The 101391-nt window shown below is 36.0% G+C and overlaps 1 protein-coding gene across 5 annotated transcripts; it reads right to left on the bottom strand.

Annotated features, from left to right (window-relative positions):
* Nucleotides 1–23134: 23134 nt before the first annotated feature.
* Nucleotides 23135–85090, bottom strand: LOC126750954 (tachykinin-like peptides receptor 99D). 5 transcript variants are annotated; one of them, XM_050460818.1, is made up of 11 exons: nt 84745–85090; nt 83729–84081; nt 53770–54445; nt 42074–42231; nt 39594–39768; nt 39177–39389; nt 37548–37698; nt 35928–36124; nt 30716–30852; nt 30390–30503; nt 23135–27364 (listed from the first exon to the last, which is right to left on the bottom strand). In XM_050460818.1, exons 3-11 carry the CDS (start codon nt 54075–54077, stop codon nt 26937–26939), a joined length of 1881 nt encoding a protein of 626 aa, XP_050316775.1. In that variant the 5' UTR covers nt 54078–54445; nt 83729–84081; nt 84745–85090; the 3' UTR covers nt 23135–26936. The 5 variants fall into 5 exon arrangements, with proteins under 5 accessions (XP_050316775.1, XP_050316810.1, XP_050316792.1 ...); XM_050460853.1 differs by having other exon boundaries at nt 30390–30458; nt 84745–85089; XM_050460835.1 differs by having other exon boundaries at nt 85002–85076.
* Between the last annotated feature and the right edge of the window lie 16301 nt (nt 85091–101391).

Genomic DNA, 101391 nt, shown 5'->3' with positions numbered 1-101391 from the left:
ACTGAATGTAAGAGAATAATGTGTGCAAATTGCTCGGGCGACCACCCGGCATCATCTAATACTTGCCCTAAATATCAACAATCCAAAGAAATATTAAAAATTAAAACTATTTATAAATGTAGTATGCGTGAAGCTGTTACCAAGTATAAAATTCAATTTTCTCATACAACTTCTAATGCAAACTCTTTTGCCTCTATAGCTAAAATTTCTAACAATACTAATCAAATCAATAATGAAACAACACCTAATAACAAATCCAACAATCCTACCAAAACTAATCTAACAACAACTACAGACATCAATTCATCTAAACAATCCCTTCCAACCCATCCTACCTCCTCTTCTGTCACTTCTCCTTCCCCTCTCTTTTCCCCTTTATCCATCTCTGACTCTCCTCTCAATATCCTTTCCTCCTGTCCTATCACACCCTCCCCCACCCTCTCCTGCTCGCAAGATCCTCTTGCATTACCCAATTTTCCTTCTTACAATGAAGACATTTAGTTTAAATAAAATATTCGTAGCTTAACTTTTTTCTTTTATAAGTTTACATATGATATGATTACACTTCTTCAATGGAACATTAACGGTTATGTTAATAATTATATTAACTTAGAGTTACTTATGGGATCGTACAATCCATCTATTATCCTGTTGAATGAAACTCACCTATCTTATAATGCCTCAGCTTTTACCCCTAGGGCTTATGTGGGATATTTTATTAATCTCCCACATAACACCACCAACAAGCAGGGAGTTGCCATCCTAGTTAAAAGAAATCTACCTCACGTATTACTTCCCATACCCCTTTCAATTTTTTCTTCTGTAGCTATTGAGATCCTCGCCCCCTATAAAATTTCAATCATCTGTGCTTATTCCCCTCCTGATCAATCATTTTCTACTACTGAATTTTTAAATCTTATTCCTTCCGGTTCAAATCCTTTTATCTTGTGTGGTGACTTCAATGCTTGGAGTCCCCTTTGGGGCTCTGCTTCGGCTAACTCCAAGGGACGTAGCATTGAGGATGCCTTACTAAGATCCAACTGCATTGTTTTAAATGATGGTTCCCCCACCCATTTTTCCACTCACTCTACCTTCACTAATATTGATCTTTCCATATGTTCTGCCTCCCTCTCCTCAAAAATATCCTGGTGTTGTATTGATGATCTCCATGGCAGTGATCATTTTCCCATCCTTTCCAAAATATCTACTTCTCGCCCTCATTCATTTTTTAAGCCCAGGATTCGGTTTAAAACTGATTCGGCTGATTGGGATAGGTTTGAAGAAGCCTGTTTTTCGCATTCACGTTATTTCCCCTTTTCTTCCAATATAAATCAAGAGGCTTCTAGAATCCAAAAAATTATACGTTCTGCTTCTAACTATTCTTTTCCCCTTTCTTCTTCTAAACCAGTCAAGCTTGCTCCTCTTTGGTGGAATAATGAGCTTTCTGCACTAAGAAATCTGAAACAGATCGCATGGCATCAATTTAAACGTTTACGTTCTAGTGCAAACTTAATAGCTTACAAAAAATCCAATGCACTTTTTCGCCATAAAGCTAAGGCTGCTAAGGTTCATTGTTTCCAAGAATTTACGAATAATATCACTTCTTCTTCGGATTCTAGAAAAATCTGGACTGATATGAAAAGACTGGCTGGTTTATCACCTTCTTCTCCTATCACTTATTTAAATACTCCTCGGGGCACTCTACTATATCCCAAAGATATAGCCTTAGAGTTTGCCACCCACTTTTCCAATATTTCTTTGGACTCCAATTTCTCTTCTGATTTTTCCTCTAGTAAACTTTCTTCTCTTTGCTCTCCTTACCTTCCTCCTTCCACCTTATCTCAATCAGCTGAATATTTAGATGCCGATATATCTGAACTTGATTTTAATTTAGCCCTCTCGTCAGTCAAGGGCAAAACTCCTGGCATTGATAAAATCTCTTACCTTATCATCAAGCACCTTCCTCCATTCCTTATATCCCGTCTAGTCAAACTTTACAATAGTATTTTTCTCAGTGGCAACTACCCTGTCCTCTGGAAGACTAGCGCGATTATTCCTATTTTAAAACCTGGTAAACCTCCTGGTGTGGTCAGCAGTTATCGTCCCATTTCCCTTCTTCCTTGCCTTGGTAAATTGATTGAAAAGATTATTGCTACTAGACTCGCCTGGTATGCTCAATCTAATAATCTCATTTCGCACAACCAAGTTGCGTTCAAGAGGGGGCAGGGTACGTTGGATGCTCTCCTGCACCTTGATCACTTTATCTCTGATACTCTGTCCCACAAAAATCATGTTTCTATTCTTTCTTTAGATTTCCTAAAAGCATTTGACAGGATTGGGATTCATGTAGTGTTAAGACAGCTTAGTAGGTGGAGAGTGGGTTCTCGTATTTTTAACTTTGTCAAATCTTTCCTATCCAACCGTAAATTAAGTGTTATCATATCCAATGTTTCATCCTCTGTTCTACCATTAGATAATGGTACCCCACAAGGGTCACCGCTCTCGGTGATCCTATTTACTATTGCATTTGATGAAATCAGTACCATTCTATCAGATTTTGTTACTATCCGGCATCAGATTTATGCTGATGATTTAATTTTATTCTCAAAAACTTCAAATTTGACTTCAGTAACAATTACTTTCTCTGAAATTTTATTGCGTCTTTCTCGTTGGTCCTCTACTTCAGGCACATCAATATCTTTTCCTAAATCGAAACTTTTTCATATTTGTAAAAAACATCAATGTACTATCCCAACGCTCACATTTGATAATACAAACATTTTGTGTACAGATAGTATTAAGTTCCTTGGTATTGTATTAGACTCTAAGTATACATTTAAGAAACATTGTCAGTATATAAGAAAAAGACTTTTTGTTAATTTAAATATTATTAAATACCTCTCATGTAAGCGCTCACTCATCGGCTCGGCTTTACTGGTCAACGTCACTAAAGCCCTCATCTCATCTGTAATTAATTATGGCTTGGAAATTTATGGACATCATTCTAAGAATCATCTAAAGATGCTTGCTGCGCCCTATCATTCTTCAGTTCGTTGTTCTCTTCGAGTGTTTCCAACATCGCCAATTAAAAACATACTGACGGAAGCTGGCCTACCTTCTCTAAAAGATGCAGTGGAAGATAGCTTAAATAAGCTTTATTCAAAACTCATACTCAGCACGAACTTTACTATAAAAAAGGACTTTCAATCATCACTTTGCAGAAAGAGGTCTCCTAAAATACCGTCTTCTATTTTTTAAAAGTGCTTTGTTTGCTAAAACCAATGAGTTGCCGCTTAAAATATTGCTGCCTTGCAGTAAATATATTCCACCGTGGAAAGTAAATGAATCTTCTTTCATTAGTGATCTTACTTTTCTTCGCAAATCCATCACTCCAAGCACTGTGTATAAATCTCGATTTTTGGAATTATCTGCGCACTTCAAATCTTTTGGTTGGCAGTTTATATATACTGATGGCTCCAAATCGTCGCATACATCTTTTGCTGTAGTTGATGATAACCAACAAAGAATATCGTATGGTTTATTATTTCCATTTTGTTCAATTTTTACCGCTGAAGCTACGGGTATTCTCAAAGCTGTCCAGTATGCCCAACAAAACCTTGGTAAATTCATCATCTGTACAGATAGTCTATCGTGTTTTCAAGCTTTAAAAAACCGCAGTAACTACAATGACGTCATTATTGGCATTAGATCGCTGTTGTTTTCGTTAGCACATAGACTAAAAATAATGTGGATACCCGGTCACTCTGGAATCATTGGAAATACTTTTGCGGACTCGGTGGCTAAGGAGGTGTGCATCACTCCAACAACTACATCTGCCTTGTTTGTTAAGAGTGATATAAAACGGCTTATTATTCAACAAAGATCCACTAAATTGGCGCTTGATTGGATGAATTACAGACACCACTACTCTAGAATAAATTCAAATCGTATCAAACCATCCTTTCCGTCATCGCTTTCATCTAATTATATCATTCCATATATCAGACTTCGCATTGGCCACTCCATTATCACACACGCTCACATACTAAATGGCACTCAGATCAACCAATGCCCATTTTGTGATTCAGATTTAAATCTATTGCATCTTCTGCAACATTGTCCAGCACTTCAAACTCATAGACTGTCAAACTTCAATAATACTGATCCAATAATTTTATTGATGGATCCCTCAAGCAACAACATTTCGAAAATCTACAACTTTTTGAAAGACAGCGACCTTCTTCGACGCATATAACATAACAAACGTGTAAGCGACTTGTTATTGTTCACTTTTGCATATGTTAAACAGTCGTTCAATGGTTTTCTTGCCAATTGATAGCCCATGATGCTAGTGCTGCGTATTTTCTTTAAGTTTGTATAATGATTGCTATTATATGTGAGTGTTTTTATACTTCGTTTGTTAAGTTCTAGTTACCAGAATGATATACATTGGTTATCAAAGCTGTTTACAGTATTTTAAAGATAACATATACATTTGTTAGCGAATGGGTTACCTATGTGTTATACGTAATAAAAGTATTTGTTGTTATTATTTTGGTTAGCAGTTTGTTATATTTAACATATGAACATGTTAGCGAGTTTATTGCTTACTTGTTAGCAGTAACAAGCAGATCTGTTATTTTATTTGTTACTCATTTGTTACTTCTATCAAAGTCATAGTTTACCTTTAACTAGTGCCTAAAAATCCATTTTAAATAATTTTCAAAAATTATTTTGTTAATACTTCACTTTTTATTTTATTATTTCAACATTCACAATTAAGATAAACATTAAACATAATAAGCAACTTAAAAATATATTTAAAAACTAAGGTTACAAAAAAATTTGGATATTAAAATATTATTATACAAGAAAAAAAATAATTTACTTATTCCATATAAACATTTTTATAATAACTTACTGAGTTTCTGATATCTCAGATATTTAGAAATGTTATTTATCTATATACTTATGTACGTACTAATCCCTTAATTTCAATTATACAAGTATATCTCACACATTCACCGATACGATGGTGTTATTCACTAAAGGCATTACTCGTGCAAAGTATAATCTCGTTATACTAATTGCTTCTTGGTTTGTGTACTGGAAAGTAAAAAAAATCTAGTGGAATTTTAAATTGTGCTATATGGGAAGAAGGCGTAGTTATTGCGGCGATGCCAGGCCCATCGTCCAATTTTTACCCCGGTCCCTGTAAAACCTTGTCATACCACCCCTATGGCAAATTTTTGCGTCTCTGGCACATTTGGTTATTGATTTACCGCGATTTTAGTAGGTTTAAACAGTACCTTTATATGGAGAGTGAACGGGGTTTTCATGGGCGTGGCGTGGCAGTGCCCCGATTACCCCCATCTACAAACTCGAGCTTCTTTAGTACTAGGGAACCTGCATAACAAGTTTCCTCAAGATATCTCAATTTTTGCTCAAGTTACAGCTTGCACGGACGAACGGACGGAAAGGCAGACAGAGAGACAGACAGTCAGCCGGATTTGAACTTTTCTCGTCACCCTGATCATTTATATACTAGATATAACCCTATATGGATCTCGCTTTATTACTATAATTTTAAAAATTCATGCTTGCAAAAAAAATCAAACTAAAAATTAATATATACAACTACACATACATCATATAGTATGTGTACATTGGAAATATGTCCACTTATACTCGTATATATGTATGTATAAGGGAACACAGATGCACAATTAGTTTGGACTATAAATTATTTTTGTATGGCATTAAACAATTTTTAACACCCTGCTTCTTCTGTTCGGATAGAAATGCAAATATTGTACTTGTATATTAGAAATACAGCTATGAACAGAGATTTAACGCACTTTCTTTTAGTGAAATACAATACTTAATAACGTTACAGTTAAAGAAGGTAAACCCGTTAGATTATTACTTCACTAAAAACTAAAATAATTCAAAATACTTAGTTTCTTATAATAAATAAGCAATGTTTGATTCAATTTACATTCTAAAGTCAAAATTGACTTGGATAAGTATTTAGCGCACTTCAATAGATCTATAAGGCAAAGTAAAAATTATTAACAGGTGGTGTGAAATTCTTTGATATTACATTTGTCCTGGTTAGTCTTCTTCTTTACTTTAACAACAGCGCGCCAGTCGTTTCTTCTTTTCGCTACGTGGCGCCAATTGGATGTTGCAAGCGAAGTCAGGTCCTTCTCCACTTGGTCCTTACAACGGGGTGGAGGTCTTCCTCTTCCTCTGCTTCCCCCGGCGGGTACTGCGTCGAATATTTTCAGAGCTGGAGTGTTTTCGTTCATCCGGACAACATGACCTAGCCAGCGTAGCCGCTGTCTTTTAATTCGCTGAACTATGTCAACGTCGTCGTATATCTCGTACAGCTCATCGTTCCATCGGATGCGATATTCGCCGTGGCCAATGCGCAAAGGACCATAAATCTTTCGCAGAACTTTTCTCTCGAAAACTCGCAATGTCGACTCATCAGTTGTTGTCATCGTCCAAGCCTCTGTACCATATGGCAGGACGGGAATTATGAGTGCCTCATAGATTTGGTTTTTGTTCGTCGAGAGTGGACTTTGCTTCTCAATTGCCTACTCAGTCCGAGCAACACATGTTGGCAAGAGTTATTCTGCTGATTCCAGGCTGATCAGCTTTACAATTTCTATCAATTAATTAATCCTCGCGGTGGTTTGTTTTGCAAGGTGGCGCCTTACGAATTATGTTTTGAGATAACAGATTGGGGTCCCTCTTAACATTTTTGATGGCATTGTACACTATATATCATTATATTAGCAGTTTTTACTTGATTTGTACCGTTTCTGTAAAGATCCAAAATAATTCTTTAATTTTTTTTTCAAATTAACAGTATTTTCCATTTGCCATTTTATTAAAATTTGTAATAAAATCAAGTTTTAAATACAACTTTACAACTGAAAGCGTTAAATCAAACACAACTAATGACCAAAAATTATAAGTGCGCTAAATCATTGTCCAATGAATTTTTGACAAAATTTAACAAAAAACAAATTAACGGCTACTGAGGGGAAATGATAACGGTTATTTTACACGCATTCAAAGAGCCGAGGGATGCAATATTGATCTACTAATAACAAATTTATGGAAATATCGCTCTCTTGCAAGTAACAGTAATATTTCTAATTATGAATGCAAGTGCGCTAAACCTCTGTCCATAGTTGTATGTTTATACATTATGGAACACTATTTGTAGTTTTTATTTTAAAAAATTATAGACATCCTACATATGAAGAGATGTCTTGGACGTAGAAATGAATATAATTAATTATATTTGTAACGGCACAAATCTATATATATAAAAGAAAGTTATTGTTAGTTACACCATTTATAACTCAAGAACGGCTAAACCGATTTGGCTGAAAGCTGGTGGGGAGGTAGCCTAGAACCAGGGTAAGGACATACATAGGTGACCTTTTATCTCTTTATGTCAAAATTTAATATAACTCATAAATACAAAATTTATGTTTCAAATAATAAGTATTTGTTCAAAATTCATGTTTTTAGGAATCATTTGAATATATGCGTACAATTTTAAATAGATTCTTCTTCAAAAATAATACAATTGCTAAGTATTTGTTATAGTAGAAAATAACTGCATCCAAATACGCAGTGCAATGGATTATAACTGGCTCAATAATCACTCGTTGACGTGCATCTCAAAAGACTGATGTCATAACCTTTCCAGCCGACTTTTTCGTCTTTCCACGCTTGAGAGCCGGTTCATTCTGTAGAGTCCACTAGAATGACTGTCGATTGGACTCCAGTGGGAATTGATGGAGATATGTTTCTATTGTCACACACCGACGCAAGAATTCTGTTTTATTACGATTAAAGAGCACTCAAACACTTCTCAGAATCAGTTATTAGTTGTTTTTGTTGGATTATAAACTTGCGAGGCACCCACTTTGCACAGAGCTTTCGCCTCTTTAGAGTATCCATTGTCTTCACTGCTCATTCCGCCTGTTTCCAGCTTAGCAAATATTTTTTCAACGGTGGATTTCACTGAGCCCATATTCAACAGTATTTTCCCCAGAAAGCAATGCTTTATTAACACACGAAATGCTATATGATCCATTTTTTTGTAAACTAACATAAGTTGCTTCACGAAAGTGCTATATTTCATTAACTAATAGTTATAATTTAACTAATAGAAATCATATAGATGGTAGTAGTTGTGTTATCTATGTATCAGCCACAGTGAAGCGTGGACGGGTTCTCTAGAGAAGGGGGCTAGATCTGGAGAATACGGTGGATGCGGAAGCAATCATTTTCACAGACTTGGGACACGGTGCATTGTCTTGTTGAAACTGCCCTCTCTTTTTCTTCAAAAGCGGCCGTTTTTCGGCGATTTTGTTCCTCAAACTGTCCAATAACGTTAAATAACAATCGCAGTTTATGGTCCTTCCATTTTAGTCAATAAAAATTATTCCATTCGCATCCCAAAATACAAATAAAAACGTTGCCAGCCGACAATGGCATTTTTCCACGCTTTGTAGCGGATCTATTGGACTTCCACATGTCGATGCAAAAACTCGGGTTTATTACACTTGAACATCTCTTAATACTGCTCTGAATAATCAACGGCACCCATTTTGCACAGAACTTTTTCATACAAAATATTCGTGAATGATATGATGTACACGTTCTTTCGATATCTTTAAAGTGTTTACAATCTTGAACAACTTCAGTTTACGGCCATTTAAAATTATTTTGTGGACTTTTTTGATGTTTTCGTCATTAACAACCTCTTTTGGGTGTCCGCAGCGTTCACCGTCTTTGGTGCTCATTTCAACAACTCGTTTCCCGGGGCAGTGGTAGAGGGCGTTCCTAGCTAATGCACGAGCGGCTGGTCAGTTGTCTCCGAGCACCTGGAGAGTGAGGACAAACATTTTCGTGCGATATTTTTGTGAGTGTTGCAAGCCGGAAATGCAGCGTTCGTTAAGCAGAGGTACGCGATTAAATTCTGTGTGAAACTCGGTAAATCTGCGACAAAGACGTTTAATATGATCAAGCAGGCTTCTTAGCAAGAAGTGGTGTGTTTCGATGACACCAGGCCTTTTTGGAGGACCTCGCTCCAAAAAGGGAAGAATGAGCAAATCCAAAGTGAAAACAATGCTCATTGTCTTTTTTGACATCAAAGGCATCGTCCACCATGAATTTATGCCTCCTGGACAAACCGTCAACGCTAAGTTTTACGTGGAAGTCCTCAAGAGACTCAGATTAAGGTTCAATCGGGTCCGAAAAGACATCGCAGCAGATGGGAAGTTACATCAGGACAACACCCCGGCTCACATCAATTTGCCAAAAGCTAATTTAACCAAGGCCGGCATCCCAAAGCTTTCGCAGCCGCCCTACAGCGCAGATGTGACCCTCCCGGGATTTTTTTTGTTTTCTTGCCTGAAAAGGCAAGGTGGTTAGTGCAGATTGTGGGGTCTCCCTTTTTGTGGATTAGACAGAGCACACTTAAATTCCAATCGTCGGGCATGCTTTCGTCCGACCATATTCAACAAAGAAGCTGATACTTTCTCCCTATCATACTTCGCCGCTTCTTTGTTGTTCTTCAGACGGGTAATTGCTCTTCGAACGTCTTCATGGTCGGGCAATGACATTTTAATTGACCAATTACAGTTAAACTCATTCATTTGTAGGTTTCTACTCAATTTGGTATTATTGAACGTTAAGACTGAGCAAGACTGGGCAAAAACATAAAGTTGAGGCTTCAAAGTGTTTTCTCTTTGTGACTTCTTCCATAAATTGGGAATCGAAACCATAACCTGTAGTGAAGCGCATCTTTACCTACAATATTGTTGTAATAGCTATTCCTTTTACTAATTTAACGTTAATTTTTTTTATTTCAATTGGATTGAGAAGATCCAGATCTTTTATACGCTATGTTGCTAATGTGAGGGCGTCGAAATATACATATATGTATGTATATCCAAAGATATACTTGTTATATATGTAGCTATGCGCAAAGTACATCACGACTCTTCCACCACTGGACTCTTAATAAACTTAACAGGAATATATGGACTATTTAAAGAGCACTTAACTAATTTGCACTAATATACATACATACGTATATTTCTCTATATGTATGTTACTACTATATATACACATAGTACATACATATGTACATCCGCATTCGAGCAATTGAATCGCATGAACTTTGTTTTTGCTCACTCCCACACTCATTTTCATTTGGCTCATCGCCTAGCGTTAAGGCGCAACACGTACAAAATACATTCTTCCTTATCACCTACGTTCCTACACATCCGATGAAGTGGAGCGGAAGCAAATACGGAAGTCTTAATCAACCACATACCCACCCAAAGTAACGGCGCAGCATCTGACATTTGCATGCGGCCAAGCAGCCGTCAGGTAAATGAGCACAAAGGCAGGCGTTCTAACGGTAAGTGTACATGCATATGTATGTGTGAATGTCTGGTATGGGCATTGTTATGCAAGAAATAAAGTATAATAAAGCACGTAGTTGTTGCTGATTACTGTTGCCTTTACGATTGCCTTGCCTTGCTTGCAAACTGCAGGCTCACTAACACACAGCCGCTCAACCACAAACAATGTCTTTGAGTTTTTTCCACGTTGCAACTTTACACGCGCCTCGCACACTTTGCAATCAGAAACATTCGTAGTCACCAGGGAGCAAAGCGTTCGCTGCACTCGGCTGCTCTTAGTTTGTGGTGCATGTGCCGTATGCCGTAATTGGAATTGCAGAATGCGTTCAAAGTTACTGCAAGTGCGTAGGTGTGTTCGTGTGCAGGTAACAGGAAAACGTTGCAAACTTCCTGCCGTTCAGTTGCCAATTCATTGCACAAATTGCGAATTAAATTGATATTCAATGTTATAGGCAGGCATTACTATATACATATGTACTATATATGTAAACATATGTACATACCTACTTTCTTACATATGCCTTACCTTAATCACCAATGGCCGCACACGTAATGTTTCATAATGTTGAGGCATGGCGAAATGCCTTTAAAGCTAGCCAGCAGCTGGCTGCGCTCATTATCATATTATGTTAAGTAGATCAGATTATTGAATCAAGGTATCGCAGTGGGCTTTATGATGTTGCAACCGACACGAAGCAAGGTAATGAGTGTATATATGTACCATGTACATACATATACATATATACATATGAAGAGACAGCTGGTGCAGTTAAAAATATAATTATGTACTTATAACGATAACTGTAACATCGTGTTGTATGGCCCAATATTTGTGGCTCAAATCTCGACCGATAAAAAATCTACAACATTGAGCCAGTCTCTCACAAGAAACAGCGAAAGTAAAATTTTAAAAACCCTCTGTAATGACATACCGCCAAAACTTACCGATTCGTTAAGCTAAAGTGTTATCCGGAAAAGGTCGGGTCAACGTGGTCTTCAAATTAGTGAGACCAAATATAAAACCTCCTACTATCTATTTACGATGGTGCGCTACATAAAGTAACAAACATACGCACTCACAAACTTTCGCCTTTACAATAGTAGTGTGATTTATTTAAATTTGTATATTTTTCTCCTACATCTTTATCTTTATTTTAATATAAAATTTTGTGTTAAACTTTGAAAAAAAATTGCTGAGATATACGAATTGATGAAAAAAGTTTATGGTGATGATTGTGCGAGTATGAGTTGTATACAAGCTTATACGTGGTTTATATGACTTAAAAATTGAACTGAGAATGGATATGACGATGAAATGCTAGGTTGTCTAGAAATTAGTAATAGCGCTGAATCGGTGGAAAAAGTCCGTGGAACCGAAAAGGAAAGGTCTGTGCGCGTTTTGTTCGATTAATCATGAATGGACCGTCATACGAGTGAACTGCACAAGTGTTATGGAGTCTGTATTTTGGGATGCGCATGGAATAGTTTTTATTGACTACAAAGGAAAGACCATGAACAAAGCCTATTATTTACCGTTATTGGACCGTTTGAAGTACCATATTGCCGAAAAACGGCCGCATTTGAAGAAAAAGAGAGTGCTATTTCACCAAGACAATGCACCATGTAACAATTTAGTGAAAACTATGCCAATAATCCATGAATTAGGCTTCGAATTACTTCTGTATCTACCGTATTCTTCAGATCTGTCCCCTAGCGGCTATTTCCTGTTCTCTTATCTCAAAAAACGCTCGCTGGGAAAGAAATTTTCCTCGAATGAAGAGGTGATCGCTGAAACTGATATTTTGAAGCAAATGACAAATGGTACTACAACAAGTTAGGGTGGGCTAAGTTCGGGTGCAACCGACTATTTTATACTCTTGCAACTTACAAGAATCAAAGCTAGGGAAATACTTATCCAACTTATTAAACTTTTATGGTGTAATACGTCAACCTAAGGATCGAAATCCAAGCAATTTTATGTACATGTACTATAATAACCCCTATGCTGACAGATACATAAGGTTTGTTAGTAAAAGGAAAACCATTATATGTAGTATACGGCAGTTGGGGTAGTATCGACCAGATTTTATCTATTTTTCCCAATACCACATACCATTAATATGTTACATGCTAAAAAACCAATCATATAGAGTAAAGTCAGCCGGCTGTTCGAAAATCCTGATATTAGTCAACTATAGGTACTGGGGTCTTAATATTCGGTACCTAGGGGCTTGAACAACTTTTGCTGGATTTGAACAATTTTTGGTCATAAGGTGACATACATCAATGGCATTATTCGTGCAAAGTCAAATAATCACGGGGAAACTAAAATTGTTATGGGAAGTAAGCGTGGTTATTGTCCAATGGCACTCATGCATTTTCACAAAGTCAAAAATACTACGTACCAAATTTGGTCGAAATCGGTCGAAATCGTTCCCGAGACATGGGATTTCACCAAAAAGTGGCCGGTGCCATGCCCATAGTCCAATTTTTACCCCGGCCCCTATAAAGCCTTGTCATATCATCCTGGTGGAAAATTTTTACGTGTCTGGCGCTTTTAGTTATGGATTTATCGCGCTTTTAGTAGTTTTTAACAGTACCGTTATATGGGAAGTAAACGGGGTTTTCATCCGATTTCACCCATTTTCACACTATCTGTAGTAATTGTGCTGGGGGAATTTGGTTGTTGTAGCTTTAGTGGTTTAGGAGATATATACATTAAATTTATTAGAAGGGGCGAGGCCACAGGTGCCCTTTGCTACTGCGATCCACTGTGACAAAATTTTATATCTCAATTTAGTGCTTAGTTATGGCACTTTATAAGTTTTCGGTTAATGGCGATTTGTCGGCGGGACAATAGGTTACAATGGGTGAGGTGAACAAAACTATAATACTCTATAGCAAAAGGATGCAAGAGTATAAAAATGGTATCAAAAAGTTGGAGGGTCGCTATAATTATATCACCCTTGAATATGTTGAATAAAAAAAACGAATTTTGCCAATAAAATGTGTTTTACTATGGTAGGCCGGGGACTTGACTTTTTATGCTCGATATGTATCATTTTTATTAGCAAATGGTGTTAAGTTTACTCACTTCCATTAGAATATTTCTTTGCGACCTCATAGACCAGATAGACTGAGATTATTATTATAGTCGGTATTCGAAGGTTGGAGGAGAAAATAAAGCATAAAATATCATAAAAGGAAAAAGTATGAAGTTTTATTTCTATTCTTGACTCTATTCTCAGTATAACCGTTATGTGGGACGAGGGTAAACAATTATTAACCGATTTGACCAAATTTCACAATATAGATAGAAATTACAAAATATAATACTATTTAAGATTTTTTTTTAAATTTATAAGAAATATTTGTTAGAATTAATAGAAATGCATTTTCAAACAACAACAAAATACATCAAGTTGTAGACATTTTCACTCAAGTTAAGGTTTGCACAGACAGACAGATGCGGAAATAAATTAGCACAAAGTCTCCATCCTGTTTATTTCTTATTTTCTTTTCACATTTCATAATAAGTGTCATTGGAAATTTTCCATACATCCTCACTGAGAAGTCTCTATACGCACCTTTTAATATCGTGAGAACTTGACCAATTAAACAGCCGCTGTTTTTCTTACATTAAGTTCTATGAACTATTTATTTACTTAGTTCTTGAGGGAAATAGGGTTGAAGAAGTAAAATAATATATACATACATAAGTATGTCAGAGTGCTTTACTTCAATTTGTGTACTTCCATCTGCATGTCGCATCTGCTGTTGCTTTTACAAATATTCCTTTAAATATTTAGAACGCATTTCACTGCGTGTGACAATTTTTCATATTTAATACTTTTATAGAACTTATGACTAAAAAAATATGTCAAAGTAAGGAGGAAATCCGCCAGTTAAAAAGCAGATTATCTCCTGCCTGCGGCTTACCTGTTATGAGCGACAGCTAAAAGGTTTGTAGATGGCGAAAACAAGAGCTAGTGAAAGTTAAGTATACAACATGGCATCCGTTAGCAGTTGCTACTTTTCGAATGGTGGCGTATGACGCAGTAGGAAAAGCGGTTCATAAAAGTAAACGCGACATATTTTATTTTGTTTTCAATTTTATCATGCTTGCTGGTTTTGTTTTAAATAAGAAACCAATTTACGCTTTGATTTCGAATCTCTTAATCGCAAACGATGATCTGATGAATCTGCGTTACGAGTTTCCGAGAGAAAGTTTCTGCTTACTGCCCACGGCGAATATCGCATTCGATGGAACGATGAGCTGTAGGAAATGTACGACGATATTGGCATAGTTTGGCGACTCCGCTCCATTGGAGAGATCAGGTGGAGAAGGACTTGGCTGCATTTGGTATCTTAAATAAGCGTCAAATTGCGAAAAGAATAAACTATTGGCACGCTATTGTTATCTCGGCTACAATCGCGTAAACCAGTAAAAGAAGAAGAATGCATTGGGCTGGCAAAATTGAACAGAAATAAAATTTAAAATGTCTACATTATAACCATTACTGGTACTGCACTCAACTAGATAACCTAATTTTTGCTTACATCTGTATACATTATTGGATTGACGGAAGTCATTAAGCATCGGTATATCTATTTTCAAGTCAGCGTTTGTCTTATAATAAGGAAAAGTAAATACTTTTGATAAACGGATTTTCTCTTAAGGACAGTATACGACTTTGATACATATTCTCACCGCTCGATGCGCTCACTCCGGAAAACAAGTTCAACTGCGAGATTACTGCGTAGTCGGACCACTGGTACACACCAGATACCAAAAAATAGTCGAAATAGTTTATCTGCTCGAAGAAAGTGACGGTATGCTTGAAAGTGACGGTGCTAGCCCTTTTTTCTAGGATTCACATGGTGAGATTTACAATGACTACCTGAAGAAGAGCAAACGGGTCACAGGGCTCTACTTTGTCAAATTATTACCGCTTAGATGCCAAACTGCAGAAAAAGTGACACTTTTGAAAGTGATAATATGGCTCTTATATCATAATCAAGCACTGACTCCCATCTCCGGCGTTACCACGGTCAAACCAGTTATGAAATGCTACCCCCATCCGTCCAGATTTGAATTCGTCCGACTTCTTTTTGTTTCCAAACTTCGCTTACAAGTTCGACTCGGCAGACTTCCAGAAAACGTAATATTCATACGGGTTAAAGAAGTTTAAGCTTCGCTGACAAAGTTTCCGAAATTGACTTTTTTGTACCTACATACATACATATATATCGAACCGATAGATAATCTATGTAATGCACTTCGTCTATAATTTTGCAATTTCCGAATGGTTCATTTCTTTCTGCTCGAAGTTGTTTTTAAACTAGTAAAGCTGAGTGCTTTACTCCCGTCGCTGCTTTAGGGTTGTGTCATACTCACCCATACTTACATGTGTTTACATTGGCATTCCCATAGCATTACTGAAGATGCAATTAAAGCTTGGAAGTTTACTGCGTAGAGGAAATCATTTCATGCAAAGCTAGCGAAAGCGAATTGAAAGAAAACATATTGAATGGCAGTGTAAGTGTTCGGTTGTGAAGATGAATGACAGCGAAGTGAGCTGAAAGTTTCTTTCAAAATGTTAAATGAAAAGCACAAGCAAAGAGCATGAAAAGTAAATGAGTTTGAAAAGGAAATGCCTGTAATAGAATTCTCCTATAAATCTCGTTAAAAAATACCGCAAAGTGAAAAGGCATATTTGTAGATTGCAGCCAAAGAGCCAACTCTTAGAAGAATTTCCATGCGACAGCTGTGAGTCGTAATAGTAACCGAATTTGTGTAGGTGGACATGTCTATAGTACGTCTGCGTATGTATGTATGTATGTGGAACGTCAAGGAAAATGAAAGCGCAACAGAAGTGTGGGAAATTGTACAGATTTATTTACAAACCAGTAAACAAATTTACACCTAAATAGTTGCGTATTTCCCACAACATACACATACAATAAGCACACAGATACACATAACCATTTGGATGGCGTCAAGAGGAAACATGTCGCTGCCAACAAACGGCAGTGAATGTGACATTTTAAAAATAAAACGTATACACATGAAATCGTTTCAAATTGTCAATTTCTGATTCAGATAAATTTTTTGTTCTGTGATTTCCAGTGAATCTGGCGCTGAGTTATTCAAGCATACTACTATTAATATCACGAAATTTGTTTTTATTGCAGATTTTAAATATTTCTAAGTGATTACACATTGATATTAAAAATATATAATATAATATATTCAAATGAATATTTTTTATATTGGGTACATGAAAATAACTCACACATTAACCGATATATTGCCATAAAATCTGTTAGTAAAACGGTTATAAACTGATAAACACTATTTTTGATGCTTGTGACAAAAAAGTACCCAAAATTGTAAATAAAATGCAAAATATTATATTATTCCTCAATATTTATTTTGTCAAAGTAATCCCGACCAGATGTAATACACTTATTCCAACGATTTTTGGCGTTTTTGGCTTAAATTCGGTTACAATCGTACTCGTTTGGAAAGAAATTTAGCTTTATCGGGACGAGTCGGCCAAGCAAGCGTTTCACACCCAAAATATTCATCAAAAACATTCGAACTGACTCGCCAGAGATGTCGAGCGCACTTGCTATCTCCCTAACACTTAAAGCTTTATATCTTTAACTTTTCTAATGTTTTCATCAGTTGAAGAGGTCGGAGGTCGTCCAGAACGAGGCATGTCTTTAACGATCTCTCAACCTCTTTGTAGGCTTTGTACCGCACGTAGGGTTAGGTTTTTAAATTACCGTTAGCCTTTTTCAACATTTGCAATGATTCCGCTAACGACATTTGGTTAAAAATACAAAATTTGAGACAAATTCTTTCTTTGATATTTTTATCGATTGTAAAAATTGCAACGCAGTACTGAGGTATACCGACTTAAGCAGCTGTTGTAAACAAACTGCTCAACAGATCGCGCTTATATTTGGCATAATAATTAAGGATAATCCTATTTATTTAGCAAAATATGTAAATGTTTATACTCTCGCAACAATGTTGCTAAGGAGAGTATTATAGTTTTGTTCACATAACGGTTGTTTGTAAGTCCTAAAACTAAAAGAGTCAGATATAGGGTTATAGTATATACCAAAGTGATCAGGGTGACGAGTAGAGTTGAAATCCGGATGTGTGTCTGTCCGTCCGTCCGTCTGTCCGTCCGCCCGTCCGTGCAAGCTGTAACTTGAGTAAAAATTGAGATATCATGATGAAACTTAGTACACGTATTCCTTGGCTCCATAAGAAGGTTAAGTTCGAAGATGGGCAAAATCGGCCCACTGCCACGCCCACAAAATGGCGGAAACCGAAAACCTATAAAGTGTCATAACTAAGCCATAAATAAAGATATTAAAGTGAAATTTGGCACAAAGGATCGCATTAGAGAGGGGCATATTTGGACGCAATTTTTTTGGAAAAGTGGGCGTGGCCCCGCCCCCTACTAAGTTGTTTGTACATATCTCGGAAACTACTATAGCTATGTCAACCAAACTCTACAGAGTCGTTTTCTTCAGGCATTTCCATATACAGTTCAAAAATGGAAGAAATCGGATAATAACCACGCCCACCTCCCATACAAAGGTTAAGTTGAAAATCACTAAAAGTGCGTTAACCGACTAACAAAAAACGTCAGAAACACTAAATTTTACGGAAAAAATTGCAGAAGGAAGCTACACCCAGGTTTTTTTTTTTTAAATTGAAAATGGGCGTGGCCTCGCCCACTTATGGACCAAAAACCATATCTCAGGAACTGCTAGACCGATTTCAATGAAATTCGGTATATAATATTTTCTTAACACCCTGATGACATGTACGAAATATGGGTGAAATCGGTTCACAACCACGCCTTCTTCCAATATAACGCTATTTTGAATTCCATCTGATGCCTTTTCTGTATAATACGAGTATATACATTAGGAACCAATGATGATAGCGGAATAAAAGTTTACAAAAATACGGTATTTGAAAAATATGTAAATGACGTATAATGAAATCTCGATTATCACTTTATCATGCGAGAGTATAAAATGTTCGGTGACACTCGAACTTAGCCCTTCCTTACTTGTTTTTAAATATCATTTACTCATGGAATTTAATTACAACTTCCGGTTGCTTTTTTGTCCGAGTCTATGTATGAGGAGGATGGATATTGATATCATCGGCCCCAACACCCGCGCCGTTAGTTCTGCTTTCTCCAGGCTGGACAAGGAAGCAAAAGAAATGGGTCTGGCAGTGAACGAGGGCAAGACGAAATATCTCCTGTCATCAAACAAACAGTCGTCGCGCTCGCGACTTGGCACTCACGTCACTGTTGACAGTCATAACTTTGAAGTTGTAGATAATTTCGTCTACCTTGGAACCAGCGTAAACACCACCAACAATGTCAGCCTAGAAATCCAACGGAGAATAACTCTTGCCAACTGGTGCTACTTCGGACTGAGTAGGCAATTGAGAAGCAAAGTCCTTTCTCGACAAACAAAAACCTAACTATAAGTCACTCATAATTCCCGTCCTGCCATATGGTGCAGAGTCTTGGACGATGTCAACAACGGATGAGTCGACGTTACGAGTTTTCGAGAGAAAAGTTCTGCGAAAGATTTATGGTCCCTTGCGCGTTAGCCACGGCGAATACCGCATTCGATGGAACGATAAGCTGTACGAGATATACGACATAGTTCAGCGAATTAAAAGACATCGGCTACGCTGGCTAGGTCATGTTGTCCGGATGGACGAAAACACTCCAGCTCTGAAAGTATTCGACGCTGTACCCGCAGGGGTAAGCAGAGGAAGAGGAAGACATCCACTTCGTTGGAAGGACCAAGTGGAGAAGGACCTGGCTTCGCTTGGAATATGCAATTGGCGCCACGTAGCGAAAAGAAGAAACGACTGGCGCGCTGTTGTTAACTCGGCTATAATCGCGTAAGCGGTGTCTACGCCAATTAAGAAGAAGATGTATAATAATCTAATATAATGGATTGTCAAAAAAGTCTTGCGGTATTTTTATTGATTTTTTTTTATTTTTATTGAAATTGAAATGAATTTTTGATGACTCATGCCCAGCTCTTGACCGATGCTATGGCTGCTACTATGCCGGTCTCTTTCGACCAATTCACCGATTTTATCGCAATTTTCGCCGACAGGCCTTCCGGAGCGTGCGCATCTTCGACCACCTCTACACCTGAACGAAAACATTGAAACCATCGTTGTGCGGTGGAAATGGAAACTGTATCGGGTCCATAAACTGCACAAATTTTATTGGCGGCTTGAGATGCATTTTTGCCTTTATCGTAGTAGTACTGTAAAATATGCCGTATTTTCTCTTTATTTTGCTCCATGTTTGCGACGCTATAACTCACGAACGACTTAAAAGAAACGACAATCAATCAAACACGTGTTAGCGCGTAAAATGAGCTTACCAAAAAGATATAGCATGACCCGATGCGGCGAATAAAACTAGAACTACGCGCTTTCAGCGCCAACTAGCGAAAATACCGCAAGACTTTTTTGACAAACTATTACAATAATTTTGTTTTATGCCTTGTAACATATTCATTCTGACCTCATATAAATTATTTTAATATTGACTGAACTTAATTGAGTCTCCTTCAGAACTAAATTTAAATTCCACTTACAACTATAGCTTAACCTACCTTCGCTGTTCTCGCTGTGGCTCCCTGCCGTAGACGATGCACACTCCCATCGAATCCTACGGTTTTTGCTGTTGGGATTGGGTTATTGTGTCCAGAGTTGTCTAGTCGGATTTTAGGCAGATAATGTGAACTATAATGTGATTGCCAGCGATCTGGTTTATCTCATACGAGTCTTTTTGTAAATAACTTCATTTATACGACTGTATAACTATCGCATTCGACTAACTTACATTTTTTATACGTTTTTTACATAGTAAACATGCCACAAAAATGTTCTAACGACTCGATAGTTTTTGTTATGTGTGTGGAGAATTAGTCAGGAATTCTGGGAACCATTGATCAATTTCGCATCACGTTCTCAGAGATGCCGCACAGGGCACACCGAAGACGCTATTGTGTTATGGACGTAGTATCAAAGAATACCAGAATTTGTTCATCCGCAATCTCGCGCAAAAATTGGAACTCTGATCACACATTTTTCGGAAGATTTGTGTTGTACAAAATTTAACTCGTGCCAAATTTGAAATCTTTAAACGTTCGGTGAATGGGACCAAAACGAGATGGCCACCGATCCTGATTTTCTTAAGAAAAATTTGCTCAGCAATGAAGCACGCTATTGGTTGAATGGGTACGCTAATAAATAAAATCACCATTGCTTAGACGTCGTTACATCGCCAAAAAGTCATTGTTTGGTGTACTCTATGAGCAGAGGGAATCATTGGTCCATATTCCTTCAAATATTAAGTCGGCCATAATGTTACAGTCACAGGGGATCACTATCGAGCCATCGTTAATGACTTTTCGTGTATGAATTGGAGGATATTGATGTGGACGATCTTTGGTTTCAACAACATGGCGCTACTTGCCATACATAGAAAATAATTGTGGTTTTGCAGCGGCTTATGGTCTATCGTATCCTCTTCTATATCACATATTTAGCGCTCTGAATAATTCTAGGACACATGTTGGACAAAAGTTTCCTGCGCTTGCAATGCCCTGTATAGAGGCGACAAGGAGACGGTATTTGTCTCGGGGGAGGTTGATCTAAACCTTCCCAGGTTGTTTCCTCCAAATAGTAGCTTGGCGTGACGCATTGCTATTGTCTGCTGCCAGTGCCGTCTTCTTTCCACTCTCTCCTCTGTGGGGAGAAACTCCTTTATTGTGTGGGGCCCTTCCGCAATTCATGGTTCTGACCCCATCGTCCTGGGACTAGTTCATCGGCTAGCTCATTGCCGGCTACCTTTATGCCCCGGCACCCGGATCAGGTGTACACGGTTGCAAACTGATAGGCGGTTCAGCCTTCCTATGTACTCTTCTACTAATAGCGATTTGACCTTAAAAGCTGAGATCGCTTTTAGTGTCGCTTGAGTATAGCGATACGCTGGTTGCGATAGAGATTAATTTCTGCTAATTGAATTATAGCAAAGACTTCTGCTTGAAAGATATCGCAAAACATGACATTGGTGCGGATAGTTGGGTATGCGATCTCGCAATGACCGCTCCAAAGCTTTCCGGTGTTTCGAGCCGTCAGTGTAGCACTGGATAGTGCTGTCCCTCAGTAGTCGGTCGAGCGTGGAATCACTCTACTCCGCCTCACTGCCTTGAGTAACTTTAAGCTTCTTTGTAAAGGGGTGTGTCCACCCTTAAGGTTTTCATTTGTTGAGACGACAATATCTTCCCTTTGCCAAAACCATCAGCTGTCATGAGCAACATGGTATGTTTCGCTACCTGTTTGATCAATAGTTGTAGTGGTGAGAGCTTCAGCATGACTTCAAGTGCTGCCGTTGGACAGGTGCGCATTGCCCCTGCAGCGCAGACGCAGGCGAGTCTTTGCAGCTCCGATAGTTGAAGGCTTACCGAAGGCTGTCTTGCCTTCGATACTCAAGAAACCGCTTCGACAATAGGCCTTACTATCATGGTATATAGACCACATGCTATACAGCCAATGTAACAATCCATTTATTGAAGGAATCTTTTGGTGAACGCATTATCTCCCGTCGTGGGACTGTAGAGTGGCTCCAAAATCAGTGTTTTAGTACCGCTTGACTATTTTTTTATAGTGCCTCGTGAAATTGCTTGTCTACTCACATAAATTTAGTCAAAAAAACACCCTTTATCAATTAATTCATCCAGAAGTTGAATCAATTTATTCAGCTTGGAGATACGATGATTTGAATTTTCGAATTTTTGTTTGTTGCTAATTGCATCTCTTTGTCTTTGTGTTCTTAAAGAGAGAAATCGTATTATAAAATATCATATTTAGCAAAAAAAAATGAAATCACAGACAAATTTACAGTTAAGCGTTCGTGTATTTCTTTTCTCAAATAAATTTAATTACAGACAATTTATAAAATAAAATAGTGGAGCTTAGGATATTTAATTTATATTTTAAATCAACTTGAGTTACTTTTATCAAAATAATTTATTTATAATGTAAATTCGATAGCTTTGATAGAAAGATATTTTACAGGAATTCTTTGGAAGGAATTCTTTTACAAGAGTACAAGATTATATGTATTAAAAGTTGCAACTTAATAATTAAATAGTTATTAAACTCTTCAGTGTGTTCAGTGCAACATCAATAATTATCGTACAATTTTAACAATAAACTTTGTGGTTTTATGTAGAAATACGTAAACATAGTATATGTACATACATATACCTAAAAATATTTCAATTTAATAGCTTATTCTTATACAAGGTGCGTTCCAAAGTAAACAGGACTTTAAAAAAAAAACAGAACAAATGGTTTTTTTGCGACACAATTAATTTATTTTATTCAAAATAGTCTCCGTCTGCTTCAATACAGCTTTTTGCGCGGTCCAAAAGCATGTTGAACGAGTGTTTTAGCTCGTTGGCCGGTATGGCCACCAGTATGCCGGCGCAAGCCTTTTGAATGGCCTCTACGACTACTTAACGCTTTTCTTTCATGGGCAAATGCATTTTTCCCATTCCATGAATTTCAATAATGATTTCGGCTGGTTTTTGATGAATTCGCGCACAGTTTCGATGGAATTTCGATGGATATTCCGATGATCATTTATGTCCTCACGACGACTTTGAACGTTGAAACCACTTGTGCATTCTGCTAAGGAATAGGCAATTATCGCCATAAACTCGTTTCATAAATTGAAACGTTTCGGTAAAAGTTTTACCAATTTTAAAACAAAATTTAATGTTGGCTCTTTGTGCGAAGCTCATTTTCGCACCGATAACACAAACATACCGACACTTAAAACGCAATAACTTCACTTTCAATGAAGGAAGTGTCACTGGACAATCGATAAAGATAACAGATTCTAACGCACCAGTCAACATATAGATGGCGACACCAGGGGGCGCTAGATGCAAAAAGTCCTCTTTACTTTGGAACGCACCTTGTAGTTTGCTTCAAATGCATCTGTGTAACTATACAAATATACACTCCCATGTAATCAATAGTCAAATACATACATATATATTTATTATATCTGTAAACATATTTAATTTTCCCTGTTTAAAATCGCATATTTCTCCTTATGAATAACAATAATCACAATTTTCCTTTTAGGTGTAGGTAGCTAATCACATAGCTGCAAATTTGTATGTACAAAGTGGCGTGCAGAAGCGCGTAAATAGTACAGTGTGTTCAACAATTAATGGTAACAAATATTTTTTTTTGAAATTTATACACTAGCCTTAACTTATATTTTTCATCCTTTTTAACAGTTATAAATACAAATTTTATTTGTATGGTATATACTACTTTGATGTGCACAAAATTCCATCCACTGGAACAGCTTGTAACGTTTAGTGATTTGATACAACCTTACATAAAATTGAATTTACTGCAGATTGCAATTCAACCATTTAGTTAACATACTTATTTTATTTATTGTAATTAAATATATGAAAAAATAATTAAATATATTAGCTAAAAATAAAATAGTTATGTTCTTACTTTTTCGCGAGTATTTTATTTTATTTCTCTCAGTTACGTGGGTATTAACAAAAGTTCAATAAAGTGGCAGGATGGCATTAATTATGATAACCAGCTTAGATTAAATATTTTGCAATATAAAAATTTGAATGAAACAATTTCTAAGTTTACTGTTTTGTACTAGAAAATACGACTTACTCAGAGGCAATGATTTATAACTATTTTCCAACGGTGATAATACTAATAAACAATAAGAGCATAAGCCTCTTCGATTGACGTAATTTTTAATAGATTGAGTTTTAGTTTTGTTATGAATGAAAAACTCTTTCTGGTTCTAAATTGTGGTTTAAAACATATTTATATAAAATAAATAATCAATATAATGTTGAATTGAGGAATATAGCCGATGGAATATTTTTAAGGAGAATTATCGTCTGTTTATTGTTTCTATTGGTCGAAAACTGAAAACTTTCCTCGTAAAAAATAAACTTAAAAAATATATGAATATAGATTATTCAATATGTTATTATAACGTGCTTGCTATAGTTTTTTTATATGGACTTTCAGATATTATTGAAACTTCACCGTGTACGTGTGGGGTGTCACACTAAGTCCGTTTTCTTACCTTCCAATTATGTCTCGAATTTTAATCAATTGATCTCTTTGCAAGGTACTATTATTAATATTTTGATCGGCTATTCACGAGAGCACAGTTTATATTTTATGACTTATTTCCATTTAGCGCCGAGGAACGAGAGGTAACAGTCTGATTAGTATCGAGATCTAAAAACGTTCAGTTACAGAACTAAACTCATCAACCGACTAAAGGAACCATTGCAAAATAAACTGACATTAGTCATTAATTGAAAGAAGACGGTATGGTCTTTTTAATTGTGGGTAGCGGTACTTAAAATATGTTCGAATGAAAGTTAAAATAACGGCATAAGCAACAGAATGGCTTATACATATATATATATATATTATATATAAAAACAAAAATGTCTTTATACTTTCGACGTTAGATGAAATTTTAGTCCAAGATGAGGACTTTTACTGAAAAGTGTGCACATAAACCGGCTTCTTGAATTTGATAGAAAGTTTGCGGTGGAACTTCTTTCACTTTGGCACAATATTCCAGCAGTGTTGAGCCAAAGATTGTTCATTTTAACTATGGTAAGGAAAAATGATCTCGTAATCAGCAAGTCAACGTAAAATATACAAAAATGATCATAGGACATGGAGGCTTGAAGATGTGATGACTTTATAAGGATGAAAATGCTTGCGAAAAATACTCCTCTCTAGATGGCGCGCTCGTTTAGATTCCTTGTACTGCAGACATACAAAAGTAATTACAAATCGTGAAGGAACAACTTAGTATCAAATATAAAGACAGTAGTATACTTTAATCTACAGTAAATACATTTTTGTACTGCTATTAATATTATTTTTCGAACAGGCTGTTTCGGGCTTATAACAATAAGAAGCGTCATAAAAATTTTAATGTGCACTCTAGCCATGCACAAATGTTTGCCGAAAAAAATGAAAAATAAAATACTTTTGAAAAACTTTATTCATGGATTTCTGTGTTAACTTTGGTTGCTCTTAGTTTTTCGAACACGTCTGTACTTATTTATATTGTTTACTCAATAAACTTTCGTGAATCCCTTTACTTCAAATATAAGGTATAGTGAGTTTATTTTACATATATGATTGCAAAGCTTAATAGTCAAACACTGAGCTTAAATTTATAAACTTTTTTAGCCAATTGTATTCTAATATTTTCTTATCTACATATATACATAAGCACTTTGAGGCTGTTATGACTTAGTCCTTGTGCTGACATTGTTTTTTCCATACTGTTTATCTTTTGTTTTGTTTTTTTTTTTTTTTTGTGTGAACAATATACAATTATACGAGTTCGAGCTTTTATATATTTACACGACAAGTATTTTAATAAACTTTAATTTTTTCTGTAATTATTACATTCAGCAGCTTATATCTTAAGTGGTCTAATTATGGATTTAAGTAAGCTAAGAAATTCGCATTTAACCATAATACATTAATATATTACAATTCTATTCGTTTGCTTAGCTTTCTTAAGGTCGTACGTGAGTTTGGGTTTAATCTTTCATTGTAACAATTTTGAGGTTATAATGCCTCTAAAGAATCACATTGTCCGCATTTAGGTCGAGAGTGGCCCATTTGGTTTCAAGAAATATCACCTATGAATGGAATATCTGTTTAAATTTGTAGCAGCACAGGCCGCTCTTTTCCTCTCTTTCTTATTATTTTAAATTTTAAACTAAATTTTCTAAAATTAGATATGTCAATGGTTATCAGCGACGATATCACCAGAGCTGCGCAGCACATCTTCTTCATATCGTCTACCTGGTGTTGGACGTAACACACTTTCCAGTGTCAACTTTCATTACGACCATTCACGTACGAGGCATGACAATCCAGCGTTGTTGCTTTTTATTCCGGTCACCTACTGGGCTGCGTCTGCTAAGCATGTGTTTCTCTAAACCATCTCTTATACAGCTAATTTACAGCCATGTTTTATCATCCGTCGTAGACGAGGCGAAAATGCCACGTGGCGTGTTGGTCGACAGCAGTGTAGTTGTTGTGGCTTTTGTTGTCTTTGCTATTGGGGCACCTATTGTGTTGCCACTTTCTGTGGCATCTATCGCACGATGCTTGCTGTTATTGTTGTTACTGCTGCTGTTGCTAATAGCATAAGCTTTTGTACTACCGTTGACATTTTTATATTCCAAACCGTCTGCTAAACCATTGCTGTACTTGTCACGCTCCGCAACTACTTTGACACTACCACTGTTGTTGTTGTTGCGTGTGCCTTCACACTGTCAAGATGCGGCACGCACGTTTGTCTCATCCACATGGCACACACCACCACTAACATCACCAACACAACAACCTTCAACACCTACAACTTCCCCAACGCCAATTGTGGATGGCGGAGGCAGCAGTGGCGGTGTTGTTGCAGCTGATTCGGTGTCGGTTGTTTCAGCTGTCGCTGGCCACAATGGCAATGACACTTGTTGTGCGCTGCCATTTCGCAGCGCCACTTTGATGGGCTCAGCTTTCATTACGATGCCATATTGTCCCGCACCCGGTGCGCCGCTTAACGACGTCAGCGATGTAAGCTCGTGACTATTGCCGCAGTGACTAATGGTGAAGCGTTGGTGATATGCGCCGGTGTTGTTGGTGCCAATTGGCGCAGAGTGTCGCAACGGATCTCGATGGGATACTATTGTGGAATTACGTAACATACCTGAAAATAGCAAGTAGCAAATGGCATACAGTAATTGACGCAAGGAAATGTAGTAAAAACCAAATAAGCACTGTGTAAATATCTAAACTCAAATGTACATAAAAAGGTCTTTGAACGTGGAGAGACTGTGGAAGAGGCTTAAGCTAATTTGAATTTTAAAATTGGCTAACATTTAGTGCGGTGCAAGAAAAGGTGTACACCTTAAACAGAAAGCGCGTCATCAAGGTGCCACCGTATTCGTGAAACTCCCCAAGACGTCAATAAAAATGAGGGATGGAGCGTGAAGATATATAGATCCATGCGCTAATGCAGAGTTAACTGTAATCACAATATTGAAGCGACTTTTAAAACTGTTTTGGTGGATTTTAATATTAAAGAGGGGTGCTGGATTAATGATCTGCAAACACGAAACGATATTTCGGCACTTCCAAGTCAAGATAATGCCGCCTATTCCGTATGAAGGTGCGTAATTGGCTGAGATTGGAACCAGTATTATCATAAACAACAATGCCAGCCTCGAAATCCAACGCAGATTATCTCTACCCAAGGTGCTACTTCGGACAGAGTAGGCAATTGAGAAGTAAAGTCTTCTCTCGTCGAACAAAGACCAAACTATATATGTTCCTCATCATCCACGTCCTGCTTTATGCTGTAGAGGCATGAACGATTACTACATATAAATATAAAAGAAAGGTTCTGCGGAAGATTTAAGGTCATTTGGGTATTGGCAACGGCGAATATCGCTTCGATGGAACGACGAGAAGTACGAGATATACGACGACATTGACAAAGTTCAGCGAATTAAGAAATAGCGGCTACGCTGACTAAGTCATGTCGTCCAAATGGGTGAAAACACGCCAGTTCTGAGAGTATTCTGTATGCTGTTGTAAGCTTGGCTATAACCGCGTAAGCGGTGCCAACGCTGATAAAGAAGAATAATAATAATTGGCATATTTGTTCACTCCGGACAACTAGTACAACCGTGAGATCCTTTTACGAACAGTGCCAAAGCAGCAGTCGAGACCCCTACTTTTTCAGACGGAAAGGTAACGACCGCCATTTTTTAGAAAGAAAAACATATTCTTTTGTAATGACAACTCATCGGCTCCCATTTCTACCGTCAGCAAAGTTGGTCTTATTCATTAAAAATATGAGGTAAAAGAGGCGGTTATCGCCACCGGAGTCCTACTTTGGACTCTCCTAGAAATCGTATTTGTCTTAAGGGTTTGAGAAGATAGAGCGCCACTGGGTCAATTGTATTGATCCGAAATGAAACCGCTTTTAGCTATCGGACCGCGTATATATCTTTTATCTCTCTTAGTTTTAATGTTACAGTAAGAGATCTATTATACTTTATATACCAGGTTTTCGAATCTGATTCCAACAATACGGGGCTACGTGCAACAATCGAATTATTGTGAGAAAAGTTTGGAGAATCGATTATTTCAAGAAATTGTAACATTGAATGGCCTCTAAGAAGTTGTGATTTAACACCATTAGACTTCTATTTGTGAGGTTATTTGAAATTATTGGTCTTTAGCAGTAAACCAGGCTCTCATCAATATTTAGGAGTCAATATTGCACGTGCTATTCATGACATACGACTTCATTTAGTGGGAAAAGTACTCGAAAAATGGGTTCATAGAACTTATTCCTGCATTAGTGTGTTGCTTTTTGAAAATAAATCACTCTTAAACGAAAACTCTATAGACATATGTATGTTGCGGGAAGATAAAACCAAAGTTCAAAATTTTTCCTGCAGGGTTAGTTAATGGTGTAACACTGCTGCCAACTGTGTAGTCATTTGTTATTCAACTGGCTAGCCAGAGGCTTTCATCGTAAAACAAAAAAGATTAACAACCGCCCTGTGTTGGCAGTCACTCGAAGTTGCATGCACATGACAAGAATGGGCAGTGGCTCAACATTAGACAGCCTCAGTTGGTGTTATAAATCCAATGGTGACATGTTGTTGGCTGTCAACAGCAGCTCGTGGATTGCGGAGGAATTACGGTATTACTAGGAGTTCAAGCGATAAAACTTTGTTTGTATTTTATTGGATCCTGAAGCTGATTGGTGCATTTTTGGCAGGAGATAAGAACGAAAAAGTTACTTCATGTAGGCATGGATAAGTTGAAGGGCAATTAACTTAAATGACAGATGATGCTAGGTTTTTAAATTAATGCGAAATAAGTTTAATTTGGCACTTGTGTGATCACTACAATTTATTGCTCTTGTTTTTGATAATTGCTTCATTAAATTAACATAAAATGTCCATTTCCTAGTACCAACTGGTTTTGGTAACAATTCTCTGTCAAACAACAAATTAGGAGAGCATTTCGCTAATGAATACAACAACAACAATAAACATTTTGAGGTAATGCTCTCTAGACTAATTGGCGCGGGTATAAAAGTTTACTACAACTGATGTTAATGACAGTCAACAATTTAATTACTGAACTTTTTTGATTTGCTCTCATTAAAATAATAATTAGGGGAGCGAAAAGAAAGCAATGTTGAATACCGCAGACGTAAACGTAACGTCCACAAAATAATTGAGGACGGTTCTAGACTTTTAATCAGCTAAACACTGTTATATGATTTATGGTTCTTTTCGCATTGATAGCGGCGAATACCGCAGTCGATAGAAGGATGAATTCTATGAGATATACGGATACATACTTAGTTTAGCGAATCAAGCGGCAGTGGCTATGCTGGCTAGGTGACGATGCCCAGATGGATGAGATTACAACAGCTTTGAAAGTATTCGACGCGGTAGAAACGAAGAAGAGCAAGATTTCCACTCCGTTGGAAAGACCAGGTGGAGAAGGACATGGTTTCACTTGGTAACTCGAATTGGCGCCAAATGGCGAAGAAACGCTTGCCGCACTTTTGGTAACTCAACAATAACCGCATAAGCGGTGTGTACGCCAGTAAAGTGAGTAAAATAAAGACTGTTGCTATGCGTACGCAGTTTCTGCCCATTACTCACCTAAAGTTTATAAAGTATCGTAATTCATTTACTTACCATAATGTGAAGCTACTCGACGGTTTTTTGGCGAGCCCGGACAGGTATACAAAAATGAGCGCTGAGTATCTGCAAGAGACACACAAAAGGATGAATTGACTGGGAAATGTCTAACTGGGAGGTGAGTTTAGATGAAGTCACATGGTGGACAGACGGAAAAACATTAGACAAAAGTGACGTGACATGAATTATGTGAGATTGTTTTGTGGAAGAAGATTCGAATGAAAAAGTGATTGCGAAATTTCGATTAACTTCTAAGCTTACAAGCTTACAAATATAATTAAGTACTTTTACAATTACTCTTGAATATGTAGTATAACACTTACCATTCCTTTTGATGCGATTATGATCCGGTGAACCCGAGCAGGAATACCGGGAAGTCATATTGTCGCGCCGATTCAGAGATTCGTCGACCTTAACGAATGGGCACCAACGGAAAAATCGCTTAAAGCCGTAACGGAATCTATTGAAAAAAATCAAAATTGTTTGATATGTGAAGTTAAGCCCATTCAATCAGGAGTGTGTCAAGTGACGAGTGTTTGGTGTACTATATAAATCCCTGACTGCGCTGTCACTTATACTAATGTGGGCAAAAAATAGTAAGACCTTTTAATTTAAATATAGGGCGAAAACCGATTCATTGAAATTTTTTTTGAAGTTGGTATCAGTGACATCTCTGCCAAATCACATCACATCAAAATAATCATTAGTGTTTAGTATACGTTTGTCTTTTGGAAGTACATAAAGTGTATTGGGCGACTTTTGCGATGAGTGAAATTATTCAACAGAGAAGTTCCGTTCAATTTTGTGTGCGGAATCAAATATCTGGTGTAAATTCGGTGATAATTGCTTGTCACGAGCAAGTGTTTTTGATTGGTACCAATTATTCAAAGAGTGTTGAGAATGCGTTACCGACGAACCACTTTCAGGACGGCCATCAACATCAACTGATGATAAATACGTTAACAAAATAAAGGAATTGGTGCTTGAGAATCGACGATTAACAGTTAAAGATTTTACTGACAGCTATTCGTAAGAAGAGGCCGGATTATGGGCCGTAAACTCTTGGTTTTTGCGCCACGATAATGTATCGTCACTTCCTGCAATGATACTTCGTGAGTTTTTTGTCAAATTTTCAACCCACAACCACCATATTCGCCAGATTTAGCTCCGTGTGACTTCTGGCTGGACAGCAAACTCAAACGACCCAACTGGGGTAACCATTTAAAGTCAATATAATACATTAAACTTGAATTGCTAAGCGCATTGAAGACAATTTCGGAATTAAAAAAACGTTGGGATATGTGCGTTGGGGGGCAAAGGGGACTACTTTGAGGAGGAAGAATTTGAAAATTATGAGAAAAGTCTTACTATGTTTTTGCTTATAGCAGTATGTCGTTGCAACATTTTGCTTCTGACAGCTCCGCCATTAATTTCAGATGCTGCGTTACGGCTACTGTGTGCGCAACAACGGATTTCGTCAAACTACAATAAATAAACCATTGCCTAAATCGGTGTAAGAGAGTCCTTTACTCCATCTGTGATTCATTCCATCAGCTCGGCATGTAATTCCTTTAAATAAGTTTCGCCTAATTTGTGGCTGCGCATAAATGTCATTACCACAACCAGAATACTGGTGCTGGGTTGAAACACGATGCTGTGTCCAATTACACAAATGGTAATGGTTTCGACTATCACCCAAAATGCAATACTAATGCAATAATTTTCCTCTCTCCGTGGATATAATGCTTATCGAATTTAGTTCACGCGAGTCTTCCTCCGTTGTGTTTTACTCAAACCTCTAACTACTCTGCATGCTTATATATTCAAAAAATGTATAGTGTTTAAAAAAAAGTCACCACAGTCCTATAACAATATTTTTTTTATTATAAAATTGCCTGAAATTTAAAAACACTTAACTTATCCAATTTTGTTATATACACAGCCTTCGACGTTTATTCCTCACAAAGTCGAGCATTCCAAACAGTTTATCTTCAGCTATCTGTGGCTTCACTGTTATACAAAAAGACATCTGAAAAGTTTTTATCAACCAGTTGTTTGAATTACGCACTATGGAACGCTCTGTTTTATTAATCACTCAGTGTTGTCTAATTTTCATAACGGTATTTTCAATAAGGAGGCTACAAAGGTAGACCGATAGGGACAGCAACCGATAGCCATATTTTTTCCCGCTCTTTTATTATTTCTCTTTAGTGAGGTTCGCAATTTCATTATGGAAATATATACGATCCAACAACGAGTCGAAATAATTAAAATTTACTACCGAAATCGGAGTCAGTGGCCTCAAGTTTAAAAGCACTACGTCCAATTTATAGTCGTCATAATCGTCCTGTCAGATGAACAATTGAGCGTCTAGCGGAAAAATTTGAATCCACAGGCACGGTACAAAATGTGAGACACAGTAGTGCCCGTAGTATCAAGAATATTGCTGCCGCCAGCGTATCAATTGAGGAAGACCCAAATCAGTCTTTCATATGTCGTTCTCATCTGGGCATCTCTGTGACGTCGTTGTGGCGAATTATGCGAAAAGATCTAGGCCTACATCCTTTCAAGATCAAATGGACGCAATACTGAAGCCGCTGGACCACCAGAATCGTCGTATGTTCATGAATTGGGCTTGAAAATGGTCCGGATTTTCATCGAAAAATCATCCTCAGCGATGAAGCCTGAACGGCTTCGTCAATAAGCAAAATATGCGTTATTGGTCAGGCAGCAATTCACACCTACTCCACGAGTCACCATTGCATTCCGAAAAAAATTACGATTTGGTGCGGTTTATGGCCCGCCGGCGTCATTGGGCACGTTACTGTGAATGGGAAACACTGCCGCTCAATGATAACCAAATATTTTTGTCCCGAATTGAACGATATGAACTTGGACAATATGTGATTCCAATAAGACGGCGTCACAAGCCACACCAAAAGTGTCACAAGCGATTTATTGAAACCCAAGTTTGGTGAACGTGTTATCTTACGAAACGAACGAACTATTCCCAGTGGGGTTACGTCAAGTCTATGGTCTGTGCCAACAAGATCGTCGCTATCGTTGAACGAATATCGAATGTGAAATTGCAACAATATCGGCAGATTTATGCTTGAAAACCGTCGAAAATTGGGTCCAGCGTCTGGATTTGTGCAAGCGTGCCTGTGGTGGCCTTGGAAAAGAAATCGAGTTGCATACACAATAACATCGACTGTACTTTCACAGGAATAAAGAATTTCACTAATATCCCAAACCGCTTTTGTTTTAATTAAAAATTGTTGCGCTCTTATTGAAAGACCCGTTATTTGAAGATTTCACTGAAAACGCTGCGGTATTCGGAACCACTCTAATAAAAACTTTGGAATAAAACTGTGAATACCAGTGTTCCAACCGCATGTATTTGCGCTTATGTAGCTAGGGCTTAGGCGACTTTATTGCGAAAGTTCAGTTCTCTAACTGTTCCATTAAGTAGTTAGCTATTTAACTAAAGAGCGTTTATGCCTACGAGCGCCTTCTACAAAACGTAGTGCTTCAAAACTTTACACAACAAGAACTTAGCTGTAAGCAAAGAAAAATATTTATTAAGGCACAGATAGAGAAGAGACAGTGTCCTCTACATTTTGCGCAGAAATTTTAAACATAATTCTTATAGAGAATTAAATTAGCAAATCAATTTCCAAAGTTCGATTGTGAACAATAAATAAGATTTTTTTCAGTCCTAAGTCCATAAGTAGAGCTTCAAATAAGTGCTGTAGCAAGAAAGAGAAGTTTTGTGGTGTAAATAACGAATTAGAACAATGGATTGATCACATCATTACATATTTACTGCTAGTAAGCTTACAAAGTAAGAATCTATCTATATTCATGCATGTGTATATGTATATGTGCATTAGGGTAACCGCTATTTCAAAAGTTTTTCGTTTTCCCTGAAATTTTAGTTTATGCCCTTCAAATAAGGATTTAATATAAAAAAGCCCTTTATTTTCAATAAACAAACCGTTCGAAATCATATTTATTTTCTCATATTCTATTATAAAAATGTCTGCCTTACAAAACAGGTCTGATTGATTTTTTCATAAAAAAATTTTTTTTTAAAAGTTATGCAGAATCCGATTTATGCATCAAATCTTCTGAGCATTCAAGTAATTTATTCTCAGTGTGTTGCTCATACAACATGGTGCACTATATGAATAAACATTTGATGCCTAATTCGTACCGCATGTTAGCTTTAAAGGAACTTTTTTATGAAAAAAACCATACATACAAATACTATACATAGTGCGACTTATACATTTATTTATTAATTAATCATTTATTGATAGTGTGTTGCTCATACGACATGGTGCACTATGTGAACTTTGGTTGCGTTTTACCTTTAAAGGAACTTTTTTTAAATCATTAAAACCGTTTTTGTAGAGCGAAAATTTTTGAATTAGTATAATAATTTTGTAAAATTGTATATTTTTTTATTCAGTAGATAGAAAGATTTTTGCAAAGAGTAAGACGTTTACACTGCAAAGCGGTTGCTACGCCCCCTTTCTAGGCGATTTATGTCTCTAATGAACGTGCACTTCCGCAGCTACCTGAATTCCATAGTCCGCGTCACCACCCCCACCAGATGACCTCTGGTTAGGCGCTAATGGTCGTAAACATTTGTTATGGCTAAAAGTGAAACTTCATTGCCTATATTTGTAAACAAATCATTTTGTTAAAGAACAGGGCGTCCGTTTGTATATTGTATATATTGTATATATGCACAATTTGGCGAAGTAAGAAAGTAAATGTATGACACTGTGTGAAATAATTCTTCAATAACTTTGTTCTGTACAACAAAAACATTGCCTGTGCGGATACTATCAGCAAAAGAATAATTGCATAAACTGGAATGACCGCATAGATTAATAGCTCTAAGCGTATGTATATAACTATAATGGAGTTAAACAATAGTGTCTTTGTAAGCAAGATAATATGTGTTCTATTCTGTTATAAATTCTGCAAATTGAGCTCTGAGTATTGTTAAAAATTAAGCTATTTTATCTTATGTGTGTTAGGTAGTGTTACTACCTGAAAGGCAGCAGAAAGATAAAAAATCGATGGAATAGAGTTGTTTCGACCAGAAAGTAAAAATACAAAATCATAAGAATTTCCTTATATCAATCTTTCTTCTATTGTTGAAACAAGTCTTAACTCCTTTCTTCAGCATAAAATATGGTTTAGATTAGGCTTCAGAAGCTTGGCTCAGTTCAAAAAAATCTCAACTAAATGAGCTAGCATGTTATTTCTAAATAAATTAAAAGGTTCTAGTAAATTTTCACATTCATATAGGGATAAGACTTATACACTTCTTCTTCTATACGAAAGGTTTGTGAAAATTGCATAAATTTGACTTTGTTTGGCGTTTATTAAAAAAATGATTTCACATCTATCCTGCCCTGCTAAGCGAATGAAAACGTTTTTATGTGTATGTCACATACCCCCTTGAATTGAAAACGTGTTGACTGCATGATTGGCATTTGTAAACTTGAATATACATACCTTGAGTTCATCCAGCAGTAGATAATCGGATTATACATGGAGTTACTCATGGCCAGCCAATAGATGCCTAAATAGACCTCCTGAATGAAAGGAGTCTGTGTCAGCGCCGGATAACATGATGTGACTATGAAATAGATGTGAAAGGGCAACCAACAAACGGCAAATATCAGCACCACAACCATCATCATTTTCACCACCTGCAGGGACAAGAATTAACAAGAAATTATAAATGTTAGAAAGATAACCAAATTCCGTGAAAGCAGATAGTAATATGAACTCAATGTAAATTTCAAACGAATATGGTAAATGAAGGTATCTACAGGTTTTGTGGATAATTAGTTAGTTATATGTATGAATACCGGCAAATATAATATATATTCGAAGAATGTGACCACTTTTGAATACGCAGTGGAATACGGCAAAATGCAAATGTCCACCAGAGATTAATTTTAGTGCTCTTTGTTCAATGAACAAGAACTTACAGTTTGTTCTCATCACCTCGTCAAATAAGGTATACGAGGACTAGGAAACATTTTGACCCGATTTCATTAATTTTTGCCACAAGAGCAAGTCATTACAAAAATATTATTTATGAATCTCAGTACTAGACCTCAGATTGGTCGACATGTTCAGTAAAAATTCAGCCATGTGCACTGAGGTTCACATATTTGGTGTGTGGGTCCTTGAAAAATTATGGGCCGACTACGACAATTTTGGGCGTAAGATGAAATACCTTTTTTGTATGAGAAGTAGGCGTGGTTATGATAGGACATCACATATAGATACAGAGATGTAGAATTTCCCCTAAGGCGTTGTTGTCATTCTGGTTGTGCAATTTAATACTTATGACGCATTTATTCAGTGAGTTATCGCCCTTTATGTGGTTTTCGACATAACCGTTATATAGGGAGAAGACTTGGTCTGATTCAACCCATATTCATATTGAATAAAGAAGTGCTGAAAAAATTGTAAAGGACGGAACCACGCTTACTTTAAAAATAATTTTTGTATCCTAATTTTATGCTGACATTTTTATAAGGTTTTGTTTAATAGCGTTTTGTGGGCGTGAGAGCAGTCCGATTTGATATACCGACTTTCCATGAGTGACAAGGAAGATATCGTCACATAAAATGCAAAACAACATGTCATCAAAAAATATTGGAAATCGCTGTCAGATATAATAACCAATATATAACCATTTCATAACCAAAACTCAAATATTGTTTCAATAGGAGTGGTTTTTATTATAATGATAGTTATGAAAAGTGATGTTACGTTATTTTGTATTTTAGGTGACGATATGTAGTATATTTCATATTATTCAATTTATCGCTTGTACGGACAAATGGACAGATAGTCACCCGGAACTCAACTCGTTTCGTTATTTTCATCATTCATATATATATAACTCTACATCTATATCGATTAGTTTTAAGTAATAGAAACCACCGTTAGGTGAACAAAACCATTGTACTCTGTAGCAACATGTTGCAAGAGCAACAATTCGGGAGGAAAAGAAAAACCTCCAAGACTGTGGACAAGGTTGCCAAAAATTTTGCTTTTATTTGAAATGATACGCAGTGATAGTAATATTTATCATGGTAAGTGAATTGTACTCACCCTTCGCTTACTTCGAACATTCTCCACCTGTCTGGGCGTATACTCTCCGATCGTCTTGGAGCCCCAAAGTTCAATGCCGACTCGTGAATAAGTGACCGTCATCGAAATGATGGGCAGTATATACGTGAGAATCATGAAAACGATATTGTAACTGTAAACGAAAGTAAAAGGAGAAAAGAAATTGAGCTGGGATTAAGTATATTCTTTCCAAAATTTATGGCGACCCTTACATTTGTATTTGGGTAATTTTGTTTACAAATAAATTTCGTATTTATCATAAGCGTCCGACTTATTGCTTTGGGATTTGTGATTTTGCCGAAATGTAAAATTAAGTACAGAGCTAATGAAAAATATAATTGGTTGGGCATTTGAAAAATTGCTGAGCTATTTGCACCCGCAAGAGGGAAATTGAACGCAAATATTGTTGTACAAAAGATATTTTTCAAACAAGTTGAAATGCTACTGGTGGGCAATAAAATAGCATTTGTTTTTATGACAAAAAAGGAATTGGAAGTATATATTCTGACTGATTAAGGCAAGTATTTAGAAAACCCATTTCTTATAGAGGGAATATTGTGTTATGTATATTAAAATCTCGGAGCGTGCTCTCTTTCAAGGCATCCGTTCAGGTACGGCACCATAGAAGAGTTTGTGATTATGTTTATATCAATTTTGGAGAAAAACTGTTTGTGGTTGTATTTTCTTGCTTTTGAAATATAAGTGGATAGATAATCAATTCGATATTAGATTTCTTTTTGAATTCCAGAGTTAACGAACTATCTAAAATTAATATTTTGGTTCAACGTGTAATTTTTGGAAAAGTCACTTTAAGGGTTTAAATTTAAGTATGGCTAAGAATTGGTAACATCTCTCCCGGTCTGTACTGGACTGATTTAATTTTGTGTCAAATAATGCAATAAAGGATTTATTTATTTCCAATAAGGAAATTCGTCTAAAATCGTGCAAAATACAATTTGTGCTAGAACTGAAACTGACCGTCCCAAGTGACACCGTTTCGCTCTATGGGCTCTTGAAAAGTTCCTAGAAGATCCAACGTTTTCCGTTCAAATTTTGTTCCGCGATGAGTCAGATTCTAGCTTAATGGTTATGTAAAATAGCAAAATTTGTGCATTTGGGACGAAGAGCTACCTGAAGAGATTCAAGATCTGCCATTTCATCCAGAAAAACAATGTGGTTTGTGGGCCTGTGGAATCATCGGCGTGTCATTTACCAGTCGAAAAGCTCAAACGAGTTATCAAAACTTGGACTCAAAGGATGGACCATCTGAGACGTTGCTGTGGCCAACATTTGAAAGAGACAGTCTTCAAAAACGAAATGCCGAATAATATTCTTTCGAGTAATAATAAACATTCCCCATAAAATTTTCAAGTTTGTGTGCTTTTTCTTTAAAAAAGTAGGAGACCTCGAAATGAATCACCCTTTGCAATACACATATCAAACTTGAGTAAAGAGCTAAAAATTTAAGTAACCACAAGTAAGTAAGTATGCGAAATTCATTTCATTTTTAGTAGCAAATTGAGCATCAAGAACACGTGTTCAAACATTTACGTCAATACCTTTGCATATACTACATATTCCATTTGTTTTAATAGCGCAACTCATACTTACACATTTTCCTGTTGCGAATGATTCGTGGGACCATCAGGCCACTCGGCGTAGCATACAATTCGGGTACCATCCTTCAGTTCGACTTCGCCGGTTGTAAAGAAGAACAACATGGGGCATGAAATCGCAATTGAGGCTATCCAAATGAAGGCGGCAATGCCCAGATTGCACCGTTTACTCATGCGTGGTTTCAACGGCTTCATAATGGCAACATACCTGAAAGCAGGTGAACGTTAGAGGATACGAGAAAGGGAGTCATAGCTAGTTAAAGTGAGGGCTTTTAGTGGCAAATTGTTTGCGCACCGTGGGTTTACCTTGCATGTTTATATGTATATGTGTTCAAAGGTGAAATATTTAATATTATTTACGTCAGACTTTGGCGTTACTGCTGCAGTCCTTCGCTGTGGTTTATCAACTCACCTGTCGATGGATATCGCCATTAGTGTAAACACCGAGGCGCTTATGCTTAGCGTTGCTATAAATTGCGATATTTTGCAATATAGTTCACCGAAAGGCCAATCGTTGTCCAGCATGTAAATATAATTGAAAGTCACATTGAGACTGGATACCATGGCATCCGCAATGGAAAGATTCACTGTGGAGAGAGTGTGAAAGAGCAACGGATTATTGAGTTAATTGGAGTGCCTCAAAAGGGGATCGTCATTAAGGAATTTTCGAGTAATTCGTCAGAGAGCGTCAAACAATATTTCGGTGTACTTTGCGGCGTAACTTTTTTGTAAATAATATTATGGCGATGAGCAACCACATATAGCATATACATAAGTACATTTTCGATTACACGTAAGTTTTTATATCTATTTACATTTATCTAACTCTCGCGTGTTTGACGGTGTTTCCGTTCGCATTTTTACAACGCTCTATATAGCTGTTGGCATTCTATTGCACACACGCGAGAGAGGATTATCAATTTTTGCGATGGATAAATTTACATGACTACACACCTTCAAACTCAATTGACGGTGATTTCTGCACACAAAATGTACGTGGTAGTGAAAAATTCTCGCTTTACACTAAAAGCGCGGTAAAAGTGCAAAAGACATGCAATTGCAGACAAATGGCTTTCAAAGGTTAAGTGCTAAAATTTAAATTTTTCGAAAGTTTTTAATGTTTTTAATTTTTATGCTAAAGTCTGATTTATTTCCATCGAAACAAGTGAAATTGAGTCTTAACCAAACCAAGCTGCAATATAGATTTTTATTCGAGAGTACTTGTACCGTAAGTCCGATAATTCTCTAAGCAAAAATGAAAGAAATGTCGTGTCATTGCCCATTTTTAGATGAAACTTCATATCTCATAAATCACTAAATAGCCGAGATATCAGTCCTTATACCTTTCCCCAATGAACGCGTGGATCTATGTTCCTTCCGGTTAACACTATATCATTGAATAAGAGCTACGTGCTATACTTCGTCTTGGCATGAATTCCGTTCAAAATTTAGTGTTCATGCTGCGAGTTGGAATTCGTAGAAAAAGTGTCGTTATTTTTTATCATAATTTGTATTTAATGCCTACTCATATAAATAATCAGCTTAATGTTTGCTCTCGTGTATTAACAATGGAGAGGAGAGCTAAAGAAAATTGTATTTAGATGATTGCATTGAATTGTGGAAGATGGGCAAGTGAAATTCATAAGCTTCTCAAATACTTAACATTTTGAGTATGTTTATTTACCGCACTATTGATAATTTTCCTAAACGTCGAAAGCTGATAACAGAAAGTGAAGTGGTCATTCTTGCATGGTTCGAACTAAATTCGCCTCAGAAAACAGAAACTTATGAGGATGATCTCCACATGGAAGCCTACCGTTGGTTAACTTGTCATCTAAACAAACAAAGACGAAAAAAATGTTATTTAAAGAGCAAACGGCTGTACTAGTTTCCTGTAAAGGCGTTTCACCACTTCATTTCTGTGAAAAAGACCACAGTTTTAGGCAAAAGTAGAAGTGGTCGTAAGGCTGCATTACTCTCTTTGATGGAGAGCATTGGTTTCATAGCTGCAGATGATTGACCGACTGGATGTCCAGATTTGAATCTATTGAACTACAGTTTGTAGTCAGAGTTGAAAAAAGGGACCTGTCGAATACCCCACAGAATTTTTCGTCGTCAATACCAATAGCAACTGTGCTATAGACCAATGGCCGAATCATTTGGGGGCTTGTGTGAAGGAAAAAGATGACCATTTCGAATAAAATTTTCATTATTTGAAAATATATTATATTTTCATCTTTATAACGGCCTGAGCTTGTAACAGAACTTATGGTAGGACTAAGAATATGTGTAGAAGTGTCGACTTATCTAATGGAAAGCGTGTAAATATTCGCTGGAAATGAAACTTTTTTACGCACTTGAGAAACACAGTCTCTAGTGAAACATATTTTGCCGCCAGAATTATACCATCTTTCGTTTAACACGAAGCCAAACAGATGCGAATTACTTGCGGGATTTAGGTTTTGCTTCTTCGGTTCGACGGATAGCGTAATAATGAAGTGCACGTGTACTTAACTTTTGTTATACATACAACAATATTAAAGAATGAAAGATAAATTTACGAAGTCCGTTAAAGTTTTACACTCGTTTGAAAAGTGCTTTACTGCATTGCCTGCAGCTGAAATGGTACCAAGTACCTGCGTAATGAAAGTAAATTGGCGATCGATTTCAAATCAGTTTGAGAATGAATTTACGGTTTATGCTACAAGCCTTTACGAAATTCATACATACGTCCTTATGGATATTTCTTATATAAGTAAGCATATAATATATGTATATTCATACATAAACTCAAAATCAGATAAAAATTCATTTTCGCATATGTTATATTGTTATGTCAATTGTTATGGAATTTTTTATTTGTATTAATTATTTATATCTACCTGAACTCACCTATGAAATAATTAGTAACGGTTCGCATTCTTTTCGTCGTCATAACAACCCAAACGACAATTAAATTTCCGCCTGTAGCCACCAAAACCATACCACCGAATAAAATAGACCACAGCACTTGGCGCCACCATGGTAGGATGAATGATATGTCCTCGTCGCTGCAATAGAGAGAAGGCAAAATCGAGCTGGTTAGAAGAAAAATTGAAGATTGGCGAATAAAAAATTAACAATTAGACGTTGGCATATTAAAATTAACCATATTCCATTTGCTCCAGAATAACATACAGTTATACATTGCTTCCGCCGTTTTTTTTTGCAAATTTAAGGCTTTATTGTATAAAAACGGTCCAAAAGTGTTTTCCCTTATTCCCTCAAAAAGCAATGCTTAATTAACACACGAAATACTTTATGATCAATTTTTTTGTAAACTAACACAAATTGCTTTACTAAAATTCTATATTTTTTAATACCTGATAGAAATTATATAGATGGTAGTAGTAGAGTAATAGTATTATCTATGTATGTGTCAGCCTCAGTAAATCGTGGACGGGTCCTCAGCCGCACTTTTCTTGGAATTAAAAAAGAAAAGAAAAATTTCCCGCAAATGTCGAGAATTCGGCCCAAAAAGTGACATTTTCAGTTGAGAATAAGTTTGGGATGCAAACAGATCTCTACAAATATTTTGTTGGGTTAATGTTGACGCAAATGTCCAAGATCGATATAAAACGATTTAATCGACCAGTGTTTGACCCTAGAGACATCTATTGGAAAACGGCGGAAGCAAAGTTGTAGAAGTACGGTACAGATGCATAAGAATGTCGCTGTAAAACTCCTGCAACTTCTGGCGATGTGCTATAGATCTTTGTATGGCTTGACGTTGTTCTGGTTGAACACAATTCCTCTTCTATTAGTTAAAGCTGGCCGCTTCTTGACGATTTCTGTCTTTGGATGGTAAAATTGTTTTAATTAAGAATTTAGTAGTAGAGAAGCAAGTTATAATCAAAATCTTACTCGCGCGGTAGTCTCGTACTTGCGCTCTCACAGCAATATTGCCACCAGTTATAAACTAAACGGTCACAACCTGCAAGAAGTTCCCGACATCAAAGACCTGGGCATCATCAAAGACAACAAACTCACTTACTCGAAGCATATAGACAAGATCACACTCCAGACTTTCAAGGTTCTTGGATTAATCACGAGAACAGGCAAAGAGTTTCGCAATCCCTACACATTGATATGTCTATATCGCCAACTGGCTCTACCCATACTTGAGTACGGCACTGTAGTCTGGTCTCCTCACACTGATGTCTCAATCAACAGATTGGAGAAGGTCCACAATAAATTCTGTAAGTCTCTATTCTTTCATACAACCTTGAGGTCGCAGGTACTCTCCACTGATGATATTCGTTCACGCTATAAAATCAACAGCCTAGCTACACGTCGTCAAGTCGCTGACCTAGTCTTTTACTTTATGGTTGCTAACAACCTAATTGATGCCCCAGAGATTCTTGGTAGTTTTGAGTTTGCTCCTACGGCATTCTCGCTGAGACAATCACGGAAACTTAAAACAACAAAGACACAGAAAAACTACGTCTTCCACGGACCTCACAACAGGATTGCTAACCATGTAAATTCACATCACCAGAGCATCGATTTCTATGGAGGCTCCTTCAGTTCATTCATCAATAATATAAAGGACAAACTCCTTCCATACCATTAATTTAATCACTGTAATACAATTGCCCTTATTATTATATTTTTTCTCTTTTTTCTTTTTCTTATAAAAGTAACTGTTGTATATTGCCGATTGGCGTTAATTTGTTAAATAAATAAATAAATAATATATGATTCTCGGTCAATCCCATCAAACGCGTAGCAAAACCTTTCTGACTGCCAGTCGTGGCTGGGCCAGTTTTAGATTGAATTTCGGTTCATTCAGTTTATTTTTGTTAACTCGTGTGGCACCCATACAACGGGTACGTTTTTGTATCTAGCTGTACCTTAATACTTCCAGAAAGTTTTCTGTGCAATGTTAAATTCCTGTGCAATCGAAACTGTGCTTTCATGACGGTCAGATTTGTTGATTTCTATTAATTTACCAATATTTCCGACAGTTAGCCTTTCAATGTGCCGTATCTTTGACACCAATATGAAACAGAAACTTCGCATATTTGACTGTGGCAGTATCAGTACCTTAAACAGTACATATATACATTTCTCAGCCTCTTGACTTGCGCTTTCGTCTTTCTCGAAAACAATTTGTAAAACATGCCGCATCTTCTTTTTCCTGGTGCCGATTTTTCACGCTCAATCAGAATTATGTTAAGTAATCACAAAACTGTTTGATGTTTTTTTGTTTTACTAACACTACACATTACAAAATGTGACCTGTAATGAACACCCTGTGTTTATGTATACTTATTATTGTTACGTTAACCACGAACCCTGACCTTAAATCTCCATAGCCAGGGATTGTCACATACCTATGAAAATACATAAAATAATTTTCGTAGCCATGTGACCGTTTCATTAAATTTGAGAACCAAAAAATGAAAAATATTTATTCAGTACCTACAGATTAAGAACACACTGTGTTTGTTTCATTGTTATTGTTACGTATACGCCGTGGCTATTCATGAATAATTAAATCTATACAAATTAGATATACCTACATACATATGTGCTTAGAAATGTATGCAAGTTGAATGTACCTCGTAAGTTTTTGTGAAATTATCTGAATAATAAATTAAAATGAGCTTTGAGAAACGGAACATTTTAGTTTCTATGCATCCTATCTCAAAAGAAAAAACCATCAAAATCGATCTGCATTTTTTGTTTTGAGTTTTTGCTAATAATGCACAATCAATGAATATATTTTCATCATCTTTTTTTGTATCGAATATAAAATTATCTCATACATAACTCCGTGAGAATTTAATATTCAAAAGGAAAGATATTCCTAAGCAACTCAAAAGCTATTACGTTTGTAAATTCCATGAAATTGTTTCGCTATTTGAGTATAAGAAAAACAAAGCAATCACAAAAATGAAAACACAAAAATGCAAAAATATTGGTGAAAATGTCTAGGAAAACATATGGCGTACCGTAAACCAGACAGTCTGGCAGACACGCAACGTGTAAAAATAATTGCACCGTTGTGATTTAATGGCAATTAATATTTCTCTACGAAATCGATTAAATGATTTTTTGCGTGTGAAAGCGGAAGATACGTCATTTGAAGCGCTATCAATTATGTGAAAATAAATTTGTTTTATAAATTATAGCTAAATGTGGAATGATATAGTAAAAAGGTTCTAACTAATAGGGTTTTGGGTGCTAATTAGTAAAATCGATTTAGTGAAGATCTTGATGGGCGGCGATAACTCTCGATCGAAAAAATTATTGACTTTTAAATGATTTTTATACCCTGAACAGGGTGTATTAAGTTTGCCAAGTTTGTAACACTCAGAAGGAAGCATCGGAGACCCTATAAAGTATACATATATATAAATGATCACTATGTTGAGTCGATTTAGTCATGTCCGTCTGTCTCTCTGTCCGTCTGTCTGTCCATCTGTATATATACGAACTAGTCCCTCAGTTTTTATACTCTCGCAACAAAGTTGCTAAGGAGAGTATTATAGTTTTGTTCACATAACGGTTGTTTGTAAGTCCTAAAACTAAAAGAGTCAGATATAGGGTTATATATACCAAAGTGATCAGGGTGACGAGTAGAGTTGAAATCCGGATGTCTGTATGTCCGTCCGTCCGTGCAAGCTGTAACTTGAGTAAAAATTGAGATACCATAATGAAACTAACTTAAGTTTGAAGATGGGCAAAATCGGCCCACTGCCACGCCCACAAAATGGCGGAAACCGAAAACCTATAAACTGTCATAAATAAGCCATAAATAAAGATATTAAAGTGAAATTTGGCACAAAGGATCGCATTAGGGAGTGGCATATTTGGACGTAATTTTTGTGGAAAAGTGGGCGTGGCCCCGCCCCCTACTAAGTTTTTTGTACATATCTCGGAAACTACTATAGCTATGTCAACCAAACTCTATAGAGTCGTTTCCTTCAGGCATTTCCATATGCAGGTCAAAAATGGAAGAAATCGGATAATAACCACGCCCACCTCCCATACAAAGGTTATGTTGAAAATCACTAAAAGTGCGTTAACCGACTAACAAAAAACGTCAGAAACACTAAATTTTACGGAAGAAGTGGCAGAAGGAGGAGAAGGAAGCTTTTTTTAAAAATTGAAAATGGGCGTGGCGCCGCCCACTTATGGACAAAAAACCATATCTCAGGAACTACCGGACCGATTTTAATGAAATTCGGTACATAATATTTTCTTAACACCCTGATGACATTTACGAAATATGGGTGAAATCGGTTCACAACCTCGCCTTCTTCCAATATAACGCTATTTTGAATTGATGCCTTCTCTGTATAATATATACATTAGGAAATAAAAATACAATTCAATACTCAAAGTACACAAATTGATCTAATCTAATTAATTTTACAGCAAAATAAAAAAATATGTAAATTATTATCACTTTATCATGCGAGAGTATAAAATGTTCGGTGACACCCGAACTTAGCCCTTCCTTACTTGTTAAGATATCGTTTTGAAATTTTGTAAACGTCATTTTCTCTCCAAGAAGCTGCTCATTTGTCGAGACTGCCGATATCGGACCAAAATAACATATAGCTGCCATACAAAATGAACGATCGGAATCAAGTTCTTGTATGGAAAACTTTCACTTTTGACGATACATTTCACGAAATTTGGTAGGAGTTATTGTTTATAGAAATAATGTAATATCGGAAGAAATTGTTCAGATCTGCTCACTATAGCATATAGCCGAACGATCGAAATCTAGTGCTTGTATGGAAAACTTTCGCACTTGACGTGGTATCTTCACGAAATTTGACATGGGTTACTGCTTAAGGTAATAATATAATCTCCGAAAAATTTGTTCAGATCGGATTACTATAGCATATAGCTTCCAAACAAACTGAACACATAGTTACTAAAAGAAATGCACCTGTGAATGGTATATTAGCTTCGGTGCAGCCGACGTTAACGTTTTTTCTTTTTTTCTTAAATTTTAGGAAAAGTGGATACTTTTCGGTGTAAAATGTAGAAGAAATACATCTTTTTGGTTTCTAAATTCAACATATACATCTTTGGTATTATCATAACTGAAATGAAAGTATGTATTGCCATAATAATGCGCCAAACACGTGCACAAACGACGATCAATCATACTCGAATACTTTCTAAATATAAAATAATTGTGGCGAAAAATGTGGCGTACAACCATAATTACTATATTTGCAGGAATAGGGCTTGCCATTCGGTTTTGTGCGTCAAAACGAAGCTTTAGTAAATAAATACACCCAAATGTGTATTCACGGTTTTCAACAATATTTTTTAATATTTTTGGTACTAGTGTTTATCTTCACCACCCTCACTCCTGCAGCAAAGTGTTTTGCATTTTAGTGCCTCTGTCATTCTGTTTACGGTACTGTCGTTTACAGTAAATATCGAACACCAATTATTTTGTTTACCCTTCGTAAACTTTCATATTTCAAAGTGTTTGTCTAAGCATGTTATTTCGAAATTTCAAAATATTTATTATACTCTTGCAACATATTGCTACAGAGTAACTTAAGTAGACGAATGCTTTTTTCTCATCAGCAAATACAAATTGTAATAGTAAATATAAAATTCAGCATATGTTTGTTTGTAGAACTTTTTCGAGGCTTTTATGTATAAATATTAGTAATTACTCTACAAAACTAAAGCGAAAGGTTTGAAAAAATTATACACTTGACCCAGATGCTCTCCAACTTCTTTCACCTATCTGAAAAATACGTTGTTCGCAGGCCTTTCAGCTAAATCACCATGATAGTGATGACCTTCCTATTTGCCTCTAGTTTCTGACCAGCGAGTGGCTTTTTATACTCTTGCAACCTATTGCTACAAAGTATTTATACTAGTTTAGTTCACCTAACGGTTGTTTGTATCCGTTAAATATATAATTGTATAATCGAGTTAAATATAGGGTTATATATACCCTCGGAGAAAAAAACCACGCTGTCGAAAATTTTCCAATATTAAATTTTTAAACTGTCGCTATTCGTACACTATTTGTCTTGTTTTACTATTTTGTTATGTAACTACATTCGTTTACTGTTATTTCTGAAACCGTCAGAGTTCTTTACTTGTGGTATTTTCTTTTGAGTCAGTTGTAAAAATAAGCAAAGTTGAACATGGTGTTGTCAATATAGAAGAAAGCAGAAATCATAGCTTCATACAAAAATAAATTATCCAAACGCCAAATAGCTCGTGAAATGAGTATAAGTGATTGGAGGGTACGCAATATTAATAAAAATTATACAATTTTAAATCTTTAAATCGGAAAAGGGAAAGCTGTGTTTTAAGCACCGTAAAGGATTCGCCCTATTTAATGATGTGGGAGGCTATAAACAAGTTTGGTGCTAGGCAGCTTATTAATCTTAAAGGATCTGTGTACTGCGAAAAATACATTGCAGTTGTGAAAGAAGGCGTTTTGTCAACTATTGAACAGCTGTTCGAAGACACTCAAAAGGTTTATTTTTAGGAAGATTCAGCTCCTTGCTATAGAGCCAAAACGGTAATTAAAGCACACAAATATTGAAAAAGTATTTTTAATTATTCATTACAAACACTTTCAGGATACAAACCAAAAATATTTTTATGGGACTGATGCCCGGTTTCAAAGTCCGTACTTAAATCTTAGCTAAGCATTGTTGCAGACTGAGTAGTCGTTTGCTTTTCACAGTCAATGTTTAATTTCCATAGAATTTTATTATGATATATGGCAACGATATGGACAACAAATGTTTTACAAATGTCATCCATAAAAATATGCTTGAAATATTTAAATTATAACAGACGATACATAAATTTGCGAGGAAAGTTATATTGAAAATGGATGAAAACAACAAAAGAACACCGAATTTCACCGCTAGCGAATGGGAGCCCCTATTGGAACTGGTGGAATTCCCGAACCGATTCCATATTTTTTTACAAAAAATAATTTCTTAATTCTTATTATTCTTCTTTTGACAAATAACTGAAAATTCAAAACAAAAATCAGCTGTTACTTAAGGGGGGAGTCTGCTTTAGAGGCTAAAAAAAATCGATTTTTTTGAGAAGTTTTTTTGGGAAGAAATGATATAATTGATTAAAGCGAAATTTTTGGGGTTTATAGTTACATGTTTCAACATCATTGATACATTTTTTTGATACGAAATATTTGATATTCTGCCTTTGGGAAGCAATTGCCCGATGCATCTCGCATGTGCATTTGTCGGACGGCGGGCAGGATGCAGGTCGCAATTTCTCTCGGAAACCAAAAATTCAAAGAGATTCATATTTTTTAATAATTTATTTTCTAGTTAAACTAAGAAAATTAAAAAAAAAAATTGTAAAATTTTGCAATTTTTTTATAAATTGAAAAATAAGTGGTTTTTGACCAAAAAAATTTTACTTTATGTAGTTTAAAAATATGTTCAAACTTGACTTTTCTCAGTTTTTTAGGTTTAAATAGAAGATAATTTAATGCCAAAGATAATAAACTTTGCCCCAGTTCCATGCCACGTTTACTGTTTTTTCTATCCTGCCCGCCAATTAAGAATAATCGTAAAAATGAAAAATCGAGAAATTGCGCGTCAAAGTTTTCGCTTTCTGCCCAAGCGCTCATATACGTATCTGCTAGACGCTCGGTCACTATTTCCCTTCTAGCTTCGAAAATATTTCGAATTCCCATCTATAACTTTGGGGACATATTCTTAGATTATTTTTAAAGAGATTTAAGCAAAAAAAAAAAAAAATCGATTTTTTGAAGCTTCTAAAGCAGGCTCCCTCTTAAGCACTGCTTAAGTCCCCTATTTTCAGTACTTAGCATAACTTAAGTATGAACTGTAAAACAATTTTCTTGTTTTATCTTAAGCATAATTTAAGTATGTACTGTGAAACCCGGCATAAGTCTCTTACGTGACGAGGAAACAGTCTACATCTCAATCCAATTAAGAACTGCTGGCATTATATGGGCAAAAGGATAAGTGAAAAGCGTCCACAAAGTCCAAAATAAATGGAAAAAAGTATAGAAGCTGCATGGAATGAAGAAATTAATAAAAATTATCTTCAACACATGTTTGAATCTATTCCTAAACGAATAAATATTACCACCGAGATGGTATGAGAGGGCCGGGGTCAAAATTAGATATGAGCGTGGCACCTCATATATTGGTTGTCAAAAAAGTCTTGCGTTATTTTTATTGAATTTTTCTTTTTTTTTATTGAAATCGAAATGAATTTTTGATGACTCATGCCCAGCTCTTGACCGATGCTACGGCTGCTACTATGCCGGTCTCTTTCGACCAATTCAGCGATTTTATCGCAATTTTCGACGACAGGCCTTCCGGAGCGTGACGCATCTTCGACCACCTCTACACCAGAAAAATCGTTGAGCGGTGGAAATGGAAACGGTATCGGGTCCATAAACTGCACAAATTTTATTGGCGGCTTGAGATGCATTTTTGCCTTTATCGTAGTAGTACTGTAAAATATGACGTATTTTCTCTTTATTTTGCTCCATGTTTGCGACGCTATAACTCACGAACGACTTAAAAGAAACGACAATCAATCAAACACGTGTTAGCGCGTGAAATGAGCTTTCCAAAAAGGTATACCCGATGTGACGAGTAAAACTAGAACTACGCGCTTTCATCGCCAACTAGCGAAAATACCGCAAGACTTTTTTGACAACCTATTATATACCGGTACCCGCTTAACCTATTTTAATTAATTTCAGGAAATAATGTTCTTTTGTTGTAGTGTGAAAATGAGCCAAAATCGGGCTCTAAGCACGCCCACTTCCCGTAAAACACAATTTACATTTCATTTGATTCTTTCACTTTCTAGAATACAAATCAATAAATAACGAGATAGCTCTTTGCACGAATAATGCCTTTAGAGTAAGTGACCTTATGACCAAGAATTGTCCTAATCGAACCAAAACTGTTCAAGTCCCTAGGTGCTGAATATGTGAAAATATCGGTCAATGTGTGAGATATAAACTGAAATTCAGATATAATCCTTTCCTGATAATAGTATGTTTGTGATTCACAAATGGGTTGCATCGGATCAATACTTTCAATAGCCCCTGTATACCTACCATAAAGATTTTCGAACTTCCGGGTGACTTTATACTGCATATATCGGTCAATATTTGAGTTATCTTAATTTAATTGATAGAGCGTGTTTTTCTAATAACGGTGCATATTTTTGCTTATATTATATATTTACCCCATAAAACTAACAAAACGATGCACCCGAAGGTATTATCCCGGCTTTAACCCTTGGAAGTTGCAAAAGTATGAAATGTTCGGTTATACCTGAACGCTTTAGGTAATTACGCCTAGTTGTTGCAAATATATACAACCGGGTACACATATTACTGCACTACTGAATGTTGCTTCCACGAATTGCTTTACCGCTATTCTTTGCAGCGCAATTGCAACAGCTTGGTCTGCTGATAAAATGACGGTTAACATCTATAAGGTCATAACTTAAAATTAATCAGCAAGCGAAATTATTGCAGACTCTCTTAAAATTTATGCAACTCAGGTTTAATTACACGTCTATCATACTCATGTACACGCAGCTACGTTTATGCAGAGTTGTATGCTGTTATTATTTATTGAAATTAAGTTCATCTGCATATCAGAATATAAAGGTAATTTAAAGTTTAGACTTTTTGGCGATTAGAGTGTAATAAATGTTGTCATAAGAGCTCATAGGCTTATATGCCCCACAGCTTTGAGCAAATGTTGCAATTAAGAGTAGCAAGGCGTGTTTAATGTGTCGCTACGGGAACCAAGACCAGCCACCTCGTCACCACATGTCACAAACAAGTCTGAGAATGCGAGTATAGTACACTTGAGCTAATTTTAACGTGCAGAAGCAGTAACATATGTATACATAGGTACCTTCGTGCAGCATGCGAGTGGTGTTTCAAAAAGAAATATGTTTGCATTTTACTTCACTTCAGCACCCCTTGTTTTATGTAATGCTTTAAACGCAGTTTTACCTTAAATTTCACTTTAACACCAGCAATTTCTAATTTTCTTACTGCAGAATTGTGCTAAAAATTTGCATTGTTCCATCATTGACAATTCTTGACTAGCATTGAAAATTGAATTGGTGACAGAAGTTGCATGAAAGACAAAATAGGCAATAATAGCATTTATTTTTGAATAATTCAGAGCTACTACTAATTTCTCGAAGCTGCAATCAAACATTCCTATTCAGCTGTCATTTTGGTTTTCTGCTTATGCTTCTTTAGCCGTCAAGCAATTTGCATATGCAATTTGATTTGCCATACTTTTAAAAACATTGCGGAGACCGAACAGATGAGCACAGTGTAAGACGAGGTGAAGCACCTTAAATATCTGGTACTTTAACAATTAAACTATATTTGTCTGGTTGGTTGATGTAACCGTGAATACAAAGCTTAACAAAGGAGCCACTTAGAAAATGTAATAGCTGTTATACGGACAAGTGGACCTTTAGACGAGAAATTATTATCGCTACTGGAGATTCCTTCATTATCCCCGTCCTGCTTTATGGTGCGGAGGCATGGACAATGACATCATCTGATGAGTCGATGTTAGGAGTGTTCGAGAGAATGGTTTTGCGTTGGAGAGATCAGGTGGAGAAGGTCCTGGATGTACTTCGTACCTTCAATTGGCGCCAAATAGTGAAAATAAGAAACAACTGGCGCGCTGATGTTAGCTGGGATATAACCGGTCGGTGTCTACGTCAGTAAAGAACAAGAAGAAGAAGAAGAAGAAGAAGAAGAAGAAGAAGAAGAAGAAGAAGAAGAGGTTCCGCTGAAGACATTGTCAACCGCATAAACAAAGCGCTTTTAAACACCAATCTTAGTATTTTTAATTCTCGGCGTAAAAACAGTTTTCTTATCCGGTGCGATTTTCTTGTATGGTCTTTTTCAAACTCGTGTTTACGATTAATTTTATCTGTTGGTGGATCTTACTATACTCTACTACTGAAAAAACAACGAAATATCTATCGCAATTGTATCCGACGTATAGCCGATGCCGACTTGAAAGACTCTCTTACTGTTTGACATTTGTAATTTATCCTAAATAATCAGAGAAGTTTCAACACTTTTATTATGGTCCTACGCTCTAACCACAGTTGAAGGAATATGTATGGAAAATAATTAAATGGTTAATGAAACGTTTTTAAAGTTGAGGAAGAAGCAAACTGAAACCTCGGAAAATCACTTAAAATGGAATGATGGATTGTATCTATGACAAAGTTTTAGCTGACAAATTCAAATTGATGCAAGATCTTTAGATCTTTAGATCTTTCGTTTTAGGTACAATAATATGTATTTTTTTTTTGTATTTGGAAGCCCTTTACGGTACTTATATTTTCATACTCTGCGTGATAAAAACTTCAAATATCATCTATTAACAAAAGAGTTAGAGTAATGAAACTTTTGGTTACAATCTGATCATGCATAATTCAACGGTTAATAATTCTAATTTTGTCTATGATTTTCGAAACTGAAATAATTATAACCTGATTTTGGTGTATTTTCTACTTACACCATTGTATCGTTAATTCCACTGTAAATATTCATACTACAGTTATTTATGCCATAGAGTAGCAGTGATTGATTGCACCAATCAATGGCCGATGTTGTACCGATAAGTTGGGAATAATTATCTTGTAGGTTTTCCACCAAGCCGCCGAAAGCAGCACGACTAGTTTCACTAGCGATGATGACGTCTAACTCTCCTCTACCGCCCCCACCACCACTGCTCCCGAATTCATTAGAAGTGTCGACCTTGTAGGGCTCTATGCTCTCAAAATCACTCACTGTCGTCGTTGGTGGCGTGTGTGAGTCAAGCATTTTAGTGCCGTAGAAATTCCCGCATATGTACGTATACGTGAATCCCTGTTTATTTGTTTAACATTTGGCTTTCTGCTTTTTAAGTGGGCGCGTGTATTATGATGAATTTTCCTTTTAGATTTTATTTTGTCGCCTTTCCGTTGGACATGATTTACACAATCACACTTTGCTTTGCTTTATATTTGTTGTTGTTGCGTTGTACCTTTCTGGTTTCTGGTGTATTTATGTCTTGGTATTAGCTATTTTTGTGTGCATCACCTTTTACCTCAACACACTCGCGCTCATACTTGTAAAATTTGTACGCGGCTTATGGAATTATTTAAAATCCTTTATGCTCTTTGGGCGTCTGTTGACTTTTAAGTTTTGCGCTGAAAGCATAAAATGGAAAGATTGCAAAGTTTAGCAAGTGGCATATATATATACTACAATATATAGATATCTATTATACATATTTTGTGGCTACAAAGTTGTACAGGAATCGACTTGTAAAGGAGCTCCTGTTCCGAAACACAAAAACTTGTATACTATATACCCATTAGACATTTTAGATCTTAAAAAGAAAAAGAGAAAACTACGTAAAAAATAGGAAATCACGCGATTTACTCAATATAAAATAGAACTAAACAATTTAGCTAAGTTTCTCAGTACTAAAATAAATAAATTAACAAATCAAATATTTCTAATTCTATTGAAAAATTAACTCCAAACAAATATACAGAATTTTCCCTTTGTAGCTGTAAAAAATATTAGGAAGCCAACATTCTTCATAAAGCCAAACGGATACAGGGCCAAAACCGACGTATAAAAAGCGGAAGTTTTTTCAAAGAAACTAACCTTTTGTGTTCCATGGTACTTTACCGCAGCTGGAAGCATCGCAATAACACCAGCAACAAATAAGGAAGTGAAAAATATCATTAAATATTTAGATTTAAACCAAAAAACGCTCTTGACTTCGACTTGGTGACTGCTGATGTACTATATTTAAAAGTCTAAAGCGAAAAGCATTAGCAAAGGTTAAATTGAAATAAATGCTTGCTTAAATCTCAGATACGTCCTATTGTCACGGAAGGTATCTGTAATTATAATGGTATAAAAACCTGGGAAAAGCGCATGTGAGGCCCCGTCCAATCTCACTGCTGCCTATTTTGTCCCAGCTACTTGAAAAGGGTTTTATGTCATTTTTTATTTAGATCTCAACATTCCACACTCGATCAAGTTCATCAAATAACAAGTAAGGAAGGGCTAAGTTCGGGTGTCACCGAACATTTTATACTCTCGCATGATAAAGTGATAATCGAGATTTCATTATCCGTCATTTAAATATTTTTCAAATACCGTATTTGTGTAAAGTTTTATTCCGCTATCATCATTGGTTCCTAATGTATGTATTATACAGAGAAGGCATCAGATGGAATTCAAAATAGCGTTATATTGGAAGAAGGCGTGGTTGTGAACCGATTTCACCCATATTTCGTACATGTCATCAGGGTGTTAAGAAAATATTATATACCGAATTTCATTGAAATCGGTCTAGTAGTTCCTGAGATATGGTTTTTTGTCCATAAGTGGGCGGCGCCACGCCCGTTTTCAATTTATAAAAAAAGCCTGGGTGCAACTTCCTTCTGCCATTTCTTCCGTAAAATTTAGTGTTTCTGACGTTTTTTGTTAGTTGGTTAACGCACTTTTAGTGATTTTCAACATAACCTTTGTATGGGAGGTGGGCGTGGTTATTATCCGATTTTTTCCATTTTTGAACTGTGTATGGAAATGAAATGAAGGAAACGACGCTATAGAGTTTGATTGGCATAGCTATAGTAGTTTCCGAGATATGTACAAAAAACTTAGTGGGGGCGGGGCCACGCCCACTTTTCCAAAAAAATTACGTCCAAATATGCCCCTCTCTAATGCGATCCTTTGTGCCAAATTTCACATTAATATCTTTATTTATGGCTCAGTTATGACACTTTATAGGTTTTTGGTTTTCGCCATTTTGTGGGCGTGGCAGTGTGCCGATTTTGCCCATCTTCGAACTTAACCTTCTTATGGAGCCAAGAAATACGTGTACCAAGTTTTATCATGATATCTCAATTTTTACTCAAGTTACAGCTTGCACGGTTGGACGGACGGACGGACAGACAGACATCCGGATTTCAACTCTACTCGTCACCCTGATCACTTTGGTGTATATAACTCTATATCTGACTCTTTTAGATTTAGGACTTACAAACAACCGTTATAATACTCTCCTTAGCAACCTTGTTGCGAGAGTATAAAAAGCATAATAGAAAATGCGATCGAAGTACGTTTGCACAGATGTTTTTCTTGACGTATCCCAGGCGTTCGATAGAGCATGGCACGATGGCTTACTTCATAAATTAAGACTTCTCTTTCCACAGTATCTAACTGACCTAGTTGCCTTTTACCTGAGCAACTGTTACTTCAGAATAGAGTAGGGACAATCATATACTACATTACAGCCAATAGAAGCAGGTGTACCCCAAGAAAGTGTCTTGGGACCACTCTTATACAGTTTGTTTACTAGCGAAATGACTACGTCGCCAAACTGTCACATTTGCAGATGATACCTGCATCATTACGAACGGCAAAAATGAAGCGTAGAACAGAATGCAATCTTCAATCAATCACATTGTAGAATAGACACAAAAATCGTACATTACTTTAAATATAAACTACACTAACAAAAGTGCTACATACTATACATATGTATATCCCTTTACATATTTGGATAGAAGTAATACCGTTCTCCACCACGGCGAAATATCTTGGTATGACGCTGGATGCAAAGAAACTGGTAAGAAATCGCCCTTAACAACATTAAATGTAATCCTAGTTTACAATCAAACGTTAAAACCGATTTGGACATACGGAATCCAACTATGGCGATGCGCTGATCCGTCATACATCGAAGCGGTGTAATGATTAAATGTCTCGTGGTACATGTGCAATTCAGATCTACATCGTCATCTTCACATAAATATGGTTCGGGAGTTATTCGCAAAACGGCATCGAAACATGCCGCAAGGTTTTGAATTCATGACAACTAGGAGAGACTAGAAGTAGCAAGCGCAGACTAAAACGAACCACGTTTCATGATCTTCTAAGAAAAAATACAAATGCTATAATACTAGAGGACCCGTCCACGACCCATAGATAATACTACTACTACCATTTCTATTAAGAGTTAGATTATAACTATTGGTTAATGAGATTTTGTATTTTTGTTAAGTAACTTGTGTTAGTTTACAAAAAAAATGGATCATAAAGCATTTCGTGTGTTATTGAAGAATTGCTTTGTTGAATTTGGGAAATCAACCGTTGAAAAGAGATTTGCTATGTTAGAAAATGGCGAAATGAGCACCGAAGACAATGACTCCCCACAGAGGCGAAAGCTCTGTGCAAAGTGAGTGCCTCGCAAGTTCATAATCTAACAAAAACAACGAATTGCTGAATCTGTGGAGTGTTTGAGTGCTCTTTAATGCTAATAAACTCGAATTTTTGCGTCGGTGTGTGACAATAGAATTACGGCACCATCATTTCACACTAGAGTCCAATCGCCAGACATTTCAATGCACATGTTGAACCGGTCTTCAAGCGTGGAAGGACGAAAAAGTCGGCTGGCAAGGTTATGACATCAGTCTTTTGTGCTGCACGTGGTATAATATTCATCGACTGATTACTGAGCCAGTTACAAACCAATGCACTGTGTATCTGGTTAAAGTTCTATTCTACTATACCAAATATTTAGCAATTGTAGGATCAGTTCAAACTCTATAAGTCACTCATAATTCCCGTCCTGCTATATGGTGCAGAGGCCTGGACGATGACAACAACTGATGAGTCGACGTTGCGAGCTTTCGAGAGAAAGGTTCTGCGAAAGATTTATGGTCCTTTGAGCATTGGCCGCGGAGAATATCGCATTCGATGGAACGATGAGCTGTACGAGATATATGACGACATTGACATAGTTCAGCGAATTAAAAGACAGCGGCTACGCTGGCTAGGTCATGTTGTCCGGATGGACGAAAACACTCCAGCTCTGAAAGTATTCGACCAAGTGGAGAAGGACCTGGCTTCGCTTGGACTATCCAATTGGCGCCACGTAGCGAAAAGAAGAGACGACTGGCGCGCTGTTGTTAACAGTAAAGTAAGTAAAGAAGAATAAGAAGGATCAGTTTGAAATAGTACGCATATATTTCATCGTTTCCGTTTAAATATTCCCCGCTAGAAAGCTCCGATAATAAACGCGTCCGATCGCTGCTAAATACAAAGTGCTATAGGGAGAACCACGGCCTCCGATGCGCTATTTACGGTACGCTCCCGTCGTCCCGGCCGGACGGTACCGCCGCACACACTACATCCCGCAATTTTTAAATATGTAATATCTTCGAATATATTCATTTAAATCAGATGCTGTAAAGGGCCATATAGATCTATATTAAATCAACAATGTATTTAAGGTATTAACTGGTTAATGATTAATGCTGTATTGGTTAAAATCGCTTCGAAAATTAGCCATAATTTGTCGTAAAAAGTTAATGTCATTGTGTTTTCTGTAGAACTTTTCACATTGTACAATATTTAGTAGATTATTTTGATAAATCTCGTAGGCTTCAGGCCTGTGTTTGCAAAGTAAGCGGAAAAAAATTTAATTATTTACGACATCACATTAGAAAACTCAAAAATAACAGTATTTCTCCATTATTTAATGGATCTCTTTATACATATAAACCTTCCTCTTCAATCACTCTATCCTTAAAAAGACGCATCAAAATCTATTGCGTAGCCTTAAAGATTTAAGTTTAAATGTTTGTTTTAGCTTTTTATTTGAGATAGACATTTTTCACTAGTTCAAATTTGAATGGTGTACTTTTCCCTCTTTGGTTATGAGATTTGCATTTTTAACAAAATCTATTAATGAAGTTTGAAATGCAATATTGTTCAAAACTACGGTACAACCTCCGAATAAATTGTCCCGACAGTGATCCGACTGTGTCAAATAGCTATAATCTGACCGAGCAAAATCTAGTTCTTGTAAGGAATCTTTTGTGAGTATGAGGGCTATTATAGCTTCGGTGTAACCGAAGTTATCATTTTTACTTCTTTTTATATGAATACTAGCTGTACCCTATCCGTGTTGCTACGCCATCAACTAAAATAAATTTTAAAGACAGACATTATACAAATATTGAATTCATTTAGAATAATTGATTTCGTTAATTTCGAAAAATAGTGACATTGAAAGGAGGTGTATTTCTTGTTTTTGTATCTGGGGCGTAAACGAATAAATCAGAATGCTTTCCAACGAGTGAACAGACCACATACTGTAAAGCTGCCCATGAGATAAGCATGAATTCTCTAAATTTAATCCACTCACATACAACGATTGTCCTTGTGCTTTGTTGATAGTAATTGCAAAAGCGTGTGATATCGGAAGCAAACGTTTGAATGCGAATGGCATAGTTGAAATCATTGCCTCGATGACATTGTCCGTCACTAAAAATCTGGTTCCTTTGCAAAGTCGTTGTGGCTTTATGTTCGGAGAAGAATGAGTCACATGATCAAATGCATAGTTTACGATTGCTTAAAGGACATACAGGCAAACATTGATTTTAATACTCTTGCAACATCTTGCTGCAGATTATAATAGTTTTCTTCACCTAAAGATTGTATGTATCGCTTAAAACTAATCGAGACAGATGTGGAGTTTTAATATGGTATATAAAAATGATCTGAATGAAGAGATGAGTTTGAATTCGAGTTATTATTTGTCTGTCCGTACGTTCATCTGTCGGTCTATGCAAGCTATAGATTTAGTAAAAATTGAGATATCAGGATCAAAATTCGCACAGGTGTTTTCGGTTCATTGTCATGAATAAAAATTACCGTAAGTGAAAGCATATAAAGTGCCATAACTAAGCACTAAAATAAGATACAAAACTGTTATTGGTACCTAGGATCGCAGTAATGAGAGAAACCTGCGGGCCAATTTTTTTTTTAGAAAGCCGCATAAGTGATGTACGATACATATCTTCCAAACCGATAAGTTGCAACAACTAATTTTGCTGACAAGTCCGTTTAGTACTTCTTCATACACTGGGAAAATGGGTAAAATCAAATAATAATCACGCCCATTCTCCATATAAAGGTTATGTTGAAGACTACTAAAAGTGGTATAACTCGCTGAATAAATGCAACAGAATTATTAAATTTCGGCACCACATTTAGGTGAAATCATATATCTTAGTAACTGCTTGACCGATTTCAACAAAATTTAGTGCGGAGGGTTACCCAAACATTCCTATTATACACCGTAAAATGGACCTATTTCCCATATAATACAATTCCAAATTCCACCGATTCATACACTTAACTGTGTGATAATCAAACATCTATGAAATTATCAGAATAAAAATTTCAAAATAATGCCCTCAAGGTAAATCATCTTTCGTTCGAAAATTGTGGAAATCGGACTATATTCGACTTTTCAAGGACCCGTCATCAAATATGTGTACTCGAGTACATATGGCTGCTTTTTTACAGAATATGATAGTCTTCATGAATATGGGATCGGAATTTGCACGATCCAGCATGTCCAAACCAACCTGTTTATGGTACACTTTTTGAAAAAATTCAGCTATATCGGGACGAGTCGAACACAAACTTTTTCAACATTCGCACCGCTTCCGCACACGAAATTTGGCTTGGAAATACAAAAGCTGAGACATATTCTTTCTTTGATATTTTTATCGATTGAAAAATCGCAACGCACTACTGAGGTGTACTGACGTAAATAGCTGCTGTAAACAGACTGGTTGAGATACCACGCTCATATTTGGCATAGTAATTAAGGACAGTCCTACCAAATTAGAAAAAAATATTTTTAAAAATTTTTCAATTATTCGCGGAATTTAATTACAATTTCAAGGCGCTTTTTTATCCCAATGTATTTTATAACCTGATAAATGACATCATTTAATCACAATTCTTTTGTTTTTTTTTTAATAAATATTGTCAATTATTCTAATTTTAACCGAGGCTCCTTGTATACTTATATGTACAGTAGAAACTCGTTTATCCGGCCCTCAGTTATACGGATTCGCGATTATCCGGACTACCAACCGCGACCAATTTATATGTACCTACAGGTCGAAATTATGGAATCATGAACGTGTCGGAACTTGCTTATTCCGCCCGCGCCGTGTGGGGTCGCTGCCGCTGCCCCGCTCGTTTCATTATTGTTTTAGTTCGTTTGCAATTGTAACTCCGCTCTGACGTGCGTGTCACGTCTACATATTTAAACATGCCAAAGCGTAATAGAGTGGTGTTATCACTTAAAGACAAAATAAATATCAATGATTCACTAAAAAAAGGAGAGCCGGCCGTAAGTTAGCTGAAAAGTATGGTGTAGGTATGTACATCCGCGATAAGTGATATTAAGAAGAATACCGATTCAATTTTGTTCTACACCTGCAAATTAGATAGTGAAGACGGGAGTACAAATCGGAAAATGATGAAGAGACCGAAACATGAACTTTTAGAAGAAGCTCTGTATTGTTGGTCAGCTAATGTAGATGCAGCAAACTCTTTTAAAGATAATTTTTTAAGAAGAATTTGAATGAAAATAGCTATGACTTGGATTTTGTTTATAATGCTGATGAAACCGGATTAAGCTGGAAGTCGTTACCTTTCAAATCTTTAACTTCTAGGCGAGAGAATTCAGCTCCAGGATATAAAACATGCAAAGAGCGAGTAACAATATTAGTTTGCGCTAATGCTGCCGGGACCCACAAAATACCTTTGCTCCTCATAGGAAAATCAAAGAAACCCAGATGTTTTAAAAATATCAGGGTACCCTTAATTTATAAAAATCAACAAAGCGCATGGATGAACTGTGAAATATTTATTGACTGGTATGGCAACACTTTTATCCCTAAAGTAAAAAGAAGACAAAATGAAATTGGCGAACAAGGAAGTGTGCTACTTTTACTGGATAATGCGTTAACCCATCCTTCAGCTGAATTGTTAGAGAGGGAAAATATTTTGCCTCCTAATGTGACATCTTTGCTACAACCAATGGACCAAAGTGTTATTGAAACATTGAAACGACTTTATAGAAAACAACTTCTACGTAGGTTGTTATCTGTTGAAAAAGATAATGTAGAAGTCGTTTTATCATTTTTTAAGGACATGAATTTAAAGGAGTGTTGTTACATGGTTGTAGATGCATGGGATTTGATTGAAAGGAAGACTTTAAGCAAGGCTTGGAATAGAGTACATAATCGTGAGAATGATAATTCAATAACCAATACGGATGATTCTATTTTGCAGGATATGAATGAGGTAATGTCAAAGCTACAAATATGTCAGGATTGTGATGATGATGATATGAAAGAGTGGGTCACTTGTGACAGTAATGATCAAGGCTTTCAGATTATGTCTGATGACGAAATCGTAGAAAACATTTTGCAGATAAATGAACAGCAGGAAATGCAAGAAGATGAAACAGAAGGAAACATAGACGTGGAAAATGATACAGGACCATCTCATGATGTAGCATTTCATGCCCTGGAAACAGGTCTCAAGTGGTTTGAAAAACAAACAAAGAGTGATACTGTGAGTTTACTACAACTGAAACGAATTCGTGATACTTGTATAGCAGCCATGAAGAAAAAAAGTTGCTTACGCCACATAACAATTACCAAATATTTTAAACCAAATTAAACTTATTACCTACCTACTTATTTCATGATTACCAAATGCAAATTACTAAATACATATTGTAAACAAATTATTCGTACATACGTACCTAAATATTTTATTTCATGATTAATGCTGCAGTTTAGTATTATGTATATAATGTAATCTAAGAAAATATGTACATTAGGGTGATACAAAAAATTTTTTTTTTTTTTTTTTCAATTGGTACTCGCAAAAATAGGTTCCTAGACACTTCTAAGAAAGCCTCTCCAAAAACCTTATTCATAACGATTTTTTTCATTGAGTTAAAAAATTAATAAGAAATAAAGAATTTTTCCAAAATTAGTCAAAATAGTCATTTTGATCCACCTTAATATGCATTGATGTTTGACGATGAATATCTCGTAAACGCTTAACTTAATCGAAAAATCATATGAGACCATTTTTATAGAGCAGTAAATTTCCTACAAAATTATGAGTTTCATCATTCATAATAATTTTTTTTCATTGAGTTATAAAATTAATAAGAAATAAAGAATTTTTCCAAAAATAGTCAAATTTCAACCGTTAATATCTTTTAAACGGTTGGGTTTACGAAAAAATCATACGAGACCATATTTTAGAGCATTCAATTTCCTACAAAACCTAATTAACAAGATATTTTTTCAAGTAGTTGGAAGCGAGATATAAATTTTTCTATCTGATAATAAGAAAAAATAGAAAACCGTTAGGCGGAGGACCTTCCCGTTACAATTAAAAACTCATATTTGGAAAGGCTTTCTTAGAGGTATCTAGGAACCTATTTTTGCGAGTATCAATTGAAAAAAAAAATAATTTTTTTGAATCACCCTAATGTACATACATACATAAGTAAGTGTTCATTTCTTAATAAACATTGATTTTCGTTGATACCTATTTGTTTTTCTTCATACATTCGATTATTCGGATTTTCGGTAATCCAAATGCCTATCGACAACAGTTAGTCCGGTTAATCGAGTTTCTACTGTACATACATTTCTACAAGCTCCTCAGTACTACACACACATACACCATATACATATATGCATACATATTTGCTACAATAATTACATTGTAAGCATTGTACGAAACGAAATTGGAAGCAACTTCCAGGTGTCGGCATAAAGTGCAATTGTAAATAAAAGTAATTATAGAGACGCTTGGAACGCTATATTTGTATATTTGTAAACACATACATATATACATTTTTGTGCGTGCAATGGAAAGGCAATAAAAATATGAATGTCTAAACAAAAAAGGTTTAGCTGTTTTGCCTCAAACTTGTGTGCAAATCTACTAATACACAACCTAAATAAACACACTATAAATAGTATAGCGTCATCTGTCATAAATTTTGCGATTCTACATAAGCGAGACAAAGAATTCGGGGAATTGAGTAATTTCTAATTTAATCGTATTATATATTCCTTTGAAATTAATGATAATAATTGCTGAATTAAATAAGATAGAAACTCGCTGTTAAGAGTTTTTTAATTTTGTAGAAAGTCTACAAATAAACAATTTTAATTCGATTTTTTTAGATATACTTGTATATTTTCTTCACTGCATACTGGACGTGGTCTATTCGGTCGAATATTATCCATTAGTGAATCCTGGGTCTCAAGATGGGTGATGGTGTTGCGAATACTACACTCAGTAGCAGGGGCGTAGCTACCGCCGCATTTGCCGTATCAATTATACGGGGCCCCCAAAGTGTGTAAGGAAAAAGAATAAAAACTTTCTAATTTATTTTATTTTACAAATGACAAAATTCTATAAAGCAATTCCTTTTTTCCCCGCCTTAAGCGTGCGTTCAAAAGTTGGCAACACTCTACATCGTTATGGCGGGCTGCGGGACTTCCCCGTTTTACTGACTTCACTCAGCGGAGAATCCCCGGGAGTCCTTCATCGATATCGCGATGTACGTGTACGTTGTTGTGCTTTGCATTGGATGTTAAACACGGACTGCAGTGCACTGTTTATTTACGCGCTTTATATAAATGTGCATTACATTGTAATTCATTACAAACAATATTGTTCTTCTGGTTTAGCAGTATTAGTAGCGATTTGTAAAAGAAATGAGTGAAAGGAAAAGAGATTATCCCAGCGGCGCTGAGAAAAGAAAACTTAAACAGAAAAGGGACGAGGTTATAACAAAAGTGCCCAAAATTTATTTATTTTTTCAGAGACAAGATACTGTGACTGATTTAGATTGGAAAGGTAAGTACTACCCAACCCATTTATTAGAGGCCCGTAGTGATAAACAAGGAAATCTTTTAATTTCGGTCTGTCCATTTGTCCGTCACAAAAAGTTGTCTCCCCCCTCGATTTTCACAATTATACTGTTTTTAGGGTCCCGTGCCTTGATTAAAAACAAAAACAAAATTCTAACTTATCTATAGGATCGATTTGTTTTTTTGTTTGCCTATCAGGCCGTATCGTATCGTTAATTGCGTGTTGAGAACTTCAGATGTGCAGACTCGCTTTCGGGTTCTCGTTTTGTATGGCCATGGCCACTACACTACGCGCTGCGTTTAAATAGCACGCAGGTGTATAGTAATGCACGGACGGGCTGCAGGTGATTTTGTATCTACTAATAGGTACGAGCACAATCCGCATAGAGTTTGTGTGCGTCTGAACTGAACACTCTCTAACTGTGACCCTTAGTAGCGTTATTTATTTATTTATATACATATAACTCTTTTTAGCTTAGTATCAAAGCATTCGTATTTATTTGTTAACAATTACTCGTTTATTTTTAGATTCTTCTGAAGCATGTTCTTCGTCACATATCCATCCGGAAATAGAAGAAAGCCAAGCACATACTTTATCGGATGTCCATCCAGAAATCGAGGAACCCCAAGTCAACGATTCTGATATATCTGCAGATTGTAATATAATTTCATAAGATAGAGGAAATTTTGGTGACAATTTAACTGAACGCGAACGAAAAATAATTTTTAAATTGGGTCCATTTAAATCACAAGGACCATTTCCAAAAGTTTCAGAAAATAACCGGCCTTTTTCGGCTTATTATTATTTATATTTCAATCAGGCAGGCGTAAAAATTATAAGACCATGGTTATGTTATTCTAACGTTTTAAACAAACCGTACTGTCACTTCTGTTGGTTCCCCCTGCGGGTACGGGGGGACCCCTCTGGGTTCGAGGGGAAACCGAATATACCCGCGGTAAAGCATGCCTGTCGTAAGAGGCGACTAAGATCCTGGCCACCAGTCCAGAGCTGTATGGAAGCTCAACTGGTCGTAGCTTCGGCTACAAGGTCAATACCAAAGACTTTAACCTGGTACCACGGGGAGCAGTAGCCCCTGGAGTTCGCTCAAGTCTGCTCATTGGGTTTGGCCCTTTGTGGAGATTCGTGGTGGCTGTGGTTAAAACCCAAATCCGGGGAAGAACTGACTTTGTCAGTCGAATGTGGGATTGCATTGCAACCGGGTGCCGGACCCAAAGGACGGCAGAGGTTTTAGATGGGCCTCGAGCCCTACCAAGGTGGTTAGTGTGTCCATGCCACACTGCCGATTGGTACTGAAAATCGTTACCCAGTTTTCAGGGCGCTGATCGACGCGTTGTATTGATCCGTTGTGCTTTTGAGCACCGTGCAGTTAAGCTGTCGACAGCAGGATCCCACGTTAAACACTATCAGACGTTGTCACTTCTGTTGGTTATTAGCAGATCGTCAAAACAAATCGTACTCCTCTGCTTGGGTTAACGGTGTTTCGGTTAGAAGCAATTTCACACAAACTATTCTTGACCATGAAAAGTCACAGCAGCATATTAGTGCCTAACTCTCTTAAAATAATTGGTTGCAAGGAAATACCATCGATACTCTATTGAAAAGTGAAATCGATAGTAAAATTACATTCTGGAGAGATGTACTGCATCGTATAATTAATGTTATAATTACTTTAGTATCTTGTCATCTACCTTTGAGGGGGCATGATTCTGATTCTGGCAATTTTATGGCAATTTTACGTCTGCTATCTAACTATGATGCAACTTTAAAAGAACGTCTACTAAAACCGGAAGGTGAAATAAATTATTTAAGCCTTACGATTCAAAACGAAATTATTAGTTTGCTTGGTACCACCGTTAGGAACAATATTATATCAGAAATTAAAAAAGCTCCATTTCTGACAATAATTCTGGATACAAAACAAGACTTGTCAAAAATTGACCAACTATCTGTAATTTTTCGATATATCTCGGTTACAAAAAATGATGATAATGTGCCTAAAGAAATAAAAATCTGTGAGTCCTCAGCAGGTCTGAAAACTGTCATTTTAAATTTGACTAAAGAATATGGAATTGATTTGACTAAGTGTAGAGGACAGGGATACGATGGAGCAAATGTTATGTCGGGTGTGTATGGAGGATTACAAACCCTAATAAAAGAGCATGCTCCAAATGCCGATTATGTTCATTGTGCTGCGCACGCTTTAAACTTGGTTTTGAACGATGCTGCGAGACATGTTCGTGAAGTATCGACTTTTTTCGATAATTTAGAAAAAATATATACTTTTTTTGGCAATAGTATAAAACGCTGGGCTATGCTAAGTGACGATTCATCTGAAAAATATTTGATTACCCTTAAAAAGGTATGTCCTACCAGATGGTCTTCTAGGAGCCATGAAAACTTTGTACCAACTAAATTTAATTTCAAGCAAAAAAGATGAATTTGAAGAATGTAAAAGTATAATTAATATTTTAGAGAGTTTTGATTTCTTAGTGCTCGTTAAATTTTTTTCTTCACTATTTGAAATTATTAATCCTGTTTCTAAGCATGAAAATAATGACTTACAGAAATCTAGTATTTTATTAAGTAATAAATAGACTGTGCCAATTAAGAAATCAGAATTAATTTAATAGTTTGCTAAATTAATCCAAAGATTTAGCAAAAGAGTGGGGGGTAACAACTGTTTTTAAAAACAGTAGGCGAAAGATAACGAAGCGTTTTTTTTATGAGTTATCACAAGATGAGAGAATTTCCGACCCGGAATCCCATTTCAAGGTCAATGTATACTATTGCTGTTTAGATATATTAATTTCTCAAACTAAAGAAAGATTTCAGAGCCTTTGTAACCTGAGTAGTATATTCGAAATATTACAACCGGAGAAACTCCTATCTTCTTCAAGCGAAGAGATATTAAACGCTTCCGGAAGACTGTCTGTTAAATACAGTAAAGACATCTCACTTAATCTTTGTGTCCAATTAAAGGCTCTAAAAACATTCTGAAATTAAAAAAACTTATTCCATTAAAGAACTCCTTGAATTATTGCTAGTAAAATTCAATAGTCTTGCATCCAGTTTTCCTGAGGTAATCACAGCATACTTTTTATTCTTGATCCTTCCAGTTACAACCGGAACGGCAGAAAGAAGCTTTTCAAAATTAAAACTAATAAAAAATTACTTAAGAACTTCGATAGGACAGGAACGGCTGTCAGACATCTCACTATTGTCAATAGAGGCAGAAACTAGAAAAACTAAAATCATCATTAGCCATAAATGATTTAATAAATCAGTTTGCCGAAAAAAAGGCAAGGAGAGTGAATATTTAAAATTCGATTTTTATTTGTAAAATGGGTAAATTATGTGATAAATAAATATTTCTTTTCACAATATTATTTTTCTTTTGTGAAAAATCTTTACCTCCATATAAGGGCCTCCAAAAAAATTTTATACGGGGCCCCGACAAGGCACGCTACGCCACTGCTCAGTAGGCCGATTATGTTGATCATAAGTTGAGCGAAGCGCGCGAAACACATTCTTACTAATTATTTGAATATAGTTTCATACAATTTGGCTCTGAGAATTTATCAGCGGTTGTGGAAAGAAAATTTATCTAAAATTAGTTTCCATATTTATAATTTTTAACAGGATAATAATTGTTCAGAATTATTATATACTATTTATTTATTAAGAACCACCGACAATATAAGCAATGAGCAGCCTACGCTGCAGTGCAATTAAGTTTTATTAAATTACTTTTCAGTAAACTCTCAAAGTCAAAAGGCTCAAATACCATTTAACACCTGCTAAAGTGGTTGACAAACTAATTATAGACAATGGAAGCAATGAATCAGCCGTCGTCAAGGCAATCAAGCCGCATTATAATCAGCTATTTATTTGTGCATTTATAAAATATATGTAGTTTTCGTTGTAGTAACGCCTCACTGCAAAAATCAATTAGTAAATTACTTAACGACACTAAAATTTAATAATTTATTTACCAACAATTAACAAATTATTAATAATATTGCACGTGTGTTTGCATAGCTTTGACATTAATATCCGACTGAGTTGGTTAGATATATCTTGGCAAGCTCAATTTAGAACAACTCTAGCAAAGAATTGAAATGTCACGCCATATTTTGAAAACAGTAGTACAGCTTTGTTGCATATTTGGCTAGCAAGGATCGTCCAATAACAGAATTCCAAGAAGAGTGTTGAATTCTGTAAAGCACAGAACCATAGCATGACCAAAGGCATAAGAAAACATTACAATTAAAAGAAAAAGTTTGTGTACTTCATTTGCTTGAAAAATGTTTTGACGGTTAGTGGTTTCAACTTGACGGGCTATCATGTCACTCTGTGAATGATGTCGCAACAAAACGACACCAAACGTAAGTCAAAGAGGAACCATTCACATGTCCAGTTTAAATGGTTGAGTTCAAAACCATTGTTTTACCGCCCGATGTGTTCGAAAACGTAAATAAAGCAAAAGTAAAGCAACAAACAGTAACTAAAAGACATTAGTTTATAAAATATTTAGCAAACGGGCATTATTAATACCTGGAAACCTGGAAGGAAGCGTCGGATATCTTATAAAGTACAACGGGTGTTATTTTTATATGTTTAGTTTTCAATGGAGTGATAGTTTTCTAGAGCCGGTATTTTTGGCAGCCGTTACTCTATTTATACTTAATTTCAAGAATGGACGCGGAACGACAATCAATCGTGTCACATGCTCAATGAATGGGTTCAAAACGTGATGGCTACCTATCTCAATTTTACAAGACAATTTTGCTCAGCGATAAAGTTAATAAGAAAAGATTTTCGCATTTGGAGTGATGATAATCCACAAGTCATCTTTCAAACGTCGTTACGTTTTTAAAAAGTCACTGTTTGCCGTGATGTATGTTAAAAGGGAATCATTGGTCCATATTTCTTCAAAAATAAAGCGGGTCATTATGGTCATGAATTATAATTTTTTTTGGGATTGAGTTTGAGAACGTTTTTGTGGACGACCCTTGGTTTCAACAAGACAGCGCTATATACCATAGAGTAAGGATATAATTAATTTATTGAAGGAAACTTTTGGTTTACATTATAACTCGTCGTAGGCCCGAGGCGTCACCACCATGATCGTATCGGAATATATGTATCTTGTGGGATATAGTAAATAGCGGTAATTTTAAATCTTGCATTAATTTTGGGACTTTTAGAAATGCTCACTTATTAATAATCGGAGTTACAAGCTGAGTCGATTCAGTCATGTCCGTCTGTATTTACACGAACTTTCCATCAGTTTTTGAGATATCGATCTACAACGCCGATTTTAGAGTGGAAAATATCGGCTCAAATTTCCAGTATGACAAAAATATTAGCAAGGCATCTATTTGCAGAGTCACGATTTACACCCAATAGAAGCTTTTAAAGTACAAGGGTATTACAAACAAAAGTATCACAAAAGAAAAGTATTCCAATTACCAAGTGAAGTGTGCGCAATATTTCAAGTTATACCACGAAGTAAGACTACGCAATGAACGATGTCAAATATGGTAATGTCTATTTATACAGATATGTCTAGTAATACCTTCGAGTTCAAATAAAACTCCTGAAAATCGCATGATTTATGAAGGTAATACATATGTGGACTATGTTTAGAAAGATTTACATGGGTGTCTTTACAAAAAATACCCACTCAACTTTTTATTTAAATCTTAAATCTCTTTAAATAACAGAAGAACATTCTTTCATTTTCTTTCTAGTCCCATCAGAACCGCTACTGTGACACTTCTGTGAGATATATGGGTCTACCGTTTTGGTGTACGCAGTGTATCTGCCGATATGTAGAGCTTGTCTCAGCCTTGTCTTGTCTTGTCGTATATCAGTTCCGTTGATATAAATATTCCATTAGAGCCAGTTTGTTCTGCTAGATAAATGCTTATCATTTACGATTGTCTGGTGTCCAACTATAGTTTCATAGTCTTTGCCGACTACATCCCACCAATGCAACTCCATTCGCCCCAACTTTTACAAAATTCTTTTATCGATTGATATTGGCAAAGACTTGTTTTGTTCAAAACTTTCTGATTGCATTTGGAAGTCTATCGCGACTGCATTGTTTACGCATTATGCTTTGTGTTGGCGGCCTGTTCAATTCCACCGAGAGTGTGCGATTCGAGCGTTCACGAGTATGCACACTTCAAACATATTCTCATTAAGTAAAGATTGTGTTTATGGAATAATATTTGCTTTCTCGTGTTCAATTGTTTTATAATTATAATTACTACCAGAGCACGCTTGCAGAATTTGATATTTTAACTTTGTGCTAAAAACGGTGGATTCAAAATTTTATATGGCTATTTCATGTAAATAAGACTGTTACCCTTAAATGGCAGATCTTAGATGCATTTAGATCAACTTTTATTTCGTCAAGGTGGGCTCGTGCTGTTATATGTCAGTGCTAGAGCAAAACACCTGCATTGAGATTGAGATTTGTAATTTACCTTTATTTTCAGTTAAACTTTGCGCAAATAGAGTATAATTATAAAGTGGAGAATGAACTAACGTGAAGACTCAGGTGTCTCTGATTTACCTAATGATCTTCTTTTACTTTCCTTCAAATGAAAAGCTACCGAAGAGCGTTTAAAGTGTATGGTATGGCTAAAAGTACAGTATAGTTCAAATAAGTACGATGCGCCTTCGTGTCTATTTACCCTTTTGATAACACTCCTTTGCAGTCAATTGACGACTGTAATGTTAGACGCTGTTTCTTACTAATTTTGGTTTGCTGAAACCGAAAATGTGAGTAAAAGTTTACAAACTAGGATTTTTCTTATAGGATTTTTTGTGTTGAAGTCAAGAGTATTAGTATCTTAATACTAGTTCCAACTTGACGCATATTTGCGATTCGTTTTCAATTGTGCTTGAAACATCTTAACTTTGTGTTTTCGTTTTGCTCTCCGGCAATGGTTAAACAAAAAGTGAATTGCTGATAAATAGTTTTGATTAAAAAATACACAGTTTCCGTCTAATCTAATTTATCGACTGATAACACAATAATTATAAAAAGTAAGGAAGGACTAAGTTCGGGTGTAGCCAAACATTTTATACTCTTGCTGGAAGGCGGCGATACTTTCAGATGTTGTATATGTATAATAGAAAAAGGTGCGTAAGAGTTCGAGAGACATTATCCAAAGCAATCAAATGGTTTACAATCGCATTTGGCATCTTATGAACTTTGTGGTCGTAGACTTACTTGGTCTTTTAACTAAATATTGGGTGTGCGAAATGTTATTGATCTAAAGTCAAAGTGCATAGAAACTATTATGTTGCATATATTGGGGCTAGGGAAAGATCTAGACTGATTGCCTAGCTATTTTATGATCCGTCCTACTTATGCGGCATATAGTATGATCTAGTAACGAACATTATTAAATATAGTATATGGAATTTGAGTTAATCCGTGGACTAATTTCACATATTTTAATAACCAAGCTGTGGTATATCCCGTTTTATACGTTCACTTTATATTGTTGATATCTCTTATTCATTGACAGATACATATATATGCCATAAATTCAAACCGAAGTTTGAAATTCGTATATTAGTAATCATATATGGAGGCTAGGGTTTTTACCGGTCTGTATTTATCAATTGTAAATCCAAGGACAAACTGTTATAAAGGTGAGACGCTTTCTAAATTTCTTTAATATTCTTAAACGCGAATCAGTTGAGTTTAAATCGAAATAATTTACCCATTTTTAATTTGTAAAGTACATCATTGGAAAACGAATATTGTATTTCATGTCGTTGAGAATCACACTAAACGTATTACAAGTTTCTAAACGGCAAGACAATAAAAAAACATGAGGCCTGACAACTCAATTAAACATTTATTTACTGACTTGTTGTTGCTATTTCCTAATTTGTAAAATTTAAACTGATATGTAGTTTGTTGTAATTAAAGTGGGAGATTACAGTTGTACATAAAAAGAATACATAATGCAAAAATTACCATGAAACTTATTCAGAGAAGACGCCTATTATGGTTCTCAAACAACATTAAAACTTACCCGTTAAGATATATTCACTGTCTAAGTATTTGCGTTTATTTATCCGAGAGGATTAAATTGGAGCTGATGTCTTCGATTCACTCGCGAAAGCTCATAATTAAGGGTTTATGTTTTAATTAAATATAGTGACATGTAAATTAATTGTATTGAACGACTTTGTATTACTGATGACTCACTGTTTAATAAGGACATTATATAGCAGTGCTTTACGTGCGGGTGTATGTTTATACAATAAGTGTAGAGCATACATAAAGATGAGCAAATATCATTAAATGTGACAACAACCGCTGTCAATTACTATCTCCTAGTTTATCCTTTCAAGTGGTGACAACTCTAAGAGGATTAGTGGCTTAGGAGCAGTTAGTTTGGATAAGTGTAAAGTGTCACATGACTTTACACAACAATTGGTAATAACGGATATATTTCAGCCATCACTGTATATTAGTTGGAAGTGTGCACTAACACAACTCAGGTTTATCCTGGTTTCTCCGCATATGAATGTAAGTGTTCTTAACATGAAAATACTTCAGCTATTAGCATGGAAAATTAACTTTATAGACTTTCCCATTTTCCGGTTAAAATTGTGACGCATAAAATTATGCCATTTATTGAGAGAATAATTTCGGTCGAACACTCTGGACGTGGTTCTCAGGTTATTATGAAGATCATCAGTTACTCCAAAAATGGGCGGGCCCATAAAAAAGCATATGTACCAAAGAGAACATAAAGTATATAAAGGTTAAAAAATCATAATTAAATGAAAACTAGGCATTGGCAGCCTGGTAATCTAGTAATTTCAAGTTAAAAAAATATAACAAGTAAGGAAGTGTTCGGGAGTAACCGAATGTTTCATAATCTTACAACTTGGATTCTTCCAAAGCCAAGGAAATTCTTCAGGTGTTGGCAAACTCTTGTTGTAGCGAAGATACGCGCTCGCTTCTATACGTGCCCATCAACAAACTTAGGGAAGGTACGACGTTGAGAAGCTAATATCACTACCGAAAGGGAAATGGTTTTCTACTCGACTTGTTCTCCTGCTTCCTGATAGCATTAATCAGCAACTCGGTATAAGAGAATTTTTGAACGGCAATTCAAACTGTAGGCGCATTGTAAAGGTTGAAAGAAAAGCTGGTACCATGAGGACTGTCGTGTGGTAGTGGAGAGAAAGCGAACATTTACCTCGCAATGTTGCGATCGACCACAGCACGAGGAGTGGGATAGATACCGGGAGTTGAAGAGGGAAGTAAGATATATATGCAGAAAAAACAAGGAAGAGGCAAATTGCATAAGTTTGAAGACCTTGAGAAACAGGCTGACAGTGATAATGATCGAAAATGACGAAAAGATACGGCGACTAAAAAACGGTTTCAAGACCGGAGCATATTCTAGTAGGTCACAAGGTGGTGATCTAGTGGCTAATGATCAAAGCATATTGAAATTATTGGGGGAAAGCATACATCAGCTTCTTTATAGAATATGGTCGGACAAAATTATGCCCGGCGATTGGAATTTAATTGTCTTCTACCCAATCCACAATCTGCGGCAACTACCGTGGGAAAACACTCTTCAGCATGGGATATAAGGTTCCATCGATTTCAAAGCCGCCTTCGACAGCACGAAAGGAACTGCCTCTATGCCGCTTTGTCTGAACTTGGTATTACCGCAAAGCTAATACGGCTGTTTAAGCTGACGTTGAGCAACACCAAAAGCTCCGTCAGGATCGGAAATCCGAGCCGTTCGATACCAAACGAGGTTTCAGACAAGACGACTCCCTATCGGGACAACACACACTCTGGCCGACATATTGTATGTAACAGTCTGCTAAAATAACGAAGATTATTATATGAAAACTAGAAATATCAGGATAATGCTAAGTACCAAATTTGGTTGAAATTGTCCGAAAAGATCCTGAGATATGGGCTTACAGTGAAATGTAAAATACCTATTATGAGTACATACATCTCACAATGTAAGTATTACTAAATTGAACACTCATTAGGGACATAATTCTGTTAAAAATTTGAAACCAGCAAAGGTAAATGTCGAGCCGACAGTGCTATAATGGAGACGAGAGAAATTTAATCAAGCTCAATTGACTATTGTAGACCATTGTCTGATAATTCACTTTACCCACTTTTTGCCATTGAAATATTTAAGGAAAACATACCCACTAGAAAATTTAGCACAACACAATTAGAAGTTATTAAGTTTCGCCGAATAATTTATTACTCGCACAAAAGAGATAATATTCTCTCTTTAGCGAATTCGAAAAACTGCAGATGATTTTTTCGTGTAAATTTTTGATCCGCAACGCGATATGCCGAAAAACTTTTCGGCACTGATCTTCAAACTTCAAGAATTGTTTCCGGACAGAAAAACCATTCCAATCGCAAACGTCATCTAGTGAAGCTTACGTCAGAATCGCAATTTTTTTTCCATGCATTTACGTTTTAGTATCGAATTTGACAGAAATATTTCTCGAAAATGAGTCTGCACTATCAAATTTTCAACTACTTCTTCCAGGATTTGTTGAATAAAGTAAATCGGATAAGGTGGACAAGGTAGCACCATTCTGCTAAGATAAGATGTCATCGTCCGCGATGAAGGCTGAATACAGTCTATGGTGTGCAAAAATATCGGCTGTCGACTGTTCAACTGAAGTTTTGAAACCGTTGGAGTGTTGTGACGGAACGTATTTTCACGCTATGAAACTATTTCTTACAGTTCTAGCCACACTTCCGGTAAACACAACTAGCGTCGGGAGATCATTTTCTACTAAGAAGAGAATAAAAATTTTACCTCGAAGTGAGAAAAACTCGAAGAGATTGATTATTAAATAAGATTTGGTGCAAATTATTTTTCAATGATTTTTGACTTGTATTATATTAATGTAGAATCATTTATCTTAAAATATATATAATTCAGAGAAGTTATGTCTTTATTAGTAGCTCTCCGTACGTAAACATTGCTTTTGCGCAATTATGAGCAATAAACTATGTACAATCATTAACTAGAGCATTAATGATTTCCTATGATTACTGTTCGAAACTAAATCCACGTTACGGAACTGCTTTGGAGCTGAGCTAAGATTCTTTAAAAGCGACATTGTGTGGGCGTGACAACCGTCCGATTGTACCATTCGGAAATACTAACCCCCTTAGGGTACCAAGGAACATGTGAACAACGTTAAATCACGATATCTCAATGTTTACTCAAGTTATCACTTGCAAGGTCAGGCGGACGCAGAGTCAGTCATTTGGAATTCAACGTGTCTCGTCATCCTGATCATGCATAAATATATAACTCCTTATAATGTATATCTAAATTAGTGTTAGGTGTTACAAGCAACCCTTAAGGAACAAAACTGTTATAATCCATTTGCAAAATGTTGCGGGAGAATAAAAATACATTTTATATACAGCTTAAAATGACCTATGAAACTCGAATATTATACATATTATGTATCAGTGTAACAATTATGGCAGCCAACCTATTATTAATACAGCAATTACATCAATTTTCAAGCTCACTTGGACATCACTCAATGATAATAGAGTCTGAGTAACATCCGTTATTGCTTTTCGTAACAGCAGAAAGAAGAATTGTGTAATTTTACTTGGTTAGTTAGCTTGTTATTTGGTCCCTTAGTTAAATTATCTTGCTTGGTTTTGGTTTAGTATTTTACTTTTTGTTCACATTAATTTGAGTTTAATATTTTAGTCTTCAGTGATTTTAAATATTTCCAAACTGTTTCTTCTTCTCTACTTTATAGTAAAATATTTACACAAAACCTTTCCTTAAGGTTATGAAACCAAGTTTATGCATTTCTGAGTATTACATATATTTTACATACAAGGGAATATATACTATATATGCATATATACATTTAGTACAATCGTACCACAATATAGGCATTACTAAATTGATTTCTGAAATAGGGACAAAACTCTGACAATAATTTGGACCAGCAAAAGCAAAAGTATATGCTGAGTTGACGTCTTTGGCGGATACGAGACAAATTGAATCAAGCTCAATTGAGTATTGTAGACCATTGTTCGACAATCTACTTTATTTACTTTTGTCTATTGAAATATTTAAGCACAACTCGCCCACTAGAAAATTTAGCTTGACACAAACATTATCGGTTTGGTGATTCCAAATTATAATAAGTTGAAGTTGCCAGCTATATTTTTAATCCAAGGCTATGGGTATATATGAGTGATGAAGATTTAATAGATCCATGGGCAAATAGTGAGAAGTTGCATGATATTGCCACCTACCCCGTATCCAGTTCCATATCACTTTGTTATGCTTTCAAATTACTCGTTGCTGTACCATCAACCAATTCAACGGCTTGTCAACATTGCACTTGAAAATTCAGCGACAGCCCAGAAGAGCATGTAGGGCGGACATTTGATAAGCGAAGAAAGAGCCTATAAAATGGTGTATATACATATGTTCGTATTTGAGGGCGGACTTTGTGTGCTTTTATTTATGTGAATAAGTGTTTTTTCTGGAAGATTCTTATTTGAGATGGTTTTTTTCTGTACTAACTATCTTGGAATACTTGTATGTCACTGAACAAAGCAACGGGTAATAAATAAAAATATGACTGAAGGCTTGGGAAAAAGACTGATTGAGGTCGAAGCCGCAACTAAGGTAAATTCAGTAAATCTTTTATATCAAAAGTAACAAAATAAAATCGAATATGCGTTGTTGTAACTGAGTTAGTCAGCCGGTAGAGTTTCCTATGTTGTTCGACATTTCAAATACTATATGTCGACTCGCCTGTTCTAAATTTCGTGAATGGAGTGAATATTTACTTCGATATGAACAATCTTTGGCGAACAACCTTCAGGTAATTCTGAGTCTTTCAACATTACTGAATAATTTATGGAGTTTTTTGTCATTGCGAGTAGTGAGAGAACTTTTGTGGAGATAACCTTATATACCTTCAGAGAGATCAACGAATCGAAATAGCCAAAGAAGTGAAAGCCAAACCGGCGTTCACTAATTTTAACTAAAGTTTTGGACCTTTTAGCAGTCAATTAGAAAAAGTAAAAGTATAATACTTCGCAGTTCATATGTACATACATATATTCTAGTGTATTGAATGCCTTTGAAATAATCCTTCGGATTTGACAAATATTTGCCACGAGCCGTTTGAGCGGAAACAATTCGCCGAACGTGTACGCAAATAAATTAAATGGAATTCGTGAAGCATAAAAAGGGTTCTGCCTGAAACAAATACTATAGAAAAAGAAATCAACTCTCCTTGTCATATGTTTATGTAAGCTATTATGACGGTGATTAAAGTGGAAGAAAATGAAAATGAAGATATTCCGCGAAGTCAGCAAAAGCTTGATAAAAAGAATACGCAAAAAAAAAAAAATTAAAAAAAAGTACGCCAAACATTGGCATTCTCAAAATAAGCAACAATCGTGGTGTGGTCTGTGGTGGCAAGAAAGCTATCTGCCATTATAAATCCGTGGCAATAAACTTTTAGCAATTACATGTCGTGTACTTTCTAGGAAGCGGACAGCAAGAAGGAATTGTTATTTACGACAGGAAATTAATTGAAGTCAAGTTGCTGCAATAAATAACAATAATTTATTTAAAAATTAGCGATACTGAAGTTATTATAATTATCATGTTGATTATTCACAAGTGAGCATTAGGTCAATGGATGTATACATTATAGTGTTGGTTTGCATCAACCATATTGTTCACGATTATATAAAAAGCGTAAGCAATATACACATATATTAAAAGCAACTCATACTTATATGTGTGCTCGTTTAATTGAGTTGCAGACCGACATTTGTTCAATCAATTTGTTGATGTGACAACTGATGATAGAAAATTACTTCCTATTTGACAAACATGTCAAAGCGAACTTTTGACAGCGTCACCACGAAGTGACAGTGTCGGTTGTCACCTTTCATATTGTTTGTCGTTATAGACTGTTCAAGTTCGTACTCATGTTCCGTACTAATGTTCACGTCAAGTACGGAAACAGTCTGTTGGCCTTGAGAAGGGATTCATGCTAATTTTATTTATTTATAAAATTATGTTTTTTTCTTACTTCAAAAACCTCGTACATTCATATTATTTCGTATCTTATCTGCTATTTTGCACTTAACTTCATTTTTACAGGATAAACTTGTCTGTCCCAAAAAAGAACCACGCTTTTATTGATAAGCTACTTCGAACATATCTTATCTGAACATCTGTTTTTCGAATCTGAAGACTTATGAATAAATCACAGCGCATTAACGAAACCGAACTATCACAAAAACTAATACATAACATCAGTCAAATTAAACGGTTTTGAGGAGACAGAAAACAAATAATATAGAGAGTGACTCCTATTAACGGTACATTAGCGCAGATTATCAACTAAAATTTCATATACGTACCTATGAATGAATGTATTTTTAACTAATGTACAACTAAACTTTTAGGGTTATATATTATTTTAGTCGAAAATATGTTTATAATAGGCTTGTCCGTCCATAAATATTGTTCAGATATCATGATGAAACTTGGTACACGTATTCCTTGGCTCCACAAAAGTCTTGGCGCTGAAAGCGAAAATATGTGTCATAACTAAGCCATAAATAGATTTTATTCAAATTTCGCACAAAGGATCGCATTGCATTTTTGGACGTAATTCATGGCCCCGCTACAGTTTTTTGTACATATCTAAACTACTAGCATTTCACGCGTTTCCTTCAGGCATTTCCTAACATGTTCAAAAATGGAAGTGTTTGATTGAATATGTCGTTTCGTTTTTCAGAAACACTCGTGGCAGAAGGAATTCATATTTTTTTTTTAAAAATTGAATGGGCGTGGCGCCATCTTATTATTCAGGAGTTATAGACCGATTTCAATGAAATTCGTTATATAATGTCGTACGAAAAGCCTTCTTCTAATATAAAGCTATAATCCATCTGATGCCTTCTCTGTATAATGTATAAACATTAGGAAAATGGAGATAAAACTTTACAAAAATTATTTGAAAAATATTTAAATGACGAATAAAAATCTCAATCAATAAAGAGAAAATATGGCATATTTTACAGTACTACTACGATAAAGGCAAAAATGCATCTCAAGCCGCCAATACAATTTGTGCAGTTTATGGACCCGATACAGTTTCCACTTCCACCGCACAACGATGGTTTCAACGTTTTCGTTCTGGTGTAGAGGTGGTCGAAGATGCACCACGCTCCGGAAGGCCTGTCGTCGAAAATTGCGATAAAATCGCTGAATTGGTCGAAAGAGACCGGCATAGTAGCAGCCGTAGCATCGGTCAAGAGCTGGGCATGAGTCATCAAAAATTCATTTCAATTTCAATAAAAAAAGAAAAATTCAATAAAAATACCGCAAGACTTTTTTGACAACCCATTATATGCGAAAATATTGATTTATGTGTGAGCAGAAGATATATTGCGTTTTAGTTAGAGGATTTAATGAAATATATTAAACACTTTCTCTTTTCGAACACTTGAAATAGGTTACACTTTCACAGTTCCTTTATAAACTATACTAAATACAAACCTGGTTGCCATAATATAATAGTACAGGAATGTAATTTCTGCGTTAATGCGGATAAGCGAAAAGAAAGCTCACAATAAATGCGCCCAAAAAGTAAAAGATATATCGGCTATTGTTTGAGTTATGAAAGTGATATTAAGTAGATTTATGAGTTTCCTTATTGCAATAGAAAAGCTCAGTACACAAATAAACAGAGGCAGAGTGGCAAACACATTAGCAGACATCCAAGTATACTTGAAATACTTAAGTTGTCGGCATCCGGTCAACAGAAAAGCTGCCGCAGAGCTTATTGACTAAGCACACTTGTACACACCAAGTAGAAGAGAACATAGAATGATATATTAAAATGAAATGTTAAATGGGACCCGAAACATGATCAAATCAAGCCTTATATGTAGAATATTATTATAAATTGTATTTTTTGGAAGGCAAATATTAAACTAACTTTAGGAAAGATGAGTATTTGATTAAAAACTTCTTCATAATTTCGAAAAATGCCTTTGAAACATAATCTCCTTATCTTCAGTGCGTAGCGCTGGCGTTATCAGCAGGTATAACAGGCTACAGAAAGCCATACCGGCATATAGTATATTGAAATGCTTTCGCTTACATCAATCGATTTGGAAATATTTTCAAATTATGCAAAACAAATATTTATTTTATATTGAATTCGTGCAGCCGCGATTTCACACATTTTTTGCTTAAATATTTTCCAAAACCGTTGAGATTTCAGTTCTCTGTTTATTATTAATTGTTTTTTAATTAATCTCTAGCAAATAAACACTTCTCTTCTCATAAATCTTTCTTTATTTATTTGTATAAAATACTGGAAGAATGTTTGTGTAAGACCGCAAACGTCTGGCGATGTTGTCGGTAATTATTTTTGATTGTGCAGTATTTAATTTTTAGATCATTTGTATTCATTACGATTCTCTATTGTGTTTAGTAAGAATTTACAAACAAATTTTAATTATAATTTTAATTTGATTAGGCAATATTTTCGGAGATACGAGCGCCTTTGTTAACACGTCACGCCTATTTTCGAAACGGTGTTTTCTTTGGCTGAATCGATCACTTTAAAATTTGTGCACACATTTACTAAATTTTTTCGGTAATGAATGTAGGAAAAAGATGAAAACAAAAAAAACAAATTTAAGTAACTAAGGAAATGCAATTTCTATAGGAAAGTGATCTTTTAGAAGGTGGCGTTTGTTGTTTCTAAATTTCAGATAATTTGAATTGACAGAAACCTTTTCAGGCGATCGTTAATAGCAGCAAGGAAACTCTACATACATATATGGAAACAAGTAACGAAAAATGATCCTAAAATCATGGCCAAATATAATATATCTGACCTAAATTTAACCGAAGTGGCTAAATTAAATATATTGAGTTTATGTGCAAACCGTCAGCCAGAAGATCGGAATGATATTGACTACATATAATCTGTAAGGGAAACCGGAAGTTTGAAAATATATAGATATAGTATTGACTCGATTATATGACCAAACTCTACAAGTCCTTCATAATTCCCGTCCTGCTATGTAGTGCGGAAGCATGGACAATGAAATCATCTGATGAGTTGGTCTTAGGAGTGTTCGAGACAAATGTTTTGCGGAAGATTTATGATTATCTGCACATAGGCAATGCCAAGTACCGCAGTCGATTTAACGATGAGATGTACGAGATGTACGGGGATAATGACACAGTTCAGCGAATTAAGAGACAGCGGTGGCGCGGGCTAGGGCATGTTGTGCAGATGGAAGAGAACACTCCAGCTTTAAAGGTTTTCGATCCAGTTGTCGTTAGTGGAAGCAGAGGCACTCGTTCGGGAGATCAGATGGAAAAGCGACTGGGCATTTTTAACATTCAGACACACTATTATCGGGAAAGAGTTCTCTACTAGTTTCAATTATGTATCTCACACATTGACCGATACATTAAAAGATACAATAAAGCCAGCCATAGACTGTGGTGTCCATATTTCTGATATCTGGGGGTTTGAATAGTTATAGTTCGATACTTATTTACAGTTCTGTAAACTATTGTATAACTTGGGAGATACCTTTATAAAAATCACTTATGCCATGTTAATCCTAATCATTTTGCTCTTAAAGTTTGTGAAGAGTAAGAAACCATGAATAATTATTTCAAGCCTGGAAATAATTTCCTTCTTTGTTCATTTGTTCTTTTTGAAACACAAAGCGCCAGTGGTTGCGAATTAACCTTGAAATAATATTCTCATAAGACTTTTCACACCTTACTACAGAAGCACTTTGATACTTTTCCTAATAACTGCTGTCTCTGATTGACACGGATCTTCTATCACTGAAACTCGAGGTGTTGCTTTAAATTCAAACACATTTGCAGTTTCCATGCTTTCCTTGGCTAATTAAATTTCTTGGAACAAAATTTATTACGTTCGGTCGTTGTTTGGTTAAAAATATTTTTCTATCTGTTGCTACGGCTGATGTTAAATTTTTTTATTACTGAAAATCAAAGTGTAATAACCGGAAATCTTAAACTATTTAATTACTATTCTCAGAAAAATTCAGTATAAACTTTTTTAATTTTTTGCTAACACAAATGTTGGAAAAACTTTTTCCTGTGACTCAGTTTTATTATACTTGTATACAAGAATGGCAGATAAATCAAAAATTGATATTATTATTATTTTTTTATGAACTTTCACTTAGTGTGCAGATTACTAAATAAAATGTAAAACAATTTTTTTTTTTATTTTTTTCGATTACTCAATAAATCATTGGATTTAAATAGTAATTATTTATATTTCAAAGTTGACGGTAAATTTCATTAAAGTTTTCAAAAGTAATAACTCTTCGGCTAGTCGCACATAAAATACTGTTGTGAGATATGTGTTCTGAAATAATTAATGGTTTTCTTAAATTTTATTAATTTTTCTAAATTTCTTTTTCAAAATTTCTCAGCTTTTAACGCACCTATAACGTACAAGTATTAATATATTTCAAATAAAAAAAAAATAATACAATATTTTCGCTCTTTTAATGCACTCACTTTTTAGGTGTTTTATTTACTGTTATTCTGTATTCTAGTATGTGCGAAAAACAGCCAACACTCCAGAAAGCAAAACTTTTACAAACAGCTTTTGAAGTCGCGATAAAAAACATTCCGCAGACATTATTATGCAAATTATGTATGAAAGGGGTTAAGAATGAAATTTGTTCACTTTATTACTCTGGCTAATTGCAGATTGTTACTTGACGTCAATAAAAAGTTCAACTTTTCGCACTCCTTGTTTTGTGCATAAATTATGAATTCACTAACAGTAAATTGCAGCAGCTTTCTCACGCAACCTTATTAACACCTCGAAGATATTCATTCTTTTTTAATCAAAAACGATTTTTTTGCTGAAAATAACACAACAACACTTTATAATATTTGTTTAGCAAGAAACATATCGACACTGCTGAATATTTTCCTTTAGCCTCTGAGAGCTCTACTTTACAGCACTTAACCTTGGCAATCAAAGACGGAGATGGAAATTTTTTCACTGAGTGCTGAGCTTTTTTATTAGTTTTGATTCCGATTTAAGTAGTTGAAGAACAATTTTATATTTATTATTTTTATTTCTTAAATTATGTAAATATTTTTAGGTTTTATGAATTCGATTCGATTCGGGTCATTTTCGGTCAATAATGTGTGTTTTTTATTTTTGAATAAAAATTTATCAGTTATTTTTATTATTTTATTACTTAGATTTATTTTCACTAAAAATACTTAATTTTTATTTATTTTACCTTTTTGTTTTATTTGAAACTGTATTCCTTAAATTTAAAATTTTACTTGATTTGCCTAAATTTTTAAGAATTATATTGATTATCTATATATATTTATTATATCTGTTTTAATACTTGCAAGTTGCAAATATTTTCTGAAATATAAAATCTTCTGCTCTAAAAGTAACACAGCCATCAGCTTCTAAATAACAATTCAGTTCTTCAATATTAGCAGTTTCAATTTCCTTATCGACGCCGGAAAACTTATTCTGCACAAAAAATACGCAAACTTACATTTTTCAAATAAGTTTTTGTTTAAATTCAACACTGCTATAAATTTTCGCTTTTTTAAATAATTTTTGTTTTAACGATACTTTTTATTACTCTTTCAAGTTTTATCATTGACGGGTGTGAAATTTTGTGATATTTTTTTTGTGAAAATTTTTTATTTTTTATCAGAAACACAAACTCTTCGCTCTCTTCAATATCATACTTTAGTCTACCGCATTTGAGAATTCCTTTAACAAACGGATTGCTTTTTCTCCGACTACCTTCTTTACAACCGCTGCGCTAAAGGTATCCCGACGTACTGAATCGTCGCCATCGAATCGCTTCTGACTTTGGCACACCGTGGCGAATGTGAAAATATTGCTTCTGCCGGCGTTGGAGTCAACGTACTAAATCTGCTACTAAATGCAAATCGTAGTAGAAAAAGTACTTTAAAAAAGTACCAAATTTATGAAAATGGTTTGTTGAGTGGGCAATACTTTCTATTACTCTCTTCTCTTCTCTCTTCGGCATAAACACATGCAGTTACCTTTATCCTCTTGAGCTTTCTCGCAATGCAAACAGTTGAATAAAAATTGAGTATTTTTAAATTAATGCATACGGTGTCGTCGATGTTTAAATGATTTTGAATATCATGAAAATATTATAAAAAGGAAATTCAAAGCAAATTTTGAATTTAGAAAGTTTTCGTTGATTACTTTTATTTTTAATAAATATTGATGAAGATAGTTTTTAATAAGACAACCACTTTTGGGTTGGGGTTCTTTTGAAGACTAATTTTCGCTTTCGGAAATGAATTCGACGCAGTTTTCAGAACATATCCACAATTTTATTCCTTTTTATGGGAAATATTGGTCAAACTGTTATAAGATTATCCAGCAAATTTTTGCTAATGCGAATTGGCTATTCAAATAATCCTAGTCACATTCTTCAGTCATTCTTAAGTGACCTTTTCTCTAGTTTTATATTCCTCACATTCATACTGGATGTAAATGAGGGAGGTGGTTTTCTTCTATCTTCGATACTCATATATTTTTAAAAGAAGCCAGCAAAGACCATTACACCCTCAGAATCCTCTTGACACGATTTGTAGGTTCTGTATAATTTGAAATATATTTATGTCTTACTAATAAGTAAGTGTTTCTCTGAGTTAATTTTTAATAAAAATGTAATTACGTTTCGACTCTTTGACTTCTTTTTATACCCTTATAAGGAATATTGAACCAAGTGTTAGTAAAGCTAAAAAATTGATAACCAATTTTGCCCTAGATAAATCTTATAAGAACCATACCGACAGTGTGAAAATGGATATCTTGATAATATCCTATATAACGTGTATATATGTAATGAAATAAAATGAATGAAATCCGGGTGACTTTTGTATGTTTTGTACAAACTGTAAATATTACGTAAAAATTAAGATATCTTGATGAAACTTGATACACATGTTTCTTGGCAAAAAGGTAAGGCGGAGTTATAATTGATTGAAATGCGGAAAAAGTGTGCGAAAAAGTTAAGAATCATGTAAAAATGGATATCAAACTGTGCGTTGTTTATTTTATGCCATCTAAATACATATATTAAAATTTGTTTTTGTTAATATACTTGCACATAATTTAATTAGCAATATAAAACTGCTTACCTCTGATGCTGCAAACGTAAAGGAGGCGGCAGACTTAAGCGACATCTGTCAAAAGATAGCAAAAATCGGCAATTTTTGAGCAATGTTGCCTACTCAAATTTGGTATAATTCAAAGCTAAATGAATTCTTGTGCATTACAAAATTGGATTAACATCGGTCAAATGCGCCACTTTTAATGTAAATTAACGCATATCTCATATTAGCGTCTGACCGGTTTTAGGGCAAATTTGGTAGTAAAATTCTTATCACATTCTGCAAAAATTGGTTACTAGAACCTAAAATGCGGAGAAGGCATCAACAAACTTTCAATAAGCAGGATGAGCTCTTCACAAGAATTTTTAAAAGGTGTTCATTTACGACTTCCAGGCATATAATAAATGAATTGCAAATGCAAATGTCAACTTTAAGATGAGAATAAGGTATATCTCTGCTAATCTAAATGCACATAGTCCAAGATAAGTACCTTTACCACTAGAAAGTTTATAGATGAATACAGTTTGACACAAGATCGTAGCACTGATGATATAAAGATTGTTCAGTTCGTGAAATCGGGGAGGCACAACTTAATACGAAATATAAAGACAATTAAGAAAACTTTCATGTAACTTATTATATTTTGTTCTTACTTTTTCGAACCGTTTGTTTTGGACTCAAGGCAACAAAAATCGTCTTAAAAAATTGTAAGTTCATGTGATACCAAATTTTGCATTTTTTTATAATTCTAACCTGCACAAATGTTTGTCGAAAAAAATTAAAAAAAAAGTTTATTCATGGATTTTTAGGTGCGCTTTGATTCATTTATTTCTTTCCAATGTGTTTCTCTTTCAACTAGCATAGTCATATTCACTCAATCAAATATACTCGTTTCTCTTTCTGAGCCAAACTAATTTTCAGTTGTTACTCACTCAATGTTGTACACAAAATAAAACACTCAATTTCAGCTCATTCGTAAAATGCATCGTTTTATTGGTTCCCTTAACACAACAATCTCGTTCTCTCTTTGCTCTCAGGAACTGTGTCAGCGCTATATGCTTTGTCTATGTTGTGTTTGTAGTTTCGTAAACAATATTCTGCAACAGGTGCTTTTATGTAATTTCCGCATTTATATCTCCATTGTGTACTATACAATATATCGCATAGTATATGTATGTAGGTGTACATGCTGAATTGCTCACTTATTGCAGCCTGCTTTAACCGGAATAGTAGAAGTTAGTATTAACGTAAGTTAGGTAAAAATGTAAAGGCCGCGTCAGAATGGCTATTTGTACTTCAAAGACGGATAAGTATGCGAATGAAGCGGCGAACGTAACGTAAAGGTATGCCACAACCAATGCGTTGCGCAAGTATAGTAAACAAAAATCAGATCTTCTTTATAACCGCCAATTATTCCGTTTTGACCGTTTAAACGTGAGCCTCCTTCTGGCGAGAAGATAGTAAAAGCCACTGTAATACTGCATTATTTCCTAAAAATGCACGATGGCTAAGCCCGCCCGAAGATCTTGACCAGGAGGACGGTGACGTTGTGAAAAGAGGATGATTGTTGAGTTGAGAGATGAATTAAAACAATACTTGGTATCTTACTCATACTCGTAGTACCAAAGAAATTTTTGTTTCTTTTTTAACTTGTAATTTGTATCTTATTGATTTCTAAAAGTAGTAGAAATAAAACACATATACAGCTGTCTGTTTCAATTGCTCTTCGAAGGGCGACAAACGCCTATTTGAGTTTTTAATTACGTGACATACCAGTCTTTACTGGTTTTCGATCAAGATTCATTTCCGTGAGGTCCTTAAATTCCTGATTTCGAAATTGTACGTCGAAAGCCTTTATCTGCATATTCAACTCTTTGTGAAAGTGCACATTTGTCTTGTTGTCGATTATTTTTTTTGCGTTTTAGATCGATGATCAAGTCGTGGTGACGCATAAAATCACTGGCAATAATTGATGTATTAACATCTGCAACCATGAAGTTCCACATGAATTTGCGACGAAAACCAAGATCCACGCGTTGGCGTACTAAACCGTAAGTTTTTATTGGTGTACCGTTGGCTGCGTAAAACGCGATGTTTGTTGGGCGAAGAGAATTGAACTTGTTTTTGTTTGGAAGAACACTGTAATCGGCACCAGTGTCTATAAGATATTTTACGTTTGATGACTTGTCCTTGATGAAAAGTTGATTTACTGCTGCGTTGGGGTGATTGGCGTCAGCATGCTAAATTGAAACTTCTAAAAGTCATGCTACAATTGGTACTCTTTCGACGTAGACATGGACTACGGCATTAGTCTCCGAAAGTTTGATGGTACCAACATTCCTTGGTATTCGTGCGGAAGATCTTCGCTCAATCGAATGACTATATTCGAGGAAACACTAGTGCGTGAGCGACTGCGTTTTGCGCATATTATCAAATTTGCGTTGCAATTCGTGAATCGTATTTGATAGCTGAGAAATCGTGTCTTGTTGAGTCTGAGCTGATGTACTGGCGGCGTGATCCGATGATGAACAAATTTGACGCTGGGTTAAAGTTTCCATAATAGCGTCGGCAACTGCAATTTGGACATCTATCGTACCTTCGCATGCGATTACAGATGCTCTTATTAAGTCCGGTAAGCGTTGGATCCACATGGCTCGAAGAGTTTCTTCCGAAAAAGAATTCCCTGCGAAACTCGTCTCATGGAATTAAAACTGACTCGGTCGTTGGTCACTAGTACCATCTCCTCCAATAATCGCTGAATTTTGCGTTGATAACTTTCACCAAAATATTTGAGAAGTTCAGTCTTGAGGAACTCATACATGCCAATGCCTGAGTTGGTAATACGTTGCGTATTTTCAGCGTTTTTACTGATTTGGCTAATGGTTGGTAGCGTAAGAGGATCTAAGGTAGCCATCACATGGTAATAACGTTGAGCGTCGCTGTTCATGTTGCATGCCTTAAACCAATAGTCCACCGATGTGAACCATGCATCCATATCGTTTGGTGTTATGCGAGGCATTGAATGGAATGTGCTTCAGGTGCAGTATACCGTTTTTGTATAACTTTGCCGAATGATCTGGAAACGGGATGCATCATTTGTTATCTGCGGAAACGGTACTATATTTCCAATAATCGCTGCCCTCTGAAAATCTGCGCTGGGTCAATGACGCGCAAATTTTCCTCAGCCCTCTGATCTCAAACTTTCAACAGGAAATTCTGAATGTCATTGGCGCTCCAACTGCTTCTGTATGAAATGCTTCTAGGCCTACTGAAATTCCATCGCTGCCAAATCCGGTCCTTTGCTTTCCACAGGAGAGTCCATTTGGAATAAGCGCGGGGAAAGAAAAAAAGCAGTTAAAATATCCATGAACGGTTGTTTGTATAATGGGAGTCTTTGAAAATTTTTCAAAATAAAGGCTTGCCAACACCTGTGCTTTGATCTACATACTTACTTCTTTAAGGGTTCCATATATAAGAAGTATAGTGAATAACAATGTACAGTAAAAATAAAAATTAGAGGTAATTTTTAATAATCTAGTGTAGTTGATCTCCACATAACCAAAGTGATCAAGGTGACGATCTGTCATTGTTTTGTCCGTCTGTCCGTCCGTCCGTCCGTGCAAGCTGTAACTTGAGTAAAAATGGAGATATCATGATGAAACTTGGTACACGTATTCCTTGGCTCCATAAGAAGGTTAAGTTCGAAGATGGGCAAAGTCGGCCCACTGCCACGCCCACAAAATGGCAAAAACCGAAAACCTATAAAGTATTTTAACTAAGCCATAAATAAAGATAATAAAGTGAAATTTGGCACAAAGGATCGCATTAGGGAGGGGCATATTTGGACATAATTTTTGGGGAAAAGTGGGCGTGGCCCCGCCCCCTACTAAGTTTTTTGTACATATCTCTGAAACTACTATAGCTATGTCAACCAAACTCTACAGAGTCGTTTCCTTCAGGCATTTCCATATACAGTTCAAAAATGGAAGAAATCGGATAATAACCACGCCCACCTCCCATACAAAGGTTATGTTGAAAATCACTAAAAGTGCGTTAACCGACTAACAAAAAACGTCAGAAACACTAAATTTTACGGAAGAAATGGCAGAAAGAAAGCTGCACCCAGGCTTTTTTTAAAAATTGAAAATGGGCGTGGCCTCGCCCACTTATGGACCAAAAACCATATCTCAGGAACTACTCCACCGATTTCAATGAAATTCGGTATATAATATTTTCTTAACATATTGATAACATGTACGAAATATGGGTGAAATCGGTTCACAACCACGCCTTCTTCCAATATAACGCTATTTTGAATTCCATCTGATGCCTTTTCTGTATAATACGAGTATATACATTAGGAACCAATGATGATAGCGGAATAAAACTTTACACAAATACGGTATTTGAAAAATATGTAAAAGACGGATAATGAAATCTCGATTATCACTTTATCAAGCGAGAGTATAAAATGTTCGGTGACATCCGAACTTAGCCCTTCCTTACTTGTTTTTACATTGCTCAAGTATACATAAGTATTTCGAAGTAATTTTTTTGTATATAACAAAAATCGTTATATGTAGTATATGGGAGTTTGGGAAAGTATTGCCTCATCAACTGAATAAAATAAAGGAATTGGTGTTTGAGAATCGACGATTAAAAGTCAGAGATTTTTCTGGTGTCGTTGGAATATCGGAATAATAATTGGGCACCATTTAGAAAGATAATTTGGGCCTAAGAAAAGTGAAAGCACAGCGTCGCGTTAAAGTCTGTGAAACAGTGCTTTCCGACTACCAGGGTGTCATGAAACGTATTATTACAGGCGATGAGTTCTGGATCTATGCTGACGCGATATCGTGGCAAAGGTTAGCCGAAGCTGAAAAAAATCACGTCAAAGCAGGTCAAAAGCAAGGTTATGTTGGCTGTTTTCTTTGATTATCGAGGTGTGGTGCACTCCGAGTTGATTCCGCATTGATTCTTCGTAAGTTTTTCGACAAATTTTGAACCAGTAACGTTTCGCAAGCACCGTATTCACCTGATTTAGTTCTATGTGATTTCCAGCTATTCAGCTAACTCAAAAGACCGCTCCGGGGAATCCGTTTTGGGTCAAATGAAGACATTAAATGTGAATCGCTACGCGCATTGAAGGCTATTCCGAAAATTGACTTTTATACTGTTCCAAGGATTGAGAAAAACGTTGGCTGAAGTGTATTAGGGCCAAGGCGGATTACTTTGAGGGGCACGACGTAGAAGAATAAATTAAGAATTTTAAAATTATCAACAATACCTTACTATTTTTTGCTCATAGTAGTATATTGGTGAGAGCAAGACTCCGTCCGAGTCCTGGCCTGGTGGATGAACGTCTAGCAATCCGTATTAAAGCGAAGTTCTTCAACATATCGCTGATTTCCCTTCATCAAACTAACTGGCTGTTTTTGCATTGAAAAGCCTCCAGCCAGATCGATCATTTTGTGATAAACGCTCCGAGGTCCTAACATCGACTCGAACCACTACCTTGTTGAAGCCAAGTTAAGAAGCCAAGAGGCGGGTGCTCTATGCAGGAAAAAATGCACGTAAACAAATACCATACAAGAAACGTTCGACGTCGAGAACCTGCAACCACAACAGACAGCCGAACGATTTTCTACTCGGTATAAGAGAACTGTGACTGCCTACCTCGCAACGTTACGATCGTCCACAACACATGCGGGATGGGATAGATACCGAGAGTTGAAGAGGGAAGCGAGACGCATTTGCAGGCAAAAAAAAGAGAGGCCGAAATGCGTGAAGACGAAGAGCTGATAAGCTGGCCGACAGGGGTAACGCTCGAAAACTCTACAAAAAAATGTGGCGGTTTACAGAATACCGGAGCATACTCTTGTAGAACTCCCAAAGGTAATCTATTATGGAGGGAACACCTCTACAGCCTGCTGAATAGCAGTTAAAATATAACGCCAAGAGAAGGCGAACCTGAATCCCCAATCGATAACGATGGAAATTCGAATAGCAATTACCCGTATGAAAAGCAACAAAGCGGCTGGGGCCCATGGATTGTCGACTGAGCTATTCAAACACGGCGGCGAATAACTGATAAGGAGCATGCATCAGCTTCTTTGTAAAATATGGTCGGACGAAAGCATGCCCAACGATTGGAATTTAAGTGTGCTATGCTCAATCCACAAAAAGGGAGATCCCACAATCTGCGCCAACTACCGTGGAATAAGTCTCCTAAATATCGCGTATAAGGTTCTATCGAGCGTACTGTGTGAAAGATTAAAGCCGACCATCAACAAACTGATTGGACCTTATCAGTGTTGCTTTAGACTTGGAAAATCAACAACCGACCAGATATTCACCATACGCCAAATCAATCGACACACACCACCTCTTCGTCGATTTAAAAGCTGCTTTCGACAGCACGAAATGGAGCTGCCTTTATGCCGCGATGTCTGAATTTGGTTTCCCCGCAAAACCAATATGGCTGTGTAAACTGACGTTGAGCAATACCGAAAGCTCCGTCTGGACCAGGAAGGACCTCTCCGAGCCGTTCGATACCAAACAAGGTTTCCAATCCCTATCGTGCGACTTCTTCAATCTGCTGCTGGAGAAAATAATTCGAGCTGCAGAGTTGAATAGCGATGATACAATCTTCTATAGGAGTGTACAGCTGCTGGCGTATGCCGATGATATTGATATCATTGGCCTTAACAACCGCGCCGGTAGTTCTGCTTTCTCCAGACTGGACAAGGAAGCAAAGCAAATGGGTCTGGCAGTGAACGGGGCAAGACGAAATATCTCCTGCCATCAAACAAACAGTTGTCGAACTTACGACTTGGCACTCATGTCACTGTTGACAGTCAAAATTCCAAGTTGTAGATAATTTCGCCTATCTTGGAACCAGCATTAACAGCAGCAACAATGTCAGCCTCGAAATCCAACGCATAATAACTCTTGCCAATAGGTGCTACTTCGCACTGAACAGAAGTAAAGTCCCCTCTCGACAAACAAAAACTAAACTGTATACTATAAGTCACTGCTATATTGGGCAGAGGCATGGACGATGACAACATCTGATGAGTCGATGTAACGAGTTTTCGAAGGTTTTGCGGAAGATTTATGGTCCTTTGCGCATTGGTTACGGCGAAGACTGCATCCGATGGAACAATGAGCTGTATGAGAATACGACGACATTGCCATAGTTCAGCGAATTAAAAGATTGTGGCTACGCTAGCTAGGTCATGTTGTCCCAATGGACCAAGATACTTCAGCTCTGAAAGTATTCGACGTAGTACTCTCCGGGGGAACCAAAGGAAGAGGAATACCGCCACTCCGTTGGAAGGACCAGATGGAGAAGGACCTAGCTTCGCTTGGAATATCCAATTGGCGCCACGTAGCGAAAAGAAGAAATGACTGGCGCGCTGTTGGTAGCTCGGGTTTAACTGCGTAAGCAGTGTATACGCTAGTAAAGAAGAAGGAGTATATTGGATGAAGCTGACACTTTGATTTAAAAGCAAATGGGAGCCATGTTAAATGTTGCACAACAAAAAATTTTAGACCATTTAAAAGCGATGAAAAGCGAAAACCAAAACAATCCTGAGAAATTTTGCTTCAAAAGCAGAAAAGAAAATCAGTTTTGCAACTAATTGTCACTGGCGATGAAAAATAGATTTATTGTAAGTATTCTAAACAGAGAAATTAATGGGTAAATCCGGGATAACCATCAACAACGACTGCAAAAACAAATCGATTCGTTAAGAAGGTAATGCTCGGTGTTTGGTGGAAGCAGAAGAGTATGGTATAACGTGGGCTTCTAAAATCTGGTGAATCTGTTAATACTAATCACCCAGGCAACAAATGATCAACTTGAACCATGCATTGATCGAATATATACCAGAATGGGCCAGAAGACACGACAAAGTAATTTTGTTACACGTTAATGCATATGCACACATAGTAAAATCGGTTCAGGATACGTAGTACTTGGCTGGGAACTGCTACCCCACGCGCCGTATTTACCAGACTTGTCCCCTTCCATTTACCAATTGTTTTCAGCGATGGGACACACATTGGCTAAGCAGCACTTCGATTCCAACGCAGAAGTCGAAAATTGGGTGTCTGATTGGTTTGCTTCAAAAGATGAACATTTCTATTGGCTTGTTTTACTTTCCCCTTCAAAATACCGGTACACCGGAAATTGTAAATATAATGAAAAATATTTTATTATTCATCAATATATATTGCCTTCAGATAATTCAGCGAATTTTGTTTTATTTCTTCGATCGACTGAAAAAGGGTTCAATTCCGATGATTGTTGACATGTTTGCATGTAAGACTCATAAACCATGTCTCACCGCTAGGTATAGCGGTAAATAAAATTAGCTTTATCGGGACGAATTGAGCAAGAACACGTTTCGTACCCAAAATATTCAAAAAAATCATTCGAGACGAGAGATGTCGGGCGCTCTTGCCATCTCTCTAACACTTGTCCAACGATTTTCAATAGAAATATAATTATAGACTTAGCGTGTAAGTCTATCTTTCAATTTGAATAAAAGACTTTGTGTTCTTTTATGTTAACAAATCGTGGTTTATTTAAAGAGCTGCGAGGGAAGAATAAAGTCGTTTTATTTTAAAAGACACTTATGTCCTTGGTTTGAATGATGTCCTGTAAGCTTGTAGTCCTGGATTCCTTCCTTTTATGTAGTTAATGGATATCACACACATTTACTATTTGTGAACACTGAATTAAACTGCACTGAACTTGAACTGGACTGGACTGAACTTCAATTGAACTCTTACTATGCCTTTTATACTTTCGAGATTTGATTATTTTTAAATCTGTCAGCAAAGCATCAAATATCATAACTATGGCACGAATTCTTATTTATTATTGTGTCCAATTAAATAGGATTCAAGTTTCTTTGATATTTGTTTACATCAAGTTCTATTGTTTTGTATACGTATGTCATTACCACATTAGATGTCGAAATTCAATGTTATTGTTTCTGATACGTTATGTATGTACGTATGTACGTCTCCTATAAATTTAGTATCGAATTATGATGCTATGTGCGTATGTTTATTAATTTGGTGTCGAATTGTGTTATATTTAAGTAATTCTTAATGTCCACTACTTGTTGTTTGGAATATTGGCTGAATTGCGTTTGGTGTTGTTTTTGGTGATATTATGCTGATCATTGGTTCTGTGTTAGGTATGATGCTAGATGTGGTGGTAGATGTAGTAGTAGGTGTGGTGGTTGAATGTGTAACTATATACATTTTAAGAAAAAATCTTTCTTGAACAAAAACCATTAGTATAGCCAAATAAAACTGAAGTATGTAAAAAGTCATATATGCTTTTGCGTGAATATGTTTATGTGTATAGATAGACGATGACCTTTACAGCCTACTGTATTCTTTCATTCTGAGTTCTTTTATTACAATTTATTTACAGTCTGCGGAGTTTATTTAAGCATAAGTTACTGTGTTGGAAAATGTAAAAAGTTAACTTTTACTCTTGGAAGTTCGTAGAATTTGTTTGAATTTGTGAAAGGGTTTAAAGAAACTGATATTCCAATTTGGTCTTCAAATAAATATTCCCTATAAACAATTTTCTCAGATAGGACAATCATACAATTCGTAAATTTTCTTCGCGGCCGGTGGTGTGACGAGTTTATTTTGACAATTTTTCAAAGCCGTTTCTCAGTAACTAATCAATAGCTTTATTTGCTGTGGCAGAGTTTTGCGTTGTGGTTGACGTAGGAGATATTGTGATTAAGGTGTTATTCCCAAAAAAGGAAACTATAGTTAAGAGACGTTCTACAGTTTAAAATTTTGCCCTATTAAAGTAAATATATTTATGTGATTTTACTTGAGCTCAACGGGAAATCTACTTATGCCACATTTTCAATATATGTCTTTACCTTAAAGTTTATGAAAAATATGTGCGACACAGAATTGTAATTAAATAACGATCAAGGCTTGGCAAATGGGATGAGTACATATGAACGTAAGTAGATACATGTTTGTATTTAACAGCAGGTTACTCATACGCCATGTAACGCCCGCGAATTACAATACACACACTAAATATTGGGCAACGATATCAACATTATACATATACAATACATAACAAGTAATTGCTAGAATTTTCCTTTGAGAACATGGTTGTATTCGTTGTATGCAGTGTGTGAGATTTTTATCTACTATTAGCATAACCAAAAGCATACCATTTGATGCTAATTTCTACACTTCTCTCCAATTAAACAATATTGGCGCATTAGGAAACTAATTTCAAACTAGACAGACAGAGAAAAGTCTTCTAACTACTTTGTAAAGAATGGCTAAAAACGCTATACTAACTACGAAAGAGTCACCATTCGAAAAATTACAAATCTTCAGATGGAGCAAAAAATAGTTTTTGTAAAAGTTATTAAAATTGTACAGTCAAATCGTCATTCATAATGTAGAAACTCTGCTTTAAAGAACGTCCTACTCAAATATACTTGATTTTCAAGATTAACATAGAAATGTATGGAAATTAGAGCTCAAACATCGAATAACAGTGTGGTAATCACAAATATTATATTGAAAGTGACACATTTCAAACGACAGATGATTGAAATCCAATATCTAGGAATTGTTCTTAACGCAAGAATGTCCTTTGAAGAGCACTTGGCCTACACCTGTGAAAAAGCTTCAAAATATACAGAATATTAATCCAAACGATGTTTAATGCTCGTGGACCAAAGCAAAATAGGAGAAAATTGGAGTTCTGAGTTGGGAACATTAACCAATGGCTAAGAAGACTACGTGGCGAGGTAGATTTTTATTTAACTCAAATTATTACAGGGCATGCCTGTTTGAAAGTATATTTAAAACTTTTCAAACATGAAAATGATATGTCATCATAAGCGGTATTTGCGGTGATGAGAACGTAAAAAATTCCATTGTCCTCAATACGAGCAAGAAAAGCGATAATTCAAGGGTGTTTTCTGTATGGACCCAATACCTGAAAATCTAAATCTAGTATACCAAATAATTGAATCAAAAGATAAGTGGAATGCGGTATGTGAAAAAGTTGCCAAAAACATAGAAACCTAAATAGCCTGAGAGCGGCAGCAAAGAGAGAACTTCAAACCAAACGAACTATTTGAACATGGACCAAACAAGTGCATACTAAACATTGCACGGGACAGAATTAGAGACCAACAGAGGTGGGGTCAAATAAATGCAACTTGTAACAGAATGCATTCAGACTATCGCAAACGTATGAGCATTGCCCACACATCCTCCGGATAATGACGGTGGTATAGAGGGGAAGGGTACATGACTTTTTAATTCAGATTAAAGTTCCACACTGACATGGGGTTCAGGCTTTCGATGCTTCAACCTCATACAAAAAGGACAAACAAATAATCACTTGTTTCAGATAAAGAGACACAACGCCGAGAGACGCAGAATACAGCAGAAAATTAACGATATATTTCAGCTATATCGAAGCAACTAAAAGTAGTACTCTTTAGTTGAATTTGCATACGTGAGGCAAAAGACCCAATTAACACAAAAGTTGATCTAACGGTGCTTTTCCAGTTACATAGGGCAATGATGATGCTGAAACTTCTGTGGTATTCAGATAAGTGTCTTACAAATTGATATATTGCAAAACATTGATTTCGAAAATTTTCGTGAATTTTTTTAAAAGAAAGTACTAGATTGAATGTTTCGACGTTCTATGGACGTAATTAAGTATATTTTTAGCTACATTAAATTTTTTTTTTTACAAAAGTATTGAAAAATAACGGAGTTATGTGCTGTCTGCGGAAGTGCCGAAAAAAAAGTGCCTCAACTGCTGGCATGATTCCGGTCGAATGAGTAAATGAAACAAAAAATGCAAAATGTTCGATAAACTTCAATATATTTTCTATACAATGAACTACGATCTTTGCAAAATATCAAAAATTAAGAAAATGGTGTAATTTTGAAAAAAAATCGTTTTTTTTTACGAAAAAATTTGTCATTTTGTTAATGTCAAATTGAAAATTTTCAACCAATCAAAAAGATCGTAGTCCATTGTATAGCAAATGTATTCAACTATTCGGTCGGTCAATTTCTCGTTGAGTTATGATGTCAGCAATTTTGAAAAATGCCGTTTCGAGAAAAACGCGTTTAAAATTTCACTTACATATACATATATGTTTGCACCTCTGAGCGGTCGCTGCTTAGAACGCTGCCATTCAAAAACTATTTAAGGTACGACCTTACCGATTTCACAAGATATTTTTGAATATATAAACTATCGAAAAAGTAAAAAAAATGAAAGTGTCACAGTGGTTTAGCCCCATTTTAAAGTACTTGTTTGAACACAGGGGTCACATAGGTTTACGGGTTTCAAAAAATCGATTTTTCTTATTGCCTTATTAAATTCTGCAACACCTCTAGAATATTGTCCTAAATTTTCAAGTTGATCCAAGTAATAGTTTCGGAGATACAGCCTTGAGAACTTGTGCGCTCGAGGCTAGCTAGGCTAAGTGCGCCGTCTTTAAACGCGTTTTTCTCGAAACTACTTTTCCCGGCACGGTTTGCATGATAACTCATACAGTTTTTAACATTTTTTGATGCAATTTTTTTCTAAATATTCGAAAATGTTTTCTCTATATAAAGGCGGATTTTGATATTTTTATAAAATTTTATAATTAAATTGTTTATTTATGAGGTAAAACGCATACTTTTTCTAAATTCCGTAAATTGAAAAATTTTTCGAAATTAAAAAATTCGGCCCAACTGCTACAACTTCATTTTACAAGAATTTTTTTTATTTTTACAAATCCATCAACATTTCAAGGATAAATGATGCAGACCGTGGAGCAACTTTTTTTTCATTGTACTTTGGGTCACGTGATATTTTATGTACTAATTTTTGTAAAGAAAATTAAAATACATTTTTTTATAAATGAAAAAATCTTAAGCGTTTTTAAGATTAAAATTAAACACGTCGGACTCACTGAGATGCGCAACTACGAGCTAATTGCCTGTGCTAAGTTCGAGTTTAAAATTTCCGTTAAAATTGAAAAGCGTCCGTTCGCGGGTATAGTCTTTTAATACAATAGCATTTTTTATTTCAACAGTTCATTAGTTAGCCTAAATCTTAACCTAACGAAAACTTTAGACTAGAGGTAAGTATGTATACAAAAAGGGTAAGTATGTAGTTCCCATTCAATTCAGCATCTTAAGTTCATTGTAATAGATTATTCTAATACATAGGTAGTAGATTATAGTTTATACTTGTGTTTTTACAGAAATTGTAAAGTATTTTACATAATGTAAAAGATTTTATAATGTATACAAATATTTTAATAAATTTAGATTCTTAAAAAATATTTTTGATTTATAAAGTCGCATGACGCAACACCGGCCACCTTGACAGGATCGCGATCCTTCAACTTCGACAGGCAACAGGGCGAGCTTGTGAATAGGCGCTTGTGGTGCCTGCTTTGGTTGCCACGTCTGCCACTCGCACCTTTCCGTCTCGTCCTTCTACCCGGTTTGCGACGATTCGTCCTAGTGCCACTGCTGCGGTGGCGTGTTGTCTTCGTGGACGAGGACGAGATCGCCGGGCTGCAGGTTGCGTTTCAGGTGCAGCCATTTGTTGCGCTCCTGAAGACTGGTAATGTACGTTTTGGACCACTGTCTTCAAGGCTGTTCGCCGGACAACTGGCTCGGTGCCATCTCTCGCAACGAGCGAACTGGGTCCGTTGACACTTCTGCCGGTGGTGAGCTCCCGGAGGGGAGCCCCCTATTAAATGCGGGCCTTTTCGAATTAATCGCTTCGCTCGTTGGATCCTGGCTCGAGGTGCGAGGGCCGCGAGTTGAGGTGGCCTGCTGGCCAGCAGTCTTCCTTGCTCTTCGGCGGTGAGCAGCGCGTTTCACCCATTGCGCGCGGCGAGGTGTTGGCGGACTTCACTGCCGCCTCCCGCCAGCCCTCCAAAAGTCGCGGCGCCCTCGGTGTGGTATAAAGGCGAATTGAACCTTCTTCGGCGACGTTCATTGCCAGAACTGGGACAGAAACGCCTCTTTGAAGGATTCGCGCAACTTGCGATCGGCGCCGACGAAGTTCGTTGCGTTGTCGCTGTATATCATCTCGCGGCATCCCTCGGCGACCAATGAACCTTTTTAGGCGAGAATAAAGTGAATTAGTTAATAAGTCAGGAAACTAATTCTAAGTGTTGCTTAGACGGAAACAAACGGAAACTGCGATATATGTTTTTACGGTGGTCGACCGCGTATTTCTTAATGTAGTATAAATTGGACCACAAAAATCTACGCCACATATAAAGAAAGGGGTCGTAGCGCTCGAAGTCTCAACTGCTGGTTTCCCATTATTTGGTGTTTAAAATGAGTTAAGCGTCCACCCACTACCCGGAAAACTAGCTGCCTAATAAGACAGTTTATTTTACCACAGCTGAGAACACGACAAACACAACTCACCATGCCTATACACCAACAAACTTATCGTAAAAAGATGAAAACCAAGAAGCAGACACATTTAAACACACACTTCGTTATACGCCACACCCGGGCAGATACTTTCGATTCGTTCACAGGCCAAGCTCCACATAGCCTCGGTTTAAACAGACAATTTTTCTCGATACAACGTTTCAAAACGCTTACATTACTTTGGAAGCCAGATCCTTCCTATTTCGACATCTCTTCATTTCGCATCGATCCCGCACTTCGCCCCATTAATTAAGTTTTGGCATGCATTGTAACCCGGATTTTGTGTTAAAATAAATTACTAACGTTTTTCCTATTAGAAAAAAGAATGCGTTTTTATTTAATAACATCAATCGCGAGTTTAAGTGACTCATAAACTTAAATACAGAGGTGTGTGATTCCCAGTTAGTTGGGCACCCAACTGTTCATGGTCCTTCGAGCATTAACGAAAGGCACCTTTGGTTTACAAACCAACAGACATACATATTAAAATCAAAAATATTTTGTGGGAAAATTTAATATTGGAAAAAATTAATACATAAAAA

This window comes from Bactrocera neohumeralis, chromosome 2, assembly GCF_024586455.1.
Source record: "Bactrocera neohumeralis isolate Rockhampton chromosome 2, APGP_CSIRO_Bneo_wtdbg2-racon-allhic-juicebox.fasta_v2, whole genome shotgun sequence".
Taxonomy (NCBI): domain Eukaryota; kingdom Metazoa; phylum Arthropoda; class Insecta; order Diptera; family Tephritidae; genus Bactrocera; species Bactrocera neohumeralis.
The sequence above is the reverse complement of the archived record's forward strand: the minus strand, read 5'-3'. Positions and strand labels throughout refer to the sequence as shown.

What these genes read in the sequence shown, in the direction of transcription:
- LOC126750954 (XM_050460818.1), bottom strand. Translation starts at nt 54,077, where the DNA reads ATGCTTGACTCACACACGCCACCAACGACGACAGTGAGTGATTTTGAG. An exon ending in GGAATTAACGATACAATGGT is followed by an intron (nt 42,232 to 53,769) that starts GTAAGTAGAAAA and finishes TCTCTATTGCAG; the next exon opens with CGACGAGGACATATCATTCA. An exon ending in TAATCGCATCAAAAGGAATG is followed by an intron (nt 30,504 to 30,715) that starts GTAAGTGTTATA and finishes CTCACCTCCCAG; the next exon opens with TTAGACATTTCCCAGTCAAT.